At 45.2% G+C, this 129,504-nt stretch overlaps 10 protein-coding genes and 1 pseudogene across 18 annotated transcripts; 6 read left to right on the top strand and 5 right to left on the bottom strand.

Moving 5' to 3' along the window:
- Window positions 1-9,110: 9,110 nt before the first annotated feature.
- On the bottom strand, window positions 9,111-12,684 carry ccnb1 (cyclin B1). Its single transcript, XM_062413617.1, has 9 exons — window positions 12,579-12,684; window positions 12,219-12,344; window positions 11,446-11,580; window positions 11,171-11,359; window positions 10,935-11,093; window positions 10,610-10,846; window positions 10,382-10,522; window positions 9,910-10,020; window positions 9,111-9,806 (listed from the first exon to the last, which is right to left on the bottom strand). Exons 1-9 carry the CDS (start codon window positions 12,597-12,599, stop codon window positions 9,702-9,704), a joined length of 1,224 nt encoding a protein of 407 aa, XP_062269601.1. The 5' UTR covers window positions 12,600-12,684; the 3' UTR covers window positions 9,111-9,701.
- Window positions 12,685-14,177: 1,493 nt separating this feature from the next.
- Window positions 14,178-19,977, top strand: LOC133974945 (AN1-type zinc finger protein 5-like). The gene is made up of 6 exons (XM_062412770.1): window positions 14,178-14,401; window positions 17,055-17,239; window positions 17,377-17,521; window positions 17,621-17,724; window positions 18,151-18,279; window positions 18,417-19,977. The coding sequence occupies exons 2-6, from the start codon at window positions 17,083-17,085 to the stop codon at window positions 18,563-18,565; spliced, it is 684 nt and encodes a 227-aa protein (XP_062268754.1). The 5' UTR covers window positions 14,178-14,401; window positions 17,055-17,082; the 3' UTR covers window positions 18,566-19,977.
- Window positions 19,978-22,426: 2,449 nt separating this feature from the next.
- tmc2a (transmembrane channel-like 2a) lies at window positions 22,427-29,218 on the top strand. Its single transcript, XM_062413157.1, has 19 exons — window positions 22,427-22,463; window positions 22,682-22,724; window positions 22,846-23,265; window positions 23,454-23,609; window positions 24,007-24,097; window positions 24,180-24,261; window positions 24,348-24,454; window positions 24,679-24,777; window positions 25,017-25,159; window positions 25,411-25,558; window positions 25,674-25,862; window positions 25,974-26,153; window positions 26,425-26,583; window positions 26,725-26,853; window positions 27,108-27,175; window positions 27,631-27,996; window positions 28,198-28,276; window positions 28,538-28,679; window positions 28,759-29,218. Exons 1-19 carry the CDS (start codon window positions 22,427-22,429, stop codon window positions 28,956-28,958), a joined length of 2,838 nt encoding a protein of 945 aa, XP_062269141.1. The 3' UTR covers window positions 28,959-29,218.
- Window positions 29,219-29,832: 614 nt separating this feature from the next.
- On the top strand, window positions 29,833-33,840 carry LOC133974647 (annexin A1-like). Its single transcript, XM_062412290.1, has 11 exons — window positions 29,833-29,991; window positions 30,296-30,401; window positions 30,604-30,698; window positions 31,082-31,195; window positions 31,523-31,613; window positions 31,850-31,986; window positions 32,454-32,547; window positions 33,090-33,185; window positions 33,303-33,361; window positions 33,463-33,585; window positions 33,662-33,840. The coding sequence occupies exons 1-11, from the start codon at window positions 29,923-29,925 to the stop codon at window positions 33,716-33,718; spliced, it is 1,041 nt and encodes a 346-aa protein (XP_062268274.1). The 5' UTR covers window positions 29,833-29,922; the 3' UTR covers window positions 33,719-33,840.
- A 506-nt stretch (window positions 33,841-34,346) lies between these two features.
- slc30a5 (solute carrier family 30 member 5) lies at window positions 34,347-39,884 on the top strand. The gene is made up of 16 exons (XM_062412662.1): window positions 34,347-34,830; window positions 35,689-35,811; window positions 35,947-36,013; window positions 36,122-36,207; window positions 36,349-36,436; window positions 36,525-36,612; window positions 36,737-36,813; window positions 36,896-37,066; window positions 37,170-37,458; window positions 37,559-37,767; window positions 37,925-38,082; window positions 38,185-38,314; window positions 38,415-38,706; window positions 38,793-39,019; window positions 39,371-39,499; window positions 39,612-39,884. Exons 1-16 carry the CDS (start codon window positions 34,760-34,762, stop codon window positions 39,780-39,782), a joined length of 2,376 nt encoding a protein of 791 aa, XP_062268646.1. The 5' UTR covers window positions 34,347-34,759; the 3' UTR covers window positions 39,783-39,884.
- A 226-nt stretch (window positions 39,885-40,110) lies between these two features.
- Window positions 40,111-50,050, bottom strand: LOC133974869 (MAM domain-containing protein 2-like). The gene is made up of 15 exons (XM_062412663.1): window positions 49,840-50,050; window positions 49,597-49,707; window positions 47,366-47,643; window positions 45,428-45,512; window positions 45,099-45,236; window positions 44,665-44,942; window positions 44,360-44,453; window positions 43,913-44,059; window positions 43,585-43,704; window positions 43,313-43,452; window positions 42,850-42,949; window positions 42,070-42,237; window positions 41,724-41,977; window positions 40,586-40,670; window positions 40,111-40,464 (listed from the first exon to the last, which is right to left on the bottom strand). Exons 1-15 carry the CDS (start codon window positions 49,868-49,870, stop codon window positions 40,418-40,420), a joined length of 2,076 nt encoding a protein of 691 aa, XP_062268647.1. The 5' UTR covers window positions 49,871-50,050; the 3' UTR covers window positions 40,111-40,417.
- A 3,652-nt stretch (window positions 50,051-53,702) lies between these two features.
- Window positions 53,703-65,964, top strand: LOC133974867 (amyloid-beta A4 precursor protein-binding family A member 1-like; annotated as a pseudogene).
- A 149-nt stretch (window positions 65,965-66,113) lies between these two features.
- tjp2a (tight junction protein 2a (zona occludens 2)) lies at window positions 66,114-92,821 on the bottom strand. 7 transcript variants are annotated; one of them, XM_062413585.1, is made up of 25 exons: window positions 92,667-92,821; window positions 86,194-86,323; window positions 79,990-80,043; window positions 76,960-77,084; window positions 76,427-76,529; window positions 75,496-76,252; window positions 75,034-75,137; window positions 74,408-74,561; window positions 73,176-73,287; window positions 72,699-72,838; window positions 72,532-72,610; window positions 72,264-72,414; window positions 72,071-72,179; window positions 71,750-71,969; window positions 71,425-71,612; window positions 71,249-71,344; window positions 71,086-71,165; window positions 70,795-71,005; window positions 70,588-70,688; window positions 70,217-70,441; window positions 69,765-69,869; window positions 69,313-69,513; window positions 68,680-68,757; window positions 68,267-68,352; window positions 66,114-67,830 (listed from the first exon to the last, which is right to left on the bottom strand). In XM_062413585.1, the coding sequence occupies exons 2-25, from the start codon at window positions 86,194-86,196 to the stop codon at window positions 67,674-67,676; spliced, it is 3,639 nt and encodes a 1,212-aa protein (XP_062269569.1). In that variant the 5' UTR covers window positions 86,197-86,323; window positions 92,667-92,821; the 3' UTR covers window positions 66,114-67,673. The 7 variants fall into 7 exon arrangements, with proteins under 7 accessions (XP_062269569.1, XP_062269565.1, XP_062269566.1 ...); XM_062413581.1 differs by lacking the exon at window positions 92,667-92,821 and adding an exon at window positions 88,090-88,105; XM_062413582.1 differs by lacking the exons at window positions 69,765-69,869; window positions 92,667-92,821 and adding an exon at window positions 88,090-88,105.
- A 1,822-nt stretch (window positions 92,822-94,643) lies between these two features.
- Window positions 94,644-102,952, bottom strand: pip5k1ba (phosphatidylinositol-4-phosphate 5-kinase, type I, beta a). 2 transcript variants are annotated; one of them, XM_062413589.1, is made up of 14 exons: window positions 102,842-102,952; window positions 100,539-100,610; window positions 100,088-100,218; window positions 99,471-99,588; window positions 99,202-99,354; window positions 98,806-99,102; window positions 97,957-98,144; window positions 97,624-97,704; window positions 97,370-97,418; window positions 97,176-97,260; window positions 96,944-97,084; window positions 96,763-96,858; window positions 96,364-96,460; window positions 94,644-95,372 (listed from the first exon to the last, which is right to left on the bottom strand). In XM_062413589.1, the coding sequence occupies exons 1-13, from the start codon at window positions 102,851-102,853 to the stop codon at window positions 96,408-96,410; spliced, it is 1,476 nt and encodes a 491-aa protein (XP_062269573.1). In that variant the 5' UTR covers window positions 102,854-102,952; the 3' UTR covers window positions 94,644-95,372; window positions 96,364-96,407. The 2 variants fall into 2 exon arrangements, with proteins under 2 accessions (XP_062269573.1, XP_062269572.1); XM_062413588.1 differs by having other exon boundaries at window positions 96,768-96,858.
- Window positions 102,953-104,521: 1,569 nt separating this feature from the next.
- LOC133974666 (uncharacterized) lies at window positions 104,522-106,735 on the bottom strand. The gene is made up of 4 exons (XM_062412311.1): window positions 106,336-106,735; window positions 105,711-105,905; window positions 105,390-105,515; window positions 104,522-104,800 (listed from the first exon to the last, which is right to left on the bottom strand). Exons 1-4 carry the CDS (start codon window positions 106,624-106,626, stop codon window positions 104,744-104,746), a joined length of 669 nt encoding a protein of 222 aa, XP_062268295.1. The 5' UTR covers window positions 106,627-106,735; the 3' UTR covers window positions 104,522-104,743.
- Window positions 106,736-107,837: 1,102 nt separating this feature from the next.
- On the top strand, window positions 107,838-116,694 carry LOC133975449 (zinc finger protein 883-like). 2 transcript variants are annotated; one of them, XM_062413398.1, is made up of 5 exons: window positions 107,838-108,036; window positions 112,278-112,892; window positions 113,231-113,375; window positions 113,460-113,540; window positions 113,732-116,694. In XM_062413398.1, exons 2-5 carry the CDS (start codon window positions 112,668-112,670, stop codon window positions 114,973-114,975), a joined length of 1,695 nt encoding a protein of 564 aa, XP_062269382.1. In that variant the 5' UTR covers window positions 107,838-108,036; window positions 112,278-112,667; the 3' UTR covers window positions 114,976-116,694. The 2 variants fall into 2 exon arrangements, with proteins under 2 accessions (XP_062269382.1, XP_062269381.1); XM_062413397.1 differs by having other exon boundaries at window positions 113,675-116,694.
- The last annotated feature ends 12,810 nt before the right edge of the window (window positions 116,695-129,504 follow it).

Raw genomic sequence — 129,504 nt, 5'->3', positions numbered from 1 at the left:
GGAGACAAGATGTGATTTTTTTAGAGAAGAGTTGTCGTTTCTATTTGATCTTAAAGTGAACATCTGCTCTTCCATCTGTCTCAAGCCACAAACCCACTTATCACTTGATTTATTGCTCAGACAGACATCGCCTCTCCGTGTAAATGAAACCTGATATTGAAATCTAATTAGACGGCTCGATTCTTCCTTTCCTGACACGATCAGTCTAATAGTTTGGTCAACCGGGTTACATGACATCTGGCGCCCAAAGGTCCCGGCCACTGCTAATTGAATTCCTCTCGGCCGGTCTCAATAATCAGTGTAACAGCTCAACATGTTGAGACCTGAGGAGCGAGCAGTCACCAGAGGTTCAGATGAAAGGCCGAACGCAGCTCTGACATCGCGCTCAGAGAATTCACTTTAATCTTCAAATCTTCAGGAAACGATTCATGTTTTTAAACGGCCCTGCGCTTACACAGCTCGTACTTTCCTTATTAGGATTTATATTTAAACTGTCAGGGCATTTTCACATGGTTATTTAGGAAGCATTTGTTAGTCATGTGTCCTGTCTGCTGTGTGTGTTTTCTGTAAACTCTCCACTTTGTAAGTTGTCATGCTGCAGCTGGAGAAGCACCACAGCTCTGTGTTTCCTCCTCAGACCTTCACAGAGCTCGACTCACTCGTGGGTCACAGGGTTCGATTTGCAAACAGCATTCATTCAACTCCAGAGTCAACGTCTCTACAGGACGAGCGCCTGGTCCTCCACCGCACCAATGTCCTCCTCACGTCTGACTCCTCCACCTCAGAAGAAGCTCCCTTCTCCCCCAGGGCGAGTGACTGACAGGGAGACAGAGGGGGAGAGAGAGAGGGGGGAGTGGGTGGGCGGGGGTGGGGGGGGAGAGAAAGACGACTCTTGGCAGCTGAGTTACTTTCTTCTTTCTTGACTCTGCTGCTGACTGTGTGGATTTTCCACTGCTTTAGTGTTTTTGCTGTGCACGCTGTGAGATGATCTTCCCAGAAATGAGACAGAAGCAGCCCAGCGGCCGAGCAGGAAATACCTCACACTACGCCGGAGACGTGCACGGCCTGTTGCACGTGCTTTTTAACATTTCTATTAGCGACAAGTTGTGTGTGTCATTGTCGTTGTTTTCATAGCCTCTCGTGAGAGTTGACAGTATCAGGAGGAGGCGAGGAGCTGGCAAACATCAGAAGTCAAGTGGTTTATGTGGAGGTTGTTTTAAAGCAGTGAGTTATTGATGCAAGTCATCGGTTGAGAACGATAACACAACTTCTTCCTGGAACTGCCGTAACCGTCAGCGTCTGATGTCAGATGGTAGTGATGATGGTGATGCTTCTGGCAGCTACAGTCTGAGTCAAGTGGCAAAGCAGCGTGATGTCAAATCTGCCCTTCTGAAGACTTGAGTTTAGCATTTGGTCTCATTTATTGTCATTTTTCATCTTTGTTTTCATTTCCTGTCACAAAAAGCCCCTGAGGTCCCAATGTCACAAGTATGAGCGCCGAGTTCACACATCTGAATACATAAAGCAGTAACTGGTGCAAATCCTTCCATTTCTCAGCGACCTCTCTTCTTCCTCAGCAGATATCAGACATTAGGAGTATTGGTTACACAACCTTGTATTGACAGACACACACAAAATGCATCCTCAGACCTCGTGTCCACCAGGGTCTGCTGCTCAGCACTCGTCTCATCCTCTCTGTGCTCGTCCACAGCTGACTCCATCGTCTGGTCCCAGGTTCCCTCGTCTGGCTCCATGGGGCCGGGTGACATCACCCCCCCCCCCCCCCCAGCTGTCTCTAATGGAGGCCCGGAGCTGGCGAAGGGGCCTTGTGAATAATTGAGGAGCTCTGGTGCACTTTATAACCTGGGCTGCGAGGCTGGCCGGGACATTCACCCTAAGTGCATTAGTATAATAGTCGGGGAGGAAACTAGCCGTTATTGACTAATATAATCAATAACTGTGCTTCTGTTGCCTGTTTGCTCCCTGGAGGTTCCATGTGTGTGTCTGTGTGTGTGTGAGTGTGTGTGTTTGTGTGTGTTTGTGTGTGTGTGAGAGATGACCAGGATTATCCGTCTGAGGTGACCGGAAGGAAAACGCTCTGCGATCGAGGAAATCCGACTTCATGATGTGACGAATGGTGGAATTATCTCCGGCTTGTTGATGAAGATGAGTGAGTGTTGAGTGAGGAGGAGGAGGAGGAGGAGGAGGAGGAGGAGGAGGAGGAGGAGGAGCTCACCCTCATGAGGTGAAAGCTGGGGGGGGAATAAATGACTCCATTCTAATTTGACAAAGTGCTTATTCAGCAGCTTGGAGGTGACGCTGTTATTAACTCTATGAGGAATCAGATCAGGTGACAACTGTGCAGCTTCTTCTGGAACCAAGAGATTCACTTAAACTCAATGTTTTTTAAAACAGAAATTCACTTTTCAGTGGAAATACATCATTAAAATGTTTTATATTGTATTGTGTATTGGATTTAACTTTTCTGTTTCTTGGCTCTTTTTGAACAACATGATGATGTTACATCTGCTTTCAGATATGTAAACTGAACTCCGGATAATTTCTGGAAAATATCTGGAGGGGCCGTAAGAGAGAAAGTAACATCCGTCCATTGCTCTGGATCTTCTCTGGAGTCCATCCCACGCCAGACTCCTCTGAATGTGCACAACTGCAATAACCTATAATTCAAGACATGTTCACAACAACATGATTTCTTTGGACGTGGAGTGGAGGTGTTATGGTCCAGTGGTTGGACGTTCTCTGTCAGTCTCTGTGCAACATGCACACAACAGAGGAGAGGACCAAGTGACCCCAGAGGTTGATTTACAGCATCTCAGCCGCAGCAGCAGTGTGTGCCCCCCCCCCCCCCCTCCATCCCGACACACTGAGGATTTATCACAGTGCAGAGGTGACGTCTTCCAGGTGATCTGACTCACAGGTCGGTTTACAACCTGCTGGACCAAGCAGGAGACGTCTCTGTGTTAAACAAAGATAAACTCAACATCAATAACAGTGTATTTCTGTTACCTGTGCACGCTGTGAGTCTGTGAATACAAATAAGCAGTGGGTAATAATACAAATAATAAGCTTTATTTACATAGCACTTTTAAAGAACAGAGTTTTGACAGCAATATAAATATAATAGAAATTGAAAACAGGATGCGACGTGACAAGGAGACAAAGCACGTTGAGGTGTTTGGAAAGAAGGTGGTGTTCAAATTAAACAAATGAATATAGAGCTGTGTACGATGAAAAGCAGTAATGTGAAAATAAAAGTAAAAACACAACATCACACTATAAAAATGTTTTATTTAAGAAGTGATTTAAAATATGTCACTGACTCTGCCTGGTCTCCTCGAATGGGTCGTTCCAAAGAAGCTCGGCCACCTTCAGTTTTCAACCTGGACGTTGGAGCTTCCAGGAGGATCCACCTGAGGATCCACCTGAGGATCCACCTGAGGATCCACCTGAGGATCCACCAGAGGATCCACCAGAGGATCCACCTGAGGATCCACCTGAGGATCCACCTGAGGATCCACCTGAGGATCCACCTGAGGATCCACCTGAGGATCCACCTGAGGTTCCACCTGAGGATCCACCTGAGGATCCACCAGAGGATCTGAGGCACATGACGGGGTCACCAGCTCCGTGATGCTGCTTCTAACTAGTCGAGCGATTCTTTTCTTTGTATGGGACTTTATGACATAAACGTCTGAGCAAATCAAACTGTAAAAAAGTACAGCACCACATTACACGGCTCATAAATCAGCCTGTAGCGCTTGTCATCACATAAAGAGGAATAATCCGCCGTGGAAAGTGTAATCACAGGGCGGAGAGCAGGATTCATGGGCAGTCCTGTTTCTCATTTGGACCGATCTCGTAAATCACAACACAAACACTGGCCCGGCTCCCTCCGAGGGAATCGGCCCTAATGTGACCTCCGATCGGCACAGTGCACGGCAGCGTGACCTCAACGGCACCTCAGCGATAATCCTGAAACACAACAGGGTTCTGTAAACAAAAAGGAAGTCGGGACCGGTTTGACGAGTACAAACGAGCGCTGCTTCAGTCGCTGTGATGAAATGTTGACATCACGAAGTAGTGTACGTGACCACTGGTGAGAAAGTTCGTGAGCTAATGTTTCTGAGCCAGATAAGAAGGAACTGAAATGTCCTGGGGGGGGGGGGTTCACAAGATGATTTATTCTCAAAGTTATATTTACGTCATCCGCTGCCACTCGATGTTACACCAGCATCTTCCAGCTGTCAGAAGCCTTGTTAAAGGTTAAAGGTTAATAGTTTGTATATGTTCAGAAAGCTGCAGCTCCTCTTTTCAGCCTCTGTCTCCAACACTGGCCACTCCCCTAAAAAGTGTGGTCTATCGCCACCTCTCTGTCTTTTAACATTTTACACAGACTACAGAACTTTAACATTCACAAATAAACCAACACAACCATGTGTCTCCTTTAAAAAGAGATTTGGGACCAGACCTATTAATCCCCAGAACCAGTGCGGAGAAAGGCCGGTGGAAAAAAAACTGTTAGAGAACAGAAAAACCACGAGTCCCCCCCCCCCCCCCCCCCCCCCTGACCACATCGTGCTCCGATCGGGTCCATTCGCCAAAAATAACCTCTGAGCATCGAAACCAGATAATAACCTCGCCTTGTATCCCCATAACAACAGGTCCTGCCAAAACATGCATGTAATAAAATGTGGGATTTTTGCAGTGGCTTCGTTTTGCGTTTCTCGACTGTGCGTCTGTGTGTTTGTGTGTTTGTGTATTTCTGTTATCACGGCTGCTGTTTGTATCGTGGAGGAGGATGAGATGAGTTCATCAGAACATGGGCCTCATTCACTTCAGAGGTTGTGTTTCCTCTGTGTGTCTTTGCAGGATGACACAACACTGAAGAAGAGTCTTGAAGAAGGTTCGGATGTGGATGAAGAGGCAGGTTTTCACTTTCTTTAACTATGATGACAACTTTCCTGTCATTGCACGAAGCTGTTCTGAACTTTTACATGTCACATGATCCTCAACAGGGACAAAACAACAGCCGGATGGTTTTTCCTTCATCGTACGTGATCTGAAGTTTCGGATTATGTGAGAACACAAGTCAAGAAAATACACAACATAGGTTTATTTGTTTTTCGGCATTTTAATAAAGAGCTGTAATATCATATCTTTAAACCTGCTGATGAAGCCCAGGTGATGATGTAGAAAGCTGCTGAACGGAGCTCCGGTCTCAATCAGCTGCTGGTTCCAGGATCAAGAATCAACTGAAGGTCAATACGTGACCTTCAAACGTGAAGACCTCACGGACCTCAGGGAGTTTATTCAATCTGCCGATGAAGAGCATGTGTTACGCCTGAAAGCTCAAGATCAGCTCCGTCTACAGCAATTGTTTAGGACACATACGTAGCTTCAAGAAAAAGGAGTGATTGAATCTATTCTACTGTTTGAACATCGTTTTTTCATTTTCAAAGACATCGAGCGTCAGAGGTCAGCGAAGTTCAGGAAGCACATGATTTTTATTTAAGAATCCACAAATAATGAAAACGAGTGCCCGTGGGTTTATTTGTGCTCGACTCCGCTCTCCGACCCGGAGGCCTGGCTGTGCGTGCCAGCTGCCGGCCTGTTAGCCCCCCCCACAGAACCCCCGACAGCGCCGCCGCCGCCGGCCGCCTGTTTGTTTGACTTCGCCATTATTGAATTGAGACGTGCGGACTGGGTGGACGGGAGGCGGGAACGGGCGCTGACTCACTGTTTGAAGGGTGCACTTGTTAAATCTCCGTCCATCTTGGACGATGTTTAGACTGGAGGGTTCCAAACTTCAGACTCAGGTTTTGGATGATCCGCCTGCGGGTGAAATCTGTGTTTCTGGAATATGGAGCGGTCTGAGGCCAAGCTCTGCATTCCTTCTGGACCTCAGTGCTGACTCGCAAATTCACTTAATGGGGAGAGAGCTTGGATAAACATGGACGAGCACAGAAGCAGTTGGGCTGTAAGGACACTGAAATGTGCAAGATCAGGCAGCATCCAGTTCTCACCGTGGTTCACTGCTCTCATGGAAGAGCTCGGGTCAGCTCAGCAGATTCTATCTTTCACTTTGAGCAGCTTCTAACCAGGCAGATCGATTTGTCTTCGGCCTCAGATGAAGCTCATACACTTCAAGTTATTCTGAATAATCCTCAAACCTCATTTATCACTTATCAGATTATTCAGGGAAACTTGAAAACTATTTTCTCTCTTGCTGTAGCTGATCTGAGTTGCAGGAGATTGAAACAGGGGTTAGGATCCTGAATCATAGACTTTAAATAAAGATGGATGACGCACCTCCACCTCTTCCTTCTATCAGGAAATGAAGCCGAAATATCCCGGATTCGAACGCCACCATCTTGCTCATAGCGAGTCAGCCTCAGTTGTTTCACCCGGCTCAGGTCAGGTCAGGTCAGGCTCAGCAGCAGTGGCTCTGTTGTCTGCAGATGTTCAGAAGCCGGCGTGGATTCCAGCAGCTTCTCTATCAGCTCCGATCACCACGTCTGTTATTCTCATCGCAGGGGAAACGTTCCTCCAGGCGGACGGGTCGAGTGTGAGCTGCAGGAAAGACGACAAGCACCACAGCTCTTTGTATTCTCTGCTTCTTGGTGTAACGGCATATCGGTGTGGTACCCACCTGCACGGGGGGGGGGGGGGGGGGGGGGGCACATTGTTGTTTGTCTGTTATTGAGACGAGTCCTGCAAAAACTACTGGACGGATTTCCACCAGAACCTGATGGAAGGTTTATGGTGCAGGTCAGGGGGCGGATGCAGGATGTTTTTATACTTTATTTAACTTTTTCCACATGTACGTTGTGGATGAAAACAATCAGAAATGTTTAGAGGACAGAAATTTGAGAGTCTGTGCAATTTGGTGCTAATTTCAAATAAGAATCTGGATCTAGGGAATTTAATTGTGGTATTTACTCTATACTGAGTGTTTGAAATCTAATATTCTGACTTCCTCCAAGTAAATTTTAATTCAACTCATGGAGGCAAACATCTCTGACTCAGGTCTGTCACTGACGAAATCCCAGATCTATTTTCATGGCTCCACACCAACTCATTTTGTGATTCGGGTAAAATGAAGCATCACAGGAAGTGGAGCTTCAGTGTTTCAGAGTTTTCTTGAGCTCCTTCATCCCTACGTTCAATTTTCCATCATAATAAATTTCACTCGGCTGAATCTCTGTCAGAAAGGCAGCATAGTGTTCCAGGCAGCTGCGAGAGATCGGCCCGGAGCCCCACGCAGGAGGAATCTCTCCTGTAAACCGACCCGGCTGCCCAGTCATGACCTCAGCCTCCAAGTATGAACTCCCAGTCTGATCTGTGCGTTTAAAAAGCCCGGCGCTCCACAATAACTACGACTAATCATGGTGTGACTCCAGTGGGAGACAACAGAGCGAGAGCCTGATGGATGGACGGGAGGTGATCAGCTCACACTCACATGTCAGGGCCGTGTGGAGCACAAGGTCTGAACATATCAAAGAATTGTTGGGCTGCGTCTCTTCCTCAGACACTGAAGCGCCACTGGTCTTCCAGGTCACATTTCTCAACACACTGGGAACAAACTCCCAGCATGTTGTTTCTCTCCCCTTCAGCTGCAGATGATTGGTGGTCTCGTCTGAACAGAGTGGTCCCGACCTCACGACCCGCTGATGGACACAGACTCACGTCATGCAGATGGCAGGTGGTCGTGTACAGCAGAGCTCTCTGGGTCGTCCCCCCTGGGGGTGGTGAGGATGGGATAGAGGGGTCTGCCCCCCTCCCCCCGGGGTCTCAGCTGTGAAGGGGTTAAAGTGATAATAGCTCCCACTCTGCTTTGTCCATTAGCTTTAAATACTTGTGGCTTGATGTGATGTAATTGAAGCTGCGAGGAGCCGGCAGCTTACATGAGATCTCCATGTGTCCTGACAAGTATTAAAGACCATGACTCAAGGGGGGGGGGGGGGGGCGACGCATTATCCCACATAGTCTCCGGATGTAGTCGACGTAGATGGAATCTAAATTGAGCTGAAAGGAAATCAAAAGAACGAGAACCCTTAAACTCGGCGTAACGTGATCTCGCTCGCAGGCCGGAGGAACGAGGCTGAATTCCATTTGGCTTCTCCAGCTCGGACAATCTGTTATTGTGCTCCTGAATAGAACCGAACCTGCTCAAGTGTTTTTAGTAAAACCCATTGTCCTCATGTGGCAATGGTCAACCATACACAGAAGGGACTTGTTCCTACCTACATGTGCAGACAGACAGGTAGGCAGCATGTAGGAGACAATATACACGAAGACCTTTAGACACTTGCAATTAGAATCTATTCCAGAATAGATTCTGCAGACAACCCCTGAATAAATTGCAAAGTTTTTTAGACTTCTGCATAAAGATTGTTGAATACTGTTTAAATGGCCAGCAGAGCAAGGCAGACCATCATGCATTGCGGGATACAATAAGTCCAATGTAAAGGATATAAGATCACTGGTGAATTTCAATGAGTCAAGTTGTCAGTGCCCTCTGGTGGACAGCATTTGTAACCATCTGCAGGTTTTATTAAGTTCCATTTAAAACAATTTTAAGTGGTAAATAGGAGATTGAGGATGAGTCCAATTACTTAAGGTGAAATACTCGAGAATTAATTTGCCATGGAGACTTGACACTAAAGATTGCCAAATGAGTATTGCTGGTGGTTTCAACATCACGCTGCAGGAAGAGGCTACAAATTCTTAAAAAAAAAAACAAGATATGCGCTACTGAAGCACATTTAAGACCTAGTAGTTTATCGTATTGAAGACTTTAAAGTCCAAAACTCTAACCCTGTTAGAGGCGATAACAAATTTTGATTAACAAGGAATAAAGGCTATTTTGCTGAGTTACTAAAAAGTAACTCAGTCAAATCAAAATTGAATGCACAACAGGACAGAAGCCACTTGTTAACTCAGTTAAGTCATGAGTTTCACCTAATGGTTGTCCCAGTTCAACCTAAACATCTGAAGCTAAAGTTTACACATTGACCATCAAGGCCCAGCTACTCTGGTGGTGCACCACCTCCTAGTGGTGAACCATACACATGACAAGGCAGCAAGAGTCTGGTCAGAGCCATTTAATAGATGCTTTTAAGAAAAACACATTTAGTAAAATCATTTAAAAAGTATTGCTGTACATATTACATACTGTCACACATTAAGAACATAACATTAAAAAAAGATTAGGACTGGGCCACGACTGCCCCGGGATCCTTCCACGGCCGACCTCTGACAGCACGCCACACGTTTCAGATCAAACAGGAAGTGACATGTTGGAATAAGACTGCTGGAGGTGGAGCTAAGTGACAGTCTGAGTGCAGATGTGTCAGGATTGACTCATGCCACATTAAAGCTTTCAGCAAACAGAGTAGTGCATTAATGAGTCACGTCTTGAACAGACATGGTGAAACTAGTGAATTGTAGCATTACAGCGGTCACTGGTTGACTGAGGCTCACGGGGCGTAAATCATGAATCCAAAAAAAAAAAACATGTGGCGTGCTTTGTAAGAGTCGGCCGGAGATCACGTGAAATCCGATTGTTAAAACAGGCAAACCGCCAACAGGGTCCTCTGCGTGCTGATCCTTCAGACACGCTAAAAAAATGCTTAAGTTACAAATGTACAAGTCGGCAGAAGGTGCCAGAAGCAGCCGCCTCACTGTGGGAGCCGCTTGGCGAACTCTTTCACGACAGAAGACTTCAGCTGTGGGATGTTGGCGATCCTCATCTGCTTCGAAGTGGAGTACTTGCTCTTGATGGCCTGAAGGGAAACAGAGCGAGGGTCAGAAATGTAGAAGCAAGAGTCAAAGTTTAACTTTTCAGTCCATGAGCCGAGGACACGTCCGGCTGGAGGAGCCACTAACCATGTGCTTGGTCTGCCCGTCGTTCACCTTCATAACATTCTTGGCAATGTGCGCCATGACAGGAATCAAACTCTCTGCTGTGTAGTCCATGTAGTGCTGCAGCGTCACATCCTGAGGAGACACAACATGGGCGAGAGTCAGGGAAGGTTCAACATCAAAAAGTAAAGAGTCTAAAGTACAGGGAGCTCAACACACTTCAAATGTTTTGTGGACCCAAAATATTAAAGTTTCAAAACATTGAGCTACAGCCTGGTTCACTGTTTGTCACCAAGAAACATTCCCCAAGAAACATTCCCATTGTTGTTTAGCAATATTCAGTTACACCAAAATGTGTTTAATGCATTAAACACTGAAGGGATTCTGTAGTTTTACTTTGATTAGTTATTGTTTAAGTTGAATTTGGTGCTGTTTCAAATTCCTTTATTTCTACCCTAGCTTAGAGATCTAGCTGAGCATGGAAGTAGACGCTCACCCATTCGCCAGCATCCAGGATCTGGAGGGTGAGAGCGAAAGCAGCACTGGCCAACAGGGAAGGCGGGAAGTGAGCCATCTCATAGTCGACCATGGTGAGCTCCAGGAGGTATTTAGCCAGCGTGTGCTGCTCGGCGGTCACCTGAGGGACGACAGACAAGTCAGTGGTTACAGAAAAATCCACTAATGTGTTGTTGATTTAGTTTATTTTGGACCGAGCTGCAGATACCTCATAAATCTTTGAGGCCCTCCTGAGGAACTGCAGGGGAAGAGGGCGGCCGAGCTGGAACTTGAGCTGCCGCAGGATGGTCATCTCCATGTCTCGGATCTGGAGCGTGGTGTAGGCCCGGTCGGTCACGTAGGCGAAGTCGGAGATCTCTGGGGGGTACATCTCCTCGTACTTGGAAGCGAGGAACATGGAGGTCACACCGACCAGCTGCAGCTGCTTCTTGGGGACTGGGTGGTCCTGCAGGAGATGGGTTTACACGTTTAGTAAAAACAGACCAACATTTCCTGCTGTGCAGAGGGAAGCAGTGTGAAGGTTCCCTCCTCACCTGAAGAAAGCGATCAATGATTCCCACGGTCATGTACATGGTTTCCTGCAGCAGACGGAACTTCAGGCTGACCTGCACCAGCCAGTCAATGAGAATGGCTCGCATGTTACCGGTGACCTCATGGCCCTCCAGGTAATGGTGCCTGACGTCCTGCTCCACCTGAGGAGACAAGACTCTGGGTTAGAACCAAAGCAGAGCTGCAGAGTCACATGGAGTTTGATCTGGACGTTTCTTACCTCCAGGATGCGCAGGTACTTGTAGATGTCTTTGACGTATTCGCTGCAGAGCATCGGGTTCTCGTAGTCGTCTGCGTCCACGTCCCTGACGGCCGTCTCCAGCATGACGTCTGAGAACGCCTGGATGAGGTCACCAGGCTCACAGCCAGATGTCTCCATGGGACAGGGGGACGCTGGTTCAGGGAGAACCTGCACGGTGGTAACAGGGGATCAAACATCACACCCCACCCAGCAGTCGTTTGGGTCTTAATGGTAAAGAGGCTCTGGGCACTCACCTGCACCTCTGGCACTTCCAGAACCTCTGGCTTAACGGGAACAACATTTTTTGGTGCTTTTGCTTTTTCAACCACTGGTGCAGCTTTTTCCACTTTAACCACTCTGGTCTTCTTGACCGCTTCGGTCTTCACAGTCTAGAAATGAGGGAGAGATTGTTTTAATCAGGGGAGAAATGTGGCACCGCAACTCTGCCACAGCAAAACACAAACTACATTAAACTCCAGCTCAGACTAAAGGATTGTTTACTCTTCAACGTAGTGAAATGTTCAACTTGGTGCAGCTCTGTTGGTTTTACAGGCACCGCTCTGCCTTGAGGGAAATTAACTGCTTCTAGCTAACAGTCATTTACACTGAGACAAAAACCCTGGCTGGTTCTGTGGAATGCTCGCAAGTGTTAAAATTGCCAATATCCTATTGTTAACAACTTGAATAGAATTGACTCCATGTTATGAGCTGAAATGACAGTGGGTGATTTTTAAAGGTGGTGGCCCTCTATGCATAGGCAGATTCCTTTTGTTCCACCATTTTAGGTCTTGAGTGAAGCTGCTGACCTCAAACACAACATGACTGCTTCACATGCAACAGCTTGAAGAGCACTTAGAAATACATGAAGATACATTAGATATAAGGTTTTAGGGCGTTAGCATTGTTGTGCTGCAGATTTAAGTCGAGACTTTACGTTAGAAACTCTGCAGCTGCTTCATTTGACGGATTATATGAACCCACAGACATTAGTTATAAAATGTTATGGAACTTGAAATCGCGTGCTCACCTTCCTCTGCACCTCTTTCACTGCGACGTTCCCGATCTCACCGAGAGCCGCCCGGGGCTTGAGTGTGGGCCCGGTCACCGAGCAGGTCTTCCCGGGGAGCTCGGTCCTGGCGGAGGCCAAACGATTCTGCACAGAAACACCGGAAGAGACGAGTTACAAGGGAATTGACACGTTAACAGGATTTAGTTAAAGTTGTATCACTGAGGAGAACCGGAGGAGCAGAGTCCACCGAGACAAACGAGACGATTTAAACTTCAATATATAAAACTTCACAGCCACGTTTCTTCTGAATGTTTCAGCGAAGTTCAGGAGGAAGTTACAAAGAGGAGAAACATTATAAATAACATTTAAATTACTTACTCTGGTAACACGGAGAGCCATTTTCAAGATGTGTGTTCGTTCGTTCAAAGATGGAGACTCGTTGTGGGGAAGGATGCGGTTTCCTTTCGAAATGCACAGCCCTGGTTTAAATCCTCGCTCTCTGGAAGCTGATTGGCTGAGCGCAGATTACAGCCGGCCTCTGATTGGTCCAGCGCACCTGCTTCAAATGCGTTCCTCGGGCAACGACTGCTCGTGGGAAATTCTAACTTCCTTTTCCGGTTTAGACGATTTCGTTGTTTTTTTTAAACTCTAATACTAAAAAAATAATACTGATAATAATAATAATGATTCTGGGGGCATATTTAATTTATTTTTTATTTTTTATTGTAAATGTCATTTTAACACGTGCTTAAGTTGCTTCTACTAGGTTCTCTTATGAACATATTTTTTTATTTATTTATTAAATAGTTATCGATATATATCATGTGTTTGTTTGTGTGTGTGTGTGTTTGTAGGCATAGGGCTGATTTAACTTAATATATGTTTATGTTGATAAAAAGTATATTTTCTATATATATTTAAAAAATATATATCAATATTGCTGTCCATGGTGTCGTTGCCGGTTCACTGAATTCATATAAATACTATAGACAGGAGAATAATACCTTCTTTAAAAGTAGTAGGCAAGTATCTGTGTGTTGTTTACAGCTTTGTTTCTCATTTGTCTAGTATATGCACTGTTTAGTCACTGTTTATGGAAGTTCATAACGCATAACAAATATTTTTAAGTTGAAGAAATAACAATACGTCTATTTTAAATGTTCTTATGGATGTTAGTAAACTGTGGAGAATAGCTGTGCGATCCAGTCATAAGTAAAACACTTGGTCCCAAAGTCCACTTTGGAGAGTAAATAAATCTGTAACTGGTTTATATGCGATTGGAAATGTGTGAGTCTCTCTTTGCTGTCTTGTAAAACAAAAACACTGAATACATTTATTCAGCCTAGAGAGAATAAATATTAATGTAGAGTTTGTCTGATCCTCTGAGGTATTTCCATCTACCTTGGTGCAGTTGTCGTCAATAAACTTCTACATGAGCAGTGACATCTCTGTACATCAATGTTATCATGAAGTTATTCACCATCTTATGCAGAATTTAAGGAAAAGGTTAAACATTTTTAAATTGTTCCTTTGATTTATCACAGTTTACTCAGATACAGTATCAGGCCCACTGTAGCTGATACTGGGAATACAGTCCAAGGTCGTGCATATGGATCTGTTTCAGGTGGAGCTTTTCATGATTCATATTGAGTCAGAGAGCTGTCAAACTAACTTATAAACTTTCATAAACCAGTATATATACACATCTCATTGCATACATCTTGCCCTCAGACGGGGGGGGGGGGGGGGCAGTGTGACACCAGAGGCAGCTAACTTTCTACACAGTGGCATCCAAGGCAGCTGCCACAACACATCAGTGGCACTTTGTGTAGTTGTTGTCCCGAAGTGCCTCCTCGATCTCCGATCTGCCGCTGTCTCGTGGGGAGTTTGCCCTTCTTGCGGTCCGGCTCGGTTCTCCTGGTTCCTGGTTCCTCCGCGCATGCGTACAGATGTCGTGTGGGCCCGGAGCATGCGCAGTGGGTCGCATAGAGTCTCTCCGGATGTGGAGGATGTTTCCTCAACAGTCTCCAGCTCCTCGTCAGAGGACGTTTGTGAAAACATCCAGCGGAGCCCGTGTGGCCTGAAGAGGCAGAAACAGACCCACCTAGACGGCCCTAGTGAGTCCGATCCGCCCGGTCCACACGGAACCCTCCTCGGAACCAAGTGAGGAGGACAACAGCTCGTTTCTCTGCGGCAGGAAGGTGAGTTCACTGGCTCTACGGAGACATCGGCAGCTAGCACAAGTTTCCGGAGTGAGAAGTTAAACCTGGAACGATCTTTAAGTCGCTTTTTAGTTTAATATTTTATTACAGAACTAGAAATGAATCCAATAAATGATCCATTGAGTCAACACGTGTCGCTGAAAACTTTTCTCGACCGTCTGCGAGGCTGTAAATCAAGAAGCACAACAGCTAGCTGAGTTAGCTCTAACTTAAATCCATTACAACTTTAGGAAATGAATAAAGAAGACGATCAGCACTTTACTACTTTAATCCTCAAACACCGACAGCTGTAAACAAGCTCGTGTTGTTTGTTCAGTAGTGGCTAAGTCAACACTTTAGCATCAGCAGCCATTAGCACGTAGTCGCTGTGATTAACGCGTTTTATCTCCGGATTGAATCGTGGTGAAGCTGGTTTGTTGTAAGTTAACGTCAACTTGAGTGATGTGCTCGTGACTGAAGGAGAAACAAAGAGCAGACAAAGCAGGAGGCGACAGTTTTTGTGCTGAAGCTAACACCTGTTAGCATGCTACCATTAGCAGGGATCACGAGAATCTGCTCGCTTGTTGTGGGGGGGCTAACAGTCGTTAGCATGCGAGCTATTGATCCAAACCACCCGTTGAATTGAAAGTTAAGATGTCTGTCTGTTTGGTAGAAAACACTTTAATAACTTTTGTTTTAATGTCCGCGCTACCCGGACTCGTGTTGGAGTTAATTTGTTTGAGGAAGCGCCGCTAGCTGTCGCCATTAGCCTGCTAGCATGACTCAGTGGATTTGTGGGAGTGACACGGCTGTGGCCCAGTGTTTTCCAGGAAGCTGCAGATTATCACCGCAGCGGCGATGCAGGAGACGGGGGGGACTTTACAGATCTAAACCGGAAGTGAAGTTATTGTTTAAGTGGCCTCGGGGGGGTGTTAGCATGCTACAGGTTCACACGACGTGATGGCAGCAGGGAGCGAGTTCGATCTCGATCTACAGGTGTTGTGTTGACTTATCACACAATCTGCTCGCTCCACGTACACCGTGGGACGTTTCAGCCTTCGCCATGACGAGGATAACAAACACGTGCAGGATCCCAACCCCCGACCCCCTGCAGCGCCTCCTATAAATAGACGTGTTTACTGCCGGGCTGTGTTGAGGTAACTCGTGAGATCAGTGTCACATTGCTCCCCTGTGACAGAGCCACCACCACGCACACATCCACGTGAAGCTGCAGCCTGTGGAGCCTCTGCAGCTCCACTGGAGCCACGACTCATGTGACAGCGTCTCAAGACCTGCAATCTGGTGCCAGTGCAGCTTGTGTTGTTACTTATTGTACCTGTGTGTGTTATTTTAAGTTTAGGCCGGGGACATCAGATGGAAATTAACCTGTTGACGTGACCCTGGTTTGATTGCTGCCATTTTGCTGTTGATTTTATGAGCATGGTCCAAGTCAAACAAACAAATACATGAAATGAAAAGTTACTATAAACAACATCTGTCCCTGTGCATGATATCTGCACAACTTCAGTCTTAAATACAGCTTGTCCCAAACAGAGGGGTCATTATTTTATTTTTCAAAACACAGACACAACCATGTTACCTTGAATCAAGGGAGTTAATAATACTTAAATCCAATAATACTAAGAATATCTTTACTAGTTAAGTTCCCTTTGATGTACCTTGTGTTTTGGAGGGACAATAAATCGCCTTGAATCTTGAAATCGGTCGGTTCGACTTCTTATTGTGAAAGGAGAAGTTAAATAATGGGGGAAAGCTGTTCACAAGGAGGCTCAACGACCTGTGAGTGTGATAAAGGGTTGATATCGGTCAGTGTTAACCGATAGCTGGGTCGCGCTCTAATGTTGTGTGAAGCAGCCGCAAAATCCAAAATGCATCTGTCAACGGCTCAGTGATTATGAGTTGTCACTAAAGCTGTTTATTCATCAGCAGGTAGTGATATTGTGTGTCGTGAGCGTGTTGAGTGGAGTCCGGCTGTGATTTGTAGTCAAGCAGAAATATTACAGTCCCGGGTGAAATTACACTTCTGTGTGGTGACGGCACCGAGTGATACTTGCCTCAGGACCCAGTGATGATATCAAATCATTTCAACCGATGCTCAACTATCATTTAGAGTCTTTTTTATGAAGTATTGATTCTGATGTGAGCTGTGAACTAACAGGTGTTTGTGGTTTTCGTCATTTCTTTGCAGCATCAATATTTTCTGACTCAGTACTTGGATGTTGACACCTGTGTTGTGTTTAGTCACTATCACAGTACTGGTGATCCAGATGATGTATAGTAACCTTATCAATGCCGTTTAAAGGGATAGTTCACCGAAAAATTAATGAATGATGGAAATTCACTAATCATCTACTCACCACTGCAGATGGGGGGGGGGGGGTGAAGTGTTAATGGATGCATTTTTCAGTTTTTGGTGAATTATCCCTTAATAATGACCACCTGGACCATCATCCACCTGGATCATCATCACCTGGTCCCCCCCCCCCCCCCCCCCCACCACCACTGGTGTTTTGACGATGATGCATATTTGAGCCGGATCTCTTGTTGCAAAGTCAAAGTCTGATTTACTTCCTGTGGTTGTGTCAACACAAACATTAATCATTGCAGCGTGCATGTTTGTTTGTGTCTCCAGGTCAGCTCACTAGGCGGCACACATCACTATGGCCCAGGAGACCAATCAGAGCCCGGTTCCTAGCCTCTGTGCCAATGGCTGTGGTTTCTTTGGCAACCCCAGGACAAATGGCATGTGCTCTGTGTGCCACAAGGAACACCTGTCCAGACAGAACAATGGAGGACTCAGTTCTTTGAGTTCTATGGGTAAGACCTGCTGTGTCTGTCCGGTTGTTTTCTAGTTTCCATGGCCACGTAGGAGACGGGTCGTGACCTCTGTCGGCAGCTGCACTGCCTCCGTCCCCGTGTCTGACTGTAACATGCGGTGAAATCTCCTCCCTCAGGCAGCAGCAGTGGCTCAGCTGAGGCGTCGGCCATCCAGAGGTTAGAGGCCACCTTGAACAATGCTGCAGCCGCCGCGGTCGCTGCAGCAGAGGAGGCGGCCAAGGCCGCTGCCGCTGCAGAGGCTGTCGCCGCCGAGGCGCTCAGGTGAGAGGAGAGCTGGATGCATAATCATTATTGTAATTAAATTAATTTATTTTCCTCTTTAATAGATATTTTGGGTTTAATTCTGTGAATCCTTCACAGTGGGGCTTCGTCGGCCCTGTCCATGACCCAGCAGATGACGGAGATGAGTCTCTCCTGTGAGGAGAGAGGAGCCTCAGGGAGCAGGACAGAGCTCGCAGAGCCAGGTTGGTGCCAAATGTTGATGACAGACATTAATGTGACATTTAATTGAAAACTGTGTCAAACAGGAAAATAAAACCCTCCTGTTTAGCTTTTGTTTTCACTGTCAATAAAAATGTATACTGAGACCCCTTTTACTTATATATCGCTGACTGTGACTTGGCCATTGGACACAAAGTTGTAAATGTGAGTAGGACAACTTCTTGGAATCATTGCATTTAAAGCACCTGGACAGATATTGTTTTACCACACGTGACCGAAACCAAACATTTCCGTCAGATTATTTCATGTATAACTTGAAGAACCTCTGTCTTCCAGTATTTCAATCTATAACTGCTTCATCTGCTCTTTTACTCACATATACAAGGAAGCTTCTCTGTTCACAACAGACCGATTTCCCTGAGTCTTGTGTGTTTCTTGTGTGTCTCCAGTGGTGAGTCAACCCACAGTCTCATCCTCCAGCCCGTCCACTGCTGGCAGTGACGAGTCTGAAACCCCAGAGTCCAAGAAACCCCAGAAGAAACGCTGCTTCATGTGCCGTAAAAAGATCGGCCTCACAGGTGAGTCACCGATAAATGATTTTATTGTCATTGCCACTAACCCCAGCTTCAGTATGTCTGGGTCTAGTGATTGTTTGGCAGTTGTGTGTTTGTGTGTGTGTGTCCTTGTTATTGATTGGACTCTTGTGGCGTTTCAGGTTTCGATTGCCGCTGTGGGAATCTGTTTTGTGGAATTCACCGTTACTCCGACAAGCACAACTGCCCGTACGACTACAAAGCCGAAGCTGCCGCCAAGATCCGCAAAGAGAACCCCGTGTGCGTCGCTGACAAGATCCAGAGAATATGAGGAGGCTTCTCAGTTTGACTTTGAATACTGGGAGTGGATCGGATTTAAAAAAACAAAAAAGACTTGAGCCCAAACCTTCTCCCTGAAGGATCCGTTCTTTTTTTCTTTTCTGGCTTGTAACACATTCAGGACATATCCCCCCCCCGTGCATGGAAGTTCACGTGTAATTTCAGCTTTGTTGTTGTCGGGGTGTGTGAGTCTAACAGTTTTGAAGAGTTGTATTGAACAAGCAGATATTGTGTGTGAGGAATCGGTGTGGGTGGGAGTTTCGATATTGTGAGAAGTGACCGAGCGAGACTGCTGAAGAAAACCGTTGTTTCCCTTTAGAGAAGCTCTGGTGATGTGTGTCCGGTCCGTGGTGATCGGGCTGCGATCACGTGACCTCGGCCCAGGAAGCGTCCGGACACATCCAGGCTTCTGATTGGCCTGTTGACTGTTACTGCCGCCGGCTGATTGGACCAGCTCGGCCGCTGCGCTTGCTCTCTGCTGGCTTGAGTAGCAAAATGGACATTTGCCTCTTTCTCGCTGGTTGTTTCTTCTTTTTCTTGGAGCCTCCACTTGAGGTCAGAGCTAAACGCTCCTGACTTGGTGGGACTTTGCGTCCTGGTAAGATATTATCCAAGTGAAAAACGCCTCTCTGTGCTGCCGGACTCCCGTCCTGTCCGACTCGCCTGTGACTACAAAAATAAAGCGAGACTCTGTGGCTAGTGCTTCTCTTCTTCCCTTCTGCAGGATCATGACGTAGTGTGGCAGTGAAATCCTTCTTCTCCCACCGTTACTGGACTGAATGCTGTGATTTGCTCAAGGGGGGGGGGCAAACATTCAGATTTTTGCTTTTTAAAAACCATCCACTGAAGTCACATAACCAAACCTGTCCAGCGTTGTTTTATTTTCTCCTTTTTGTTTTGTTGTTATCCAGAAAAGTGATTTGTATGCTGTGTGTTGTTGTCTGACAAGTAGTCTAAACTTTTAATTTTTTAATTTTTGCCTTTGGAAATGTTTAGCTCCACTAATCTTTTCATTTTTAATTTACTTCACTATTGAATGTTTATCAGTTTTTAATGTGAGCTGACAGATTCACCACATGGGGAGTGTTGGCCTGCTGTGTGCCGTGTGTCAAACACAAGAAGTGTGTGTTTGTGGGAGTAGATGTCGTCGGCTGGTGTGTGAGTATCGTATGAAGCCGAGTGGTTGTGTGTCGCGGTGACTTGTGAACGACCTGTGGACTTAGGTTATTAATAATTTACCGTTTCTGATGATTTTTTGGTTTGGCTGCTTCGTGTGTGTTGTTTATTTTTATCCTTTAGTTATGCAAGTTTGTACAAACATCTTTATTTATATACTGCAGTGCGCATAATCTTCCATTAGTACAGAATAAATTGTATGATGTAAATAAATTATGTTGAAAAGTGCACGATCCAGACTCTTGATTTGAAGTTTAACCTCTGTTCTGTGGAGCTCTGCTCATGTAAAGCTTCTAATCACTGTCTCTCAGCAAAAGTGTGTATCCATTTCAGTTTATTAAAAAGATGCATAAAATGTGTTTTCCTGGAAGTCGACACGTCCTGCTGCTGTCTGTCAACCTCCATGTGCCTCGTGCATCTGGAGGGAAACAGGATCTGCTGCAGCGAGCGTGGCCTCTGGTCAGTTCTGACACCTGCCACATGAGGGGTGCACGCTTAAACTGGAACACACACACACATAGTTAACTCATTGATCAACACGATAAGCACACGGTGTCAGGAACGCAGCTTTCAGCCCCTCCATGAAGATCTGTAGAAGTTGGACACCAGTAGAGCTCTGAAGATGCTCTGTGGACTCTGATCTTCTCCCTCCTCCCACAGGGTGACTAAGAGAACGACTGTTTCCTTCTGAGTCTGATTCATCCTCGCTCATAACATGTCTGTAGTTGTGTGATTTGAATCTAAAGATAGATTTCATCCCTTAAGGTTGAGTCAGGGGGTCAGTGAAGTGGGATTCACCCTCTGGGGACCATGAATGTGTCAGAATGCGTGACACTAAAGACGTTTCAGTGAATCACACAGAGGCTGATGGACCAACAGGCTGAGAACTATCTTATCTCTTTCTGATCCATCTATTGGTTTGAGTGGTGAGGTTAAATAAAGACCCTGTGATCATCTGACTGTCTCTTCAAAGCAGGAGAGAGTGTGTGGGGTGAACTTCTCCAGAATGTGACCTCACACAAACATTGTGGAGAAGATGTGCAACACTGAATAAAATGTCTTTGTCACAACGGTTTGATGACGTCAATGTTTTTTTAATTATTTGGTTTCTGCCCCTAAATCCAAATTGATGCCACGTGTTCAACAGACACTTAGTTTTTTGTTTGTAAGAAAAAAACAGATATCACATAAAAATACTCAGATGCTTTTTGTGTAGTTGTGTTATTACAGAGAATTTTCCATTTCAACATTTGTGTTGCAGAAGAACCACTAGGGGGCATAATGTCCACATACAGTCACAAGTAACAAATGAAACTGGTTAAGACAAACAAAATAAAATTCAATACCAAATGTGAACCTCTGTGTTCTCAATTCTATTTTGGCTGAGATCTGGATAACGGGGCAGAGCCAGGAATCTTTTTTACTTTCTATAATATCGTGAGATAGGACGTTTTAGAGGAGTAATATCTATGAACGTGTGTAAAAACAAAAACAAGGGGAAACAGAGAGACTCCACCCCCCCCCCCCCCACAGCAACCACTCCTTACACAAAATTAAAAGAGGGGGGGTGTGATCCACATCTCACCTGAACCGACAGGTGTGTAATAGAATCATTGAAAAATGAGCTGTACTCTCATTATTTAATGAGGAGCTTCTCTGCACAGTGTCCAGTTCTGCACACACACACACACACACACACACACACACAAACACACACAAACACACACAGGGAGCAGGTGTCAGTCTGGGCTTCAGGCTGCTGACTCACCTTCCTGCAATAATTCTACCGTTCACCTCCAAAACCAACAGAACATAAAAGATCCCATTAAATTCTGCAGCCTCTAGATCGTGACAGGGTATTTACTGCTCGCCTAATGAGGCCTGCATACAGAAACCTGAACCTTCATTAAATCTTAAGGCCGTCTGGTCTTCTCCTGCATGTGTGAGTGTGTGAGTGTGTGTGTGTGTGTGTCGTCTCCAATGACCACACCAGTGAGAGTGTTTCAGCGTTGGAGGTAAAGTGGTTCTTTGCTCATTTAGGAAAAACAAAGCAGAGTCTCACTGGAGAGTCAGCTGGACCCTGACATGAACCTCTGGTGAGCTCCAGATCATCAGGGTCATATTAAGATCTCCCCTCTCCTGCAGGATTCCACACGACTCTCTGCTCGACCATCCTCCGTGGAATCCCCTCTGCTCTCCACGATGTAACTTAGTGCAGCTTGCAAACAGCCCCAGTAGAGAGTGGGTCACATGCAGCAGCTGTCGTCATCGTGACGGCTCCGTCAGATACCTGAGTTGGACGCTGGCGGGCGGCCGAGCCAGAGGAGAGCCAGAGGAGAGCCAGAGGAGAGCCAGAGGAGAGCCAGAGGAGAGCCAGAGGAGAACCAGAGGAGAACCAGAGGAGAACCAGAGGAGAGCCAGAGGAGAACCAGAGGAGAACCAGAGGAGAGCCAGAGGAGAACCAGAGGAGAACCAGAGGAGAACCAGAGGAGAGCCAGAGGAGAGCCAGAGGAGAGCCAGAGGAGAGCCAGAGGAGAACCAGAGGAGAGCCAGAGGAGAACCAGAGGAGAGCCAGAGGAGAGCCAGAGGAGAGCCAGAGGAGAACCAGAGGAGAACCAGAGGTAGACGGATCCAACACTGCACAGGACACAGGATCTTTTATCATCCTCTTGACATCATGCCTAGAAAAAGTGAGGTGGTTCAAATGGACGACGGTGAGTTCAACATCGAAAGTTTGTTTTATTTTGTGTTATAATTTAATTCTATGAATTTGTGTGTTGGAAAAATTGACATTTTACGATACACATTATTACCTCCACCGAGAATGTAAATGTTATCATCTCTGTCGAATTAGTTAATTGAGACAGAAACAATGGAAACGTTGAGATTCTGTTCAGTGTTTGATTTCCTTGTTTTGTTCGTGGTCCTGCAGTCGGGATCGAGGTGGAGGCAGATTTGAGTGACAGTGACGGTGAGTGGATCAATCGTGAAATCATTTTTTACAATCCTGACTTATGTCATCGGATTACAATGTAGTGCTCTGTGTGTTTGATTCTGTGTCGAAGCAGACGGCGCCCCCCAGAGGAGAGGGAACAGAAGGCCGGCGGCCGGAAGAGGAGGTGCAAAGGGAAGAGGCCGAGGCAAAAAACCTGCCAGCGAGGACGAAGAAGACGAGGAGGAAGATGAAGCTCCCCAGGGCCGCAGAGGTGCCAACAGGAAGAAGCCCGCCAAGAAACGTGGCGGCAAGGCCGCCGATGATGAAGACGAGAGCGAGGACGAAGCTCCCAAGAGGAAACGAGGAGGAGCAGCCAATAAGAAAAGAGGAGGCAAAGCTCAGGACAGCGATGAGGAGGATAGTGATGATGGGAAAGGAAAGAAGGGAAAGAAGGGAGGAGGGAAGAAAGGAGGGAAGGAGGAGGAGAGTAAGGGTAAGAAGGGGGACGCCAAAGGGAAGGACAAGGGAAAGGACAAAGGGAAAGACAAGGAGGACGACAAGGACAAGAAGAAGAAGAAGAAGAAAAAGGACGACAGGTAGGAGATTAAAGTGTTGGAAGATTTCAGTTTCAGTCAGTTCAGTTTAATCAACAATGTATTATTACCAATAATCATTTAACATATGAATCCTCCCAGAGAAGCATCTTAACTCAGAAACCTCCTCCTGCTAACCTTCTCCCTCCATCCACCCTCCATCTCTCCTCCTCCAGTTCATCCTCCTCCAACTCCGACTCCGACGAGGAGGAGGAGTCCATGTCAGAGGGCGAGATGGGCCGACTGATGGAGGAGGTGGAGGAGAAAAAGAAACTGATCACCACCATCAGGAACAAGCCGTGGAGGATGAAGCGGCGCCTCACGCACCTCAGGTAATCTCCTGCTCTGAATTTTACATGAGGAAGATGTGACGCAGCTTCTTCTCTGAGCTTCACGTGGGAAACCTCCAAGTCAGACTTCTGGTCAGAGCCTGAGCGATGTGAACGTTTAAGGTTCGATGCCGATACTAGAGAGTAAAAAATATATATCAGGCCAAATATAAGATATCTTAATTTGAAATAAAATTGAATAAAAGGTAAAACACAACTAAATATATAGAAATTTATTTAATAAATAACATTTAAACATAGATGCATATATTTTCTGCATTATTTAATCTGTAAAAGTGTAAAAACATGAACACAAATACTGATTTGTCTCTTATCAGTCGACCTCTGCATCTGACCGTGAGTGGAGAAGTAAAAGAATTGAGAGTTTGTCTCTTCACAGGGAGGCTCAACAGTTTGTGGATAAGTTTGAAGGCGCTCTGGGGAAAGGAAAAGGGAGGAAGTGGTACGCCTACAAAGTGATGATGACGAAGGTGAAGAACAAGCTTTTCTCTTGCGTCTGTTTCTGTCTTCGTTTGTTCAAATTTAACTTCTGTCTCGTCTTTTAAATCTCAGAAATGGATCAAGTTCCAAAGGGATTTTGAGAATTTCCGGACGGCCTGTATCCCCTGGGAGAGGAAGATCAAGGACGTGGAAAGTAAGAGCAGCAGCTTGTTAACCAGAGGGACAGTGACAGCTTGGGGACGCACGCTGAGTCCAAAACTGTCCTCTCAATGTCCTCAGGTCACTTCGGGTCCTCGGTGGCGTCTTACTTCATCTTCCTGCGCTGGATGTACGGCATGAACCTCGTCCTGTTCGGCTTCACCTTCGGCCTGGTGGTCATCCCCGAGGTGAAGTGATGAGCTTCTAAAAACTGCCTTCAAATCTTTGATAAAAAAGTAATAAAGAAGTAAAGGTTCAATATGAATATAAGGAAATATAGAAACAAGAGCATCATAAATGTAAATAAATATAAAAAATACAATGTAAACGAAATGCATAAACAGGATTGCAAAGAGAAGAAGTTGAAATATGAGACTAATAACTTGACATATTTATATATTTTCCCTTGCAGGTTCTGATGGGACTTCCCTATGGTTCGATTCCCAGGAAGACTGTTCCCAAAGCAGAGCAGCCGACCGCTCAGGACTACTCTGTCCTCATGGACTTCAATGTGGGTTTGATAAATGAGATGACGAAGATGCACCCCCCCCCCCCCCCCCGTTTAGCAATTAAAACGAATATGGAATCCTTTCATATTCCAAACATCTGTGCAACAGAAGCTTTCTGCCTTCCAACCAGTGTTGTGAGATTTAAACCCTTTTCTAAAAGCCTCCTCACTAACATGGCAGTGAATCCACGTTACACAAACCGACCCCGATGAGAAACAAACACAATCCCTTCTCTTCTCAGGGCTACTGCAAATACTCGGTCCTGTTCTACGGATTCTACAACGACCAGAGGACCATCGGCTTGTTGAAGTTCCGGCTGCCTCTGTCCTACCTCATGGTCGGGATCGGCAGCTTCGGCTACAGCCTGATGGTCGTGATCCGCACGTGAGTCCTCAAAAGAAACTGAACCTAAACTCAAACCGCCTCCTTCACCTGTCCCTGAGCTGTGTTATTAATAATGTTGTAGAAGTTGTCATCATTTTAATTGCTTGTATTTTTTATTTGATTTAATTTCATATAGTTTCTTGAATGCACCGGATTAAAATAACTTAAAGATATATAAACTGTGAATGTGTGTTTGGATCTCAGTCCGTCCACGTGTCCATATGTGGACGTTATGTATATTTATTTTCCAGAATGGCGAAGAACGCTGACGTGGGGGGGGGCGACGGGGAGGAAGGAGAGTTCACATTTGCCTGGAAGATGTTCACCAGCTGGGATTACCTCATCGGCAACGCAGAGACCGCCGACAACAAGTACGCCTCCATCACCACCAGCTTCAAGGTAACCCCCGCAACCAGTTTAACTACACACAAACATATGCAACAATACACAGGAACTTTATTTTCAGAAGTTCCGTGCAGTGACAGATTTGAATTTCCCTGCTGATTGTGAACAGGAGTCGATAGTGGACGAGCAGGAGAACCAGAAGGACGAGAACATTCACCTGCGGAGGTTCCTCAGGGTCATGGCGAACTTCATGATCCTCTGCAGCCTCGGCGGCAGCGGCTACCTCATCTACTTCGTGGTGAAGAGGTCTCAGGAGTTCGCAAACAGGACCGACCTCAGCTGGTACGAGAAGAACGAGGTAATGACGGTGACAGGGGAACTACCGATGATGACTGAGAATGAACTTATAGTTATTATCTGCTGCTACATCGTGTTCTCATAACCTGAGTGTGTTCCTGTCTTGGTGCAGTTGGAGCTCATCATGTCTCTGCTGGGTCTGGTGTGTCCTCCTCTGTTTGAGACCATCGCTGAGCTGGAGGACTACCACCCTCGAATCGCCCTCAAGTGGCAGCTGGGACGCATCTTCGCCCTCTTCCTGGGAAACCTCTACACCTTCCTGTTCGCCCTGTTCGACGAGGTCAACAACAAGGTGTGATTCCACCGTGTGAGATCAAATCATCGTGAAGCTCCACGGGCAGTCGATGGTGTGTTGATCGGACCGGTCCTCGGTTGATTAACGTGGTCATCGGCTGTTTGGTTGAGTTGAAGCATGATATGAAACGTAAACACTGGATTCGCCAGATTGCTTAAATTTGCCCTGGATGTTCTCAGGAGATCCTCCCACGGATGATTCCCAATATCTAAGTTAACTTTTAATATTCCCTTCCAAATGACCCGTTTGGCTTCTTGTGCCTCTGCAGCTGGCACAAGAGGACTCCATAAGGAACGCCTCCCTCTGGGCCATGAAGGAATACTACGCCAACATGACCCGTCTGATCAACGACTCCAGCATCACTCCTCCGCCCATGGACCCGGGCGACGTCATCCGAGGACCCTGCTGGGAAACTGCCGTCGGCATTGTAATGAAAATAAAAAGTCTTGAAGATAAAACAGAAAGAACCAGTTGAATTGCCGAATGTAAAAACAGAAATTCCCGTTACAGTTAGTGACAGACTTATTATTAAAGGCAAACTCATCTCTCTGCTGTCGGTGGTTTCCAGGAGTTTGTGAAGCTGACGGTGTCGGACATCCAGGTGACCTACCTGACCATTCTGATCGGAGACTTCGCCAGAGCCGTCATCGTCCGCTTCCTGAACTACTGCTGGTGCTGGGACCTGGAGGCGGGATTTGTGAGTTTCTTAAATTAAAGCCGACGGCTCTGTGAAGTTTTCCAACAGACAAAATATCTTATCTTTTGTTTTCTCTTCCCATTTCCACTTGTTTTTAATATAGTACAGTTTTCATTTAAGGATAATATCACTAAACCAATGCCTCCTATAGGGACAAGTTATTTAACTGTTATAATAATGATAATAATATATAAATGCAAAACCTTATCTTTGTTGTTCGTAAAGTTTTATTTAATTCACTGTCTCTCTTTCAGCCGTCGTATGGAGAGTTCGACATCAGTGGAAATGTTCTCGGATTAGTTTTCAACCAAGGGATGATCTGGTACAAACTTTACTTTATATAACCAACAAGCTCACCAGTGTGATCAGGGGGTATAGTGTGTGTGTGTGTGTGTGTGTGTGTGTGTGTGTGTGTCAGTGTGAGTCAACAGGTATGGGTGTGTGTTGCTGTCTGTATCTGGTATCACTGAGAGAATAGATGATATCCAGTGAAGGACTCCGGTTGCCTCGGAGCCGCTCTGCATTATGAACAGCATTTGGAATAAGACTGAGTATCACCAATTAAATGTAACATGAAGTTGTGTCACATCATTCCACCTTCAACTTGTTATGTGTGTTATGAATATTTTTAAAACCTACATGACAGACAAGAGGAAAGAAAAAACTGACAAATTCTCCTTTAACTAATCATTAGATTTGCAGTTTTACACACACTTTTTACAGTGTTCAAGCAAAAGTAAAGTTTGAGTATCAACAGACTTGAGTCCCTGCTTTCAGGATGGGGGCGTTCTACGCTCCCGGGCTGGTCGGCATCAACGTGCTCCGCCTCCTCAGCTCCATGTACTACCAGTGCTGGGCCGTGATGGCGACCAACGTGCCCCACGAGAGAGTCTTCAAGGCCTCCAAGTCCAACAACTTCTACATGGGCCTGCTGCTCCTCATCCTCTTCCTCAGTCTGCTGCCGGTGGTCTACACCATCATGACCCTGCCGCCCTCGTTCGACTGCGGCCCCTTCAGCGGGAAGCCGAAGATGTTCGATGTGATCATGGAGACCATCGACCTGGACCTGCCCGCCTTCCTGGGGACGCTCTTCAGCTACGCAGCCAACCCGGGCCTCATCATCCCGGCTGTGCTACTCATGGTGTGAGTGTGGAGGAGACACAAACCATAAAATGCACACACACACAACATAGACTGTAAATAAAGATGGACAACACGTATTCAAAACTACTTCAAATGAAAATAAGTCCATGTCCCATCTGCCAACATGGAGGAGGCAGGACTTAGATCTTGATAGTTTCTCTTTTGGGAGCTGTCATGAACCGTCTCATCTCTCCTGCACAGACTGGCCATCTACTACCTGAACTCCGTGTCTGAGGCCTACATGAACTCCAACATGGAGCTGAAGAAGAAGATGCAGATGGTAAACACACTGTTGACACATGGAGAGTAGATTTTGTGTTTCAGTGTCCAGAGTCTATGGAATCAAATCGATAAACGACATCATATATGAGCTCTGTGTCAATCTCTCCATGAAAATAGTCACAATCACTCAGGCCTGGCTTGTTGGTTTTGTTGAAAACAACAACGATATAGAACATCACCATCTCTGTGTATATATTTAACATGTTTGTCTTCCTCTTCTCCTCGTCTCCCTCCCTCTCTCTCTCCTTTCTCCGTCCAGGCTCGGGACGAGGAGAAGAACCGGAGGAACAACACCGACAGCACCAATCAGGTCATGAAAGACCTGGAGGACCTGCTGCCCAGCGGCTCCCTGGCCGCCCTGGCTCCTCCACCAGAGCCTGGTCAGAAACCTGAGACACAGAGTGCCTGTGAATCTGAAATGACTCCGAGCTGGTTCCCTCCGTGCTCAGAACCCTCACATGTTGTTCTGCGTCTCAACAGAAAAACCCCCGGAGCTGGAAGCAAGGCCGACCAGGACGAAGCCCGGTAGAGGAGTCAACCTGCAGAAAGACGTGACTCTGGCATCGCCCAACCCCAACGCCCAGAGGCCGGTGAGTCGGCCTCCGGGGCCCAGAGGAGCAGGGCCGGGGCCGGGTCCAGGTCCGGGCCGGGGTCGCGGCAGAGGGGCCCCCCCGAGATAACAAGCTGGGGAAACCCACGGCCTCTGCAGAATGTAGTCACCCCAAAAACTGTTTCTGTTTCGAGTTTCAGGAAAACGTGTTGGAGGACGACCCCCCCAACATGTCTGTTTGATGGACGGTAGAGACACAGTTTGTCTCATTTAGCTTTGTTTATGTTTGTTAATGTCCACGCTCACGAAACCAAAAGTCAATGTTCAAACTCATCATATTTTCATCCTGTTCTCTTGTGATGATTTGGCCTCATTATCTCACCGGCCTCTCGGTTTGTTCCTGTTTTGTATGCAAACACAGTTTTTTAACTTTTCTCTCGTGTTGACATTGTGATTTAAGATTCTGTCTTTGCAGTAAAGTTTTAAATCTTTCCACCCGTGTCTGTGTGTGTTGGTTTGTTTGCAAAAAACCTCTTTACTTCCTCTCTTAAACCCACTCGTCTTCAAATGCACCTCATTTTGATATTTATCAGACGTGTTCGACCCATAAAAAGCTAAATTCAACAGTAAAGTGTTTAAAACTTAAAAAGCCCAAGAGAAGAATGAGGAGCATCAGGCTCAGTCATGTAATTGTGCAAAAACCAACAATGTGTCATGTCAAATCTGAATTTCTGTGAGTTTACTTCACCACAGCTTTTCAAATCACAAGCCACAGTCGCCCTTTATCTCATCCGACAAGTTTTGCTGTGTTTCTGAGAGAATAACAGGTTGTTTGGCTACAGGGTGAATCACATGTCACCCAACCAGTCAGTTGTGTCCAAGCCTCCGACCGTCAACCTGCAGGAATGTTGCCTCTGAGAGGAGGCAGGCGATTGGCTGCTTCTCGTCCGCAGGTGCAAAATAAACCTGCCTGAGAATCGTCTGCCCAGAATTGGGCGGAGACGCTGCAGAGACCGAGTTGAGCTGTGATCCGTGAGGACAGGTCTCCAGCAGCAGGGTGAGGTCTTTTTTAAAACCCTTCCAGTTGAGTCAAGATGTCGGTCTTCAAGAAGTTCTTCAAAGATATCATCGGTAAAAGAGACCCTGACAATGACACCGTCACAGTGAGTACATATCACCTGGAGGACAAGGACATGCCCGATGCTAATCTCTAAACTCTGTGTCATTCTGGTTTTAGATCCATTTAATTTTCTAATGATTCTCCTCAGTGCTTGAGTGTTTGGATTTCTTATAGATTGAATAGTTTTGATTGGCTGACACCTCCTCCTCCTCCTCCCTTCTCCTCCATCTTTCTTGTCCCTGTCTGTGACTTGTGATGAAGCTGAAATGAACTTTATTGACAGTTTCTGAATTCCTGAAGGTTTGCAGCTGAATGTTGCTCTGCTCCGTGTCTTCCTGTGGTTTTAGGTGAAGGGTAAACCCAAGCCTATGTATTATGGGACCGTCACCCCCTATCCGAACTTCAACGCCAGCAGCGACGCCTCAGTTCTCAACAGCGCCATTAAGAGTAAAGGTGGGTGTGTGGCTGTTTAAATAAAAAAAACTGATCTATAGTCCTGTGTCTTCATTTCATCCTGTGTTTTAATTATACATAACCTGTTTGGTGGCTTTTAAATATCGTGTTTTTAAAGTTCTGCTCTGTACTTTCCTGTAAATCAAACTGAATGTCCTCTGTGTGAGATAATGAACTGTACAAATACACGTGTCCGTTGCAGGAGTGGACGAGGACGTGATCATCGCCGTCCTGGTGAGAAGAAGCAACGAGCAGAGGCAGAAGATCAAGGCCGTGTATGAAGCGTCCACTGGGAAAGTGAGACGTTCAATTCATTTTACTGAGACACAAGAAACAAACGACAACTGTCAGGGGATTTGCATTTACAGATTTGCAACAAGTCCACTGCGATAGAATTAAAGCTGCAGTTGCAATTCTTATTTTCTCACTTTCACAAGCTCCATTATTCTTTCACAATTTCATTTTATTTAAATGTAAAAACTGTAATGTTTTTGAAGGATATGAGAAAAAGCCTACCTCTTATAAATGAATAAATAACAGTTAACAGTTAAATATACTCTGCTACAACATGAGTTTGTTCGCTAAGGACTGAATTTATAATTTAAAAGTTCTTGGAGATAAACACTTTCACATTTTACTGATAAGTCGTCCCCCTCGTGTTTTCATCTGTCGCTTTGCAGAAGCTGGAGAAAGATCTGAAGTCGGCTCTCCGCTCACATCTGGAGGACGTCTCTCTGGCTCTAATCATGACGCCGGCTCAGTTCGACGCCCACCTGATCAGGAAGGCCACAAAGGTAAAGATCAGGGGACACCAGAATATTCCTAGATGTCTTTAAAATTTTCTGTCATCAAGAAGCGATTTGTTCTCTGATTTGGTTTTTGTTTTTCTGTCCCCAGTCTTTCAGCAGTCTCTTATAACTGTCTCAATTGTTTTAGGATATGATTCTTCTTTTCTTTTTAGCATGTTTGATCTGCATATTTCAACACTATTTACAATTTATTTATTACTGTCATTACACAATATTTTTGAAATCTTGTGTGAAACTTAAGGTCCTGTAACAACAATGTTCTCCCTCAAAATCCTTTTTTAAATCTCCTCTCCTCCTTCTGTCTTCCCTCAGGGCTTAGGGACAAACGAGGACGTCCTGGTCGAGGTTCTGGCGACGAGGTCGAACGAGGAGATTCGAGAACTCAAGAGGGTTTATAAACAAGGTTTGATCTTTGTTTCACTGCAGGTGGTCCTGAAAGGTTTTCACATGTTATCCAACGTGTTGCTGACACTCAGACGTCAGTGTCTCCAGTGGGGGCAGTGCAATAAGACTGAATTCCCAGACTGTGCTGCTCTGTCATCATCTGCTTGTTATTGCTGCAAACAGCCGCTGTAGTTGTGTCATTATTTTCCTGCAGAGTGTGTTGTTGTTTGTGCTGAAACGCTGCTGTTCCCTCAGAGTACGGTCAGGAGCTGGAGGCGGTCATCCAGAAGGAGACCAGTGGCGACTTCACCAAGGCTCTTCTGGCCATGTTGAAGGCAAACAAAGACGAGAGCAATGAAATCAACAGGAAGCAGGCTCAAGAGGACGCAAAGGTGAAGTCAGGAGAATCCACTGAGCGATGTGATTCTTTGGTTTCTGTGGTCAACAAATCCCCTGAGAAGACAAAAAACAACAATGCTCACTGACGTGTCTGTTCTGTCTGTAGCTCATTGGTTCCTACTGACATTGGTTCCTACAAACACAGGTTTTGAAACCCGTGTTTGCTTATTTTCCTCGTTTGTTATATTTTCTGCGACTCAACAACCAAGTGCAGTGCAGGCCGTTGGGTTCCTGTTAACACCGGCTCATGCATGACCAGTGAATCTTAATGGTCATATGTCTTTTCAGGAGATTGTTTCTAGTACAGAGCTGAAGCCCTCGACTGGATAGAGATCATTTCAATTTTAAAATGAAATCATGCAAATGTGGAAGCGGCTTTAAATAAATTGACTGAAGTGTGTGTGTTTGTGGTGATGAAGGAAAGTACCAGCAGTTTGACTGTGACTGTTTCTCTCTGCAGACTCTGTTTGAGGCCGGTGAAAACACCAAAGGAACCAACGTGACCACCTTCATCGACATCCTGACCTCGAGGAGCGGGCCGCAGCTCTCCAAGAGTGAGTGTTAGAAACCTGTGAACGCTTCAGCTGGTTCACGCCTCAGAGGCTGAGACATTTAAAACAGTCATTTGAAAGAGAATACAAACACACACACACACACACACATCTGGACAAACTGGTGGAACCACACTCCCTCATGTCTCAGGTGGAACACACCCAGCAGCGTAAGAAGAATTTAGAGCGCATGTCTACTGAGAGACATTCAACTTTTTTGAATTCCTCCTGTGAGTCTGTGGTTTGCTTATTAAAAGGAAAATGTAAATAATATTTCAACCTGAATGAGGAAATGCATTACATTTAGATTTGTATCGATATTTAAAACATATTTATTCATTCATACTCACACAACAACTTCAACAACAACCACCTTAAATCATAAATCTGTTGTTGGTCGTCTTTTGTATTTGAGACGTCTAAAGATCCTTTCAAATCAGCTGAAGACTGTTTTGGAAACACTGATTTGGAGACACATCTGGTTTCTGTCTCACATCTGCAGCATTTACACCTAAATCCATGTTGTTTGTGTGTTTACCCGTTAGCGTTCGAGGAGTACGCCTCCGTCAGCGACCTCACGCTCCCCAAGGCCTTGTTCTTGGAGCTGAAAGGAGACATCGAGGACTGTCTCGTGGACATCGGTAAGAATGACGGCATCGAGTGTCGCTAGAGGACTCGAGCAGAGACCTCCCGCTGGTCCACTGTGTCGTGTGTGTCTGATCGCTGCATGTTTTCATATTTGTGTCTCTGTCGTGCAGTGAAAATAGCCTGGAACAAACCTGCGTTCTTCGCTGAGAGGCTCCACAAGGCCATGGACGTGAGTATGAACCCCACTGCTGTCCCCTCATCACATGTCATGACCAACATACATGTGTAGTAAGCGTGTTTACATGTGGAGGTTCTGCTCTGTCGTCTCAGGGCCACGGCACATGTGAGGACACGCTGATCCGGGTGCTGGTCAGTCGCTCCGAGATCGACCTGAAGAAGATCGTGGAGGAATACAAGGCCATGTTCAACGTCAGCATTCAGGAGCATATACTGGTAGGAATATAAAATTACAGTAAAGAAACGTAATTTTCAGTTTGTTTCAGCTCACCACACTTTGTCTGTTTTACAGAAGGACACAAGTGGACATTATCAGAAGGTTCTGCTGGGACTGTGTGGAGCTCACTGACCTGGATCTGCTCTGGAGATCAACCGTGTCCTCAGGAGGCGACAGAAATGTCCTAAGATGAATAAATAACATTGATAAATTTGTCTTTTTGAGCTGATCATAATAAACATATATAAATATAACTGTTGTGTGTTCTCTTTCTGACGATAAAACACATTTATAATCTCAATAAAACATTTTCTTTTCTTTAAGGTTTAAATTGTGGTGACAGGTTTTAAAATGTTGAATGAATTAAATCGCAAAGAGCAGAAAACAAGAGTGGGAAGTAACGCAGTAAAAAATACTAGTCACAGTTCTTAAGTAGATTTTTCAAGTATCTGTACTTTAAGTGAATATTTGTTTTTTTGACAATCTCTTACTTTACTCCCAACATTAACACAAAAAACTGTAATCTGAAACAGGCTTGTTACTTTTCTTTTAATGCATTTGAGGGTTATTATATGCTATTACTGTAATTATAATGTTATATTATATTACTATTAATATTTTATATATCATTTAATTCTTACATAATGTGCCTTTTTATCTGTTATGACTTCAATGTCTTGATGTTTTCAAGTTTTCTGTTCAGATAAATAAATAAACCATCAACTTCCGGTTCTGCCCAGAGCCTCTACTGCGCATGAGCGACGCACTAACGTGACGTGTCCGGAAGTGCTGTTGAGTTTCTTGTTTTCTTTCTACTTTCCGCTCTTCGTCGCTTATTATCGTCATATCAGACTTTTATATAAAAGCATTTATCGATTTTACGCTCCTGTTTATCTGACGTTCTCCCAGCGGACGTGACGTGGTGAGAAACTCTGGATTAAAAGCCACACTAGCTTCCCAGAGGGTTTAGCTAGCAGGCTAACCGGCTAGCCGCTGCTGCCCGTGTGTTTACACGTCGTTTAAACAGACTCGGTTCGAACGGGAGGATGCGGGAGAGCCTGGAGGAGCTCGAGTGTGTTCTCCGGCTGTAACCGGGTTCTCTTCAGCTTCCAGGCCGCGGACATGATCAGCTAACAGAGACAGGAGCTACAGGTCGAGGCTGGAGGCTCGAACATGGAGGATAAATACAGCAGCAACGTGCTCTCAGGAGGGAAGCTGGGGGTGGTCGAGGTGCCCAACTCCAGGTGGGTCTCAGTCTAACCTCATCATGGTAGTGTGAGTGTTTACCATAGAATATGTGAGGGGAAGTCAAGACAGGTCAGATGAATGGTGAGCCAAGTACTCTTACAACTGAGTACTCTTCACCGAAGTATTCTTACACCCTAGTTCTCTTCACATAAGTTTTCATACACCTGGATACTCTTACACCTAAGTATTCTTATACCTGAGTATTCTTACACCCTAGTATTCTTTCACCTAAGTATTATTACACCTGAGTATTCTTACACCCTAGTATTCTTTCACCTAAGTATTCTTACACCTGAGTATTCTTACACCCTAGTTCTCTTCATCGAAGTGTTCATACACCTGAATACTCTTACACCTAAGTATTCTTATACCTGAGTATTCTTACACCCTAGTATTCTTTCACCTAAGTATTATTACACCTGAGTATTCTTACACCCTAGTTCTCTTCACCGAAGTATTCTTACACCCTAGTATTCTTTCACCCAAGTATTATTACACCTGAGTATTCTAACACCTGATTATACTTTCACCTAAGTATTCTTACTTTTGAGTATTCCTACACTTGAGTATTCTTAACATCTCAGTATATTATTTATTAAACTTGAGTATTGCATGTTACCTAGTATTGCTTATTTCTTCATGCAAATTCCCTCCATTGTGGAACCAATAAAGGATTACTTTATCTTATTTAACTTATCTTTGAACACACACACACACACCATCATTTATGTTTTGCATGTTCTTCATCTTGCACTGATCACTGCTGTTCCACAACACTGTAAAGAATTACTTCAGATAAGTGTATTTACCATCATGTAGATAGTTCATCCTCTTCTATGTGGTTTCCTCCTCAGGTTAACCAGGTACATTGTTCTACTGGTCGTCTGTAAGGTCCTCAAGGCTCTTGGGATCTTTGAGTCGTACGATATCCTTAAAGTTGTTCACATCGTCCAGTTCATCTTCATATTGAAACTAGGGTGAGTATTCCTGAGTGTATTATAGGTGACTATTAATTTCAAGGATCTTTTTGAACTCGTACTTGTTCTGTTGTATTTCTCTGTATTGTTTTAAAATTATAGCAAGATGCTGACAGAGAGTTTTCTCTTTTACAGGAGCGCTGTTATTCTGCTTTTCTTTCAAAAGCCTTTCTCCTCTGGTAAAGTCATCTCCAAAAGACAGGTGTGTTGGATTTCAACTTCTATCCACCACTTCTCCATCATGCAACACAACCAGGACATAAATGTTGACACTGACTCTTTGTGTTAATTCCTCTGTTTCTCTTTCTAGTGGATAAAGTTACTGAAACATGCTGTTTTCAGCTGTGTCGTCTCTCTCCTGGGATTCTTCGGTCTGACCCTCTGTGGACCTCTCAGGTGAATAGTTTTCTTTATAACAGAAACTTGTCTAAGACATCTACTCTGTGGATGTGAGCACAGTCAGTTCATTTAACTGTCTGTGTGTTGACTGTGTGTGAGTGTTTGACAGTGATAATAATTAAATCCTGGCTTCCACAGGACGCTGTTGCTTTTTGAGCATAGTGACGTGGTGGTCATCGCTCTTCTGGGCGTTCTGTTCACCAGCTCTGGGGGGGGACCCTCTAAGGTAGGAGGACACACACTATGATCCCTGAATGTTCGTCCTTCTCAGGTTTATCTTCTTACCTTATAGTCATGTCCTTTACTCTGCACAGACCAGAGGTGCTGCCCTCTTCATCATCGCAGTCATCTGCCTCTTCCTCTTTGACAATGATGATCTCATGGCAAAAATGGCCGAGCACCGTATCCTTTGCGCCTCGGAAACATCAACATCTGTTTTCACTGTTTGTCGACCTGCTCGGATTGTGTTGTGCATTATCATACGTCACTGATTGTGTTGAGTTTGCCTTGACTGGTTTTCTTAAAGCTGAGGGACATCACGACAGCGCTCTCACTCATTTCCTCTACACCGCCATCGCGTTTTTAGGGGTTGCAGATCACAAAGTAAGAGAGGCTCCCTCCACACATTTTACTACATCCTACATTAGTTTTATTTTGTGTTAATTGTGTCTGTTCATCCTGTCAGGGAGGAGTTGTGCTGCTGGTGGCCTCCCTGTGTCTGAAGGTGGGATTTCACACATTCTCCAGGAAGTTATCAGTGGAATTAGGTGGAGCAAAACGCCTCTACGCCCTCGACAACCTGGTTTCTGCCGTGGTTCTGCTGCCCTGGGTCATCGTGCTCTCAGTGACCACAGAAGTAAGTGCAAAGACAAAAACTGTGACAAAATCACAATGTTCTTCATCCCCTTTTTAAATTGTGATTGATTTTCTCCTGTGTTTTCACTCTGTCTCAACTCCAGAGTAAAGTAGATTCCTGGTCGTCCCTCATCCTTCCTTTCGGGATGATCATCTTCTCTGTGATGACCCTGGAGTTCTACGTCGAGGCCGTCTGCAGCGCCAAGATGGAGACGCCCAGATGTGCTCGCTACGGCACCATCGCCCTCTTCCTCAGCGCCCTGCTGCTCGCCAACTTCTGGACCCACCCGCTGACGGACCAGCTGCGCTCCATGAGCAAACCGCCGCAGCAGGTCAGCACGGAGCACGTGCTCTCCGGTGGAGTGTTGGTCAGCGCCATCTTCTTCATCATTGGTAAGTAGAAGGGAATCGACATCTCCTGTGTTCTATAGCTGCAGACATCAGCCTTGATCTCTTCTCACTGTCTCTCCTTCGCCATCATGTCTCTCCACAGCGACCAGCATCCTCTCGTCTCCTTCAAAGAAAGGTCAGAAGGGCACTCTGGTGGGCTACTCGCCTGAAGGGACCCCTCTGTACAGCTTCATGGGTGACGCCCTGCAGCACACGTCCCAGTCCCTCCCGCGGTTCATCAAAGACTCGCTGAAACAGATCCTGGAGGAATACGACTCCAGGCAAATCTTCTACTTCCTCTGTCTCAACCTGGTACGTGCAGCGTCACAGAGACTCACAACTGAACCCCGTTGAGTAGAGAAATGTTTAGATCTCTCTTTTCACACTTGGAATTGGATTTGGAAAGTTTGGATCAGACTCGTTTTTGCTCTGATGTTATTTCTAAGTATTATTGCTCTGTGCGTTTCAGGCCTTCACCTTTGTGGAGCTGTTTTATGGGGTTTGGACCAACAGTCTGGGGCTGATCTCTGACGGCTTCCACATGCTGTTCGACTGCTCCGCTCTGGTCCTGGGTCTGTTTGCTGCCCTCATGACTCGCTGGAAAGCCACCAGGATTTTCTCTTACGGGTAAAAGTCCATTGAGAACATGTGAAACAGATTCGATCGGAGATGTTGGAATCATTTAAAGTATTTAAGATGCTGCTGCTTTTTTTTTTAAATGTCCTGCAGGTATGGTCGTGTTGAAATACTTTCTGGATTCATCAACGGCCTGTTCCTGATGGTCATCGCTTTCTTTGTGTTCATGGAGTCAGTCAGTCGCTTGCTGGATCCTCCCAATATCAACACAGACATGCTGACGGTGAGGAAAACGGCTTGTGACCGAATGTACACTTTGTTCCTCACTTTGTCCAAAGACCAAGTTCAACGAATTTGTGTTCTGGTTCTCCTGTGTCCTGTAGCCGGTGTCAGTCGGGGGGCTACTGGTCAACCTGGTGGGGATCTGTGCGTTCAGCCACGCCCACAGCCACGGCGGCAAAAGCTGCTCATCGAATGACCACGGCAACTCGCACCATGGCCACTCCCACAGCGAGCACAGCCATGGAGGTCACGGCCACTCCCACGGAAATCACGGCCACTCCCACGGAAATCACGGCCACTCCCACGGAGGGAGCAGTGGACACGGCAGCCACGGGCACTCCCACGGTTCAGGGGGTGGAGGCGGAGGCGGGGGCATGAACGCCAACATGAGAGGTGTGTGTGTTACACAGAAACAAACCCAATAGAAAGGAAGCGTTGCCAGAGTTCTGATAGAGGTTTTCTTTTTTATTTGACTCCAGGTGTTTACCTTCACGTCCTCGCCGACACTCTGGGCAGCGTTGGTGTGATCATCTCCACCATCCTCATCCGCCAGTTCGGCTGGTTGATCGCCGACCCCATCTGCTCGCTCTTCATCGCCACGCTCATCTTCCTCAGCGTCATCCCTCTGATCAAGGACGCCTGCGAGGTTCTTCTTCTACGATCTCCCCAGGAGAACGAGAAGGAGCTGAACATTGCGCTGGAGAAGGTCAGAGGTCACACACAGTGAGAACAATGTTCCTGCACTGAGCCTTGTCACATTCAGTGTGAAGTGATGATGATTCTGAAATCAGTGGAGTGTCTTTTGAAGGTTTACCACAAATATATCCTAAAGAATACTGCCATCTAGCTGTCAGGGGTTTAACAAGAATTGTCTTCTATAATTAAAAATCTATATATTTTTGTAGCATTGACACAGTATCCCAAACATATACTGATAATATAACATACGAATACAAAAGATGTTAAAAATGAAGCTTAGTAGAAACGTATTGTTTTATGCCACGGGCTCTTATTGATATTAAAATGTCCTGATCTTTATTTCCCTGTGATTTTCCAGCTGGAGAAGATCGAAGGAGTTCTGTCGTACAGAGACGCTCATTTCTGGAGACACTCGGCCAGCGTGGTCGCAGGAACCATCCACCTCCAGATCATGGCCGACGTGGTCGAGCAGAGAATCGTGCAGCAGGTCTGTTCTTACTTTTCACCGTCTCACAATAAACCTTTTTCTGCACGTTACCTCAACATTAGAACCGAGAGGACAGGTTCTGATTCCTCTGCTTATTTCCCCTCGTTCACAGGTGACGGCCATTTTGAAAGACGCCGGAGTGAATAACCTGTCGGTGCAGGTGGAGAAGGAGGCGTACTTTCAGCACATGTCCGGACTCAGCACCGGATTTCACGAAGTTCTGGCCATGACGCAGCAGATGGAGTCTGTGAAACACCTGCAAGACGGGACGTGCATCATGTGACGTCCGTCCCTGGGACCAAATGAAACTTTTAGTGATTCCTTTCCTATGAAATGTACAGTGTAAGTATGAGTGGTTTGAATAAATCTGAATATATTGGTTTTATCATTGCATCGCCATCTGTTTGTTTGTGTTCAGCTGCTTGAATCTTCATTTTTTTATTTGGATTTGTGTTTTTTCACCACACCAAAGGTCAAAAGTCACATTGGCTTCTCCAAACCTTTTTAATTTTATGGCCTGATACCTGTATTCTCTGAAAGAACCAGCAGGGGGTATCATAACTGTGTCTTGGCCTCTGCAGTTACCAATGAAAAGACAAGAACAAGAGTCGTGTGGAAGAACCGTGTCACTTTATTTGAGCGTGGAGCATTAATCTAATGCATATAAATGTGAAGACAAACACAGTTAAACAAACTCTCTGTTGACACGGAGCAGGAAGGAAATGTCAACTGGGACACAACTGATATGTTTGGCTCCATGAAAACAGAACTACATGATGAGTTTCACCCAAATTAATTTCTACAGGTTCTGATTGACATGCTTTCCAAGGGGGGGGGGGGGGGGGGCAACATGTTAATTGTCTAATGTGCAAAAACAATATGTGATACCAGGGTTCATGCATCCGACAGAGCGGCTCTCTACTCGATCTCGTTGGAGGTTCCCACGGTGGCTTGAATCTCCATTTCTGCAGGGAAATAGAAAAACGAGGAAGCTGCTTTATATCTTTAAATAAACATTGGTTCATTTTCTTTCTTTCTGGGATGTTTAATCCTGAGGGACTGGTTGAATATCTAGTTTTTTCTTACCTGGGCAGGGTCCACCTTCCAAGGTAATGTCATCAATGGCGATGTCGCCCCTCACTGAAGATCCCCTGGTCGCTTCAAACACAAGCTGGGACCAGACGAAGGGAAACAGAGAGTTTAGATTATTTTAGAAGCTGTTGGAGGTTTTTTTTAATGTCTCCTTGTTTCCATTAAAAAGAGAGCAGTGGAAAACACAACCTCTGCAAAGGCCTGTTAGTGGCAAGACCGTGGGTTCAACACAACTTCTTTCTGTTGGCACGTTTATGGGAAAAGTGACCTAACGCTGGTGGAGACTGGTTCCCACTAACATTCACTTGTCAGTGACATAATCTGCTCACATGTCTCCTTTAAAGCTGCCACAGTTTTCTGTGATCAAACCCTCCAACAAGCGAAGCGGCTCTTGTTTTGGCAGCGTCTTATTTGAGCCCACAGTCGAGGGTAAGTTCCATTCTGCTAATTCCTCCTCCTGCACTCGCTCTTCCTCCCTTTTGAGAAACTGATGAAGTTCTGCCATCAGTGTGTCTCTCTGCAGGATGAGATCACAGCTGTATCCTGTGCAGACGTTTCACTGCTGTACAGAAGCTGCTTAGTGAGACCGTTAATGGAGCAGTCCGATAACTATGGAACAAGATAAACATCGACTTCATAGTTATTTATCATGAAATCTAGTTTATAAACTTCACATAAATCTTAAAAAATATTTTGAAGCTTTGCCCAATTTCTCTACATGGAAGGTTTTCTGCTAATTTTAAAAATAGATTTGGCTCAAAGTTTTTCTGAAACGGCAGCAAAGTTGTAATTCATCCTGTGAAATCCACCCTGAGCCAAATATATCTACAGTGTAGATTCTATTCTGTTTATTCAAAGTGTTTTTCTTTCTCCTTCAACCTCACTGTGTTTCATAACGTGTATTTGTAAGTTGACCTAATGAAAAGAACCAGCTCCTCTACCTTGAATTTCTCATGTCAAGCTGTGGTTCCACCTGAAGTCCAATAAAAACCCATCAACACAATTAAGAGACACGTGTACATTAATCTAAATCAAAGACTGAGAACTGCATCACAAGTCAAACTCAGCCACGTCTGGTTCTTAAATCTAGAATCTAATAAAGCAGCTCGGAGAGACTTTGCTCCTCTCTTGCCTGATGCAGGCTGTCGCTCTGGTATTCCACTCTGGCCCTCAGCCAGGCAATGCTCTGCTCGCCACTCTGCTGCCAGAGCAACACGTCGTCCCCGCCGTTGTCCAGGTGGACGCCGAGCCGGCCGGTTCCGGAGCCGTACATGTGGTAGTAGAAGCTGAGACACTGGGACCCCCTGGAGCCCCTCAGGGGGCGAGAGAGCAGCCGGACGCTCTGGCCGGACAGCATGTTCGAGGCCTCCAGGTAGAGGTAGTATCCTGTCAATCAGAAGTCAACAGGTTGTTGTCATCACAGCTGTGGACGTGCAGATGTTCCAGTGGTGGAGGCCGAAGGGGAAGGAGCCGCTCACCCAGTCCCGCGGTGTGGTCTCCTCTGGGCCCCGTGTAGGAGGTGGGGGTGGGTCCTCTCCTCAGCTCCCAGTCTGCAGCGTCGGTGTGTTTGTCCTGAGTGTAGCCGCACAGCCCGGCCTCGAAGTCACAGTGACCGGGCAGAGGGGACGACAGCGAGTCTGCAGCAGCTGGTGGTGGGGGGGGGGGGGGTGGAGTGATACCGTGAGACTGTAGCAGGATACATGTTTTATATTGTTGTCTTCAGGGTCTTCTTCACTGAGGCTCAGATCTTAAAGCTCAAAGCTGAAAGAACTGAAATGCATCTTTCAGGAAATTGTAAAGAAGATCTAGAAATATCTGTTAAGACTCCTGAAGTTAACAATGAGGAACTTTTGGCTTCATCTCTCCAGTCTGCATCTTAATGTGATCCAAGTTTTTATTTAAAGTTTTAAAGTATCAAAAAGTTTATTAAGTTTCTGATTAAATAAAGAGCCCTGGTTAGCAGCAGTTGTTTTTTACACTTTCTTCAGCATTAAGAGCTGACTCATCTGTTTTATGTGACATGTTAAAATTTCCCAGGGAATAAATTCCTCATTATAATAACAATTAGGCACATTAAAGGGACTGATATCTATGAGTGTGTAATTTCAGATTTCAGATCTACATCATATTTGAGAAGTAGGGCTCTAAACCTGTACCTAGCTCTATCGTGTTAGGGAGTCTGTTGCTGCTTGATTGAATTAAAGAGCCTGTTGGGTCTTGGTGGAGGATTTGAGATCCACTGACTCTTCACTTGTTACCTGTTGCCGGCAGCTCACAGTCTCCGAGCTTCACGCTGATGTCGTCCAGAGCCACTGAGCCACAGTCCCAGAAGCTCCTGCAGGTGCTGATGAAAACCACCTGAGGAGAAGAGCAGGGAACAGGAAGTGAGAAGAACCGAACCCGAGGGAAAGAGATTCATCGTGTTTAAAAAAACAAAAGAGAAAGAAAAGTCAGAGTCGGGAAAAGCTTTGTGAACTTTGGCATCAGAGTGAGTTGATCTTCATCACAAAGGTCGGAGGATGAGGCTGTGTCGTCTAAGAACAATAATTTATATATATATACAGTATAGATATATGTTTTTATCACTTAAATATTGCTTTCTTTCTTCTATCCATCTTGCGTCCTCTCCTTTCCTTCCGTGTCCTCCTCCTTTCCTTTCCTCGTTCCCTCTCTCCTCCACCCTGTCAGACTGAACTGTATTCCCACTTCCTGTCCTCTGACCTTGGAAGGCTGTGACGTATGGAAGGTGGCGTCCGCAGCGATCCAGATTCCTCTGGACTTCTCTCCCTGGCTCCAGATCTTCTCCTGGCTGCTGCCGCTCTGCAGATAGACGGCCAGGGCCTGGTCCGTCTGGTTGAAACCTGCAGGGGCCGGAGTTATTTCTACTCAGTGAGTCAGTGAAATAAATCACAGCCAATGAATCACACACACACAGGCCCAGAGAAAATCTAATATCCCTGAGTGAGAGGAGCTTGTGTGGTGGTGGCGCTCACCCCTCAGAGAGAAGTAGAAGCTCAGGCAGTACTTCATGTTCCCGGGCAGAGTCGGCCCCGTCAGGCGGCTGACGTAGCCGGAGCGTGGGCTCAGCCGAGAGTTAGCCAACAGGAAGGATCCTGCAGGAAAAAGACAGCGTTTGTTTCCTGGACTCTGCTCGTCAGGGACCGAGGCAGATCTTAGTTTCACAGCTCTGTTTGTTTTAGAACATTTTCATTGAATGGTTTCACTGTTTTAAAGCCGGTTGCATCATTTCTGTTAGCATCTCAATCTGTTTCAAAGGGGAAACAGTTGATCAGCTCCAGGATGAGTTCTCTGGGTCCCCACCTGCTCCCGTGGTGTGGTCTCCGTTCCTGAAGATGTTGGGCTTCACGGACACTCTCCTCCACGACGACCCCTTCACCTGGTCCTGGGTGTAGCTGCAGAACCCGGACTCAAAGTCACAGCTGGCGATGGAGGGGTCAAAGGTCGGCTCTGTGGAGACACGTGGAAGGAATCAGCGCTTTCTCAGCTTGATAACAATTCATTTTGTGTTCAGGCCTTTATCAGATTTAAAGGTGCTGGAGGATGATACGTTTTGTTTGCCAATGATTTTCTTTTGACTACCCACAGGACAAACTGTTCCTTCTATGGGCAATGGTCTTTTAGTTCTTGTAAAGTTTGTTGTTTGTGTGTCCTCATCCCCCCCCACCCCTCTGTCCTCCCTTTGTCCACCTCCTTCATTTTAACTCTGAGATAAACACGACTGTTTTAACGAGCGTGAGAGCAGCTCACCGGTGTCCGAGCTGCAGAACTCGGAGGAGAAGGAAATGTCATCAACGGCCACTCGTCCGCCTCTTGGACTGTTAAACGTCACTTCAAACACCACCTGAGAGGACAGAGGGACGCATGGAGACAGACACACTCATAAACACACACACATAAATGCACAGCTGTTGATTTAAGGATGGTTTGTCTGGTGCCAGCAGCCACGACAGAACTTTAACGTCCACCACGGATCATGAAGAGTGAATCTACTCATTTCAGAAGTCCCAGTATAGTTTCTGTGACGTGCAGCTGGTGTGTGGCCCCTGGCTGACCTGCACAGAGTACGGGGCCTTCAGGTCCACCTGCACCGGGATCCACCCGCCCAGCGTCCCGCTCCACTCGCTCTGCTCCTCCAGCTCCGGCCTCCACAGCTCCTGGTACTGGCCCAGGCGGTCGCGGGTGTAGACGGAGAACAGGTTCCCTCTCTCCACGCTCCGCTGGTACTGGAAGCTCAGGCAGCCGGACATCGGCACTGTGGTCATGGGAGACACCAGTTTGGCCACTTCCTTGAAGGTCTTGGCGTAGATGGAGTCCACGTACATTAAGTGACCTGAGGGACGAGAACATAAAACCCCCAGATTTGAAAGGAAATAGTTAAAACGATCAGTAAGACAGTGAAAAGGAGAAATTTGGTTTAAGTAAGGTAAATTAGAACCTGCAGGTCTCCGACGCCCCTCTGTGCAGATGTGGGTCACATGTCACTCACCTGTCCTGTTCTGGAACGTGTGGTCGTCCAGCAGGCCGTTGTGGAGGAGCTGGACTTCCCCACCTCCAACGTACCAGTTCACATTGGCGTTCCACTGGTTGCTGTATCCACACAGATGAGACTCCTCGAAGTCGCACTCTGGAGACAGAGGAAGTGAACAATCGTCAACACACCCTGCTGCTGCTGTAACTGTACACGCCAGCAGATGTGTGTGTGTGTGTGTGTGTGTGTGTGTGTGTGTGTGTGTGTGTGTGTGTGTGTGTGTGTGTGTGTGTGTGTGTGTGTGTGTGTGTGTGTGTGTGTGTGTGTGTGTGTGTGAAGTCACCGACCCAGGCAGAATCCGGGGCTGATGTGGATCTCGAAGATGGCCACGCTGCTCCCCGGGGTCCCACCAGGTTTACCCTCGATCACGACCTAATCAACAACACGTGCTCAGTAACGTTAGCCAGAGGCACACGGCGTGCCGCACCGATGACATCACACACAGTGATGACATCATACACAGTGAGCTACAGTGCGGAGGGTCGGGGGGAGGTCACGCATGAGAAACTGAGAAATCCAATTTAATGTCCGAGCTCGCGTGACTCAGAGAGGAAGAGACACACCCGGATTATTACATGAGGTCAGGGCCCGTATAAGTGTGTGGAGGGGGGGTCGGGTCAAATCCCACATTGTACTTAATTAGATTGATATTATACGAGTCAAACGCTGAAGCAACGAACAGCAAACATTTAAATCTATAAACCTTAAAGGAGACTTTAACCAACATTCACTTCCTTTCAACTCGATTTTGGTCTCCACCAACTCCTGAGAAGAACTAGCTGTTAAGAAAGTAGAACGGAGTAAAATAGACAAATGTGCAGTGAAACCAAAACAAGGATCTAAAAGAGGCTGAAAAAAGCTCTGTGGCGCAGAGACTATGTTACTCAGCCTTTCTTTTGAATTTTGGTATTTAGGGAATTATCCTAATTCACTTTCTGATTGATATCTCTCATATTTGGAAGTTAAATACATACGTCTACTAAAGCTCTTTAGTGACCGTATTGAATCACACTATTAAATCATTCCATCACTTGAAGTAAACCATGAGCAGCTGTTTCCCTCCTGCTTTCAATCTTCATATTAATGCAGATTTGAATCATATCTGAGGCGATGAGTTGAAGATGTTAAAGGAAAACTTGCTTGACAGCGACTGAGGTCGTTTTGGCGACTCGAGAATAGTTCGGTGGCTTTTGTGTGGAGAGAAAAGTAAACATCAACCTTTTAGTGCTAAATATAAACCTCTGATATACAATTAACATTTTTCCACCTTGGTCTGGACTGGAAAGTGTTTGTGTGCGGAGACCCCCCCCCCCCCCCCTACAGCACAGGCCTGGCTGAGCATTACCGAGGTCACAACCCTGTCAGAGTCGACTCTGCCTCTGCACGTAATATAAACATGTGCTGTACTGGTCCCACAGTGTTTGGATAATGTGTGTCCCTGGAGGTGTGTGTTCATATTGGCCTGTGTGTTTAATCTCCACCTATATCTGTCTCTTCTTTAAACAGCTGCATGAAAGGTGGATTTCTGCAGCTCGGCCGTTTGGTTTATGAAGAACTAGGTCTGGAATATCAGCAGCTTTAGTTATTACAACATTATTTCCTCGTTTGCAATCACCACAGTCATTTATCTAATTTAGCAGCTTCAGAGGAATCGACAGTTACGTTGCTCATGACCTAATTTCATCTTGAAGAAATAGATTTTCGGCTTTTAAGATCACAACTTCATTTTAAAACACTGTCAAATATTATTAAATACTGGAGATGTTCAGACTCTCTCTTGTAATATGAACATTTTTATTAACATTTGGTCTCTTTCTCTATTCATCTATCTAATCTCTTATTTTTTAAAGTTTTTAACAGCGGTCCTTGAACTCCATCATGTATAAAACTAAATTTATAGTAAATAAGCATAGATTTTTTTTTTTATGCATGATTCTGAAAACTTTTCTAGCCACCACTCCAAAATGTCAAATGTCAAATCCTAAGAATCGAAATCTTGCAGATTCAAAAACATGACAAACATTCAAACTCCTCAGAGGATGAACCCTTTCCACTTTGAGAGGTCGAGGCCCCTTTTCTCTCGCTCCATCATCTGCCTGAATGTTAATGTTTCCATACGATGGACTAAACCCTAAACATCCTTCAGACACTGCTAGAGAAGCTTGAGACGTGTTTATATCTGACGCTGGAACATTTTAAACACAGATTGGACGTCGGTGCTTTACCCTGTAAGGCTCCGTGTTGTTCTGCAGGTCCATGCTGGAGATGACCCAGCTGTCGGACGGAGCCCGGCTGCTCCACAGAGGCCTGTCGAAGCTCCTGCCCTCGGAGCGCTGCAGGACCTCCAGGCTCCCAGAGCCCGTGATCTGGTACACCAGCCTCAGGCAGCTCCACTCGCTCTGCTCCAGAGCCGGACTCAGCAGAACCCCGGTGACCCCGGGTTTCTCACTTGCACCTCTCTCAGCCTCCTGCTCATCCACCGAGTCCACTGCCACAAAGTGACCTGGAACCAGGAGGTGAGAGGAATCAGATGAGACACAATGTCGAGAAAGATGAGTTGCATGTGTGTTTTGACGGAAGTGGACATTTTGCACGAGGATGTCCAAAGACAAACTAGTCGTTGACCTGGTGCAACGTGAAATCCAGCTCAGCTCTTACAGCAGCATGGTCTGTGAGCTGTGTCTGTGCTGCAGGGCGCTCGGAGATCCCTGCACTCGTCTGTCGCTTATTACTTTTCCCTGTAGAAAGCCCTCGCTGCCTCCGGGCTGCTGCATCCTGACAAACACATGTGTATTCATGTGTTCTCACTGACACACACACACACACACACACACACACACACACACACATACACACACACACACAAAGCCACCAGGGCTTTCACTCCAGTCAATTCAAGATGAATGTTTGTGTTTACGTAACGTGGCCTCACACGCAAACATGTTGTCTCAATATGCAGAAGTTGCAGAAGAAAGACAAAGCATCGATGACACCACTTGTTTTTCGGGTTGGAGCTCAAACTGTGCAGCACAGATCCCAGAGCAGTGGACGGAGAGTAAATGAGCAGGAACTGCATGAGCACATCATTAACGCACCAACCGCCCTGACCTTCTTAACCAGCCGGCGGCAACGAGGATGGAAACAGGAAAAGAGAAATTGGCTGACGTATCCCGGAGGAAAGGGAGACGGTGAGACGGGCTCTGGAGGTTTTAGAAAAGTTAGAGCGGAGAAATGTGGTGGAAAAAAATCACCAGGCCTTCATGGCAGAGTCTGGCAGCAGATACAGAAAGTGAGTGAAGCAGCAGGAGAGTGGAGGAAGTGACTCGATCCTCCTGAAGCACTAAGATGTGATTGATCCACGTCTCATTTATCTAATATATCAATAATAGTTTGTCAACACTACTAGTTTCTAAGGATTGTTGCTCAAACAAAATGAGCAGTTTGGATATATGATTAAAGAGAAACTGACATTTTGGATTGTTTCCAACATTTCTGAAACCGAATTACAGACAAACAGCCAAGAAGTTAATTGATAATGACTTTGTTTTGGTTGTTTGTGGTTTTGCCACATGATGAGATCACGATGTCTGTTGGTTACACACAGGGCTAGCATCAAGCAGCTAGCCTAGCTCTGTCCATAGTTAACATGGTGTTTGTGCACAGAGCAAATGTCTTTCTGCTAAAAGCCTCCTGATAGGAACACACAGTTCACCACAGGGTCAAACAGAATTATCATTTTTGTTTTGATACATGAAAGTTTATCTTGTTCTGATGCTGCACTTACACACATGACTCTTGCCCAATCGTGTCTGATGTGTCAGCAGCAACCTGCCTCTGGAATCTGACCAGCACCTGAACCCATTCTTCCGGACGTTGCTTTTCAAATGTAGGTGGTTTGGTTTATGGACGGGGTTTTGTGTGATTAAAGCTAAGTTAGAAATCTGAGAGAGTTTCCTGTAACATCAACATGACCTCCACCTCTTAAAACATGGCCCCGTCTCATGTGACAGGGCCGTGCAGCTGGGGGCCCTCAGTCAGGCCCCTCTGCTGCATGGACTTCAACCCACACACATGAATCCACATGTGTGCAGATGCAACAAATGTCCGAGCAATTAAAGACACTTAAATTGTGACGTTATTTGAATCGTAAAAAGCATCTCATCTGTTTCCTTTGATTCTCTGACATTACGTCGAGTTGGACGTGTGCAGCGCTCGTCTGTATCAGCCGCGGTACCAACTCCAGCAGAATGCCTAAATGTGTTCCTTCACTGACTCCAGATGTGCAGACCGAGATGCTGGAGTCAATGCACACCAGATGTGGTGGTACGGCCAAACTCAGCATCACAGCGAAAACCTGTTCCTGCTACTGGTAAGAGCCACAATACACGCATCTGAACTGAAGAGGTGTTGAACGGGGGGGTGAGGACACAGTGGGAGATCTGTGGAAGTGCAGTACCATCTTTGTGCAGGGTCCAGCTCGCGAAGTCTGAGTCGGACGTGTACTCGCAGGTGCTGGACTCAAAGCTGCAGGAGCCTGGCAGCAGTGGGTTGTGGGCTTGGACGACGGCTGCCACCGCAGACAGGGGAAAAGGAGAGAGAGGGCACAATTAGAGAGAGAGGGGGGGGGGGTGGTAAGTATGAATCACGGCAACTGGCATTAACAGCACCGTGCCCTCATGCACCATTAAAACAAACTCACCAGCAAAAGTCAGGAGGCACAATGGAAGCATCGCAGCGTTCTGTGGGAAAGAACTCAACTCTCAGAGGAAACCAGAAGAAGCTGAAGTGGGTCTTGAATCCAAAGTTGGAGAAACAACAAGTAAAAAAGTTTTGTTTTTGAAGTTTCCTCCCCGTTGTGTCTGTGTGTTGCCTGAGTGTCTCTCCAGCTCGCACACTGGCAGCACACTGCACAATCTCCACAGGGGAAAAGTGTGTGTCTGGACGCCTGTGCAGGGAGGAGGAGGAGAATAACAGAGGGAGGGGGACGGAGAGGAGGAGGAGGAGGAGGAGGAAGGTGAGTGATGAGGTGGTGGGGGAAGAACGAGTGAGAGAAAGGGAGAGAAGGTTAAGAAAGAAAGAAACTAATAAAGTCGAAGAGATAATCTTGAAGTTTCTTCATGAGAAAAACAACCTGACGATTTTGGCTCAAAGGCAAATTTATGTTTATATAATTTTCCGGAGCTTCCTCTTCTGGCTGAGGGAGAAATGACTGACGCTTGACTGAAAACAAAAACTCTCTTCAGAATTAAATGATAGAAACATTTAAAATGAGATAGTGAACTCCCACAGTGAACCAGTACAAACTGACAGATTTCTGATTAACTCAAGCCAACAGGAGGTTTCTGGTGATGGTCTGGTGTGTTGACCAGCCTCACAGTTACACACATTACACAGGGTGGAAACATATGTGTGTATGAAGATGGACAACATGACAGCTAACCATCATGACCCTCCCCTCCTCCGTGTTAGTGGATGGTGACTGACTCACGATTGGTTGAACTCCTGTATCACCAGTTCAAGATGACAAGATGATATTTTAGCTTCATCCCACGTTGTCCATCTTCATGTTATTTACCTCCCTCTCCCGACTTCTCATTAAACTTCCATTCACCACAAGAAAGTCTCTGTTCTCGTTGAAGAACACAAAGGGTGGAAGGAGGAGGATGTTGTGATGTGGTCACAAGTTCCTACGATGGAGTTTGGTCGGTCTTTGAAAACTGAGCTCACAGTTTTCTGTCTTTAACTTATTAATATGTTCAATAATCTCATCAAATGCTCTGACTATAGTCGCTTTTGGACAATAGGTGTGAAGAATACACAACTGTTTGTACGTTGTATCACCGCACTTTGAGACTGTGAGGAAACGATGCTTCACTGAGTGAGCACAGGCCTGAATAAACAAATGATCCAAACTGTGTTCTCCAAACCAACAGAGAATCAAAACACTTTGCAATCGTCTGAAATATTTGTCTTGGCTTTAGTCTTCCACAGATTACAAGCATTTGGTGCATTCATCAATGTGAAGTCTGCAGCAGCTTTATCTTCAATAGAAATGAGCCATTCGGGAAATTGGCAGAGAGGCAGGATCCTCAAAGAGGAATAAAAGAGATTATTCAGAAATATGAGTCAAAGTCGGGTCTCAGGGACTTTTTGGTGACAGCCTCACTGGAGGGGAGCTGCAGAAGGGAATGGGCTGAGAGGTAGAGGAGAGAAGAATGTGCCATGTTGGAAACAGGAGATTAAACTGTGCAGTAACTTTTTTTTTTTTTCCCGATGGAACTCTCTCATCCACATTTGTGATCCATCTGTCCGACTCTCTGTCTCTGTCTCTGCAGTCGTCTTGATCACACTCACTCCTCCAGCTCCTCTGTGTCAGCAACGTTTTTGGAAAGTGTGTAGGTCTCAAAAACAGATGGAAGATGAATCCCTACACAAGTTCAGATCACAGCTGTTAGTGATGTTTCTCGTGAAAACAACAAGGAACCCAGTCGGACTGGAAATGAATCATTACATCATGAGTGTAGCAGTGTGGGGAAGAGAAGAAAGAGAGAATGTGTTCAAAGGACAACATTAATAAATTATCAGTCATCTGTTAATTTCCTGGTTGTCATATCTGTGCCAGAGCTCTAATAAATACTGAGAGTGTGTGTGTGTGTGTGTGTGTGTGTGGGGGGGGGGGGGGGGGGGGGGGGGGTCATGTGCAGAGCATGCAGAGGTTATTGTTTTGCATGATGTTGATGATACAGTTATTTAATGTTCTCCCCAGTATATGAGGTCCTCCACCCTTTTCTCTGGGAGCAGCCCAACAATATTATAAATATTATAATGTTTATGTATGGAAACGTCTGGATTTAAAGATGAATCATCAAACACTGGGCCGATGCTCTGTTCTAAAGGGATGGAGCCAGGTTATCATCATTCATACGCGATGTAATTCAATACATTTTAGAAAACAAGAGCTGGTGTCACTGAAAGTAGAAGTAAAATCTAAATTGTGCAAACACAGAGTTAAAGGGATCCGTCCCCCCCCCCCCATCCTGCTGCAGAGCGCCCCCTGCAGACCGTCTGAAGACACCGGCCCTGGTGTCTCATCTGCATATTGGAACGTGCAGGCTGTATTCAATCGAGGCCACTGGCTTTATTTATTTGCGTGATATGAGATAGACGTGCGATGGAAAATGATGAAACATTGATGTGTGTTAATTCCACTGATGGACTCGCTGCATGCAACACAGCTGTCAGAGCCTGTACAGTAGATCCCTGTCTGCACAGAGACTCAGGGAAAGACCACAAATTATTGATGTCCTCTCCGGGAAATAGAGCAGCAGAGAACCCGCCTGGATGAAGAATGGCTTGTGTGAGACGAGGTGACTCCAGCAGCAGCAGCAGACTCATCTCCTGATTCTGCAGGTTACACACTTTGTGTCTCGGAGCTTCCTGATTGGCTGCGGGGTCGTTCACTCTGCAGAATGTGTTCGATAACGAGAGAGGGCACTAACAGACGGGCTGCCATGGCAACCGCACTCCGTCTTCATCCTCCGTCACGTGTGGTTGTCACGGTAACGGCTGCTCCGGCAGAAGGGGTGGGGGGGTGGGATGGGGTGGGGTGGGGGGTTGGGGGGGTGCACGTGACGTCTGTGTGGATGTGTCACAGGAGCTCGACGGTGTGTAGACGAGGGTGTTATTGATCTGCTCGGCCTCCGAGTGACACCACAACATAGAGACCCCCCCCCCACCACACACACACACACACCTTATTAATATTCAGTGCTGGGTTAATAACTGAGTTAGCTGCTTCATGAGCATCACTGCTGAATATCCCGAGATATTAATAAGCTCAGGATCATCAGAACTAAATTATTCTTACTGTTTGAGCATTAGATAATTTTGCTGCGTCAGAGTGTTTCACCAGAAAAAAATAATAAATGACTGACAAACAAAGATATGAACTTATTTCTGTTCTGGGCACTAAAACAATATCTTATATCATCATATTACAAGTGAGTAAATAACAATGCATTGAGCAGGATTAGAGTATAGATGTATAAAACACATATTATTCAGAGCTGTAGAAAAAATATGCTTTAAACTTAAAATAACATTTATCCTGATGATTATTTATTCATACATATATATATATATTAATAATATTTCCTTGTGTTTTCCTAATTTGCAGTGCGTTGAACTCTCTACCACTGTAGAAATGCATCTTAACAGCAATATTTTCTTTTCTTTTCAGGTTATTTTTATGGTTTATTCTTTTAACTTGCAGACTTTTCCTAAAGCTAATTCTGCTGCTGTTGTTTTTTAATTTTGAATCTTCTTCTCTCAGGTGTGTGACACTGAGTTTCTGCTGCGTTGAACAGGTGGATCACAGCGCCCCCCGCCGGCAGACTGTGGTAACACCGCAGCCACCGGTGCTGCAGCAGCTCTGCAGGCTGATGGAGGAGGAGGAGGAGGAGATGGGGGAGGAGGAGGAGGAGATGGAGGAGGAGGAGGAGGAGGCTTCACACGGAACTGTTTGTGTCTGAACGACCCGCATCAGCAAAGGCGCTTTGTGCACCGTTAATCCGCGGTGACGTCACGGTGCAGGAGGGGCGGAGCGCGTTAATCCCACCGAGTTGTGAGGAGGCACCGGCGGAGCCAGGGCGAGCCGAGCCGAGCCGAGCCGAGCCAGGCGCGCAGGCACCGGGGAGCGAACTGGACAGGGAGCGATGCCGTGTTCTGCAGCCGCCGGAGCCGGGCCTCTCCTCCGCGGACACGCAGGTGGGTGTCGTGCGGGACGGGACCGCGTTCGGTGGTGGTGGTGGTGTGGGGGGGGTTAACGTCAGGGAGCGTTTTACACGTTGATGTGCATTTGGGTATATATTTAAAATGTCACGTCGGGTGCCTCAGGGTCCAGATCCCGGGATGAGAACATCCATCCGCTCGGTTCCATCTCCTCCGGGACGAGGAGCCGCTCGGTCCGGGGCTGGAGACGCCTTTTAAAGAACCGCGGCCACTACCTGCTCTCATTCTCAAAAGTCATCGTGATATCAGGATGAAACCCGTCAAGGCCACACAGCAGGAGGAGAGGGATTCGAACCAGCAGCGGTCTGGATCCTGCTCGTGCATTAATGTCAGCGTGCATGTAAACACAATGTCAGGGTATCGATCCAAACATGGAGCTGAGGATGAATCACGATGGAGGAAGCTGCAGCTGATGAAGCATCGTCCTCCATCCACCTCACAGTTCTTTATTATCATTATGAATCCGTCAGTTTTATAACAAACGTCTGAAATGAGAGTAGACCTGAATTCCTCTGGGGCCCAAGGTGACATCTCCACATTTCATAAATCCCAAAATCTCCAGAGTTTCAGTTTTTCTATAGTTACATAATTCAAAGAAAAGCAGGAATCCTCCAGGGCTCAGACGCTCGTCCATGTTTCATCATCTCTGCTCCAAATACTGAAATCTGTCAATCAGCCTCTTAGCTTATGATTCATCTGAGGACGGTTGTAAAGACGACATGAGGCTGGACTCGTGAAACGTTCCTTACATCTCACCTGGTCCTGGATCAGTGTCTTCACCACAGCATCTTTGTTTTTGTCTTTAATCATTTAAATGATTGTTTAAAAACTGAATATGTTTTCTAATCCCTTCAATTGGCCTTGATGGATATTTGTCATTTTGCCATTTTACCTTCTCTGCATCCTCGCTATCAGATAAGATAAGATAAGATAAGAAGAGTTAAGATAAGATAAGATAAGAAGAATTAAGATAAGATAAAATAATCCTCTATTAGTCTCACTATGGTGTAAACTGCCTTGTTACAAAGGGGACACAAAGATGTATATTGAATATGAATCTGAGTTCATTTAGATATTTGAAGGTAAAAGAAACATTTGATTTCTCCCTGTTGGGTCACAAGATCAATAATTATCAGTATTGATTATTTATTTACCTCCTAAAAGAAACAGTAATCTAGAAATATATATAATAGACATTCCCCTGAGCTCTAATGAGAAAGACTCAATAATTGATGGTATATCTGTTGTTTGTTGTCTTCATTATAGTGTGTGTCTGTAGGAGAGAGTTCAGTGAGCAGTTGTTGTCGGCGAAGGCCCTAAGTGCGTTACAGAACACGTGTGTTGTTGTCAGTGTGTGTTTTTCTGACCGTATAAGATCAGGAAGTTAATGTCTTGGTAAATCCGTGACCCGGCAGCTTCCAGCGCCGCCGAGCAGATGGAGGTGCAGCGGCTCCCGGCTCCACGGGCCTGGTGCGACCCGCTGCTGCTGCCAGGGCCATCTGTGACCCGGGGCCACCCCCCCCCCCCCAAGCCACCCGGGGGCCCAGAGCCCTGAACCTCCCGGGAGCCCCCCCCCCTCACTCCTGCCACCTCCCAGCATGTTCGCTCCCCAGCAGTTGTGGTTCGTGCTCAGATTACAGAATCAAACTCGACCTTTGCCCTCTGCGCCTCCTCTCCATCGACCATCTCCGTCTAGACTTTACATAACAACACAAACACACTTCTGTTGCACCACAAGTGTTTCCAGGAGAAATACACAATTAAGTCATCTCCCAGTCCCTTTAAGAACCAGCTGCTGTTGCACCCTGGTGGATTTAACAGGTGTAATACTACACCTCTGACTTCTGACCAGTTTATTTGTCGGTCGATTCCTTTTCAGCCTCTCATGACAGCGAACGGGCCGAGAACCCTCCTGATAAAACCTCACTGTGCGACCGACACACCCCACGGATGCTCAGAAGGGCAGAAACCTATTTACTATTGAAACAGTGGGCGAGTTTCAAACCTCTAACTCTCACTATCGGTCTGAAACTAATGTTGTGTCTCTTAAGATGTGAGAAATCCCCTTAAATCCGTTTCCCATCAGGAGGTTGTGATTTTTATTAAACGTGTCACTCCAGGAGCTTCGGTCAAATATGTGCGACCGAGAATTAAAAAAGCTTTTTCCCAATAAAGCAACCTAACATCCATTTATCACCTTTTCCATAATAACTTAAATCCATAAACCTCCCGTTTTAAAGTCCAGTCCCTGATGTCGGCCTGTGATGATGAGATAACTGATGTAAACACTGATTGCCTTGTCATATCCAATAAGTATCAAAACTGGCTTTCTCACATTTATTATTCATGTCGCTGCCCCCGTCCTCTCGTCTGAACCGGCTCTCATCAGATACAAGAGACACGTCCCTTCTCGTCCTCTTCGTCCTCCTCCTCCACCTCCTCCTCCTCCTCCTCCTCCTCCTCCTCCGGCCTGTGCCATCTGCCAGCTGCTGGAGGACGGATGAGTGCCGTGCAGATTAAAGTGCAGTGCACACCCAGATGAATCCCAGAGGATTTAGGTTTTCTCCCTCAGCAGGCAAACAGGGAGTCCCCGGCCTGATACTACATCACTGTAGTAACCGGAGACCGTTAATAAAAATGGAGGTCCGGAGAATTGAGGCCAAACGTGGAGGAGCCTCTGTATCTGTGAGGAGAATGACTCATCTCGATCTCTGGTCTTCTTCGGTGCAGCACCGTGTTCATTTTGTAAATCTCAGTCGTCTGAGTATGATCATGATGGAGTCGTCTCCACTTGGTGGTGATGTCCTTTTGAGGGTTGGTGTTGAGATGTCGTGTTAATTATCTGTTAAAGCACGTAAACGTTCAACATGAAGGGAATTCAAAACCTCACCTGAGGTCATTTAGCTGCTTCCATAAAGATGCATGATTAAGATATTGTTTTTTCTGAGAATTAGCTGAAGCCGTCGTCCCCCCCCCCCCCCCCGGTTTAATTGTTCCCGTTCATTCAGTCAGTTGAGCAAACAGAGACACAGAGGAAGTGGAACTCCACTGTTGGGTTTTGTAAAATATGAGAAACAAGTGCCCTTTGCAGGAAACATATATGTTCTGTGAGATCAAAAGTCCCAAAGCTAAAAAATAATCTATTTTCTATTTATAAACAACATTTTAGATCAAATAATTAAGAAACTGATCAATAACTGGTAATTGTTTTAATTCCAAACAAATGTATTTGAAATTAAGGCAAACATTTTGAGTAAAATCATTCTACTACCTCTTCTCGTTTACCTTTTAATTTGAAATCTCACTTCCTGTCTCCGTCTCTCCAGGCTGAGCTGTGAGAATGTTCTGAGCAGCCGAGTCGCATCATGAGCCACAAGAACCAGGGCGAGGTGACGGAGGAGCCGGGCGAGGAGCACAAGGCGCCTCCGAGGAGCCGGCAGCCCAACGGGTCGACTCGCGGGGAGCCTCCGGTGCGTCGCTCCTGGAGGCCGTGTCAGATGCTCCACCAGGACGGGGAGCCCAACCCCCTCCATCACCACCACCCTCACGAGCATCACAACCCACACCACCACCACCACCCGGCAGCGGGTCGCGGACCTGCTCGCCTCCGCCGGCACCCCGGGGAGGGGCAGGCTCAGAGTCCTGATCAGGTTCCAGAGGTCGCGTCTTCCAGGCCAGAAGCCGGAGAGGGTCGGGAGGTCGATCCCCTTCCTGTCGCGCCGCTACGCCCTGCCGTCGCTCGCTATCGTCGCATGGGCGACCCAAACCCCAGGCTCAGAGGTCAAACACAGAGGCAGCCAATCAGAGAGCTGCAGGACTCATCACACGGGGAGGGTGTGAGGGAGGCTCCGGCGGGGGTGCAGCTGCAGCAGCGCTCTGCAGATGATGCCGTAACCGACCAATCACAGGACAGAGCATCTCCTCACCACACTCCTGCTGCTGTGGGAGTCCCCACCCACCTCCCACCTGCGCCTGCTGCCCACAACGAGCAACCTCCCCCCCAACACGCTCCCCACGCCGAGGCGGGGGAGGAGGTGGAGGAGGTGAAGGAGAAGGAGGAGGAACAGGAGCAGGCGGAGGAGGATGGAGACTGCCGCCCGGCGACAGGAACCTCCGTCTGCGGCAGTGACGACGTTGAGGCGGTCGCCGGGGGGGCGGAGGAGAGGACGGAGGAGGACCAGGAGGAGGTGATGGAGGACGTGGCGGAGGACATCGCTGCTCAGGGAAGTGAAATCACAGATCTCTGCTCGGACACGGAGAGCGCGGCCTCGCTCAGCATGGACGGCCCCCTCCACAGCCCGCCGCCGCTCCACTCCCCGACCCCCCCCTCCTCCCCCGACCTTCCTCCTTTCCCCAGATGGACCACTTCAGCGAGGACGCCAGCATGAGCCCCGTCCCCGACAATGACCTCCCCGAGGACGAGGACTGCTCCGAGTCCTGCTCGCTGTCCCGCTCCACGTCCTGCTCCGAGTCCTACCCCAAAACATACGCAGAATTCTATTCCGAGTCCCATCAGAAGTCTTTCCCGGAGCCCGAGTCCTACTCGGAGCAGAATTCTCATCCCAACTCTTTTCCGGAACCTCTCATGACCTCCTACCCCGAGTTACCCAGAGGACCTTGCAGGGCGTCCAACCGGAGGCCCGAGCGCCACGAGGCCCAGCAGGAGTCGAGTCAGGAGCCGTTCACCGGCCACAGAGAGGAGAGGGTTTCCCCTTCCTCCCCCACCAGGGGCTCCCATCATGTTCCGAGGCAGGTCCGGGACCGCCGATCCCACCACTCCCCTCTGGACCGCTCCGTCGGCTGCCGGCTGCACCACTACGACGGACAGTCCGACGGCGAGGGGGAGAGCGGACGTCACAGCCCCATTCCCAAAAGTCACCGACGTGCACCGAGACAAACCGAAGCCCGGGACAAGAGCCCCTCGTCCGGGCACAGCAGCTCCGCCGAGGCCCTGGAGCAGCTGAGTGTGGGGGGCCCCCCGGGGGAGGGAGGCTCCCGGGGCTCGGGAGACGCCATCAGCCTGGCCATCAAAGACATCAAGGAGGCGATTGAGGAGGTGAAGACGAAGACCATACGCTCCCCCTACACCCCCGATCAGCCGGTGGAGCCGATCTGGGTGATGAGGCAGGAGGTGAGCCCCACGGAGGAGGTGTACTCTCTGCAGTCTGCGACCGGACGTGTGAGTGGCCCCTCGCTTGTTGTTCATCTGTTAAGAATCAGTTGTTTATGATCCTTGTTTCTTTCCTCTTGTGTTGTGGCAGCTCGGAACAACGTTTGTGTTGAAATACCAGATTGTTTGTGTTGTTAAGGATCATTTTTAAACATGTCCCTTCAGAGAACAAACAAAAAGCTGAGGTTTAGATATTCTTCACCTTTCAGTGGCACTTTGTTTTTAATGGAAATGTGCTTATTCACTTTCCATTAAGTTAAATGAAAAGATTGACTATGAGTATTGAGCCTTTCTCTGTCTAACAGCTGTGTTTATTCTGTTGTGTTATATTTGTTTAAAACACTCGATCAGAAATATAAAAGTATATATATAAAACAATTCAAGGTCTCATATTTGAGAGATATTTTTTCTCTATTTCATTTTCTTTACTCTGCGCCGAGTGACTTTCCTCAAGGAGTCGGATGTTTGCTGCAGTGTTGCAATGATTCAACTTGATGTCATTGCTTCCAAGAAACTTTTACACACAGATTTACATCCTTGCCTTTCATTTCACCAAGTGACACTTGGATCGAAGCCCAAATCATAAATCTTCTATCCCAGGAGAAACTTCACGACTTTCTTTCTTTGTGTTTCTTTCTCGGCAGTCGTCTCCCAAGTCGCCCTCTCAGTCCGAACCGGAGTCTCCGTCGTGCTACGCCTCGGGTCCGGTGAGAGAGCAGCTCAGTCCACGCAGGCCGGAGTCGTCCAGGTCCCTCCACCCCCAACACTACCACCAACAACACAACCCCCACCACCACCACCAGGGCCACGCGGCACAGCAGAGGGATGCCGCCAGGCCGCCGCAGACCTACACTCAGCCGCAACCACACGCACACACGGCGCCGGGTGGACAGCGGCAGCACCAGACGCTCCCCCCCCCACAGCCGAGGCCACAGGCTGAGCCACAGTCTCCTCTGCAGCAGCCGCTGTCCGCCGAGGAGGTGAGACCGAGCGCTACTCACTTCAGATCCGCCCTGGATACAGAGTTCTCTACAGTGTGGACGTAAAGGAATCCTCTGTTAGCTGGTTCTGTGTAGTTTATACTTCAGACTCTGAATAAAGATGGAAGACAGACACTACAACCATCTTTATTTACAGTCTCTACAAATAACGTCAGGGGTGAAATCCTGTGAAACCAATAATATACAGATTAATAATATCTAATAACATTTAAACAGCTGACAGTCAAAGTCCTGCAGAGTTTAAATGAGTTTTAAAGTGTCTGAGCAGTTTCTCTTTTCTTGTGTCTCCTCAGATTCGCAGATCTCTTCCCTCTTTCCCCACGTTTGTGGACGGTGAGTTGATTATTTCCTCCTCCGTCGTTTTTCAGGATGAATTCTTGAACATGTTTATCGAATATGTCCAAACGTAGCAGGTGTTGATTGTCATATCTGCACTCTTTGATCTGTATGTGTGAGTATGTGTGTATTTGTGTAGCTTTGCCTAACGAGTGCTCTCCGGTCATCACAGTCCTGGGACCATGTGACCCCGAAGACCTTATTGACGGCATCATCTTCGCCGCCACCTACCTGGGCTGCACCCACCTGCTGTCGGAGAGGACGCCGACAAAGAGCGCCCGCATGCAGCAGGCGCAGGAGGCCATGAGCAGAGTGAGGGTGAGAGCACAGTTCATCTGATTCAGTTCAAACAGGAGAGAGAGGAGGTGAAGAGCAACACAACACGTGAATAGAGTCCAAGAGGCTCGAGTGCAAGCGTAAGTAGAAGCTGCCACTCGGGATCTGGCTCTGTCCACTAACATGGAGGAGGCAGGGCTTGTGACCTGTACTGCAGTCAGCCACCAGGGGGCGATGGAGGCTTTGTCTTCACTGGTGCAGACTCATCATGGCGTCCATGTTTCTACAGTCTGGAGTGGGAGCTGTAATAAGATCCTTCATTTGGCCTTTAGGTGATTTACTACATGACAGAAATAAGAGGGTAAATATAATGAATTATGTGGTAAATAGGATCAAATCCTTTATTTTAGTTTGTACTTTTATTGGTTCTTTAATTCAAAGGCTAACTGTTGTTTTATAGTTTCATATTTTGGCAAAGAAGTCAAATGTATATTTTCCTATGTCTAAATTTATAAAGTAAAAGCGTCTGGATTGTGTCTGAAATGACATGTTTCCATTAGATTGAATTTAACAGCCATAAAAACCTGGATTCTGTTGTTCCTCTCAGACTGTGTGGAGTATTGTTAAAGACCTTAAAGCCTTTTAAACACATTATATTTACTCCAGCTCCCTCAGAGCTCAGATATGGAAGCTGCAGCTCCTTGTTGTTTTATCTCTGACACACTTGGACACGTCGTGATGATGTGACGGAGCTTTGCTTCACATCTCGGTCTCAGAATCCACAAACCTGCAGCAGGCGTCTCAGCCGGAGGGAGAAGATCCCCGGTCTGTGCACAAAGAATCGTCCACGCGTGGCTGCTCCGAGCCGCACCAGCTCCTCTCCTGAGTGTTACATAAACCACTGTTCCCAGTCCGTGGAGAGCGGAGAGGCCACTTTCTGCTCCAGTCGCTGCGTGCGATGGCAAAAACGCACAAGGAGTCAAACTACATAATTTATCATTTGCCCACGAATTGAAGTCACGCTGCCTGGGTGAATCATTTGGAGTCGGTTTAGGTGCTGGTGAGGAAGACGAGCGGGCGGGGGGGGAGAAGGAGCTGAGGGGAACTCTGCTCTCCGGTCGGTTTGACTGACAGTTCCAGGACAGCGCCCTTGTTAAGGTCTGAGGGAGCCACAGGGAGGAGGCGCTGGGAGCCAGTATAATGATGAAGGCCATGCATAAGTCATCTCCTCTTTTGAGAAAGGATGAAAAGAGGTTCGTGTCTGAAGAAGATGAGCTCACTGACGTCTCACTGATGAGATGAAGGTTCAGAAACAGAGAGGTCAGAAATCTTTTTTATTCAAATCACCTGATGAGCCGATAGAAACCGTAGTTTGACTCCAGGTAAAAGTCCTGATCCTGAATCTTGAGCCTTGAAAACGACGAAGACGCATTTCAGGGAGGAAGTGGAGACGAAGTGAAACCTCTGATCTGAGACCAGGCATCGAACAGAAACACACAAGGACACGTCTCCGTCCGCGGGGGTCGAGCGGCGTGTCACATCGATAGAGAGCAAACCTCTGATCATCTCTGCTGCACAGGCCTCCGGGCGTCTGCCGGTGTCAGAAGTGATAGACAGTAACATCACTGTCCTCCCACACACACACAGACACACACAGACACACACAGACACACACACAGACCCTATTGTCCATTCATTTAGCATTTGAAATGGAGGCAGTGGATCCAGCTGTTTCCTCTTCGTGTCTGAGTCTGTGTCTCTGATCTCTGCAGGCTGCTCAGAAACAGGCGAAGAACAGGAAGAAGGTGAGTCCTGCTGGATCTTCACACCTTCAGCTCAAAGAGGTTTCTGTGACTCCCACACGTCTGCAGAGTCCTGGCTCCTACACATCTCCCTGTCTTCATGTGAAAGGGCTTTTTGTCTCCGTCACTTGTCCTCATTAGAGTTGATGTTTTCTGGACAGCAGTGACACCTGCTCTCCTCCGTCACTGCTGTCAATCAGCCTGTTGCTTCCTCCGGTCACTTCTGCTCTGGTCGTTTCTCTGCAGAGCCCCGACGCCGAGGCTCCGTCCACCGCCGAGGTCGATCTCTTCATGTCCACGCAGAGGATCAAGGTCCTCAATGCCGACACTCAGGTAGGACAGAATAAGAAAAACGAGTCCACCTGACTTGTCTTCATCTGCAAACACCTGAGATCCTCCAGCACTGGAGGGGAGGGAGTTACTTTCAAGACTCAGAGGGAACCTGGTGTTCTGTGGGTCCCCAGGAGTCTCTGATGGATCTGCCTCTGAGGACCATCTCCTACATCGCCGACATCGGCAACATGGTGGTGCTGATGGCCCGGGGGAAGATGGTTCGATCCCGCAGCGCGCAGGACAACCTGGACCACGCAGCCGAGCAGACCACCATGAGCCCGGACGACAGGCGCCTCTACAGGATGATCTGTCACGTGTTCGAGTCCGAGGACGTGAGTCAATGTTACCATAACTTTTAACGTACAGGTTTTTAAACGATTGTGGAGTTTGTGAGGGAAACCAGAAGTTTATGAATCTGGGGATGAGCAAATAGAAACGTAGTTACCTGTGATCATTGCAACGTATTTATTTATTTTAGGGGAAATTACTATTTTGTCACTGGAAGTTAAATGAGAAGTTGTTTATCTTAGTTTAGCACAAATACTGAGATTAGACTAAGATCTGGGCAAAAATATACTTTCACTTCATAATATAATATACTTTCTGCTCAACTACACACATCAGAAGTATCTCTGCTCTAATAACACAGGTAAACAAGAGAATGTGTAACAAACATCCAATGTTTCCTGTTCGTCTCAACCGTCCGTTAATAACCTTAAAATAAAATATTATAAATAATATAATACTCTCACTCAAACAACGTCTAGGAAATATCAGATAAATGAAGTTTGATAAACAGTTTACACCTTTAAAAACTTTAGATTGTAAGTCAGAACCTGGAGTGTCTTTAATAACTTTTAAAACTGATCACTCACAAGCTTCTCCCTCTCTCTCTCTCTCTCTCTCTCTCTCTCTCTCTCTCTCTCTCTCTCTCTCTCTCTCTCTCTCCCTCTCTCTGTGTCAGGCTCAGCTGATCGCCCAGTCCATCGGTCAGTCGTTCAGCGTGGCCTACCAGGAGTTCCTCAGGGCCAACGGCATCGACCCCGAGGACCTGAGCCAGAGGGAGTACAGCGACCTGCTCAACACCCAGGACATGTACAACGATGACCTCATCCACTTCTCCAAGTCGGAGAACTGCAGAGACGTAAGTCCGGCAGCAGGGGGCAGCGACATCACAGGCGATCAAAGGACGGTGACGTTAAAACCTTAAGAAAAGCTGGAATTTAAATGAATATTCCACTTGAATATAGATATATGTTGATGTGTTGTTCGTGTGGAGCAGACGCCTCCAGTTTGAATCATGAACTGGAATGAGTCGTGATTGTTTCACATGAGCAGCTGAGTCACGTCTGTGAGACAGTTTGAAAAAAAAGGAGATTCAAGTCCACAACCTCAGAATCTGAATCGACCTCGTCCGACCTCGGCCCCTCCTCCTCCTCCCTCCTCCTCCTCCTCCTCCTCCCTCCTCCTCCTCCCCCCCCCCCCTCCTCCTACCTCCCGCTGTCGTCTCACATCTCTCACCATGGAGCCGTCGGCTGCGAGGAGCTCGACCCGTCACCGTTTCCATGTTCCTCCTGCAACTGTTTGAATTGTTCACAGTGAGTTTCACATGAACACATTCCGCAGCTCGGAGCCTGACCTCCCGGCCTCGGACCCGTCTCCCCGCAGGTTTACATCGAGAAGCAGAAAGGAGAGATCCTGGGCGTGGTGATCGTGGAGTCGGGCTGGGGCTCCATCCTCCCCACCGTCATCATCGCCAGCATGATGCACGCCGGGCCGGCCGAGAAGTCCGGGCGCCTCAACATCGGAGACCAGATCATGACCATCAACGGGACCAGTCTGGTGGGTTTACCGCTGAGCACCTGCCAGAGCATCATCAAGGTCAGTGCTGCTTCCGTCTGGTTTCTAACTTTATTAGTTTATTGTGTCGTAGCTGAACCGTCTCCGTCCCCCCCCCCCCCCCAGGGTCTGAAGTCTCAGTCCAGGATCAAGATGAACATCGTCCGGTGCCCCCCCGTGACCATGGTGCTGATCCGCAGGCCCGACCTCAGATACCAGCTGGGCTTCAGCGTCCAGAACGGCATCGTGAGTGTTCACACCAGTGGAACCGACACCGAGGCTGCTCCTCTCGTTAGGAACAGATTCTATTATTAATACAAACGAGCGCCAGTTACTCAGCAACAGACGAGGAGCGGTGCTTGAATCTGTCATTGTGTGTGTGTTTGTGTGTGTGTGTGTGTGTGTAGATCTGCAGCCTGATGAGAGGAGGCATCGCAGAGAGAGGAGGCGTCCGGGTCGGCCACCGCATCATCGAGATCAACAGCCAGAGCGTGGTGGCCACGCCTCACGAGAAGATCGTCCAGATCCTGTCCACCGCCATGGGCGAGGTGAGGACACGTCTCCAGACATCAGAGGACACGTGAAGATGAATCTGAAGCTTGATTTGACTTTTGTCTGAAACGTTCTTGTTGCAGATCCACATGAAGACGATGCCCGCGGCCATGTACCGTCTGCTGACCGCCCAGGAGCAGCCCGTCTACATCTGAACACACACACACACACACACACATCACTGTCTGTCGTTACTGCTGTCAATCATCTTTGAGTTAACACCCCCCCCCCCCTCCTCTCCGTCATGTTTGATATCACTTGACTAGCCTTAACCTGTACGGTGTGACCATGTGAACATGCTGGAGGCAGATTATCTCACTAGGCCGAGTGTTAACGTGACGTCTTATGTTTGACCAAAGAGAACTTGTGGATTTTATTATTGTGCATACGTAGGTGGCAAAGAGTAAAATACGACCTCTTGGTTCAATAGCTGTAATAATCTGAATGTACTCAAATCATGTTGGACCTATCAGTTATCAGGGCGACACCAGTGATACAGGACTTCTGCACTGAAGCGATGGAGGAATGCATGTACAGTGCTGCTGAATAAACTCTAAAGCAAAAGACCGGGCGCTGTGTTTGGTTTTTGTTCGACAGGATCTGAGATGAAGGCAGGAGGACGTTCAGTTTCCTGTTTGAGAAGAGACAGGACAAGACAGCGAGGAGGGAAGAGCAACATCTAGACCTCCGCCGCTGTCCTTCTGAAATGTTTTCTAGATCAGATGTGACACGTTTCTGTTAATTCCACAGTTCACACTGAGTCTGAGACGTCAGTGGAGTGAAATCACGACAGTTCATCGTTCAAACAAGTTTTCAAGCATTTAACTTCCTTAAATAAACCCCAAAAAACTGGAACCTGAGATTTCTAATGAGACACGATGTAAAAAAAAGTATTTATTTATTTCTTGTAACACTTTGAGATCACAAACTAAAAAAACAAACAAAAAGGAAAAAGAAATGTAAATCACGGACAGACATTTAAAAGAAGCGGATCAACAAACATGATTGTCATCACCACGTTCCCCGAACTCCAGTGTTCAAAGACTCCAGCGAGTTGAAGATTCAATATAAAAACGTGATTGTCTCCGTGTCACAGACTAAGAACTCAGGACGTCCTGTTGTGTTCAACAGTGTTTTCTTTCTAGATCTTCTAATCGTTTACAGCTTGTGATCATCAACAACATGATACTGACATTTCTTCAATAGCACATTTCTCTCTCTCTCATAATTACAGTTAAAAAACAAAATAAACTATCTACATCGTATGTTTGGTCGATTTTGACAGAAGCTGTTTTTTTCTGGAGCTTCAAGGTTCGTTTAGTTTGTCTAGAAACTTCCTGCAGTTTGTGAATAACTGAAGTAAAGTCCGAGCTGCAAGGCACTTAGATATATGCTGCACCCCCGAGCACACGCGTTACAGTGTAGTGTATTTACAGGTGATACAGGACGACAGGAGGAACATCAATCTGACCCCAGAGCAGCTGTTAAAGCATCGACAGTGTGGCTGTGTGGCTGCAGAGGGCGCTGTTGATCAGTCTAACCTACGCAGCGTTGCTTTAACACGGTCTAGAGCTCAGGTTGTGTAACACAGACCAGTGAACAGTTAACCAATCCCCACTCAGCTCCCAGTTGATCAACTGGTTTCAGATTGATGTTCGTCAGCTTCTCGTGTTTCATTGTTACGTCCACAGTTCATCATCAATGATTCATCGTCCAGGTGGGAAACACGCGGAGGCTTGTTAGAACTGATCTGAGGGCATTTCTGGATAATTCACAAACTGAACATCTGGATGAAGATGTGTTTCATTTTTAATCTTTTTTCTACCTCCACCGGGGAACTTGTGTTTTCATCGCTGCATCTTTGTTCGTCTGCAGGATTACTCAACAACTACAGAACCAACTTCCAATTATAGAGGAACATGACTCCATGAAGAAGTTGTTTAATATTTAGAGCAGATCCAGGACTTTTTATTAATATGCAGAGAGAGGGGCGTTGGCTTTGAAGAGGTGTTTGATCTTTTAGTTTTAGACTGTAACCCAAAGAGTGCAACTCTGCCTCAAATTTCACACCTCGAAATATTCCAGAATCAAACCTGAGAGTAACAGTAGAACACAAGAAGCAGTAACAGGATTTAAATCACAAACTGGCTCGTAACAGAAAACCTCTCCAGACACATAAAGACTACAGGCAGGAACCGTTGTGTATTTATGAAGTACAACATGTAGTGAGACAACAGTGTTGACACTAATATCTTTCCAGGGATCCGACTACAAACAAAAGTTTAAAGTTTACATTGAGGTAAAGCTGCCTAAACTTTTACCACGGTGACGAGCTCTGAGCAGTTGTAGCGACAGCGTGGGAGGAGGGGGGGGGGGTGTGTGACTGGAGCGGCGTGCGGTGGTGATGTCACGTCCTGGTTTCGGTGGGGGGGCCTCACAGCTCAGTGTCCTTGTACTTCTGAGGGTTGTAGTAGCCTCTCTTGGTCTGGTCGGCCAGCTGCCGGCGGTACTCTGTCTCCTGGTCCTCGTATCCTCGTGTCTCCGAGTAGGACGGCCTGGACGGCGCCTGGGGCTCCGGGTTCGAACTGGAGCTGAACACACACAAGCATGTAAATAAATACACAACGTGGTGGATACTGGAAATCATCACAGAGGCAGATTATACCCTGTGAGCGCTGGTTATACTTCAACCAGGCAATGCTAACCATATTTATATCATAACTACCGTATGAAAACAAATTATCTGTAGATTGTGTCTTAAATCTGATTGGTTACAAAAGTGAATGCAATAATGACAAGTGTCTGACCTCATAACAACAACTTTCCTGGTGTAACATACCAGATTATCTTTTTGATCTATATAATCTTTAGACCGAGATTTTTGAACTATGCATGTCACAGTTTTCTGATTTCCTAATGTCTTTCGATATCTTGAAAACCTTTCTGACCATGTTGCTGTTGACTTTTAACCAATCAGAGATAAACTCCTGAGTCACATGATTAGTGTTGGAGGTGTGAGGCTCTCACCCGATTGGCTGGGGACGGTTGAGGTTGGGTTTTGGCAGCTTCACTGGGATGGCGTAGATGTCCGGATGCTTCTGGGCGATTTCCAGCTGAGTGAGGAGACGAGAACCAGACCAGTCAGAGCTGATACACAACAAACCAGCAGCAGACATTTTAACTCCACATGAACCCCGAGAGACGACGAGTGATTCCGACGTAGCTTAAGAGATTACATCTGGATGCTGATTCCTGTGTCCCTGTTAATCTGACATGTTTGTTCTGTGTCCACAGTCAAAATGTCAGTGGGTGACCCCCCCCCCACCCCTCCCCATCTGTTGCTTCAGACCTTTAACATTTAACTGTGACAGATGAAACTAAACTTCCCAGCCTGTGCACGTTAAACTGGTAGTGAAGAGAAAAACATGAGCAGCACTGACTCGAGCGTTCTCCGCCTCCTGCAGCTCCAGCATCCGCTGAGCTCGAGCCAAGTGGTCCATCTTCTCAAACGCCTTAATCTGGGAGGAGAGAGAGAAACGTTAACTCACGCTCTGCTGGTGACGGCAGATCATCAACACCCACGTGACTCACGAGGAGGTGAAAGTCAAATGAAGAAGCTGAGAGTGAAAACATGATGAAATGTGGACAACACGTCACAAGTCTGATGAATCACAGGTGATCGTGGATTCAAGGTAACAGTCAACACGCAGACACGTTCCGTTACCTGATTCTATTTCATATTAGAGGCAATGAAAGTCAAAAGAGAAGAAAACAATACAAACTATTTACTGAGTCAAAAACAATCTAAAAGCCAGAAAACTAAAGATGTAATAGAGACTGGAAAATAAAAATGGACGACGCATCTCCAGCTCTGAAATATCTCGAGAGCAGGTTCTGCCTCCTCTTCTGAAGAGATGCTAATTAAAACCAAACTTAGAAAGATGAAAACTGCAGCCAGCCACCAGGGGGCGATCAGGAAGATCCAGCTTCCTTTTAGTGGAGCTGTCGTGTTGTCCATCTTTATTTACCGTCTGTAGTCATAGATTAATAAAGAGTGAAATTGAAATCCTCACCTTGCCCAGGAAGGATTTGGAGGCGGGGTCGTCCTCCTCTCTGACCGGGACCCGCTCCTCCGAGGGCATGCGGGGGACGGAGGGCTTCAGGGCCACGGGAGGGGGGAGCGGCCTGTTCCCGCCCACTACGTCACTGCTGATGGTGCTGCTGGAGTGAGAGTCATAGCTCCGCGTGGAGTCGGTCCGGGTCTGAGCACGCACCTGTCAGAGGAAGAGGAGGAGGAGGAAGAGGAGAATGTTCAAGTGGTGAAAAGCTAAACCTTTGTGTGCGTTAATCATTGATTGGTGTTTTCAGGTGTGTTAGTTTGGACGGAGGTTATTTACACCACAGATCTGAAATGCTTGTCTAGACGGAGAACCAGGATTAATGTGGATGGAGTCAGAGAGATGGGATGAAGCGATATATTAAAGGAGGAAGGAAGGAGGGGAGGGGGGGGGGAGGAGGCTCTCACCTTCGGGGGTTCAGGGACAAAAGAGGGGGGAGGGCTGGGGTCTCTGTTCAGCTTCTCTCTGCTCCCTGACCTCCGCACACGGGCCCGAGGCTCAGGGTGAAGCTTCTACACACACACACACACACACAGACACACACAGATGAAGCTTTCAGGGTCGGATTATTCACACACAAACACACACACACACAAACACACACACACACACAGACACGTGCACAAACTTTGAAACTGCAAATGAGTGACAGATGGGAATTAGATGGATGACGGAATGTTAAGATGAACGATGCATTTCCACTTTGATCCCACTACCCAGGAATAACCATAACATCCCAGATAGGGAGCCGCCACCTCGTGCCTGTAACGCCGTTTGGTATCGAGGTGCCACCGATACACCTGGCCGCCATGTCATCCATCTTTATTCACAGTCTACAAACAGTCTCCACGTGTCTCACCTCGTCCGGCAGCACCGGCTCTGACGACCGGGCGATGGCCGACACGGGCTGAGGCTCGTCCAGGGGCTCGTCCAGCTCGTTGTCGGTGTAAGCCCCGCCCTCGTCCGCGGTGTCCTCGTAGTCGCTGGTCAGTCGGCTGTCCATGCTCAGGTAGTCGGCGCTCATTGCCGACAGGTAGGACATGCGGTCATCGTGGAGATCCAGGTCCTGCTCCGAGCCTTCGAGCTGAGGGGAGAGGCGACTGTGACAATCCAACACTCATCACCATGGAATCATCGGCTATTCTTAGAGCCTGTTCTACTCAGGAGAAAACGTCTGTTTGGTGGAATATCTGATGTTTCTGTTTCTAAGCAGCAGGAAGATAAACTCACCTTCCCCTCACACACCCACACGGCTCGGTCCTGCTGCTCCTGAATAGAATCCTTCACGCTGCCGTACCAGCCGTCGTTGGCCGAGTTCAGGTCGATGGTCGCTACATGGGAACAAGGACAGAGTTAGCAAAACTGTAAAGACGATAACAACACGACCTCAGGGTTTTAAAGATCCTGCATCAATAGAATTTGAACCCCAAACCCTACCGGTGAAAAGGTGAGTGCAGGTCTTCCTCAGCTTGACGGACTGCTCGTACAGCTTGCGAGCGCTGCGGCTGGATCCCGGTGCCACGCGGCTCCTCAGGGTCTTGATGCCTTGCTTGCTGTCCGGGTTCAGGAAGATGACGATGGGATACCACTGTGTGTAGTTCAGAGTGTCCACGGCTTTGGGGGTCACATCCAGGAGGGCGTGGAGGTCCTGAGGAACCAGGAGAACGTGGTGTTCAGACGGTGTAGCGGTGTTTCCATGAACCTGCGTCTCACTGTCCTGTAACTCACCTGCTCAATGATCTGTCGGATGGTGTTCAGTCTCACCACTCCCGAGGATTTCTCACTTCCTGCGTCTTTAGGCTCCGTTTCTGAAAGAGGACATAAACTATTAAGAAATCTGAGACCTTGATAAAAACAGTTAAGATGAAGTGATGCTGATGTCAGCACTTACTGGCGATGACAAACTTGTCCGGCATGTCATTGGCCAGTTTCTCATTCACTGTATCAGAAATGGGCCCGAAAATCACCACAGGCCTTTTGAATCCAGCTGAACGAAAACAAGAAGAACTCAGTCACGGACATTCAGGGAGAACAATGGTTTTAGAAAGGGCTCTACTTTCTGTTTACCTTCACGCAGGACCACTCTCTCGTAGGCGGGGAATCGGGTGGTGACCGGCGCGGCGCTCAGGTCCTCTCGGCTCTTGCGGATATCCTTCTTCTTCGCTGCTCTTTGACCTCTCAGCCTCCAGAAGTCTCCTCGGTCGTTGCCCGATGCCGCCCGAGCAGCGTTCTGGACGTTGGACATTTGCTCTGCCCTGTAGGACGAACGAAAAGCGTGTGATCATGTTGTAAATGCTGTGGCTGCATTTTCCTCTAGTTTACTGAATTAAGGAAGAAGTCCAGATAGAGGAACATTCTTCTTCTTCAGCCTCAGAGTTTTTAAGACACACACCTGCTCTTGTTGGGGATGATCCCTTTCTCTAACAGCTGGTTGTCTTTGTCGCTGCGGATCGCCAGCCAGTTGCCCAGTTTGCCATCGTACAGTGTGTCCGTCACCTTGAAGATCTCCCCTCTGGAGAAAGGGAGACACTGCGGCGCCTCCTTCTCGAACTCAAAGTGAGTCCTGATGAAGAACGAGTCGCCTCGGCCCGACGCTAAAATGTCCTTGTACACTGTAAAAGAAAAGAACCATTTAATAAGAGGTACCAGGAAACTAAAGCAAAATAATAATAAAGTTGTTGTGTTTTATTATGATATGTGTAAAGCTCAGTACCTTCAGGTTTACTCTGAGCAAGTATGGTGATGTCTTCTCCCTTAGGAACCTCCAGGAGGAAGAGAACAGCGTCCTCACGCACCATTCCTCTGAAGTCAGTGTTGTTCACCTGATACACAGAAGACACATCTTTACAAACCGTGGTTTAGTAGACAACACTATAACACAGTAAATATTCTGACCTCAGCCTCACCTTCATGATCTGGTCCCCCGTGCGGAGACCCTCCTTCTCGGCCGCGCTGTCCTCCTGAACGCCGGCGATGAAGATGCCGACATCGTTTCCTCCGGCCAGCCTCAGACCCACGCTGTCGCCTTTCTGGAAACGCACCATCAACGTGTTCGGGCTGAATGATGGACACCAGATTTTATAAAGTTATAAAAGAGGAAGGAGAGAACACGTCCACACAGAGAGTGGAACAAACAAAGAAAGATCTGGAGAGAAGGGGCTGTGATGTACTGACCCGTAAACCTCCTGGTCCTCTGTATTTGGCTTCAGTGGCACTTTGGGAGGAGCATGGAACTTTTGTGTTGCAGCGACGACTGGTGCGACAGAAACCAACATGGTTACAGGTTTCAAATCAACTTGTGCATCATAAAATGTTCATATATTCTAGAATGAGGAACGCACCTGGTTTCACTGGAGGCGTCTCTGGTGGTAGCTCCTCCCTCTCTGGCAGCAGAGGGGGCGTGTCTTCTACGGCTCGGTCGGGCACTCTGAACGGTGTTGGCATGGCGCCCATCTTGGCCAGCCGGTTGGGCGGCTCCTCTCTGCTCGATAAACAAACACATGAAGAAGAGTATGATGAATATCTGATGACTCATCGAAGTCCTGTTTTATTTAAAGATTAGAATAAAACAGGATCGTCCTCAGCAGCGTGATACGTCTGATTTCATTTGCTATAATGGATCGACTAAGCCTCATGAAGCATTAATCAACATAATCCTGCATTATCCTGATTGTTTTCTGCTGTATTTAACAACATGCAGATAATGAAATGTGGAGACGTCTCACTAACGCTGGGTTTCATCGTCTAAAAGCGAAAATTGTGAGAATAACGATGGAGACTGAACATAAAGCAGAATGTCTCCTTTAAGGATTTCTCACCTGGGCTTCTCCCTCAGCCGCTCGTTGGAGGAGTGGGAGGAGAGGTCGGAGTGGTGGCCCCGCCTGTCGTCCTGCGGCGAGTAGGAGCGGTACGACTCGATCTCTGAGATATCTACAACACAACAACACAAGGATTGTAACCGTTCTAGACCAACAAGTCACTCAGGGGTCGGTCGGGGTCGGAGGGTCGTTCTGGTTTCTTCAGGTTCAGGTAACAAAGTCAAATATCTAACCTCACCTGCAGGTCTGCTTTTTTTTTTTTTTTTTTTTTTTTAAGAATAGCATGACGTGGCTTTTATGACTGAACTTTGCCATCAGGTCGTGAATGGAAAACAAACTGGTGTGATAACAACTCACACATTCAGCAGCAAGACACTTGAAACACAACATTTCTAACTTTGGTATTTAGGCAAACAAGCTAAGATGGATTTCTGTATTTTAACACAACAGCAAAACACAATTAAATACAATGAAGAGGATTCGTGTTCAGGTGATTTTCTCTAGTCAGAGATGAAAATCCTCACACACACACACACACAGACACACACAAGGGCTCATTGTTCTCAGGGAAACCAGGCGGCTGCTGCTTTGCTACAAAACCTTCACATAATGAAATTCTTTCATATCCAATAGCAGCATCATGTTGAGGGATTAGATCACCCAGCCAAAGGCGAGTGGGCACTTTCACACATACAGACACACACACACACACAAAACCACATACGCACACACAAACACACACAGACACAGACTCCAAATGAGACAAAGTGGGTCACAAGTCTTCCAGCGGTGACCCCCCCTCCCTTGAAAACATTTGGTCACTGAACAATCCACCCGCACCACTAACGCAGATTGGTTCCAACCAATCGCAGCACTGCACAGGGTCATGTGACATTAAAAACAGGTATAAAAGAATGAGTGATGAGGAAAAGGAGAAATGGTTTGGTGAATCTCTGGTTTGGTCTGTGCTTGTTCCTGCTTTGTGAAATATTAACACCCCCCGCCACCAAATAAAATGAATTTAAATAAAACTAAAAACTGATGTGTGGTCAAAACCTTTATTGTATGAAGGGAAAAACAGTTTTGATGACAAGTACAGCAACAACAACACCAACAACATGTCCACAGTTGACTCGCATGAAGAAGGTATGCAGCAGATACATGTATGTGGATGATGGCCACTCAGCGGGTTTACACGGGATAGGCGCGGCTGCTTTTCGATTGTCTCTCACCATCGAGCTCAGAGTCACTGTCGGCCATCGGGGGGACGCGGATCAGCACCTGCTGCTTGTCCCTCTGCACCACCAGCTGCAGCTTCCCGCGGGACTTCTCGATCAGCTTCCCGGCGTCGCTGAGGGACAGGTTCTCCGTCACGGTGCCGTTGATCTGACAGAGACACAGGAGAGAAAGAGACGGTTAGAGTGAAGAGGCAACACAGGTTTGTTATGGCAACAGAGGGTGGTGAAGATAATGTGGGAAGTAGATAAGTGGCTTCTATAAACATTTAGAATTACCCTCTGAATTTGGTGATGGATGTAAAACCGGGTATTTTGTCATAATCAGTAGATGGATTCTTAAGTTATCGCCCAACAAAAATTCGGAGGTTAAAGTGACCTTGACTGTTAAACAACCACAATCTAATCCGTTCATCCGTGAGTCCATGTTTGTGCCAAATTTGAAGAAATCCCCTGAAGGCATTTCTGAGATATCGTGCGTGGGAACGGGACAGATGGACGGACAACACGAAATCATTATGTCTCTCTCTCTCGCTGCACAAAACCAGAAGAAGTGGTTTCAGTTTGAGCCAGAGCGGCACTGGGATACTTATTAAAACCTGTTGTAAAAACATTGAGGCTACCTTCAGTATGATGTCTCCCTCCTGCAGGTTCCCGTCCCTGCTGGCGAGTCCAGTGCTGGTCATCTCCTTGATGAAGAGTTGGCTGCCCAGACGAAGACCGTACTCTGGAGAAGATGGTGAAACACACATAAGGCTATACAAGCTACACACTGTATATTACACCTGACTGTTCTGAATCCCTTCAGCAAAAACCCTTTAACATCCAGTTTCTGTCTGCAATGAATGCAGACACAATTGTTTAGCACTTCCAGGTCAAATGACTCAGCAGTTTTTATTGGCTCCAGCTCCGATGTCAAGGATTCGTGTTCAAATATTTAGAATCTAAAAGTCTAAATCGATGTTAGTAACAGGTTTGTTTCTTCCCTTCTTGTTTCACTTATCAACCTTTTATAAGTTCTTAAATAATGTTTTACACTTGTGTGTCTTCTTTTTCTTTTAAGTAATGATATGCGTGTTTCTCACCTTCGTTGGGTCGTTTCTTCAGCAGCAGCACGTTCAGCGGTTTCTCCAGCGGCTCCAGGTCCCGGGCCGGGCGCGGCAGAGGGATGGGCATGGCGGCCGGGGAGGGCGAGCGGTCCAGGCGATCCCTGCTGCCGCTGCGTCTCACCGGCTCGTCGTACTTCCTCGGGTCACTGGGGATGCGATCCCTTCCTCGCTCAAAGCTGTGGTCGCGCCCGTGGCCTCTGCCCGGGCTGTCACGCCGGTAGGGGCTGTGGTTGCGCTCCAGGGTTTTCTCGTTGCGGAAGCGATGGTCCGGGCTCTCCCGGTCCAGGGCTCGTTCGCTGCGGTAGCGGCGCTCGGGGCTGTGATCCCGGTCCAGCGTGCGCTCGCTGCGGTATCTTCTATCCGGGCTGTGGTCACGGTCGAGCATCTTGTCATTCCGGTAGGGGCGCTCTGGGCTGCGCTCTTTATCTAGAATGCGACCTCTGCTGCCGTCCCTCCTGTACGGCCGGTCCGGGCTGAGGTCTCTCTCCGGGTTCCTGCCGCGGTCCCGCCGGTCGAAATCCCTGTCGTGGTCCCGCTCGTGGGTTTGATAGCCAGAATCCAGGTAGCCTCCGCCTCGCTCCCTCTCCGGACTGTGGTCCCGCCCGCTGTACACACTGCGGCGGTCCTGGTCGTAGTTGTAATCATCGTTGTAGTCATTGTTGAAGACTCGGTCATCGGGTGAGGACGGACGGTTCACCAGGTTGACCGGAACCTTCCGGGGCCGCTTCACTGTCTGTAAACAAACAGAGGTCAGAGGTCAGAGGTCAGTGCAACAAGCAAACCCACACAATCCTCATTTATATTAAGAGTTTAAAGCCATTTTAGAGACTCAAAAGTTTAAATTCAGTCAATTAAGTTTACATCCAAATGAGTTAGAAACTACTGTCAAACCAAAATGATAACGTACAATTTTGGCGACTTTGCCGCACTTCCTGAGGGTCGAGACGGCGAAGGAGTGGGTGGCCCCGTCCATGGGGATGGCGTTCACCTGCACCACGCGGTCGTTCTCACTAAACACAAACACACAATCAAGACTTTTACAAGCTGAACTCAGAAAGTTACAGGAAAGTAAATGTGGAGAGTCATTCTAAAAGAAAAATACATTTATTATTAACGTGTTTTCTATTTTTGCATCAACCTCGAGTGAAATACTAATGGATTTACTTCTGTACAGAAAGATGCTTGGAGCCTTTTAGCTATTTAGCTATTTATTTATTCGTAAAACATAATCTGAGGTTTAATAAAGATAATTTTGGGGCTTTACTAATCTGCAAACTACAATATGTAAAATGTTTGCTTGATTTAACTGTCTGTGACCCCAACATGAATAAAACCCTCTATCACACAGTTTCATTTTGATTTATGTGTTTGTAGAAAAAGTAAATTAACTTTGTCCAAAATGTTATATAAACACAACTCAAGAAGAAAACCAGTACGTACAATAACAAGCCATCAGCCGGCCCCCCCTGCAGGACGTCCGACACCACGATGGACGTCTCGCCACTTTCCTCATTCGGGTTGTCACGACCTCCCGACACTGCGATGCCAAAGCCCATCTTGGGATCCTGAGAACAAAGACAGGAAACATGGACAACATGTGGAGGATATTGTGATTGTGTGATTGTGTGTATGTGTGTGTGTGTGTGTGTAATCCCTGTACTTTGTGTCGGCTCACACTGATTGTAATTACAGTTGTGTTCAGTGGAGTCATGTATGACTGCAACAAAAACGTTCAGAGCCTATTTGTCCATTGTCTAAAGCTTTGTGTAGTGTGTGTCCGTGTGTATGTGTGTGTGTGTGTGTGTGTGATTAACAAAGATGCTAATCCTTGGCTTCATAATGTGTACGGGTATGTGCGCTGGTGCATGTTAAAATACGCCGCACACTTGTGTAATTATAATTTGACAAATAACCATTTTCCGAGGCTCGTTCCTTCTTTGGAAACGTGTCGAACGATTCTACCTGCCGCTGCTCCAGTTCGCCCTGATGAGATTAGGACAGAGATTTGATGAACCCTCTCTTTATCCTCTCCCTTCCATCTGTACTTAAAAAAAACCCAACATATAATATAAACCGCTCTCCTCTGTCTGTAGCAGATGGCTGTGGAGGCAGATGAAGGGGGGGCAGTGCGAGCAGAGACAAATGCAGGCGAAAACAAACAAACAGGACGACGATGGAAGAATCTCTCACTTTGATCATTTCAAAATGATTCACTCTCGGTGATATTTGAAAGAAAAAGCTGAAAAGGGGACGCTGTCTGGATTCAACTGTCATTTTGAGAATCTTTTTATAGCTTGACGAGAAAAGAACGTTGTTATTTTTGAAAAAAGGCTTCGTGAGCCCGAGGCCTGAGAATGTTCTCTTGATGAAAAGGAAACCACTGAAACCGCCACCGTGGTATTGAGAGGGGTTTAAATGTGACATCAGAAACTGCACTACAGCTTCCACTGAGGCAGAGATCATATCATTTAAAGCTCTGTAACACAGACTTACAAAAAAGACACTGTCCAGAAATTTAGCCAAATGATCCTGGATACAGAAGCAGCCATTTTACGCTGGTGACGTCATTTGGAGCCTTGATATCAACGTCCAAATGACACACACGTGCTCAACCAATCGTGAGCCCTGTTAGCGGGGGGGGGGGGGGGTCACTTTACACTTAATAGAACATTGTGTTCTGGTCATGGAGCAGAGGAATGTTATGTTAGATTCTTGCAGACCATCTTCAACCCTCCACGAGACTAAGAAGGAGCAGAGGCTGCAGCTGGGGACAGAATATGTTCAAATTAAATCTCAATCTCCTCAGTTTACAAACGGTAAGAGAATAAAAAGTGGATGTGCAGAGCGGAGTGTGACAGCTGGCGGTGGAGGGCTGGAGGGCCGGAGGGTCAGGGGTCACACACCCACAGCAAAGGACCTCTTTTGCTCCAAATCTGCTTTTCTGGCTTCAGTGAGCTCATCACAATCACAACCTGAGCTCAAACTGGTTTGTGCTGCTTACACACCAGTTCATGTGTTTGACATTGAAGCAGGCCTGTGTATCCTGCTAATTAACAGCTCTGTGTTTATTCTGGGACTCCACTAGAGTATATTTATATGATGTGTAGTTTTTAAAAAAGGTCCATATCTCAGGCTGCCTGTTCTACAGACCCTCAGTTAAACCTGAAACTCATTTTCTCTTGATAAGACAGAAATCAAGAGACCTCCTCCTCTCACCTGTGGACTCGTTATGAAAACCACTCGTAGAGCTGCTACGGAACAAAGCTGATTGGAAATGTCAGCTTGTCAAAGTCATCTGAACACTTTCAAACCCAACTGAGTTGATCAAACGCGAACTCTGCATAACCAAATACATACATAAAGAAATCTATATATGCCCCAATTAACAGATTAACAGGTATGAAATGTGCCAAAATGCTGAATGAAGAAGATCAAATATAGCATAACTCAAATGACTAAATTCTGAGAGTTTTTGCTTCACATTCTATACATCCTTTGTTTATTAAAACTTGAAAGATGCTCACATGCTCATATATGAGCTGGTGGTTTTATTGTTAAACTTATTTGTGCACTGGTGTGTTTGTCGTGTTGTTCTACCTTTAAATTTATCAGTATGAGCCATAAACACATGTGCAGGATTTGTGTGTTTGTGCAATAACCTCCCAATATTCAAGAAACAAGACAGTGATGATATTACATCTCTGACTCTGAATAAACCATGTGGTGCAGCTGAACTTCAGAGTGTTTGGCATGCTTCACAATACAGGAGACCAGACTTACACATGGACCATGTGAGTCCACACCACAGCTCCCAGTCCTGCATTTCTACACCGAGTTTGCTTTGGATAATGGTCATAAATAATGGAGTTCCTTTTTGTGATTTTTATATCTCTAGAAATTGTTTGGTGTCCTCATGCATCATTGATGAGCGGACTGAAGGGGGGGGGGGGTATGGGAACCAGAAAGTGGTCACATGATTTAAGTTTGAGAGAGTTGTAATATAACCGATTGTCAGATCTTTTCAGCGTCTAGTATTTGCTGAGATCATCATGTCTCGCGTTGAAAGTAGACGAGACACTAGAACTCTCTCTCCCGCTGTGCGGCTGCTCTATATTAAGAAGCTAGACGAAATGAAACCACAGAGTCAAGACATTGTGTACATTTAGCCGTGGGAATCACATGTGTGTTTCCAGAAGATCCACACCGGTGTCGGCCCCTTAACGTCAAAAGCTCTTAAATGAAGACGCTTTTCCAAGGTGACATCATCGTAGATGCCCTCGTCACGCATGACTCCTCTTTCTCATCCGGAGATCTTTGTTTTCTTTTATTTGTTTTTGTATCTGTCGTATGTTAGAAATGTCAACATGACCACAGAGGCTCACAAACAGCCCCTCTGGACAAACCCAGGAGAACATCTGGAGTTCAGTGGATGTGAATGTTCTGAGTCTGTCGAGGTGCAGATGGACTCACCCTCTGCAGAGTCACAGTGTACTGCTCCCACACAGTCTCCTCCATCACCGGGTTCTGTGAAGATAAACAGAAAAGATTACTATGGCAGGTTTCATGTCACTCAACAGATTAATCATTTATTACGTGATGCAACGACAAAGCCAGCTCATTACTTGACGCCATGATTACACAAGCCGCTCCCAGAAGAACAATGACAAGCCTCTGCTGGGGTGTTTCAGTAACTTCTGACTCTTATTGATTCATTATTGATGAGCACACTGGAACATGCACCCGCACTCAAAAATAATTCTGAAGCTTCTCCTGACAATGTTCAACGTACAAACAGGTTTTAGAAATCAATCGTCATTCACATAAAAACTGACACCTCAAGGTTTAAGATGGCAACTAAAGCTTTGACAGTTTTGCCATCAATCCTCAAAAACATCATATAAAACCGAAAACAAATATTTGAATTAATGAAGCAAACTGGTACACATTGACTTCGGTCCAAAACATTCCATCTTTCAGGACCAAGTGAAAAGCTGATTTCCAAAATGAAAAAACACAGATCATGCCACGGTTTCTCTGTTAAAAATAAACCATGGGTCAGTTTTGAGTTTCACCATCATCTCTCTTCACCCTTGATAAATATCAGAATGAATTTTGAGCCCATATGTTTCTTTTAAGGGAGTTGCTGCCACTTTTTGCAAATCCAGATCCCAAATTAAGAACAAAAGTCGAAAGCTTCACAGAAAACAGTAACAGTGCTAGTCAGTTTGATTTAAAAAACAAACAATCAAACAAACAAAAAGCTCAGATCACGACAGAACCCGTCAAGTCAAGTTGCCGGGACGAGCCACTTGCCCCTACCACAGATCTGCTCATAGCCCTGGTGGTAGATCTGAGCCATGGAAGCAGAATTGCACTCACGAGTCCCTGCAGGATGCGAATAGTCTTGACCGCGTGGGCCCATTTCCTGTGCAGGCTGAGGACGGTCTTCATCGCTGGCACTCTTCCTTTGCCTCCTCTTCACGTCTCTCCCTGCTCACTGCCAGTGGTGCTCTGGCAGCCTGATGTGCGCCACAGCCTCCTCCATGGCCACAGCTGCACAACCACCAGCAGCTCTCTCCCTGCATCTGCCCACCCGCCCGCCTGTGTTTGACGTAAGTAGGATTCTGCTGGCCTACATTCAGCACAAATCCCACTGTCTGCAGTGTAAACACAGAGACACACCAACTTCTGCGCAGACACGCGGTGATTAAACTCCCGTGTTCATCCGCACACGGCACAGTTTGGGGTTTGCTCGCTGCTCTGGCGTTTAGATACGACAGACTCTCGTTAAACTCGGGGAGAGGATTCACACGCCTGTGAAGATAAAGCCACACCGAATGTAGTATTAAACTTATACGGGACAATGATTGGGACGCACTGGGACTGGGTTTTGGTAACTCAAGCGGGAATAGAAATCTCTGTGTCACTGACATGTCATGCCCGGGCTTAGTGGATCGGGGGCAGCACAACCATCATAACCCACTTTTTTCAGATCTTCTGGCCAAGAGGAAACAGCAGATGACCATTGGCAGCTGCAGAGACACCGCACAGGTCCCAGAGGACTGGGTGAATGAAAACAGGACAAATATAACCTATAGAGCCAAGAGACACTGGCACACAGAGCCATTTCAAATGTCCACTCGGAAATTCATTTGCGTGCCGCATATAAACAAGCAATTTGCACATTCCCTGGCTTCGCTCAAGCCTCCAAATTCAAGGGAAGAGATGACTAAGTCTAAATAGAGGAAACACTTAACTGGAAATACGATAAATGATTTGGAAGGTACCAAGAGCGCCGGGCAAGGCAGGACCAGTTCATTCCATTCCATTAACCGTTCAGACTGCCTTGTTGTTTGCTGCGATATGATTGTGATGGCCGCTCGCAGGCCGGCCTGCTGGATAAGTCGTATTCTCCTGAGTGAGGGTCATTACATAACTATACACAAGCACGTTTCCTCTAATGAGGAGCCAGGGTGAAATACTAGGTCACCCGTGCAGGACGTGACTTAGAGAACCAATTATGTGGAGACAGGGCAGAGTCTTTTTACAAGATCAGGAATGTAGATGTTAATCAGAACTGGGAAAAACTGCACTTTGACATAACACATAATGTATGTCCACACAGTTTTCTTAACAATACATTATTTACAGTCATAATAATAAGAAATATTCAGTTTACAATATTTCTAAATTAGTAAATCCTGCCACACAAGATGCTGAAAACAGAGATTATTTCACATTTGATTCGTGAATGGCTGAACTGACCCGAATGATCCGAAATATCAATAACTTTCCTGCCCTCCGACTGGTCGATAATTCAACTCATTAACTCAGTGAAAGTAGGTTATGTGTTGGAGGATTGTCCATCCATCCATCTGTTAGTTTATCACTACCTACTACCAGAGGAACAAGATAATATCATGTAACAGTAACAATCAAAAGACGGCTGGAAATAAGATTTAAGAGATTTAAATAAAAATAAATTGGAGCTTAAAATCACCAGGCTTAGGACAACACAAATATTTTTAATACTCAATGGAAGAAACATCTTCTCAACTTCGGCCTCAGCTTTAATTGCCAATTAATTGATCGATGAAATAATAAAAGGTCAATACTGAAGAAGTCAAACAACCACTATGACTTAAGATCTTTGGCTTATGAATATAATGAATGTAAAGATGCAACAGAAGAGTCCATGATATATTCATTAACTCTCAGTCAGACATGAGCATTAACCAAAATAATCAATGTTTATATGAATCATAATAAACTGCTTCAAAGATTGAACAACATGACAGAGGACAGAAGCGCTGTACACGCCCGCCCCCTGCTGGGCGGAGAGCTGAGCTACAACGTGAGTCACAAGAAACACAGAACAACACCACAAACACAACACTGCACAAATAAGTTCAACAATACAACCACCAGCAAGTATCTGAGCACGTGAGCACCTTTCATGCTGTAACGAACCAACTATTAACAACCAGTTGTAAAAGTACAGAAGATTAATAAACCACACAAACAGGTGTAAAAATAAAATCATTTCAACACCGGATAAAAACCACTGCAACTTAAAAGCACCACACAGCTGACGTCATTAGTGAAGAGTTCGTGTTAGTGTACGCACGTGAGTATAAATAAACCAGGTGTAGCTACACGTTAAAATAAAACAACGCGTAATAAGCGTGATTACGATACTTTAATACTGTTATTCACCGACGCGTCGCCCCGTGAACCTCCCGCTAGCCGGGCGGCTACAGCGGCAGGTGTAGCCGGATGCAACAGGCGTCCACCGGGATTCATGGAAAACCGTTACACACACATATATATATAATACACACAACAGTGGTAACCCGTTAGCTAGCAGTACCTCTGTGTGTTCGCAGTACTATCAGGTGCACGCGTGTACTTTGTACTCACGGTGAAATACTGCGTGGCGTATCTGCTCAGGGAGAGCAGCCCCCCTCCGTTCACTGGCATCACGCACTTCCAACTGTCCCGCACCACTTCCCGACGGGTTCAAACTAAACCCGGAGCAGCTAGCCGCTTCCGGTCGGATGTGGGCTGAGCTTCCGACCCAATTAAAATAATCTAAACGGGTTGAGAAGGAGCGGGGACGTGTTGTTCACGTCAGATGACGCGGTTTACTGCGTTAAAACATTGAAGTTTCGGGGCTAAACATTAGCGCTGACTTCTGCTAGCTTGGTCCGGGCTGTACCAAGGCAGCCAGAGGGGCGTCTGAGGAATCTGCCCACTGTGCCTCTGGTGATATAGAAGAAAAAATAAATATAGAATAAAATAACAAAAACTTCATCTAGATAAAGGAAGAACGACATATCTAAAAAATGTGTTATAACGATAAGCAGAAGTGTTTTTATACACATGGAGGGACGGGAGTTACACCTCTGGGATTTCTGGGATGGATCGGTCCAAAGGTCCCATTGATTTTTTTTAGGGCTCCTGCTGTGAGGCTCCAGACACAAAAACACAAAAACACACTACACACTGCAGCTCGTCATCCTCACAGGGAAGAATCTGCGTGTGTATAGACACAGGGAATCTATTCTAAATAAATGCACAAGTGTTAAAGCTTATGTTGCATCACCTAGTTCCTCCCAAAGCCAGAAACAACTCTAGTTTTATGTAATATCATTAATTATTAATTATAAATACAGTTAACATCCACAAGGAAATTTAAAAACACATGCATTTATAATAATAATGATGATACTGCATACTAATAAAGAAGTGTTTATAGAACTGTGTCACATGAACACTTATAATAAAGCTGTAATATGACGTTAAAAATATATAAATGCTTCTCCAGCGAGGAGAGATGCATGTTTATAGGAACTGTGTGTGGAATCTTGACCATTACAACCTACTGGGCTGCAGGAATTCACTCCCCAGGAGAATGAGTGGAGTCTGATGTTCTGTGATAAGCTTGGCTCACAGTTGGCATTCCAGCTCCTCCCAAAGGTGCCGGATGGGGTTGGGGTCAGGGCTCCACTGCAGCCCAGTAGAAGTCTTCCACACCAAACCATTTGAGAACCATTAGACTGGCTTTACACAGAAGTGCAGTGTCACGTTGAAACAGAAAGCTGTTGCTACACACACTTAGAAGCACGCCACTGTATGCTGTGGGATTAGGATTTCCTTTCACTGAGACTAAGGGGCACAAACGGTGAAACACAACCTGCAGACATTAAGTACACAAAGATATGTATTTAGCTGCACTCTGTAGAACTATGAGAAAAATGTAGAGCTCCCATACACGAGCAGCTGAAGCAAAGGTCTGGACAAACTGGACGACAGTGTGCAGCTGTCCCACAATAACCTATTGTTGTGTTTTTTGTGTGCATGTGTACGTGGCTGTGTGTGTGTAATACTATCCATTCTATCCATTTAAGCCTGTTATTATCTGGTATTGTATCAGCACAGAACAAATCACAGATAAAAACTCCAGCTGATCCTGAAAAAGTCCAAAATCCCCAAATTCCACGTAAGTATAACCGTTTCCTTTTTTCAATATCCTGTGTTTTAACAATTAAAAGAAAATGTTCTGATGGTAAAAAACGATAAAGCTTTATCCTCAAATTGGTTTTCAGAAGAACAGAGAAGCAACAATGAAATAATTAATAGAAAAAGGTCAGTCGGGTCAAATCGTCACATTCCACGTTGACTGAAGTATGTGAGACAGACCCCAAAATAGGCCGTTCTCATGCAAAACAGCTTCACTGGCCTGAATCATTTGTGCAACCAAATCATTAAAACAATGAAGCTTCTGGGACGTGACGTCTCTCCGGCTATTCATCATCCTGGATGCAGGAGGCGTCACTAAAGCATAGTTGTGACTACACGCTCTCAGATAAGCAAACAGGAAAGAATTCTGGGCGGCACTGAGTCACTTAATCATCAAATAACAACATGCCACAGGAGAGGCAGCCTTGTTTACAGCTCAGCAGCTATTTTGGGATATACTAGAAAAGAAAAGACAAAAATCACCTTCATGTTTCATCTTATCCAATGATGGGATTACATAGACGTATTTTAAGATAAACAATCATAAAATATTCATCAAAAAAGGAGAAAAACACAATGATCCCAGTGAGGTTAAAACTGAAAAATCACCAGTTTGTGTGAAAAGACATTTCAAACGAACTAGAATAACCACTCGGACATTTAAGACATTTAAATCTGGCAGCACAGAAGATCTTTACAATCACCACAGTCTCAAGGTGGGAGGTTTAAACACTATCTCCCTCCTGCTCCAGACGTAACGTCAGACGTAACATTGAACAATGGCCAAATTGTCGTATTGAAAAAGAGTGAAACTTGAGATTGAGACATTGAGAAAATGTAGACTCACGTTATTATCAAGTGAGAAGTATAGAGTATTTCCTCATAGACGAGAATACAGGTTTCAGGCACTTCCTTATTGGCCTCACTTATATAAAGTCCATTGTTCTTGCTGAACATTATCAAGTCAAAGTGAAGTTGCACTTTGACCTTTTGGATATAAAATCATTCCATTTCATATTATTCTCTTTTATTCTCATTTTCAATTCTATGGCTCAAAACGTGACCGATTGGAAACTGGTGAAGTTTGAGTGTAGACCTGTTAAACTAACAGTTTCTCGCCCAGTGAGATAAAGCCTTGTGTAGACAACATACCATGGTAATAGCGGAGTAGCTTCGGGAAGAGAGGCGGCGCAGATAGAGGTAGTGGGCTTCTCTGGACCAACAGAACTTGCGGCTGCACCTGAGCAGGTCAGTGCTGGTCTGGTCGGAACCCGGCTGGTCCCTGTGCACACAGACAGAAACACACACTTACATACACAAACAGACAGTTTCTCAAAGTCGTTGCCCTTTTCTTTGGTTTGCATAAAATGGAGATTCATTAAGAGTTTTAGACACTGGTCATTATTTGAAGACTTTCTAATGTTTTACATATTAACGTGAGATTAGATAACATGCACATAACAGAAGGCAACAATTTCTCTTCATACACAAGTCAGGAAGAAACATAAACCCCAGATAGAAGGAATTTACAGGACAAAGCAGAGCTTCAAATACTGAATAAGATAAGCCACATGTTTTGCAGGAGTCAGATCCACCTGAAGGAAGCAGACTCACTCAGAAACCACAGAGTATAATACTATAATCTGCAGCTTCAGCTCAAGAGCAACAGTTCTGTTCTGATAGTGAACAACATGTCCGAACACGTGGCATCGTATGGCGAGCTGAAAAGACTTCGTAGCAGCGCAGTGCACAGACTGCACTGATACTGAGGCGAGAGTGAAGGAAGCAGATTGTCTCTGCGTGACTCAAACTGCTGCGACTGACACCTTGAGCACAGACATGTAGTGTCAGAGAAAAGAAGGAAACGTGTTTATGTGCAGGAACAAATGAAGTCGACAAACTTCACACCACAAGGTGAAAGGAAGATTAAGATCTGTGCTAAGTGTTGATGCATCAACTTCTTCAGGGCAAACTTTTCTGTTGCGTAATACTGATTGATTCATAATAATGGGTATCAGCTGAATAACAATGGAATAAAGGTTTTCATATCTGCTACCTCTAAACAGTATAGTAAGCAGAATGACTGAGTGTTCGCTTCAGTTGGCATTAAAACTCAAAAGGTTTGAGTTTGTCCAGTCTGGGCTACTGTAGAAAACATGGCAGCCTCCCTAGAGAGGACCCGTTTCAGATATAAATATAAAGTATTTAAATACAAAGTATATAAATATAAAAGGGCTCATTCAAGGGTAAAGAAAACAATAACTCGTACAATTTAGATGAAACACCAGTTAGAGAGCCAGGAAAAATAAAACCAGAAGGGTGTAACCACTGGAAGTTGGTAAGGACCCTTTAAGATGAGACATGTTACCGATAAAAACTTAACCTGAGCAACAGCGCCCTCTGCAGCCACAAGTGATAATTCACCGTGTTGAGTTCCGAACACTTGTGTGGAACTAAAACACAAGTAAACGCTGGATATTACCCATGATCCCCGGCTTCCTGAACCAGAAGAGCTGCTGTGATACCAAATCCACCAAACTCTGAGTAGAATTCTTCGTATTTTTAAAGTTTCCTGTGGAATATTGGAGATAAACGCTGGTTTTGAAAAACTTCTCAGTTGTTTTAACTGATCTACAGTTTTGCTGGGTTTAATTCTGACAGTTAAAGCCACTGACTACCACTCACCCAGGCAGGCACCACTCATGGGAAGCAGGGATTGGCTCCAACCCCCCCACAACACTCAAAGGATAAGTGGTATAGCTAATGGATGGATGCGCTTCTTGCAGGAGATTTTACTCGCTGACCATTTAGATAGAACAATAACAGACGTTCGGGGGGGGGGAGTGGAAATGAAAGAGGAAACGTTCTCCCTGCTACATCTCATCAAAAAGCTTTTGAAGCTTCTATTTTAAAAAATTACATAATTGATGTTGCTTTAAGCATTTTGACGTTATTCAAAATTCATACGTTGCTTCCCTGGACCTGACACTCACATCATCAGCACTTGGAGCAGATGACCACAGACAGATACACAGGGAACTCACTCACCCTGGAGGTCTCCACAGTTTCCTGCCGGGCGGCAGAAGCTCCCTTTTGTTCAGGGGTACTATCCCCATGGCTGCCTGCATGATGGTGATGAACTTCTTAAACTTCATCTTCTAATCCTGCTCTAACACGGAGAGCATCACACGCTCCACGCTGCTCCGAACGCTGCTACACATCCAACACTCATCTTCTACCAAAGTGCAGAAGCAGATTCAACATCTCTGCACGTTCGCTCTTCATCCCAGTTCTCCACGTGAGCCACGGCTTCGGTGCCCGGAACGCCGAGGTCCCCGCGGTGAGGACTCTGCGATCCCCGTCCCCGACCGCCGACTCGGAGATGTCCTTTTGGCTTTTCCGAGCGAGGGAGGATAAAAGGAAAACAAACAGCCACGTTCCTGCCAGGCGGTGGGCGGGCCGAGCGGGGATGACTGCACGTCACTCTTACATAATTCTGGAGCTTCTCTGGACATTACACTAATGAAAATGCAGCGTCTGCCACCACCAGTGCCACCGCTGCCGCTGCCGCAGCCGCTGGGATAATTGTGGTACTAAGCCCTGACAGATCATGCATGCTCTCCGCCCCCTTCTCCTCTAATCCCCCATCCAACCTTAGTCTTCTCGCCATCTACAACCAGACGGACCCATCGACTTCAACCTCACATCCTCACACCTCTGCACCGGGGGCCAATGTGCACAGTCGTTAACACGGGGCACGTTTTCAGAGCAATGCCTGGATTTGGTTCAAGCTTCATTCAAAATCGGTTTGATGTAAAATAAATAAAGAAGAAGCAGCCAAAAACGTCAGCATGGAAAGACGATGAGATTCCAGAGCTTTCGGAGAAAAGCCGGTGTGGATGTGCCACAAACCAAACTGGCAACTTCCACATGTCATGTTATTCCCGCCGGCTGCTCTGCCCAGAATCCACAGGCTCCAGCCTTTGCCTGAGCATTATGGGAATTTTCATCCTGTTGTGAACACGTCTGACCCAAATAATCTTCAGCTGCAATCTTCATATGTGAAAGGCCAACTCCTTAGAATGTCCGGAACCTATTTATCTTAAATATATTGCAAACTAAAAACAAAAAACAGTGGCAAATGAACAAAGCTTTAAAACACAGCCACCCAATTCCTTTTCAACAGGGCTACTGTGGTAACAGAGCACCCTCACAAGTGCACAGGAGGACAAGACAAACACGTGATGCCACAAAGGGTTCAGCATTCCAACACACTGCAATTCAGCATTTCATTTTCATTGCAGATTAAAGATCACATTTTTTTGTCAATAGAACGCAGGACTTTTTTTGTGAAGGTGTAGAAAAGCTGCTGCAGCCGAGTGGAAAACAGCCCGACGTGATGAAGAGGAGGAGTCGAGGACTTTGTCGCCTTTAGGTCAAAGGTGATCTCACTTGCACTCTCAAAGCTGGATTTTCATTTTGTCACTAATGAACTTCCACAGTGAAACTACTACGCTCATGCTAACCCACCCCCGGCATGCACGCGACCCCTCCGCAGATTAAACGTCTGTATCGTGTCATCCCAGAGGCACCAGCTGACGGCAGGCTGCCATATCCCAAGTGGTTTGAAAAAATAAATAAATAATCTGCGCGGCCACTCGATGAGCTGCCAGCCAATGCAAACTCTGGACGGGATTTATACTCCAGCAGCTTGGATGTCTGGATTACGGCTCCGAAGGGTCGTGCCATGAGAGCTGCTGCAGATTTCACTGAGCAGCAGAAATCCCTGTGCACTCCGAGGGGGGGCGGAAATACCAGGAGCACAGCGGGGGGGCAGGAACACAAAAATAACACGCCTATTTTTAAAACCATTGGGTAACAAAGGTACAAACGGAGACCAGGGAGAAGCAGAAGGGTTTTTGTGCGTCGTCTTTGCCACAGGAGCTCAGATTAGGAGGCTTGTCCGGGTTGAAGGTGGTGAAGAGACACTCACCGGCGGTTTCATCACCATCCAACACCTTACACTAATCACACAGAGCCCACTCAAAGCACCACACACTGCATGCTGACAGAGGAGTGTGTGTGTGAGTAGGGATATCACAAGCCAAGCCAAAATATTCCTGGATGGGAACGCTGTGTCATTTTTATGCCGATGACGTTTAGGTATCCAGGTCACGTTAGATACACAACCGGACATTGCTCATTTCGTCTTCTGAAAGCTTTACAGATTCAGATGAAACTGGATAAATGGAGCAGTACCGCCAGAAATCGAGGTAGGAGAGTGTAACCATGAGGTAAATCGAGGCGACCATGACAGGAGGAGGAGATTTGAGACTTTGCGAGTTGACCATTATCGTTTACAACTCGGCTTCTTATCACAACCTCCTCCGCCATCGCCAGAAACTCTCCACTTGACGCATGGAAGCAAAATCGGCAGTTACGATGCCATTATTTTGAATGGATGCATCTGTTTTCATATGTAACAGCAGCATAAAAGAGCCTTTTTAATGAACCCGTTCAGCAAAGCCAGACTTGTTCACAAGTATCAATTAAGCCGGTGCCTCTGGCTTCAGCTCTCCAGGACATCCAACCTGATTAACACCTCAAATGTCGAATATCTCACTGCACATGTTTGTCGTTTTAAATTGCAGGAATTCATTCACAAACGCAACCACTCACATCTTCTCACGTGACCTCGGTTTAGATCTGCACAGATGGATGCATGATGGATACTTGCAAACGTTTCCTGGCCAACGTTTGACGTCTTACTTATCAAGAAAACGTTAATCTTCTTGGCTCACTTATTTTGGCTCTGCTACAGCTGCATTCTCATAACTGGAACATGAAGCGCTGGAATCTTATTTACATTTTCAGCATTAATACTTCCACCAAGGCACAGGCCTGTTTATTTGAATAATATTCACAGAGCTGTTTTATATATTCTAAATCGTGCCCCCTTTTACTTTCAAATCCATAAATTCAACCCTATAAATAATATATTCTGAAGTGCTTCTTCTTTATCTTAACACTTGAGCCTTCATCTGTATTTTATCTTGGTTGTGTGTCAAACAGCAGGTTGGGGCTTGTTTAAAGAGGTCCCAGTTTTAATTATGAAAGAAGTCAGAGAGTGATTCACTCGTCTGGTTAAGTCCTTCGCCGCTGCATGTTTCACTATTTAATGAGAAACGCTTTCTACTTTTTTCTGCTCTTTCCACGGGTTGTTTGGATGTCTTAATGCTTTTACATAAGCCGTTTGCATCTCTGCCCCTTGTCACTTCTCCATGTGTTGGGAGTAACACGGCGACGCTGCCTTACTGAGGCCATTACGCAATGCATGTGCGAGCCAGATGGAGGGACACATGCCACTCACAGATCTGAGATCAGGGAGAAGAGAGATGAAGAGAGTGAGAGAGGAGGAGAGATGGATGCACAGGGAGGAGGAGGAGGAGGAGAGTGTGCATGTGCCCTCCACAGGTTAATCTGGATCATGAGGGAACACGAGTAGACCGGGTGTCAAACCTGCAGTAATGTAGCTGCAATCAGAGCCTAACTTTATGGACTTTTGGGGCCAGTTATAATACCAATATTAAACTTTTCATATTTTATTATATTTTTTTAGATTTTTCTAATAAACTTTTTGTTTTGTTTTATGTTGCTTTTACAATTTGTCATGTTACCTCTTATATTTTATGTAAAGCACTTTTAATCGTTATGAGCTATACAAATAAACTTGCCTATATACAGTATGTATTTGAACCAAGAAAATAAACTGCATTTTTTTACCATTTAAAACACAAATTCACATTAATTCTGCAAAAGAAGATATATTTTCGTAAAAGACTCATAGATTTTATCATCCAACCGTCATATGTCCAGCCACAATATTAAATACGGAGGAGAAGAAAATGAGGTCTGATCACAACATTGTACTGAGTCACTTCTTAAACCTCAGGTGTAAGTTTAGAAACTGAAAATCTATTATATTATACTTCTGTGAAGTCCGTTTTACTGCTGTACAAACACAACATTGGGCAATATGGCTGAAAATTATATTAAGATTTAAAAAGTCTGTTCATATCAATAATTATCACAATAAATGTCACATTATATTGATATTTGTTTAAAGGCTGATTTGTGTGAAGGTTGTGGGTTTAAACTCTTCTCTAAACAAAAAGAATGACAAACACTTGATAAGCAGCTAATTATGATATGTTGTTTTATTGTCCACCTCTAAGACCACATAGGAGCTCCTGCGTACTGTGTGTATTGTACTGTGTGTATTGTACTATAGTGTGTGTACTCTATGTGCTGTCTATTGTACTGAACTGTGTATTGTACTGTACCTTGTGCTGCACTGTACTGAGGCTGGCTCACGTATGAACACAAAGCAGACACACAACAACCCTCACATAACAGGTAAAATCAAGTTTGACAAGAATAAACCAGCAGACATGTGAAAACAACAAACAGGAGGAAGAGGAAGATGAAGAAGAAGAAGAAGAAGGAGGAAGCAGCGGAGGGTGAAACCTTCGACCCGAGCCTCCAGTATCGGGAGGATCCCAACATGGCGACTCGGTGGGAACCTGGTGTCGAGGCTGGTTCGTCCAGGTGAGGGATCTACTCACCAGGTGAAACCAGCGTGTGTTCGCTCCGCTCACTGGTTCCCAGCAGCCGGTGGACGTGGAGCCGAGAGTTCGAGTCACAGACACTTTGTCACGGACAAGTTTTCACCTCGTCAGTTCCTGTTCAGGACACTTCCTGGTTCTCTCAGGTATGTGGGCGTGGCCTCGAGCCTGTGCAGGTGTCCGGAGGGTGGGCGGGGTCTCGCCTGACTCACGCATCCGGTGACCACGTGACACAAGATATGACGCATGAGTCATTTTTATGATGAAGAAATAAAAGAGACAGAAACTATGAAGAGAGCGGAGGAGGTGAAGAAGGTTTCTGTTCTACCTGATGGGAGGTTCCCTCGTCTCCCAGTAAGACCAGTATAAACACGTACTCATATATAGATAGAGAGAGGGAGAGAGATAGATAGAGAGATAGATAGAGAGATAGATAGATAGATAGATAGATAGATAGATAGATAGATAGATAGAGAGAAAGAGAGGAATAGAGATATAAAGAAAGAGAGAGAGAGGGGAATAGAGAGGAGAGGGGAATAGAGAGAGAGCGATAGATAGAAAGAGCGATAGAGAGAGAGAGAGCGATAGAGAGCGATAGATAGATAGAGGGATTAAGATAACAAATTATATTTGTCAAAACATTATTTGTAAAATACACATGTGTAAAAATGAAAAAAACTTTAAAGTTTGTAAAAAGTCTTCACGTAATCATCTTTTTTTTTGTCTAATTATATATCAGTTACCATATAAGATTTTAAGAAATGAATAATCTCAGTTATGATTATTTTCCTTTAGCAGGCACAGTTTATAAAGGAACAATATAAAACAAATGTAATAAATGTGATAAATGATGATGATAGTGATAATTAACGAAAGAAATAGACCACACGTGTGCATATCAGTGTATTTGTGATTTCTTACATTATTATTGGTGCTGCCATCATATCAACATGTGGTTGAATCCTTTGGAAACTAAATGTGTGTGTGACTGTGAATCTCTTTCTGTGATTATCTGAGCACCACCTCACTTCCTCCCTGAGTTTTCTGACCACACGGTTCCACCTCCAGTGTTTGTCAGTAATCATCGTGCACTGGTTCACCTGCTCCGCCAGCAGCCGGACTGGGACTGGGATTGTGGTGTGACTGGTTCAACCAGTTCCCGTTGAGACCCTCGGGCCTCTCTGACGTGAGGAAGCAGCAAAGCTCGTCAAAACAAAAGCTGTTGACTCTTTATAGTTTGTTGTTGTCAGAACGAAACTCAGGTTCAATCCACTCAAGCTCCATCGTGTCATCTGACGGATTACACTCACATATAATCACATTCTTCTGTAATATAGACAAATAGATGCTTCTGATATTTGTTTTCAGCAGTATCGTTAAATCTGAAGTTTGAGGTTTCAACTAAAATACCAAATATCACTTGACAGGTGAGAATTAATTAATGTTCTTAGTTAATTTAAGTCAGATGAACTTAAATCCTCTCAACCTGCAGTATCGGCTTCACAACCAAGACACAGAACAATAACACACAACTAAATAATATTGAGTCTAAACAATCAGATCCATATTTAAAATGACAAAAAGGTTTTGATAACATCAGGAAAGAAGTCGCAGTCACTCTTTAAACTTTGTTTCACAAACCTTTTACAGTGTATATGAATAAATATATCTATATATACATATTAGCATCTTCTATCCTCCTGTAAGTCCATGACTGTATTCTTACAGCGCCCCCTAGTGTCTAAACTAAAAATGACATTTGATGTGAGTGTGATTCTTTCTTATTGTGTATCTTTACTCAGTAGAACACACTTTTTAACTCTGATGTTGATTATTGGTGGATGGATTAAATACTTGTCTTTGTCAGTTTGTGGCTGTGGCTCAGGGGGGGGAGCGGATGCCCAACAACCAGAAAGTTTTTGGTTTGATTCCGGCCAATGACATTTTGGCGAGAGAGAAAACAAGAGTCAATGCAAGGACATTAAATATTAATTTATTTCACAACATATTGCTTTGATACAATTAAAGGCCTTTGAATCACATCAAACTTCAAACGTTTTAAACTTTCTAAGGCACATCTGCAAAATTCATGAAAAGTCTGAAGACTGTTTTACAGTATTTATGATTGTTTTATGTATTTATTTACGAAGCATCTATGAATTTACATCCTAATAACATGAAACAACAACCTTATACATGTGATAAAAATGATTCTTAATGATGATTTAAGATCTTGAGAAATGAACTGGTTCTTTTTATTTAAACACCTGAAAGGCCTCAGCTCTCACATCTCTATATAAATATATGATTATGAAACAAAATAGATTATATAATGAGAGGATTAAGTTTCTTTCCTCAGAGATCCAGCCACTGAGGAATTTGAATATGAACATTTACATCAAACTTCAAAGAGTAGAGGAGGAACTGAAACTCATTTTACGTTCGTTAAATTAGCAGCAAAGTAGAAAAAGAGAAGAAGAAGCAGCTCGATAGTGTTTTACATTAAATTAAATGATCCTGATGTGCACACACACAAATATACACACAGTTTATTTGTATTAAACAGTGTGATTCTAACACACGTCTCACTTGTACTGTCACTGAGGCACAGCGGATCTGAAATGTTTCTGTCGTTGCGTCAAATTACTGACGTCCTGATGCCACTGCAGAGGTCAGAGGTCAGAAGAACAGGAAGCTGGTCACTCACTGGAAAACAGAAATATCATAGTTGTCAACAGTTTTATATTTAAGACGTCAATAATTTCACAGACTTTTCCAACCACTGTTCAACTTTTCTTGAACCCTCGGCTGGACAGGATATTCAGGACAATGGGAGGAAGTGGAGACTTGTCGTTAATCTTGATTTACAATCTATGATAAGAACAATAAAGTACTAAAGAACACTGCAGGCTTAAAGGTTAGATGGTTACTAGTAAAGAAATAAGTGTTTAGATGATAAATGGAGGCTTGCAGATAAATTCAATGCCCACATTTCCTTTTCACCCTCAGCACAAGTCATGCATCCCCCTGTTTTCTGTCTGAGGCTTAGAGATTATGAACTGCGGCGTCTGGAGGCGTCCCTCCGAGTGGAACTGCTTAATGTTAGCTGGAGAACAGCTCACTCTAAGCCTGAATCAGGATTTGGTGCTTATGTAAGAGAAGTGCTGCAGAAAAGGGAACTCGAGGAGGTTTGAGTCATGGACGTCACAGGAAGCCGGCGGAATCGAACACTTCTACCACCTCGATAAGAGAGCAGTGCATGCTGGGAAGGCGGTTCAGACATGCGCTGTTTTCTGTGTATGTAGCACAAATGTTCAAGCCAGTTACATGGATGTTAAGATGAATAACACCGACAAGTATTTAAGACCTTGGATATAATATATTTCAAATATTTAACGTTTTTTTAAGGCCTAATATTTGATGCCAACCCGCAGACACCCTGATATTTATGAAAATTGTATTATAAAGGAATTACTGAGACAATAAAACCTCTAAAAATAATAATAACCGACCAGTAGAGTTCTTATTATAAAGAAAACAGCTGATGACATTTTGTATTTTACTTGTTGGGAGGATTCGATGATTATAAAAGACAAACTAACATTGACAATGAGATAAATATAGAATAAAACCGGCCTAATTATTCAAGACCTTGTAGTTTATATTGATTTAATTAATAAAATAAAATACTTCCTACCAAGTAGACGTCGAGCTCAGAGTCTGATTGGCTTGATCTGCGGGTCAGCAGCTGATCATCCAGTGCGATGGTTGAACTGGAGGCTCGTCGGTCTTCACTGCAACACAACAACAACACCAGTAAATATAACACTCAATTTATTTGTACTTTTAAGCCTAATGAAGTAAAATGTTTGAGAACTTCCTCCACAACTGGTTTCAGACTTTATATAAGTGACTTTTAAACACATGTTTAACTCCAATATACCGACAGTATATTCAGAGTAAAATATAGTACATTATATATAGAAAACTTACATTATTCCCTTTGCACATCTTTCTCTCTTTAGGTTTTTGTGGAGCTGAAGTTATCAGACAGTTTTATCTTTTCCAGTCTGATAAGTGGAAACTGAACACATACACAACCTGTTTTCTAGATCCACATCACGGTCGCGCCTGGGCTCAAAGGAAACGACAGATCTCTGCAGAAGGTCTGGTTGTTTGGAGGAACTGTAAACTGTTGCAAAGAGCACTTCATTTAACACTGAGTCAAATACACAACCAGATAAATAAGATGATGTACATGTGGGTTAAAACCGTACAGTTTCCATCCAGGTTGTCCATGCTCTGCGCTTTCTTCTCCTGCCTCTTCTCCTCCTTCTGTGGGGACAGAAACTCCTGAGACGCCGACTTCGCTGCATTCAGGGAACTCCTCTTCCTCCTGGAGGACGCTCCTCTCAGAGCTGAGGGACGAGGAAACAGAGCATTGGAGTAAAGTGTCTGTGTGTGTCTGCAGGGGACAGGAGGGACAGTGTGGACGGCTGGACGACTCACGGTGGAGCTTCTTGAACACGGTCGAGCCCATGAACTTCAGATATCGATCTGCATAGAAACTGGGCCTGTGAACGGACACCGTGTCCTGAAAGACACAGAAAGACAAGTTAGATAAATGAACACACACACACGTACAGATACATATTCATTCATAGAGACGCCTGCAGGTGTGAAGGAGGGTGTGACTCACTCACCCCATCATGCACCAGAGCTTTCCAGGAGTGTTCCACCTTCTTAATGAACCTGGAAATATCCGTTTGTACAAATGTTAATAACAATAATCACACAGGTCATGTTTTTCTATGGAGTCATGGTTCACTGTCTGGAGAAGAACAAAATCCTTCTATAGCTTTTGAGCAATTTAAATGCATAAATTGATTGTACCAACGTGTGTGTGTTTCCGTGTGTGTGTTTCCGTGTGTGTGTGTTTGTGTGTGTGTGTATTCACCTGTACGACTGAAGGATGTCAATGATTCCTAAAAAGATGAGCAGGTTCTCATCCTTGTGTCTGGCAGGAATTCCTCCCAATCTGAAATATAAGGATTTAGAATTTTACAATTTTTTAAATATACACATTTTTTATAACTTAAATTTGTTCAAAGTAATTTAAACCCGTGTAAACTATAACAGTAAAATGTTTTGAGTCATGTCTTTGTTTTCCTTTAACACAGTGCATAAAAACTATAAAGAACTTATATGAAATCAAGCAGCAAAATGGAACAACTGTATTTTTACACATTATACGAGGTAACATTCACATGAAGAAGTAAAGTCTCCTCACGTGTCATCGTCGTCGGCCACCGGCTCCGGGTCCTTCACGTTCCCCTGGATGGACTCCAGGGCCGTGGAGTACAGGACCTTCTGACCTCTCCTGCTGTCAGAGCGACTCCCTCTGCTCACCGGCTTCCGGTCCAGAACATGGACCCCCAGCAGGAGACTGTAGTCCATGATCTTAAAGCTCTCCAGCACCTGAGGAGGGGCAGAGACCCAGTGAGAGGAACCAGTATGAGAGGCGATCAAAGGGAAAGATTACAAATAACACAGGAAGATTGAAGTCCTGATGAAGTTCACTCTCATTATTCATAATGACAAACCAATCCAGGCCTCTTGAAACTACAGATTGAGAGATAAACTCTTTCGGATAAAGTTCACAGGGGTATTAAAGTGATAATTTGAGATAATAGAACCTATATTTACTAGATTTAGTGAAACCATCAGTTTAATCACCAGTTATCTAAACCAGTCACATGTTTACTGTAACTGTAAACAAAGAGGTCTCACTTTGCCCAGTGTTACCTAACACACACTCACTGAGGTCACACACACACACACACACACACACACACACAAGCACATGACTTGCAGAGAGGTCCAGGCGCTCGGATTAAACAAACCAGTCAGGTGCTTTGCTTTGCTGGAGTTTAATCCTCCATCAAGTGGCTTCTATTGTTTCACACTAATTAAGTAACAGGCAGCCGCTAATGAGGTCATCACAACAGCTCCGGCCTGAGCCAGGGGGAGCGTGAAGTGGTCGAGTGATGAAATACTCGACTGGAACACCAAGGAGAATTTAGTCTGGACTGGCTAGAACCCAATGTAACGCCACCATCATATGTTTATGTGCACCCACCCGACAGTCCCTCTGCAGAGTCTTCATCAGGGCGTTGTAGGTGTCGGGGTCGAAGTGCAGGCCCTCGTGCATCTCCTGGAAGTCCAGGTCCTTGAAGGTGGGCGAGTCCTTGAGGCGCTCTTTGCGCGAGGCGCGGCGTTTGTGCGAGGACCCCTTCAGGTCGTACTTGTAGTGCATCTTCATGGCTCGCGGCAGCACGTTGTTCATCACCACCATGCGCACGGTGGAGCCGCCGCACTGGATGCAGTACAGGCCGTAGAACTTGGGCAGCAACGTCCTCGGATTCTGGTTCAGGTTCTGCACAAAGAAACAGAGAAGCTGAGTCTTCACAAAAAAACGTGTCAGGGCACCTTTAAGTCCAAAATCTCCCTTTTCTGAGTGAATGTCTTTTGTCACCATGTAGTAACCGGGCAGCAGCTTCTGCAGGAACTCGGCCTCCTTGTGCTGCACCGTCTTGATGATGAACTCGTCATCGCTGGTGAGGTAGAACCAGGAGCTGCTGGCTCCGGGGTTGGACAGCTCGATCAGCGGCTCGTTACAGATGGAGTACTGAAATACACATCGAGGCCAAACTGTCAAACATCTTCCACTGAAACAGAACAATGATGAAATGATTTGTGTGTGTGTGTGTGTGTGTGTGTGTGTGTGTGAGTCTCTGCTCTCACCAGGTAGTCGTCTGGTTTGATTCCAAACAGCTCTCGGAAGTAGCGGAAGGCCAGAGGGGCGTACGTCTTCAGACGGAAGTCTGGGAAGTGATGTGCTGGGGTCATGTTGCTGCCCTCGCTACGGAACAAACACACGATAGTTTAGTTATTGTGAGAAAAAGATTCAATAAGCTGTAACACAACAACAGCTGATTGCTTCGTGCTCCACATGACACATTGATACACATTTTGTGATGGTTTACTTTCAGGGTCCTCCTGCTGGCTAGATGTTTTTTAAAGCATTAAAGTGAAAATGCCCTTTTGTATAATTTAAATAACAAATATTCAGGTTGTGCACTTCCCAAAGATGTTAGAAGTCCCAATAAGTATAATATATTTTTGCAAAAGTTTGATGGGCTGGAGAAGTTTCCATAAAAGCAGTTACACACCAAGAGAACCTCAGTAATTATTGGATCATGGAACAAGATAAAAAGGTAAAACTGGGACTTTCAGCTCCTTCAGATCAAAGATGATATGTTTTACAGGTCTGTTGGTTTTTCTTTTTGAGGCCGATATGGACATTAAACATATTTTTTTGCATTATGTGGAAATGAACAGGTGCTTGAGTGAGAGTGAACCTCGGCAGGAAGACGCTCTCCACCACAGAGAAGTCCTGCATGAGAACATCTCTGTCTGGTTTGGAGCTGAGGTTTCCGACAGCGTAACTGATGCCCAGCTGGATCGCTCCTTTCAAGATGGCCGCCGTTGGCTGAGAGAAAAAAAGATCATTGAAATTTCAATCTGATGATATTTTTGTTTATGAGCTTTAAAACAGTTTTGACAGTGAAATCTAGAACAAGCTATAACTGTGACAGAATGATGACAGCTTAATGTAAAGGTGACTAATTAAATCTTCTTTATTCTGTGAAATTGGTAAATGTCTCTCAATCAAATCACTGTCACCTGTTTTTCTATGATTCCAGTGTAATAAAGTGAAACCTGTTGATTTTGTTACAGTTTCCTGTTTCTGTTCTTTTCTGTTTCTTCTCAGGTGAAACAACACGAGGATGGAAAACAACGTCCACTCACCTTTTTATGATCCTTTGACACTTTTGCGGTTTTGGTTCCTCCTCCGGCTCGGTTGACGTTGGCAGTTGACATCTATCGAACAGAGAGAGAAGTGGATTAGAGGGAAGCTCGGACATCTGCCTGTAATGTCACTTCCTCTTCACCTCCATCGGTGACGAATGAAGTGATTTACCTTGGAAGGGCTTTTTACTCAAACTGCATGCTCCAGGTGCCCGGCTCCTGTAGGTGAGGCGCAGAGCACAGGACTTACACGCTGTGGGACATTTGCATGAATGTCAATGCAAAGCACACGTCAGCCGGTGAACAACTGCACGACTACCAGCGATTACTCAAGTTGCATTTATGTCTAGGGGCTTAAAGCAAATCTCTCCTTCTCCCAGATCTCCTTGAAAAACATTGAATCTTCAACGGCTTCTTTGAAATCCCTCGTGCAGACCCTGGCGGCGTGCAGACCCGTTCTGAGAGACCTCCAGTGTTAGTCCCAGTCTTTAACCCAAGAATCCATCACAACAACCTTTGATCCCAATTTAAGAAGGATCAGAAAATCATGACGTATGAAATCCGCCTGTTTCATAACAGAACGCAGAGGGGCCCGGGTCCGGGGCTGAACGGGGGGCCCACATATTTGGAGGTGTGAGGGGGGCGGGCTACTCGAATAGATGTAATGTGCAACCTCACAGCTAGATGTCACTAAATCCTACACAAGTCTTTTATGTAACATATCCACAGAGAAGCAGGAAATGTCCCTTAACAATAAAATAAAGTGGAAAACCACATTTCAGCGTCTTGAGCGAAGCTGCAGAGTCGAGCTGCGACCAGCTGCTGTTTGTTTTCTCTGCTGCAGGATGTGGTCACGAGCTGAATGCTGCACCAAGCTGGTTCCCCACAGATCTGCTGTGCAGGTTCGAGCCTGAAGAGATGAAGATTATTTCCTTTTTTAAGACTCATTAGTGATCAGCTGTGTGATTAGTGTTGATTAACACAGAATCTCTGTTGGGTGGTTTCTGGGTTTTCCTCTGCAGATCTTTAGAACACGTTGAAAACACAGAGTGATGTAATAGCAGAGCCCGGGTGGAAACCGGTTGGATTAGATGTTAGTGAGTAAGTTTGTGCTCTGCGTGTTCAAACAGATTATTTTATATACTCGGCTTTACAGTCACTCGCTTTAAAGTCTCCTTCAGAATCTGATTGCTAATTAACAATGAACAAAACACAAAAATAGAAATAGGTAGAGTTCTATTTGTATCTGAAGAATCCAGATTAAATCCCTACCTTGATATGTTATTCTACTTTATTAATGTATATTAAATACGCAGTTGTTTTTCTTAACATTGCTGTGTTATAGATCTTTGTAATAGAAAAACAGAACCAGTGTGCCAGTACTTCCCTGACACAGTAACTAATACTTCTCCACTCCACCAGTATAAACAGTATATACACTAGGCCCTTATCATTAAAAGCTCTGAAAGCTTGTTGTGTTTCCAAGTTGACGTCTGTGTCTTCGTCTTCTAAGTGTTTGGCTCCTCTTCATCATTTGTACTTTTCAAGTTTCACATCCGTCTCGTGTTAGAAAAACTCATCAACGCGCCTATTTTCTCCAAATTGAACTCAGGGGCTGCAGGTAAAAGTCAGAACACGTCCAGAGCCACTGACTCTGAGGTTTGTGTTCTCACATCCAGAACCTCTGGATCATTTCAGCAGAAGGTCCAGAGGTCAGCGCAGGTCAGAGGGTTCATCCTCAGGGAACCATGAACGTCTGAGCTAACGATCATATCAATCCATCCGAGATGTTTCAGTGATGAGCCAAGTTGAGGAAGTTCAACCTTTCATCTTAAAATACACTTAATATGATAGTAATACTATGATGTGGTGATACTAGAGTTTATATTAGACACACTTCTGAGTATTTAACATGAACATAAAGTTTAACAACATGACATTCTAACTTTCCCACAGTTCCAGTAGGAGTTCAGCTGAGTGTATCTGACGCACACAGTGTGTACTTCAGGTGAATAAACCTGCACCGAGGCAACGCTGCAGCTTTTTGCATACATGCAAACGATGAGAGCTTCACTGCCTCAGGTTTAATCTGTCGTGTCTGTGTCTGAGGGGAAGGGAAGTGGAGCTGGTTTCCTCCTGCGATACCATCGTCAGCTCGTCTTCCTCCCGAAGCCGCTCACTCAAGAGCCTCAGACAACACTCAGAGTCACAGGACGAGGACAGAACCCGAGGCCGAGGAGAAGCAGGAGGAGCAGGAGAGGAGGGCAGCTCCATCCTCCCTGAGCACAGGCTGCAGCTCTTACCTGAACACACATGGTCCTGAGCAGACGTCAGGGATGAGTCCTCAGTGCCGTGTGATGTGAAAACTGCCTGACTGTGGTGAGATGAGATGAAGCGACTGAACAGCATCATCACCACTTCCTCTCTTTCTCTCGCTCTCTCTCTCTCTCTCTCTCTCTCTCTCTCTCTCTCACCCTGACGTATTATTCCACAGAAGTTGAGTCACACTTGTTGAAGTTGAGTTTTAGTTGGAACATGGGAAAAGCCATTTGGACCAGACATTTGAGTTTCTCAAGTATAAAAGTAAATGTTTTGTACTTTTTTTTTTTTTTTCATCCTTATTTTGACCTTTCACACATGTGGACAGTTTAATATCGATATGATTATATAGATGACCATAATCTAAAAGTAAGTTTTAGACAATTATATGAATAATGTAAACTATAAAGATGATGATCGTCTGTAACTATTTATTTTGGAGTTAATTTAATGATCGTATTGTGCAAAGGACAAGAGAGAGATGTGAGAAAATGAGGTGAGAGATTGGGATTTGAATTAATTCTTTAACTGAACTTGAACCAGAGTTACTATGAAACTAAATACATTTATTTAATAACAATAAAAATACAAATACAATAGCACCTGCTTCAACTGCTGTAGTTAATGGTTCTGGTTTTAAACACCAGAAGAATAATGGTTCCCAGCCTCTCTTCTATGTGACAACACCTAAAATACAGAATTGATAAAATCAAATGAAATGAAAGTGTTAGTTCCTCCCTCTGACCTCTAGGCGGTGCTGCTGCGCCCATGACACCTGCTTTGTAACGTTGGTATTTACTATACATGTGCACCATGTTCCTGTTGTTGTGTGTTTTTATTTGTCTTCCCTCTTTGTTCGATTAGTTCCTGTCTGGTTTTTTGTCGTTTTGTCACTCGCTGTTGTGTGGTTGTTGTTCCTCTGCGTCTCACCCTCTCTTCCTCTCTTTGTCTCTCGTCCTCTAACTGGGCCAGAGTTCAAGCTATCGATGTTTGTTTGGGAACACCGGGGGGGCGGCTGCCTGCGGGTCGGCCCGTCAACACGGTGACTTGAGGCCACCAGATATCAGCCTGTGGCACATTTGGCAGCTGGGGGGGGGGGGGTTGGATTAGATGTTCTGTTCTTTACAGGATCTCTTCAGAAGGAAATGGCTCCGACCGGGTTCCAGGGTCAGAACTTAGAGACGAAGCCCAACAAAGAAACCAAACATTTCAGATTACATGAGGTCAGGACTCTGAGGCCTGTACACACTGTACACACTTTACCCTTAATACGCAGATTGAATACATGAACATATAGAACAGCACTAAGTAGAGCTCCAACCTCCACCAAGAACCAACAGTCCCCTCGTGAAACAACAATTCAATTCACTGGATCTGCAGCAAAACACACACACTCACAAATATCAGTTCACATGAGCTCCAGCTCTCACATGAGTACTGAGGATCTGAGGCTGTTGAACACGTCTGTGCAGAAAACCTCCTGCTGTCATTCAAATGTGTGAAAAGAAAACTGACCGTGAAAGGATTTCAAGATTTGATTTTCTAAAAAGCCTGAAATTGTGTAGTTTGTAAAATTCCTCGTTGATTCGTTGATGTGATGGTGTTTAGTAAACAGAAGTTTTCTCTGACTCTGTCGTCAAAGCCACAACACAACAACTCCAGTGTTTCTTCTGAACTCTTTTATAAAACAGGGGTCACTGAGGACAAGACACAAGAACTCAACCTACATCGTAACTTTCTCTATTTGGTAATTAACAGGTTGTGTTGGACCCAAACGTGTGTTAATCAAAATCTGTGAGCTTCAGCAGTTGAATTTCACCAGAATCCTTTTCTCTGCTGCTGGAGGGAGGATTCGTCTCCAGCGTGTGTGTGGATGCAGCTGCTCGTCAGACACGGTCGGAGTCGGAGTCGGGCCTCAGTGCTGCAGGGACGCTGTCAGACGCCTAAAACACACACACACACACACAAACACACAAACACACATCTTAGGCATCTTCATGGACTCGACTCCCCGTCTTCTGTTCATGAAGATAAAGTCTACAGCGATGCCACATTTAGTTCTCACTGTTTCCGGCTGTGGAAACTCAGTCTCTCTTGAATATTCATCCAAAACCTTTAAAAGAATAAAACTCATCTCATCTGTTTTTGTTTGTCCTACATATTCAGTAAGTGCACCTCATTGCATTGTTGAAATGAATATGAATAAAGTTTCCAAACACTGTTACTAAGTTTCCCACGATTCTTCACTTCACACATCCGGGGAGGTCGGCTGTGCACATCCTCAGAATTGAATGTGTCCGCAAATTGTAAAATACACTTGAAACCTCCAGTGTCGACATATTTTTCTTATGCAAATACGCATGTTCTGTGGAGGGCCCTCACATGGAATACTACAAGCATATGTGCAAGTGCAGTATATCTCCATAATGAACAAATTGTACTTTTACTAGTACTACTACTACTTTCTTCTTTCCTCGTGGATTAGGATCTTCTGTTTTGCGTCTAAAGAGAATACAGATGCAGGCGTCTCACCCTGAGGTTCCGGGCGTGTTTCTCCAGATGTTCGATGCGCTGCAGGCGTCGGCCGATCAGTTTGTCTCGGGCTGAAACCACCGAGGTCAGACTGGCCAGACGTCGGGTCTGTTTGTCCACGATGTCCTGCAACACAAAGAAATGAGGCAAGAGGTCAGGGAGAAGTCAACTCATGGCCACAAGCATGTGGACACCCCCCCAGTTCCAGTGAAGGGAAGTAATAACACTTCATCAGACAGTTATTTTGAAACAAAACTTCACTTCCAACTTATTTCATCACATTGATTTGTCAGAGGTTTAGTTCTGTGTCTTCACGTTCACCTTCATTGAGCTGACGTCAGGCTGAACCCGGGCCCCCGGCTCGGTCAGGCCCCGGACCCTCCGGAGGACCCGGTCCAGCCGGTGCTGCTCCGTCCTCTGATCCGTCTCCACATCCTCCAGCAGCTTCTGCAGCTCTTTGACCGTCCTCCACAGTCTGTCCCCCCGAGCACTCAGGATCTGCAGGTCCTTCCTCGCCTCAAGGACAGAACACACACTATTCAGAATAATATATTTACCATCGAGTGTCTTCACATGATTTGATCCCTTCAGTCACATCCATCACTTTGTAAACGTTCCCTCTGACAAACTATAAAGCTGTCTTAAATTTTAAAACTAAAATATTTAATCCGTAATTGCTGTTTACTTACATATTGTAATATTCTTTCATGTTTCATTGTGTGTTTGGTGTCAGTTACACTTGATTTATGTTTATTTTTCTGTGGAATCCGACACATTTAGAAAAGCATGTTGCAGCTGAGCCCAAATCAAAGCTACAGAATCATTTCAAACTCTCGAGCAGATCCCAAAGTACAGGGAAATAATACATCTCCAATAATTCAAGCTGCTCTGGGCCCTTGATTCAGAGAACAGGGTGAAGTTGAAAGGTGTGTTTCCTCTCACTCACCTGCCTGTGAGTCCGTCCCGCCTGTAAACTCTGCTTATGAAGCGTCTCCACAGTCCTGATGACCCCGTCCAGCTCGGCCGCCGCCTGCCCCCCCTGCCGCTCCAGCTGCCCGGCGTTCTCCTCCACCCCGTGCAGCAGGTGAGCCAGGCCCAGCGACAGCATCCTCATCTGGGACAGGGGGACCTCACCTGCCTCCCAGGACGTGGAGGCCTCCTCTGCCAGCAGGGCGTGGTGGGCCGGACCCACTCCCACCAGCAGGACCAGCAGCTGCAGCACCTGTTTCACCCTCATGCTGATGGAAGGACCCTAAATCTGATCTCACACCAGGTCTCAGTCTGTCTGAGTCCAACAGTCCTGATTTATCTCTGATGCTCTGAGGTCTGGAGCTCAGAGCGGTGAAGGACAGAGGGAGAGAGGGATGAGGGGAGGAAGGACAAGGAGGACAAGGAGGACAAGGTGGGGGGGGGGGAGTTCCCACACTGACGTGTACATTATAAAACAGGGAAACTTCTCCAAGGTTCTGAATCTACTATTTAAAATCCTAAATCTGATCAAGGCAACTTATTAAATCGATATTTATGTTTTTAACAAACATGCAAATAGCTTCAGATTTTCTATTTATTGATAATATTCATTTTGTTGACGTTTTTCTCCTCAGAAACATCAGCTTGTGTTTCACTCACATTGAAGTTAACCAAGAGCGACACCTGCTGGCTCATTGAGGAGCTGCTGATTCTAAAGGGTTGGAGTAAACTTTTTTTTAAAGTTTTTAAAGACACGCCTCGAGGTATTTATAAATATTATTGTTATTACTTTTATTGAATGTTAACACGTTCCATGGTTTAAATTATGAAACACATTTCTCTCTAGTTGCTAAATGATTCACTTTCTTCAGCGGCTTGTTGATGCCTTAATGCTGAGACTCAAGCAAACAGGGAATTTGCCATAAAACCAGAATAAAAAGCTGAATAATACATATTAAAGTGAGAAAAATAATGTATTTACTAATTATGGATCATTTGCTTAGAGTTTTACGTAAATTGTGGATTTCCTTTTCCTTAGTCCCAGTACAAACTCAAATTGGATTTTTTTTTAAATGATGTAGTTTAATAATATGTTGTCATACACAGAATCATTCATCTTTATCATTTTGGATCAGAGCTTTTGTCCTTTTACATTTCTAAGCATTTATCATTTCCCAGACATGTGTCTTGCATGGAACCAATGAGACTTTGTGGAGCTGGATTGAAAGGAACTGGGAGAACTGGGCTAGAGGACTTCCTACACTCAGACTCAGGCTGAATGAGTTGCTTTGTGCCCCAGAGACAGACTCACAAACTGTTCTTTGAATTGTTTTGCAGTTGGGGCCGGACTGATGCACAAGCGACACTATGTCAACTCATAAAGCCTGATTGATAAAGGAGAGAGAGGCGTCAGTCTCGGCCCACTCCTTCCTCCTGGCATTCAGGACGCTCACAGGGACAGCAGCAGGAAGACGGAGTCACCGGGTCACAGCAGGAGAGAGGGGACGCACACACCAGGGGTTTACAGTGAGTCCCGGTCCTTCTGCATATATCAGATGTATTTCAATCCTTTCTGATGAGGATTAGAAGGAATTAGAAAGATGTAATTTGATGTAAAGTTTGGGAGGAACAGTGCAGAGTGTGAAGAACATCTGGAGACCGTGAGCGACACGCTGCAGTGAGTGGAAATTCATTTCCTTTGCATGTTTGTATCTCAGAGAGAGACGGTGCACAGATCAGCCTGCATGGTCCTGAGTGTCTTCATACAACAGGGGCCACACAGGGGCCACAGGGACCACTGGTGGCTGCAGGGTGGTTAGTGAAGAATCAGGAAAAAAAAGGGGACATGTGTGACAGTCAGACAAAACCTTAATATTCACTGACAGAATTCTCTGGTGTTTCTTACAAACATCTGCGGCTCCACGGACGGCTGCCTTGGTGTGTTGGTGTGCGATGTTTTGTCTTGTTTTGTTAATTCAGTGTACGTATTGTGTTTATATGTTTTATGTTCATTGTATGCACCTATATACCAAAGAAAATTCCAGGCAGGTGTAAACCTAATTGGCAATAATTACTTCCAGATTCTGATTCTGATTCTGACATGTACGAATGTCTTGGGCTCAAGTGTTTACCAGTGCAATATGACGAGGGGGATATTGTTGATGCAGATTTAAATCTTCACACACATGTACTGATACATGCTGGGATCTTATGTATAAAGTTGTATGTGGGTGTTAGTTTAAATCCAAAAAGTGAAGCCAAAGCAGAAGCACCCAAAAAAACTGTATTCTCTCAAATCACCAGCAGGAGGTTTATGAGAAAATGACTGATTTGAAAAGTCAGTAAATATTTTCCTACACAGTTTATGTGTCAATCTCTAGTTTCAAGTCTTCTTCAATTCAGCTGATGTCCATTTTGTAAATTAATAACCATTTAGAGTCAAAAAGGCCATAAAGCTTTGTATGAATTGGGACGTGGATGCCACAGTGTGATTGACAGCTAGTACCGTCCAATGGCTGCAGGTGGCAGGTGTTGTCAGTGTGCAGTGTCCTCAAGCTCTAAGTCAGGCTCCGCCCCCGGCTCTGCCATATTTGGTTACTCCAAAGAACCAAGATGTCAAATTGGAGGCTTACAAACCGATGGGTGACGTTAACTCGATGAGTGTTTCCTCCAGCATCCAGTAAACTCTTCTGCTGAGGATCTCTGGATCTCCTGAAACAATCAGCTCACAGTTTCCACCACATCTCCAACTGAACCTTTAACCATGAAACATATAAACACCATGATCCTGGCGTGTGGCAAACCAGGAATTTCAAGCTCTTCTTCCACCGAGCTGCTTCTAATCCTTCAGTCTGCGCCTCGTATGGAAAAGGCCCCACCTAGTCAAGCATGATGTGACTCTGACTGACTCAGGGGGGTTTAGAGGTCGGGGGGGGGCTCAGCAGCTGGTTGGGGTCACATGCCAAGATCATGCTTGGTATGTCACGGCTCGGTGGATCACACATGTCAGAAGTGAAGCCCCGGCACGAAGGATCCAGGCTGCTGTTGTAGTGTGATTCCTTCTTAATTCAGCTCCAGCAGTCACACACACGTTGCAGCCGGGTTCGAGACGCAGCCGAGACCGAGCACGTTTCAGCTTGAACAGGTGCTCTACTCTGAAAATCATATATGTGACACGTGTGGTGAGTTAAAGACGCAGCCACAAACCATCTGATCATTAATTATTAGTCTCTGAACAGCTTTTACTGAGCTACAGCGCCCTCTGCAGCCACATGGGGGGATTAACTCTGTAGGACTCTGTGTCGTGTAGAGAAAGAGTCTCTCAATGTGTTGAGCTCTGACTGAACCATCAAGCTCAGATATTATATAGAAAGAAGTTAAAGCTGCATCAAGGAACTTCGTTCTGGCGCCTCTGTTTCCATTGTCTCCTGTCGTACACACGGCTGTTTGCAGGATGCGTCGTGGTGAGGTCATGAATCTTTTTGAAGAAGAAGAAGAAGAAGAAGAAGAAGAAGAAGAAGAAGAAGAAGAAGAAGAAGAAGAAGAAGAAGAATGCCATAAATCGCTTGAGTCTGACCTTAAGAAAAGTTTATGAAAAGAGCAGATTGTGTCGTTTGCTGTTTTTGGTCATAAAGAGGCAACAATATAAAAATGCGACTGTTTCAGAACCCGTTAAAAACTCCTTGTAGGAGCTTTAATCCCCGATGTGACCTGATGACATATGAATAACTCAACCAACCATGGTGACATCATCGCAGAGTGAAATCCAAATGTTTCAAGAAACTATTACGTTAACTTTTCAAACTAAATTAGTTTAGATCAAAGTGAAGTCCAGGTCTCAAACCCCTCCTGCATTGAAAAGGTGAAGATCTCCACAAATGCATTTATTTCAAATGAAAAATGTTCGCCTCAGAACGTCCTCACACCTGTCTGACCCCCCCCCCATCGTTTCTATCAGAGTCTGTCATTTTATTTCAGAGCCTGACTTCCTCCGGCCTCTCCAGAGTTCCTCATATAGGCGCAGCAGCTAATGAGGGAAATACCCAAAGTTAAACCGAGCATGGGAGAAAGGGGGGTGGGTGGGGGGAGAGCTGGGAGGACCGGAGAGACTGGAACGTGAGAAAAGGAAGGAGAGAAAAGAAAAAGCATCAGGAGAAGGGAGAGAGAGAGATGAGGAGAAGGGGCAGAGTGGAGGTTGGTTCCCTGGAGGACGAGGACGCTGCCGTGGCTGTGTGGGTCTCTGGCGTGATGATTTGGGACAGAAAACAGAAATCACATTGCCAGGGATTACTACACTGCTATGGTGTCTTCTTCAGGAGGAGCATGAGGAGCAGGAGCAGGAGGAGCAGGAGCAGGAGGAGGAGGACACGTTCTGTAGGTACCTGTGTGTGTCGTGTGGTTTGTGATCAGGTGCAGAGCTTAGTCGACTGCTGAACAGGGAGTCACAGCAGTTTGTTCACAGTGGCTAAGTTCTTCACCTGCACAGAGATAATGGAGACGTTAACTTTCAAATGATCTCATCATAAAACTCAAACTCCAAAATGTAAGAATTCAGGGATTTCTCTGCATATAGGAATGTGAGACTATGCTCTGGTTGTCCTTAAAGGAAATGGGTTTGTTATATTCTGCTGTTCTTATTGTAAACAAATTAAAAAAGATTAAAATTGATCCGACTAACAAGTATCGTCTGTGTCGGCAAAATCTGCTGTGGTGCATTTTGTTCCTCCGACCCACAAAACTCCACTGTTCTTGAAAACACATCAGTGAGTCAGACTGGTCACATGTCCCTTCATTTCCATGAACTCAGACACACACATACACACACACACACACAAACACACACACATACAAACACGCACACTTAGAGATAATTAAATATTACAATAAACTAAGAATTTAAAAAGTAAATTAGGGGAGAACTCTCATGATTCACCTCATTTCTTTGCTTTTCAACCTATTATAATACTTTTGAATTCTATAAGATGAACATAATGACATGTATACGTTTATCTAGTAAAAGTATCTGTACAGATTAAAGTAAAGCAGCAGATTCCCATCTATACAGGTACAGAAAATGAAAACAGTGTTTTGTTTGGGCAAATTAATGCACAATGTCACACATCTGGATGAACTTGAAGTTATTCTCCTGTAACATCCTGTCGGCCTCTTACGGCTTCAGAGAACGTTTAAAATTCTTGATTGTGATAAACACCTTCATTTATCCGATGGTTATCTGATGTTTTCCAACTTTTCTCCTTTGTTGTACGGAATGAGAAATCATACTTTGTGATGTTGCCAGCTGATTTGTGTTTACTTTTCCTTTCGGGCTGATGTTTACAGATAATATCTTAAAGCAAGATTAGCTCACTGGAAATAAGACTGTGGCCTGGGAGTTATTATGGAAAAATCGAGTTCCCACTTAGCACATGTGCAAGTTTGTGGTTTTTGGAGCGTTGCTCTGAGGAAGCATGTGGCCTCCCTCCTGTGCCTCCTGAGCTGACAGCAGTTTGATCCCACACTGGCTCAGTTCAGCAGGAACAGGAGTCAAGTCAACTCACAACAATCACAAGTCATTCACATGAAGTACATGAAGTATATGAAGTATATGAAGTATAGTATATATGAATATGAAGTACATGAAGTATCAGAATCAGAATTATTTTATTTGCCAAGTATGTTTGCACATACAAGAAATTGCTTTGGTGTCGTTCGTTGGTTCACTCAACATAAAACAACGATATAAAAACAACAATATGGAATAAAATATATACAGTAAAATGAAGTATAGTTTTTATGAATATGAAGTGCATGAAGTATAGTATATATGAATATGAAGTACAGTTGACCTGGAACATTCAGGGGTGAATAAAGTGGTTTGAATTGAGGTGAATTGGATAAATGTGTCTCCCTTTGATGCAGGTGGAGGTGATGACTGGTGTGTTGTGCCCCCTGCAGGCTACAGGGAGACACTACACATAAACAACTGGGTGGAAGCTGGATATAGTTAGTCAAATATTGGATTTAAACATCTGTCACATCTAAGTTTTTATATTTAATCATTATTATTGTTGTTTTTATTCTTCTTCATCTTCTTCTTCTTATTAAAGTAAAGGGAGTAGTGGAAAACATGCAGTACCACTACCTAAGCGATAGGGAGCAAACGTTTTCCTAAGATTCCAACTGGAGTGCTTGTAAATCCCACGAAGAAGAAGAACCCAGAACAACAACATCCGGTCAGAAGTCGCTCTGTGTGAAGAAGAGAAACTTTAAATAATAACAACATGTAGAAGTAAAGTGAGACTCGACCCCATGTTGCGTGTGGAGGCGATGGAGCTGCAGCTGTGTGCGGTGATGGAGACTCTGCTGCGGGCGGCGGTGACGGAGCTCCGCAGGCTGATGGAGGAGGAGGACCGGGCCGACGTGCGGACTGTGGCCGCCCAGCAGCGCTCTGCTCCGGCTGCAGTGAAGAGGGAGGAGGAGGTGGAGGAGGAGGAAGAAGAAGTGAGCCCACAGAGGCAGAATGGAGACACAACGGTAACACACACACACACACAAACACACAACAAACAAACTATGCATATATCTGTATTTATAAAGTTATTTAAATGTATGAATTCAAAGGGCTCAATTTAATGTGTGGAAATTACATTGTTGTCCAAAAATGAAAAATCTTTACTAGACGGAATTATTCTCCATAAATAATCATGTAAAACAAAGCTGGAAATGATTTAGATAAATATACATATATATATATATATATAGATACATATTTTCTTAATTTGTTAAATTCCCAAAACAAATATTGGCTAATATATAAAATATTTAAGAATTACCCAAACCTTCTCCTCTTGATTTCCCCTGTGTCTCTACAGACCCAGTTTTCGGCGCTGGTGGAAACATGGACCAAAGCTGCGGTGGAGAAAATCCTGACGATCCTGAAAGAGTCGATGTGTGAAGCCGAGGAAGAAGAGGAGCCGAGCGACCAGAGCAACCAGTCGAGCATGAAGCCGCCGGAGAGTGAGTTCCCTGACGGGTGAAGAGGCTGTGACATCTTCATTCTCTGTATCATAATTAGCTGAATGCTCTTATTTCAAATTACAGGATCAACAGCCAGAAGGAAGAAGATGGAGGGAGGACGGGAACCAGCAATGAAGAAGAAGAACAAGAGAGTGAAACACAAAGGTCTGACTTCTTTTTGAAATACAGAAAGACTTTTAAAGGCTTCTCAGTATCAGACTGTGAGTTCAACTATTTTAAAGAAGCTTTAATTGGTTGATTCTTTGCAGTAGCATTAAACAGTTTTATTTTTGTCTCAGCTTCACATGAAGAGAGAATCTCTGGAATTCAGTTTGAACCTGACGTCGTATTAACAGATCTCAGGTCAGAGCCGGTTCCTGATTCAGCCCCTGAGCCGGCCTCCGATGTCAGGGAGGACTTCACCGACGCTTCTACATCCCAGATCACACAGAAGAAGAAGACGACAGGATCGGTCAAGTGTCCCTCATGTGACAAGACGTTTGCTCTGAAGTGTTTGATGGAGAGACACCGACGCAGCCACTCCAAGCCTCACCTCTGCTCTCACTGCGGCAAACGTTTCTCGGAACTCTCCGGGCTCATCGCTCATTCACGCCGTCACACCGGAGAGAAGCTGCACCAATGCCCCGACTGCGGGACAGAGTTTGCTTACAAGTCCACCTTCGTGAGACACATGCGTCAGCACAGCCTGAAGACAGTGGACACCCACGTGTGCACGCTGTGTGAGACCCACTTCACCGACACGCTGGCGTTTCAGCGGCACCGGTGTTGTGCCCTGAATAAGACGTTTGTCTGCTCGCTCTGTCCCGAGACCTTCCAGTGCAGACAGAGTTTGTCCGATCATGAGAACCTTCATTCAGGAGTCAGAGACTTCGTGTGTGAGATGTGTGGAGAGAGTTTCCTCTCGTCCTCCTCGCTGGCGACTCACCGGGTGACTCACATGGAGAAGGAGACCTGCCGCGACCAGCTCGGCCTCGGCTGCAGCGACCTGAGCCTCCTCACGCTGCAGCTGAGCAAACGCGCCGGGGAGAAGCTCTTCACCTGTGAGGTCTGCGGTAAAGGCCTCAGTCACCAGAGCGCCCTGAAGCACCACATGCTGACGCACACGGGGGAGATGCCGTACATCTGCGAGATGTGCGGCAAGCGCTGTAGCCACGCCAGCGCGCTTCAGAACCACATGAGGCTCCACACCGGGAGGAAGCCGGGGCAGCTGTCGACCTGCAACGTGTGCGGGAAAGAGTTCCACCGCACGACGCGACTCAAATACCACATGAGCGTCCACACGGGGGAGAAGCCGTACGCCTGCGACCAGTGCGACAAAAGGTTCAGCAACCCCAGCAACCTGAAGATACACATGAGGAGCCACTCCGGAGAGAAGAGGTACGGCTGCAGCATCTGCGGCAGGAGGTTCACCCACACCAACAGCCTGAAGGTGCACCGGCTGATCCACAGCGGGGAGCGGCCGTACCGCTGCGGCGTCTGCGGGAAGGAGTTCATCAACCGCAGCGACTCCCGGAGACACGAGAGGGTTCACCTGTCCGAGGGAGCCGGAGACGCTCTGTCTCCAAACACTGCTCAATGAAAACCTGAAGCTTCTCACTCACCACTCATATGATCGTTTGTTTACACACATGAAACTGTGATTAACTGTTTGTGTACAACATCTTAATGTGAAGAAGAAAACTGTGAGACAAAAGAAATGTGTCAAGATTCTAAACACTAGGTATATTTGTCACTTATATCCTCACACATTTGATGTCAAAAGTATTATATTTGTTTTATATTTGATTTATATTGAGCTGTATTTTATATATATATTTTATATTTTTCTATAATACGTTCCTTATATCTGAACCTGTTCCTCTCGTCTAACACACTAACACACTCCTGTCGACCGTGTGTTAACTTGCACGTCACAAACTAAACCCGAACGTTGTATTTCATTGTAGATCGATCAACGACACTGTGAGTTTCAATGTGAATTATTATATTTACCTTATTTTATTCTCATTTTCTGGTCTGGGAAGTTTCCGACTCCAATGTGATCTTGAGCGTCCACATACTTATGTCAATATATTGTATAACATCACAGAACATTATTATTTCTCTGAGCAAGCAAAAAAAAAATCAGTTTATTATTTTACCGATTAACTAATAAATTAACGACCGACGACAAATCAACTATAAAGTGAGGAGGAACAGACTTTGAGTTTCACTATCAGCTCAGTTTGTTGATTTTCAGTTTATACTCAGTTGGAATAAAGACATTAACATGGAACCAGTAGAATACAGTCAAGTTCTCTTTGATGTTGTGTTGCACTGAAACACAAATTGTATACATGAAATACAACATAGATACATAAGCTTGTATTGTGTCAGAAGTTAATGTGTTTTCAACCAACAGTGTAAAAGAGCTGTTCTCTGTGAAACCTTCCACTAGATGGTGATAGAGGACAAGATGATGCCTCCGAGATAAAGATCATCAACAGGTCCTGTTCTTTATCTTCACTCACCAACAACAACACGTCTTTATGAAACCTACTTGAGTCACCGCAGTTTAAAGTTATATCGTGTCTTTTATTCTTCCCTCCTTCGTTCAACTTTTGCAATCAAAAGAAAAATAAATGACGAGGCAACGAAACCAGAACAAGACGAAATAGAAACGCAGTAATTGAAGCAATTATCAAAATCTTCAGTTAAAAAGAAAAAGCTTTGTAAAAACCTTTGAAACTGGATTATATTGAGATCAATACTTCTTACGTCCTCTCTCCTGCATGAATAAAAAGTCAGTTTAGAGTTTTGTGAAAACTGAAATCAGACTTTTGACCTGTTCTGAGTTGAGCTCTGTGTTTCGTGTGACTGTTTCCCAGTGTGACCCAGTCTCCGGCTGCTGGTCACACGTCTAATTCCAGTTTATTGCATTTAATTCAGCCTTTGGACTTAATGCTGCTCAGAACTCTGTGTCTCCCTGGAGGTTTGACTCGAAGCTGAGCCGAAGCCGTCTCTGCAGGAAGTCGTAAGACGTTAATGATAAGAGTCGAGTGAAGACGGAGTCGAGGACACATTTCAATATTTAATCACACTAGTAAGTTTGGTTTTTATTTGTTAGTTGATTATATAAACTTGGCTAGAATGACATCATCAGTGTAAAATGGCAGCAACCGTATTTGCAACATTTTGGCTTCACTTTTGTAGGAAGTGGAAATTTATCAAATTAAAACAATAACACGGTGCTTCAGTGTTGTGTTAGCATCTTTACTAGTGCCGCCCCCAAGTGACCAAATAATGTCATTGCAAGTTTGAATAAAAGATTAAAAGACTGGGGAATTTTTACCTTTAAATGAGACTAATGAAAAGATCCTGTTTGTGTTTTTCAAAGTAAAGCACTGCAGAAAGTATCATATAGTGTATTTAATGTCAGGTTTTATATTGACACTCTGGGTGGAATAGAACTTCTCCTCCTTAGAACCTGATCTCACGCTCCATGTTCCTTTAGTTAATTTCAGCTGCAGCTTCGATGCCTCTAACCGAAGCTGCTTCTTCCCGACACATTTCCCTCCAGCAGCCTTCAGTCCTCGTTAAGGCTTCTCAGGTCTGACTGTGATTAATTGACGATGGTATCGGGGGTCGCTGCCCGTCGGTCACCTGGAGCTGTGCGGTGACAGAACGTCACTGGCTCCAGACTGAGGAGCTGAACAGACACAGAACAGGCAACATCATGCGAAGGAACCCCCCCCCCCCCCCCCCCCCCTTCATCGTTCCCTGATTTAGTCACATAGGAAATCAAACCTTCACTGTCCCAGCTCCTGGACTCAGCAGGAAGCAGAAAGTACTGTTTCTCCTCTTAGTCTCTTTAAAAAACAGATTTACAAATGAAGGTATCCCTCATAGTGATGTGGTGCAGGTGGGTGAAAGGACAGATGATGGATGGACGACTGGATGATGGATAAATAGGTAACTGGGTGTATGGATCGGTGAACTGATGGATGGGTGAACGGTAGAATGGATCAAATATTGGATAGATGGATAATTAGAAGGGTCAGTGAACGAGTAGATGGATGAACGGAGGAAAGGATCAAATATTAGATGGATGCATAATTGGTCGGGTAACTTGATGGACGGATGTAAGAAGTACAATAATGGATGGATAATGGAGGATTGATAGAGTAGGTTGAGAAATGGATGAGTGGATAAATGACAGGTTGGTTAAACAAACTGATAGATGATGGATCAGTAATAGAATGGATGAATATATAAAGAATTTATAATGTAAAGTGTGAATGAATAATGATAAAGGGATGGACGGACATGTAGATAGATAGATAGATAGATAGATAGATAGTTAGATAGACAGTAAGATAGATAGATAAATAGATAGATAGATAGATAGATAGATAGATAGATAGATAGTAAGATAGATAGATAGATAGATAGATAGATAGATAGATAGATAGATAGATAGTAAGATAGATAGATAGATAGATAGATAGATAGATAGATAGATAGATAGATAGATAGTTAGAGATAGTAAGATAGATAGATAGATAGATAGATAGATAGATAGATAGTAAGATAGATAGATAGATAGATAGATAGATAGATAGATAGTAAGATAGATAGATAGATAGATAGATAGATAGATAGTAAGATAGATAGTATGATAGATAGATAGATAGATAGTAAGATAGATAGATAGATAGATAGATAGATAGATAGATAGATAGATAGATAGATAGATAGTTAGAGATAGTAAGATAGATAGATAGATAGATAGATAGATAGATAGATAGTAAGATAGATAGATAGATAGATAGATAGATAGATAGATAGATAGATAGATAGATAGATAGAGATAGTAAGATAGATAGATAGATAGATAGATAGATAGATAGATAGATAGATAGTAAGATAGATAGATAGATAGATAGATAGATAGATAGATAGATAGTAAGATAGATAGATAGATAGATAGATAGATAGATAGTAAGATAGATAGTATGATAGATAGATAGATAGATAGATAGATAGATGTCTGGCGCAGGCCTCAGAGGCGGATCGATGTGTGTCACCTGACTGTGACAGTGAGCAGAATGTGATCCATCAGCTCTCTGGCCTCCGCTCACTGACATGAAGACTCCGACCTTGGAGAGGAGCCATTAATTAAAGTCTGTCCAGTTCTTTAGTGCTCAGCTCTCCGTCCTGTGGACGACCCATCGCTCAGCATCGAACACGTGAGTGTCCCCAAACCGCTGCCGTCTGCATCATTATCCAACACATGTGGATTGAATGGTGAACAGAGCAGCGAGCTGGGAGCTGAAGCTGTGTCAGTGATGATGTGGACACTCGGCTCATACACATGAAATCAATACTGAGTCTGCAGGAAGTGAGAAAATCAATTAACGTGGGGCTGCCACCACGAAGCAGAACAGTTCGCAGTCGGAAAAAAACAGGATGTTTTTCACACTTTCAGTTCACGCACAGGAAAAAAGCCTGAGGTGCACCTGAGCCTAGAACATTAAGCTACGGTAACTCTGAGGGACAAACTGCTGTCCCTGAGGAATTCCTTTTTCAACCTGTGACACGTCCACACACCGTCAGAGATCCTGAACATGTCAGAAGCAGCTGACTGGGACAGGTCTGGACCTCAGTTCACGTCCTAAAGCAGCTTTTGAACTGAATAATTTGTTTTAATGTCCAAAATCAAAACCAGAGCTTCATCAGAACCCTGAGATTCAACATTTAACAAACCTGAAATATTCATTCACGGCAATAAAACCCAGAGCAACACAACATTAACGACGGAGTCGCCCAGAGTCGATGGTTTTATAGAAAAAATAACGGCAGGAAATGAGGCATTAATTTTTCCTGCGGGTTCTCGTGATAAAAGTGGGGTTCATTTTATTGAGTGGCAGGGAAAGGTCAGGCCACCCCCCCCGGCCTTTAAAGATGGAGCCATATATTTCATAAGAACAAATCAAAACAAGACCTGGAAATGGCGCCTACAGGGAGCGAAGAGCCGGCTGCAGTATTGACAGAAGCAGTGGACTAGGAGACGAGGGATCAAGTCTGACATTCATATCGTCATTTAGGTGATTTCCCACTTGGCTGATCGGGAGGACATTTCATCTATTATGCAAGCAAAACCTAAAACATTTATTAATGACCAAAGAACGGCCTCATTATTAGAAAACATGATTTACTGTCGTATTGAATCGTGCGTGTGTGGAAGAGGAATGGATTTGAAATGAGATCAAAATATAAAAAAAATTATAATCGAGGAAATATCTGATCCAGTTGAGGCAGAAAATATAAACCTTTTCTTATGACGTGGTCTGATATCGGCTGATGGTATTGGAGGGTTTGGATAGTGGGTCAATATTCTGAAGGTATTCATTTGTGCATAGCAAACTAGTGACACATAAAATGTTGAACACTGAATAACTGCGTTTATTAATATGTTTCTCCTCAAATTGCCTCTGACTTCACTTATTTCCATCCATCCTTCAAAAAGCAATTTGCACCCTGGAAATAGTTAAGTTAGAAAATATTGTGTTAACAACATCGACATGTAGTAAAAACATGAAATGAACCTGCACTGAATTAAAGCTACACACAGCAAGGGAGAGAAATACTATATGATGTTATATTAATGGGAGTATTTCAGTCGTGGGATCATAATTTAACAGCAGGAAACCTGGTTGGTTTTATTTCTGTCTTCTGTCATCACCTGCAACGATCTTCATAACCACAAGAAACAATCACAGTTAACTGCTTGGGATCAAAGAACAGAGTCGTCTGTAACGTGTGGAGCTAAAAGGACGAACACAGGAAATACATTCCACAAACACCAGGTTCACCCCCCCCCCACACACACACATTCAAAGTGATTGAGCAGCCCGTCCATCGATGCCTCCCACGCACACACATGTGACTTCTGCATTACACAGCTCTTCTACCTGAGACTTGCCTCACTGCCACCATCTTCTAAATCACTTTCCATAATCTGCGTTCATTAATTTAATTATGTTTCTGTCCGTAGTGATGTTAATAAAATTCCCTCCTCCTCCGTCTTCCTCGTGCTTCTCAGTTATTTGTTTCCTCTGCCTCAGCAGTTCAATTACCGCACACTCATTTGTCCGTAATGTCTTTTCTTAATCATTCGGCCTCATCACGTTGAATTATATATCTCCACGTACAGTACGAGTCACATTAGAGCATCATGAGACACAGACACAAACTCTCTGTGACCTTTGGCGCCAGCACTTTCTCTGTAATCTGAGATTTTCTTTCTTTTTCTGGCTGCACTCACAGCACCGACGTGTAACCCGGTGCCGGTACATGTGAGCGCGCCCGCATGCGTGACTAATCTACCTGCTCTAATGGCACCATTACAGGGTTTCATTGGGGCCCAAATAGGCCGGGGCCAGTCCCTAATGGAGCCTGCACAGCTTCAAACCAAAAGCACAGTCCAGTGGGCGAAGGAGGACATTTCGCTCAGGCAATAATAAGACATAATAAGATCTGCAAAGTGTTCAAATGGTAAAATCAATACTAAACTGAAATGTTGCCATGGACACGTGGAAGCTGGCGGAGGAGAGTGGGGGGGAGGGGGGGGGGGTGATCTCACACCGGATCATTGAGGGGTGAGTGTTGCACGATTTCATCTGCAGTGATGGAAGGAGAGAAACTAGTTGACCTGAAGGAACCCGGCAGGAGGTTATGTTTTTTTTTAAGCCACGTCAGAACTGAAGGAACAAAGAACTTGACATGTTAGAACTGAGAATGAGGTTAAACTGAATCTTCTGCCAATAATCATAAACGTGTTATTTCCCTTCGGTTGGTTGCGACTGTATTTGAGGGGTAATTAAATGCATTGTGCTGGGGATGCAGCTCTTAATGTGAAACGTGGGTTTCAGACGCTCACACAGGATCTAACAAGTGTTTCATTTGATCCACACCGGGCATAAAAAACCACACCGACAGATGCAGATGGATTTGCACAAATATAAATCATCAGTTTATGGAAACAATGGTTGCTTTTGTCTGCAGCCAAAGGGTAGACAATGTATTAGACTCGTCCCTAATGGCTGAGATTGAACTAGATGTCAGAAAACACACTTAAATGCCAACAGCTGCACAGAGGTCGGCCGACACAAGACTCTGAGACACACACGAAAAAGACCCATTTGATCGTACAGAGATTAATCCAGTAAACTCAGTGGAACAACAAAGACGGAGACAACAGGATAATGAAGAGTTTCTGTCTGTCGGCCTGACGGAGCCGGTTCAGAGGTGAGGGAGTCGCTGGAGAGTGCTGCTCTCTCTCTTCTCTCGCCCGCTCAGAATGTCAGGTACTCTCGTCCGCTAATGAGAAAAGCTTGGATGAGCCTGGACTGACCGAGGAAACGACCGACTGGGTCCTCGTGAAGCATGACGCCGGTTCTCCCTCTGTTTCTCCTCTCGGTGCAGCACAGGTCAGGAGATTTAAATACCTGGATTTATATTTAAATGTACATTTTCCTATTGCCACAGGAATTGCTATGAAATTCAGAAATTCATCGCACACCGAGGCTTTCTCTGCTGGCTTTTTTAAAAATGTTGTACGGTCGTGAAATGACCCAAAGAGGAACTTATACATTCTGGAGTGAATCTAAATATAAATCTGAATATATGATTAAAATGTTTCAGCAACTGTAAATTAATTGTAGTCACTTTGGTGATGCCCTGACTTTATCTACCACCACTAATGTATTAGACAATATCAAGTGTGAACACACATTAGAGTTACAAAATACACAAAAGTATAAAAGCCCCAGAGTTACAGTATATATATTATAAAATCTATCTTTTTAGTAATCAGACTAAAACAGGTGATGTCTTAAAAGGTTCTGTGACTTTAAGAAAGTAATCTTCTCTACAGTGTGTTTGTAAACACACCATCAACAGGAAGTGACACACACACTTACCTTACCTGTGTTTCGTTAGTCTGATTGGCTCTTTCACAGAGTCCTTCTGTTTCCGACAATATGATTGGTTGAGGGGCGGGACTAAGCGAGAGGAGAGAGTGCGTGACTCCCGCCTTTTGCTAACGTAGCTAGCGGCTACGGAAGTTAGCCGATATGCTAATTTATGTTTCTTCATTTGTAAAAAAGTATTTTATGCAACTCTGTTTACACCTGAAACCACAAAATTGTTTCATGGACTGAAACTCTTCACCCACTCCGCCACGGTGAGTAGATAATGAGTGAATTATAATTTATTTTATCAGAATTAATCATTAAAAAGTAACACAAGGGAAGCTAGTGGTTAGCTAAAGGTTTGGTGATACATAGAAAATGCTAAACGTCTTTAAAATGCATTATTCTTACTTTGCAAATGGAACAATATGTTAAACAAACTAGTTAAGTTTAATTCATGTCAGTGATAATAATGATTTAATGGCTGTTTGGATTTGTCTGAGACTGCAGCTCCAGCTGGAGAAGAAATACGGTGTTCACTCAGAAATCTATTCCCCTTCAGCTGCACGTCTCTGGACCGTTCACTGGGACCAGTGGCTGCTGACAGCTGGGCCCTGCAGTCTAAATCAATACAACAGGTTCTTTAAACATCTAACACACACACACACACACACACACAGACACACACTGCTGCCGTTCAGGGGCAACCTTCAGACGGACCCCACAGAGCTGCAGGAGAACGAGTGGAAAGTGTGAGGAAAAGAGTGTGTGAACGAGAGTTTGTGGAAATACACGAGGGAGGTGGAGAAGAAATGTCTTTCCCTCCTGTCTCACTGCTCTCCCGGCCCGGAGAGCTCCTCAGAGAACAGCTGGTCAGTTGTGATGAGCGAGGATCCTGCAGATATCAGTGAAGCAGCGTGACTGTCCACATTAATGCTGATATTTAGATAAATTCACTTTTTCCTATCAAATATTTACAAATGTGTAAAAATCTAACCATGCTCAACATTTTTTGAAAGAGCCACATAAAAAATGTATGCACCTCAAATTAAGATTATGAGCTAAAATAGAATATAACTAAGAAGATAAATGTAGAGTAGAATGTGAGTAATACTGCTAGTGATAAATACAAATATCCATCCATGCGCAATCTGCGTTTTATGTCATTATGTACAAATTTGGGGAGATGACAGTTTCCTACACACCCGCTGCTGCTTTGTGTAATGAGCATGTGCTTGAAACAACAACCACCAGAGTGGCTTTATACCGGTTTCTTCACGTTAGGTCAGCGCTGCTAGGTCTAATTATCACGTTACCGACACTTACAGGCGTCTGAACAATATGACCCGGATCGTGACGCCGTTCTCTCACAGCATCTTTAACAGATTGTCCAGGCCGACTTGTTTGAGCACTTTGTCTTTGTTTTTGCGTTGAAGTCTGGACGATGTCCTGTAAGAGAAATACTAGCGTGTTTGATTTGTCTTTATCCAACAGGAGCTCTGTTGAGTGGGCTCTGCATGGAGAACAGATGTAAACACTAGGAAGTGAAAGATGAATGATGTTTACTAAAGGTTTGTCGAGATGTGGCAACACCACCTCTGCCTTCGATGGCAAGAAATAGCAGCGGCATTTATTCTGTATCTAGGCGTCTGAACTCTTCTTCACACTTTACTGTTGTCCACCCACTTGTTTCCATACGTGCACTTTCATCTACCCGACAACAGGCGCTTTGCTTTGCTCCTCCTCTAAGTAGCAAGATGATTTGTTCTACTTTTTTCTTTTGGACAAATCTGCCAACATCTGAATCACTGCAGGAGCACGAGACACGAGAGAGGTCACGGCACATATTGCTGCCGAGGTGGATTTATCTGATGTCATCCGTGCTGATTCATGGTGGAAACCTGTTTGCCGAGATGAAGCGCCGGACCAGAGCTTTTCAGATGTCTCCCGATAAATTTCTCAGAGAAGTCTGAGATATGGTTTTGCAGTAAATCTTATAGATTTATCCTTCACCATAGACGTTGTCCCACTTCAACAGAGCTGCTAATGTTTTCTCCTCTACTTTAATTTCCTGTTACACACATTAGTGATGTAGGCGATAAATAACTTCAATAGATAAATTAATAGATATGGCCCTTTCCTGTTGCTCAGAATTAATCATTATTTTCTGATATCTTATATATTTAACAGTAAATGGAAATAATGGACACAATCATTAGTGTGGGAGGAAGCCGGAGCAACTGGACACAGGAAGGACATGCAAACTTCACACAGTAAGACCCTGGCAGAACCGGGATTTGAACCGGGAACCTTCTGGTAAATAGGGGAAAAACTTAATTCTTTCCTTGCCTTTTAATTCTCATAATTAATTTGAAATGTGTATTGTTTTGAAAATGTGTGGAATCCTAAGATTTGATGAAGGGACTAAGAAGTTGTTGTTAATAGCAAAGAAGAAGGAAATAAGTTCCGGGCTGTAAAAACTAAAGAAATACAAATTATATTTTATAACATTGCAACTGAAATGACTCATCTCTGACTATATCTGAGTAATTGTCTCTATTGGCAGAAGTTTATGGAGATTGTGTCTTTCGTGATTCAAACACAAAGGCCAGCATGTGGTGAGTGGATACACAAGGATGTTTGCTTGCTCAGTTGTGACTGTCGGGATCGTGTTTTCTAATTCACACATCACAGTGGGACGCGGGTGCTAGCATCGAGAGAGGCAGAGACAGTCCCCCACTGTCTCTGAAATGAGACATGCAAAGTGATGTTGTCTCAAAATTAAAAGACAAATTGTGCGCGTCGTAGCGGGAGCCAGATAAGCCTGTTAAACAAACAGCACGCTGCCGATGAGGAGCTGCATGGATAACAAACGAGGGAGCAGCCACGATGTCTCTCATGGCGGCCTTGTCTCTGAGACCGGCACATCACTCGTGTGTCTGAGGAGAAGCAGGCCTGTCGGTCATTCTCAGTGATTCATTTTAATTACCAAGCAGACAGACGCAGTTCTGATAGCAGATGGAGGAGTCTGGTGAAGATTCACTCCACTGACCCGTCCGACTCCTCCACTTCCTCCCTCAACACCTCCTCCCTCTCCTCCTCCCGTCAACCTGCGAGGTCGGGGGGGTCGGCCGTCCCTCAGCCGGCGCCCGGGCAGAGGGAGACGAGTGGGAAACGTAAGACGAGGGCTCCTCTGTGATGTGACGACGTAATCAGCCCCTGACAGCTGCTCACTAAAAGACAAACATTAGGTTCTTAAATCTTCATTAGTCAACAGTAAATGAGGTTTGTTTTACACTGCAACACACACAGTGGGACAAAAAGCGCGGCCACACACAAACCGGCCGCGTGCGTATCCATTACACCTCAGCTGAGATCCATGGTAATGGTGTCTATTGATTTCCTCTCTCCCCTCGGCCAGTCAAGCATGTAGAGTTTGGATGCTGGGTAATGAAATTACCTTCACTCTGGAGGATGTCAGGAAAGCGTTACAGCTGGAGCGAGGCCCCTCGGTGAGCCAGGCAGTAAACACAGCACCTGTTTGCATCACAACCAGCAGCGCGGCTTCCTGTCTCAGGCAACTCACCCCCCCCCCCCCCCGATTCCCCCCCCAGCTCATTCATCAGGGCAGTAATTCATTTATTATTCATCTCATCAGTAGCACTAAATGATGTAAATGACCTTCTCTGAACTGTATGGGAGTCCATTTGGACAATGTCAGACACCATTAGACATTCAGCGCCCGGCTGCTCGAGAGGGTCAACTCTCTCAGCTCGGCACTGACAGATAAAGCGTGACGAGGCTTTGTGTCCGTGAATGGATCCGTCTGCCAAAGGCCGTTTGAGTTTATATGTGTGTGTGTGTGTGTGTGTCTGTGTGTGTGTGTGTGTGTGGCCAATTTCAGGCACGAACTACAGAATATGTCGGCCCCCATTTTTTGGGACATTTTACGAGTTTGCTGAATCAGACGTGTCCAAAAAATGGGGTCGGGACACTTCCTCAAGTTTTCCTTTTCACATAGGAAGAATCAGATATTCACGGAAACACGAAAATGTGTGGATGAGGGGTGGCGTTCGGGGATAGGAAGGCAGGACATGACGTATAAATATACATTCCGTGGCATAAAGTATGTTTTTGTTTACAGCACATCCACACCGGCACCGGCCCTTATCACCAAAAGCTCTCGAATCTCAACGTCTTTACAAATGTACGTCTTCGTCCTCCACGTGTCCTGAGAGAGTGGGTCAATTGGACATTTTGTGGACATTTAATAAGGTTCTGAAGCAGCTGACATTTGCATTCTCACAAACGGCCCCTCTGGCACATTACAGGAAAATGTGTTCAAATGGAGTTCAGTCCAAGAGCAGCTTGTGTTAATGTGTGTGTCTGTGCGTGTTTGTGTGTGTGTTGTTTTTCTTAACATATTTAAAGCTTTTGGGTGAAACCTCTAATGCAAAGAAGTGACCAACATTAGTTTGTCACTTCTTTGCATTTAGGATTGAGCCCATGACAGACAAGTGTATGGTTCAATATGTGCCACATTTGAGTCAACAGGAAGTGTGTGTGTGTGTGTGTGTGTGTGTTTGCTCCCCCCTGAGCTCTTTGCTCTGAGTCAGTAAACACAATGCCGCCTTTAATTAGCTCTGCAGTTCTAATTGATTAAAATTCCCTGTGGTGCAATTATGCGATTTCATTGACATGCTTTTCCTTTTCTTTCTCTCTTTCTTTCGACTTCTGCCTCGATGCATTGTCTTTTTTTTCTGTCCTGCCGACGCTCTGTCTGTTTCCAGCTTTATTTATACCCTGACGGCCACAACGGTCAGTGAGAAAGCACCATTCGTTCTCCTGTTCTGGTCGTGACCCTGGTGCTTGTGTCGTATAACAAAAAGGTTTGTGTTGTTGACCTGCAGCTGACAGTCCATTTCACTTTTAAAGAATTAACCGTCCGAACTGCACAGTATTTCAACGCTTTGAGGTTATTTCCTGACGCAGATGTAACGTTGTGGACAAACCTCTCGATTGCTCTCTGCTGGCCGATGCGTTATAGGTCATGAACTCTGCCTCCTCTATTATAAAAGATGAAACACTGACCAAACTAAAAAGTACAATTTGACTGAACCCTCAAAACTCATCCACACGTCTCTACATATGGATGAAGTTGTGATACTTGAATAAAATCAAATCATCACTAATGTTTTCATAATTGAATTTGACATGTAAGCAATGTTTCCATGTCATTTAACAAACGCTTTCATCCTAAGAAACTTCCAATTAGTGCGTTCATCATCCACGAGGGGCCATTTGGGTTCAACATCTCGCCCAGGGACACCTCGGCATGCGCTGGGGTTCGAGCTACCGACCCTCAGGTTGGAGGATGACCGCTCTACCCCTCAGCCACAGCCGCCACAACGTTCCTGCTGTATTTGTTTATGAAGACATGACGCCTCTGTCAGGCTTTGTGTGTGTGTGTGTGTGTGTGTGTGTGTGTGTGTGTGTGTGTGTGTGTAATCGCGTGTGGAACAGCCGCCTCATCGTGATTCCGTGAGCGACAGGCACGTGCACGGCGGTGCGGCGGCAGCTCGCCGGCCCGGCATTACTTGGAGGGAAAAGGCCCGTGATGAGAAGCCATTTCACTCCATTGAAATAACACTGAGGCAAATTACTCTTTGAACTTGACTACAGGCCACGCAGCCTCATCACAGAGTCATTGCAGCCGGAATGGCAGAGTAGCAATAAAGCATCCGCACACATGTGGAGACAGCTCATGAATAACAATGAGGAGTGGGACATAATCAGGGTGACAGAGTCTTAAACAATGAGGAAGGGACTCTGTCATCCGTCTTCCTCGTCCCGCGCACGTGTTCACGGATAATTAGCCGAGTCAGCAGGCCATGGCTCAACGCAAAGGTCGAGAGGTCACGATCTGCGAGATTAAAGGATCTGAGATTCGATGTCACGGCTCAGAACCGAATTCTTTATTGATATTTATTTATTAGTGTCATTTAATGTCAGATACATTTCAAAAATAATAAAACTCGATACATAAACAAGATAGACAATTATTCAAAATGTAATATTGCAAATATAGGAAAACTAAGCAGAACAAATACACTGTTCAAAAGAAAATCAATAATACACCTTGAATTATAAATTTCCTAGTTCTTAACTCAACTCATATTAAGTTGCAGGACCAGGTTAAAGCTTTGTCCCTGAGGCAAGACTCTCTCATATTTCACTATTGAACCAGACAATAATTATCATAATACAATATTATATGAGTTCCATTTCATCTGGTTTAATTGCTCTAATGAAGTTTTAAAAGACTGAAGGCTAGTGGAAAGTTTTGGGTCAGGCCAAGAGTTAAGGTTAAAGGAATTCAATAAAGTCGATGCAGTGTAGATAAAACATTTTAAAATTATTATTATATAAAGAAATGATGAAAGGGGACTTGCTATATAGAAAACAGTAGACTGTATATAAAGATAGACAACACGATGGCTCCCCTGGTGGCTGCCTGCAGTATTTGACAAAAATGTTTTCTGTCATTTTAAGGGTGGTTCCCGTATCTAAGATATTTAAGCATCATTTTTTTGTACAATCGGGAGTTGTTCTTAACTTATAGTCTATGATATAGATCCAACTTTGTGACCCTGACCTTTAAATCTGGATTTATATATATTCTACAGACGCAAACATGATGAACTACTTATTTCTGATATTTCTGGTTTAGTTACAGTTTATATTCCGTGTGTGGGCTGTGACCTTATACCTTCCGAGAACATATCACGCTCATACTTTTTAATTAATGAGAGTTTTCCATTTGTGGTGATAGTTTTTCATATATATATATTATATTCCTACTAAAATAAACGGCAAACTCGCTCCAGCCCGATTTTAAGCCCCTCACAGGCTCCTTGGTGATATACTTGTGATAAATATGAGACAGAGATTAGTGAGGCAGAACCCGGGCGATGACTGAAATCCTTTAGCAAATATCTTTGATGATTAATGAGATGCTCTCTTAAAGCTTTATTAACAGGTGTTTGGAGCAGCTTCAGAACAAAGCGTTCCTTTCAGTCGAGGCAGGCGAGCACGGAAACGCTCTTTTATGAAAACCATCTTTTGATTTTCCACTGTAAATATTGTTTTTGTCA

Source organism: Platichthys flesus, chromosome 19 (assembly GCF_949316205.1).
Source record: "Platichthys flesus chromosome 19, fPlaFle2.1, whole genome shotgun sequence".
In the NCBI taxonomy this organism is placed as follows: domain Eukaryota; kingdom Metazoa; phylum Chordata; class Actinopteri; order Pleuronectiformes; family Pleuronectidae; genus Platichthys; species Platichthys flesus.
This window is presented reverse-complemented; position numbering and strand designations above follow the sequence as displayed.

Coding starts and splice junctions, on each gene's coding strand:
- ccnb1 (XM_062413617.1), bottom strand. CDS start 12,599: ATGGCTCTCCGTGTTACCAGA. Junction 10,847..10,934: donor TCATTGATCGCTTTCTTCAG/GTGAGGAGGGAA, acceptor CATCTCCTGCAG/GACCACCCAGTCCCCAAGAA. Junction 9,807..9,909: donor ACGGGCAGACCAAGCACATG/GTTAGTGGCTCC, acceptor GTTTCCCTTCAG/GCCATCAAGAGCAAGTACTC.
- LOC133974945 (XM_062412770.1), top strand. CDS start 17,083: ATGGCCCAGGAGACCAATCAGAGCCCGGTTCCTAGCCTCTGTGCCAAT. Junction 17,240..17,376: donor CAGTTCTTTGAGTTCTATGG/GTAAGACCTGCT, acceptor CTCCTCCCTCAG/GCAGCAGCAGTGGCTCAGCT. Junction 17,522..17,620: donor GTCGCCGCCGAGGCGCTCAG/GTGAGAGGAGAG, acceptor AATCCTTCACAG/TGGGGCTTCGTCGGCCCTGT.
- tmc2a (XM_062413157.1), top strand. CDS start 22,427: ATGCCTAGAAAAAGTGAGGTGGTTCAAATGGACGACG. Junction 23,266..23,453: donor GACAAGAAGAAGAAGAAGAA/GAAAAAGGACGA, acceptor CTCCTCCTCCAG/TTCATCCTCCTCCAACTCCG. Junction 24,098..24,179: donor ACAAAGTGATGATGACGAAG/GTGAAGAACAAG, acceptor TTTAAATCTCAG/AAATGGATCAAGTTCCAAAG.
- LOC133974647 (XM_062412290.1), top strand. CDS start 29,923: ATGTCGGTCTTCAAGAAGTTCTTCAAAGATATCATCGGTAAAAGAGAC. Junction 29,992..30,295: donor CTGACAATGACACCGTCACA/GTGAGTACATAT, acceptor CTGTGGTTTTAG/GTGAAGGGTAAACCCAAGCC. Junction 31,614..31,849: donor CAAGAGGGTTTATAAACAAG/GTTTGATCTTTG, acceptor CTGTTCCCTCAG/AGTACGGTCAGGAGCTGGAG.
- slc30a5 (XM_062412662.1), top strand. CDS start 34,760: ATGGAGGATAAATACAGCAGCAACGTGCTCTCAGGAGGGAAGCTGGGG. Junction 38,083..38,184: donor ACCAGGATTTTCTCTTACGG/GTAAAAGTCCAT, acceptor AATGTCCTGCAG/GTATGGTCGTGTTGAAATAC. Junction 39,020..39,370: donor TGAACATTGCGCTGGAGAAG/GTCAGAGGTCAC, acceptor GTGATTTTCCAG/CTGGAGAAGATCGAAGGAGT.
- LOC133974869 (XM_062412663.1), bottom strand. CDS start 49,870: ATGCTTCCATTGTGCCTCCTGACTTTTGCTG. Junction 47,644..49,596: donor CTGGACCCTGCACAAAGATG/GTACTGCACTTC, acceptor TCCTGGTTCCAG/GTCACTTTGTGGCAGTGGAC. Junction 43,453..43,584: donor CTTCTACTTCTCTCTGAGGG/GTGAGCGCCACC, acceptor CGGCCCCTGCAG/GTTTCAACCAGACGGACCAG.
- tjp2a (XM_062413583.1), bottom strand. CDS start 80,970: ATGAAGACCGTCCTCAGCCTGCACAGGAAATGGGCCCACGCGGTCAAG. Junction 71,613..71,749: donor ATCATCCCCAACAAGAGCAG/GTGTGTGTCTTA, acceptor TTCGTCCTACAG/GGCAGAGCAAATGTCCAACG. Junction 71,006..71,085: donor TCCGACAGATCATTGAGCAG/GTGAGTTACAGG, acceptor CTGGTTCCTCAG/GACCTCCACGCCCTCCTGGA.
- pip5k1ba (XM_062413588.1), bottom strand. Junction 99,103..99,201: donor TGCTGCCCGGTTACTACATG/GTGACAAAAGAC, acceptor TTCTTTGTGCAG/AACCTGAACCAGAATCCGAG. Junction 96,461..96,767: donor GATGTGGATCTAGAAAACAG/GTTGTGTATGTG, acceptor GTTGTGTTGCAG/TGAAGACCGACGAGCCTCCA.
- LOC133974666 (XM_062412311.1), bottom strand. CDS start 106,626: ATGAGGGTGAAACAGGTGCTGCAGCTGCTGGTCCTGCTGGTGGGAGTG. Junction 105,516..105,710: donor CTGACGTCAGCTCAATGAAG/GTGAACGTGAAG, acceptor TTTGTGTTGCAG/GACATCGTGGACAAACAGAC. Junction 104,801..105,389: donor AACACGCCCGGAACCTCAGG/GTGAGACGCCTG, acceptor TGTGTGTTTTAG/GCGTCTGACAGCGTCCCTGC.
- LOC133975449 (XM_062413397.1), top strand. CDS start 112,668: ATGTTGCGTGTGGAGGCGATGGAGCTGCAGCTGTGTGCGGTGATGGAG. Junction 112,893..113,230: donor GGCAGAATGGAGACACAACG/GTAACACACACA, acceptor GTGTCTCTACAG/ACCCAGTTTTCGGCGCTGGT. Junction 113,541..113,674: donor CAAGAGAGTGAAACACAAAG/GTCTGACTTCTT, acceptor TTTTTGTCTCAG/CTTCACATGAAGAGAGAATC.